At 40.5% G+C, this 142,212-nt stretch overlaps 2 protein-coding genes and 1 non-coding gene across 3 annotated transcripts; 2 read left to right on the top strand and 1 right to left on the bottom strand.

The window, feature by feature from the left end:
• Positions 1-1,034: 1,034 nt before the first annotated feature.
• TNIP3 (TNFAIP3 interacting protein 3) lies at positions 1,035-66,852 on the top strand. The gene is made up of 13 exons (XM_090034522.1): positions 1,035-1,063; positions 4,451-4,577; positions 20,081-20,167; positions 23,981-24,064; positions 24,763-24,828; positions 27,720-27,851; positions 34,205-34,333; positions 41,548-41,667; positions 44,316-44,441; positions 47,245-47,298; positions 48,337-48,495; positions 52,609-52,669; positions 65,670-66,852. Exons 1-13 carry the CDS (start codon positions 1,035-1,037, stop codon positions 65,699-65,701), a joined length of 1,206 nt encoding a protein of 401 aa, XP_089890648.1. The 3' UTR covers positions 65,702-66,852.
• Positions 66,853-99,229: 32,377 nt separating this feature from the next.
• NDNF (neuron derived neurotrophic factor) lies at positions 99,230-125,908 on the top strand. Its single transcript, XM_090036615.1, has 4 exons — positions 99,230-99,481; positions 120,110-120,298; positions 121,834-121,958; positions 123,561-125,908. Exons 2-4 carry the CDS (start codon positions 120,111-120,113, stop codon positions 124,949-124,951), a joined length of 1,704 nt encoding a protein of 567 aa, XP_089892741.1. The 5' UTR covers positions 99,230-99,481; position 120,110; the 3' UTR covers positions 124,952-125,908.
• An 8,214-nt stretch (positions 125,909-134,122) lies between these two features.
• Positions 134,123-134,266, bottom strand: LOC149870642 (U4 spliceosomal RNA). Its single transcript, XR_016440884.1, has one exon. It is a non-coding gene; the product is annotated as a U4 spliceosomal RNA (small nuclear RNA).
• Positions 134,267-142,212: the final 7,946 nt, after the last annotated feature.

Consider the following 142,212-nt stretch of genomic DNA (forward strand, 5'->3'; position numbering starts at 1 on the left):
TGCAGACAGTGTTGGCAGTGGCCAGCAGTGATCAGGGACCACCCACAGATGATGCTGGTGGTGTCGGCGGGAGGGGGGCGAGCAGTGACTGCCTGCAGGTGCTGCTGGCAGCATCAGCGGTGGTTTTTTCAGGGGGTGCACCACCAAGCTCGGGGGTGCTCGTGCATGTACACCCATGTGCACCCCATACACATTGCCAATAAAAGCATGGCTGTAGAACACTTTCAGGGGGCTGACTGTGTAACAGATGTCACTTCTATTAGCACCCCATGTCTTCATGTGCAATAGTGAATCGTTAGACAACTTTCTTCAGAGCCTAAAATCATAAATGTGACTGTGAGCAGGTATCCTAAATCAAGTCAGAAAGACAGCGCACTTTGGCAGAGCCTAGCCCCCTGCATTTTTCTTTCCTGCCTTGACTTTGATGGGAATTAAAGTTAGTACTTGCAGGTGGGTGGCCTGATTTTTTTACTTATGTCCAGAGTGCTGGGGAAGTTGGCAGTCTACCTCTCCCAGGGGTAACTCCGTTATGCATTGAGACAAGCTTCTGGGAAGGCTGTGGTCTCACCCAGGACTCAGTCTTTACTTCCAGAAAGCAGAGATAAACAAATCACAAATCAAATTGTTAATTGGCCAGCTGCAGGCTTTTTAATTCGCTCCTTCTCTGTGCCTGGAGAGATCCTGCTTCCAGCCTGGTCAGGTAATATAGTCAGTCCACAAACATTCATTCCTGATGTCTAGCAACAAAGTCTCTAACCAAGCAGGAGTACCTGCTCCCACAGAGTTTCCAGTGAGGTTCACTCTTGGTGTAACAGGCTGCCTGGCTTCTGTTTTCCTTTGGGCATGCTGCCCGTGTCACTCCTGTGCCTCTGCACAGGAAACTGGCTCTGTCACTGCAATTGTCTTTCGGCTCTGGCTCCTCTCCCTTTCCGGGGAAATTTCTAATCAAGTTTAGCACCTCTTATAGGGGCTTGTTAATTGATACTTTAACAGCTGTGCTTGTCTCCAATGAGAATGCTCCTGGCACTGGCGAAATGACATCATCTCGCCAGCCGGTCCCACGGTATCTGGTAGGTTTCTCTTTACTCCCTTCACTCTTCCATAAAAGGGCCACCGGCTCCCTGTTACAGTGGCACATTACCATTTCTGTTCAGACTACAAACGATGCCCATGGAAAAACATGGCAGGGCAGTTAATGGAGTAGGTATCTTGTCCATTCTCTGCAATTCATTTCTTTAGGAATTTGCAATACTTGCCCATATTGGTGAACCAAATAAAATGTATAGTCTGTAAGCCATATCCTGTGGGTTCTTTCAGTTGCATGGCATCCATCCAAAAATGACACACGTTCTAAGCCATTGCAATGGGATACACATTTCTGTGCTATAGAATATTTTCTTCTTAAACTGAAGATGATTTGTTACAGCTAAATAACTACACTCAAAAGTCAATGGAAGCACTATGTCTTCTCTCCCCATTACCTTACATTTGTTTTATGTTAGCTCTGTCCAATGGCATTTTTATTCTCACATTTTCTTCCTTTTCTTTTTCTTTTTTTGCATTGAGAAGGAAACTAGAACCTTTCAGAAGGTGGCAGGTGAAAGTGGAATTGTTGGAGTTCCAATTTTAAAACCGCCTGTTCTTTGGGTAGTGGGAGGGGCAGCACCACTCCCTTTGGTAACAGGAAATAGAGGAATTCTATTTTAATTATAATCCGAATTCATAAGCTTTAAAATACATTTCTAGAGATCAGACTTTGACTCTATATACATGGTACTTTCAATTATTATTTTACTCATTATACTTAATGTCTCTTAAGAAAGACAGTTCTAGTAAGTTTGGGGTGGGGGTGGTCCTGACATTGGAGGCCCAGCACAACTGTATCCCCATTTCCACGTCTCATAGGCCCTGTCGCTCCTTAAACTTGTTTTTGGCCTTTACACAACAAATATCAGTGGAAATTTTAGAAACAGTAATTGTTGATGAACTGATGACTCTGGATGCAACTGCAGGTAAACACAGCCCTTTTTATACTTTATTGACATGCCTTGGGAGGAACCAAATATTAGGCATTCTTCCCATGCCTTGGGAGGAAACCCAGTTTCGCAACAATGACCCCTACAGAATTCCTCACTATAGTACAATCAAGTTCCCCTTCAGCCTTTTTTATAACTTCTGTACAAGCATTCAGTTTCTTTGACTACATATGAGGAAATGTACAGTAAATATCTATATGAATTAAAATTTGACTAGGAAGAATTGGTATGAATCAGATGTGCTGTTTGCAAAATAGCAACATTTTATGTTGGTTTTAGAAGATGTAAATTAATTAGCTTTATTACTTCCCTAAACCCAATACTATTTAATTGAAATACAATGGTGGAGTGCAATGGTGATTAGAATTCTGAATTATCGAAGCAGCTCTTTCAAGCACATAAGTACAGTGTCAGCTTTAAAGCAGAGGCTTACTGGGATTGGGAGCTATGGGAACAGTTTTTATACAAGGATATACTAAACAGCTTATAGACTGTTAGTTTACCAACCTATTATGTGGATAATATGAGTAAGCACCAAAGAAAACTTTGTTGAAATTGCTACCCCTTTCAAGTTAATGGGAATTATGGCCAAAAAAACTAGTTATGAAGAAAGAGTACTTTCTTAAGATGGATTCTGTGCATTTTCTTTTAACCCAATCTGCTTATTTTACAGACCAAAAAACCCAATTGAGTTATAAAAGTTTCTGCACACAAAATGTTATGAGTGGAAAATCTGGTATCTTGGAACTTTCAAGGACTAGAAAAGATACAAGATCCCATGGGGAAATAGGAAGAGGAATCCCATTTGCAGTGGAATAGTTTCTGATTTTCAGTCCAGAGCATCTCAAAATACCAGACCTTAAGTTTAATCCTGTTGTTGTAATTGAAACTTGCCCATCCTGAGTGACAATTTAATTTTGAGTGAGGAAATATTTCACTGTCAAAAATGCTGAAAATGATCAGTTACAGTAATTCATGGAAAAATTTTGCTACTCTTCGAGTTCATGCAATGTGTCATTAGTTAATGATACAACGTGAGCTAATAGTAATTCTGGGGTTAGAACTTAAAGATGTCTAATTCCCAATGTCAGGTTTTGATTACAGGACAACCTACCAAATCAAAACTTCTGAGGTTTACCTATTCTCTGGGGAAGGAAGAAATATTTTACTCCTAGTCCCCAGCTGTAAAAGTGCAAAATTAAAATAACTTTATCTTTGTATCTGTCCAAAATCCACCTTCCCTTTATTTTAATGTGAAAGATTGAGATATTTTATTAGATAACTTGCTCTTAAAAGTTTGGAGCTTTTATATAAACTGAAAGAAAGAAAACTCACAGATTAAATATTTTTCCATCTTGAGCATCCCTGAAATAGAGAAGGTATTAAGTTTGGATCTTAAACCTTGCACTATACTGCTGCATCATTTTGCTCATGTCATTTGCATTTCCAGTTTATTTTAAAGCTATGCCTCTTGAACTGATTTCTGCTGGAAGGGTTATCTTTTTCCTTTGGTTAACTTGTGTTTGGAGTCAAGATAAGATAGTGAAAATGAAGTCCTCAATTTTGAAAACTTATTGGTTCCGAGTATGTGATTTTCACATCTTAAAGAAATCTGGATTTCAGAAGTGTTGGGCATTCGTTCTCTGGAAATTAAATCCTTTTAACATACCTTGGACTGACCACCCAAAATCACTAAATACTTCTTGCTATTGAGAAACAAAAATCCTTAAAATGGAAACATTTTTCTATAAATATACACAAGGTTCAGTAAGGAAAACCTATTTTTATTTTAAAAAACAGGAAAAGAGAATGTTCATTTTGACAACTGACATTGAAAAAAATGATTAAAATATCTATATCTATAGATATAGATGTTTTCAGTCAATAGACATTTTTAAATAAGTTTGACAATGTTTTGATAGGTAGATAGATCTATCCATCTAGCTATCAAAACATTGTCAAACATTTAAAAATGTCTATTGACTGAAAGCATGATTTTGGATAAACAATTTTCCTAGCCATTTAAAATATTTATGTTAATGTTCTACCTAGAGTTTGTGAAATAATGTAAAAAAGCCACAAAATATTTCATATGAAGATGGGAAAAAAAGTTAATATGGGTACTGATATTCCAGAAAATGCATTTAGAAAAAAAGGCATTTAGAAAAAAAATTTTAGGAAGAAAAAATCTCTTTTTCAGTACGGTTAATCTGTTCTATTTATGATTCTGAAATTCCAGAGCGGGGTTTTGTTCTTCTGTGCCAGGGTGGTGGAGACTGGAGGTGACAGGAAAATACTTGTCTGTTTCATGTATTTTGCCATGTAATGAAGGCGATAAACACGAACTTTTCCCCACTCTCCAAGTTCTTATTTGTGAGCTTTGGAGCTAAACATTATTATTTCCTTCTAACCAGGTGTGAAAGCATAGAGCTTGATGATGAAATAAGAAATCTGATAGAGAAGAGCATGGCTTCACAACCACATGAGAAGTCTGTTGCCCAAGGGAGTGCACTCAGCAAAAGAACTTCATGTTCACTGAAGGTAAACAATATTTTCTTTTGCAATAGCTTGCCTGCAAGGGAAGAGTATCAAGGGGATGTTCCCTGGGGTACAGACATGTGCACTTCCTTGATTGCTGAAATGATGGAATGAACATGCCATACATTTTCTCTTACGCAGCCAGTTCCTGTTACTTGAGGGAAGTGCTTGAGTGAGAAGACAGTTTGTCTGCAGAGATGTAAAGAGCCCAGATAAAGATGTTGAACATCCAAAGGAATTTTGATTGGCCAGTTGGGCCTTCTTGGGTAGCGATGACACTCACAGATATGCAACATAAAAATACCCTGAAGCCAAGTTCAATGGTGTAAAAGTGAATGGGTAGGAAAGGGATGACAAAATTGAATCCACCTTGTGTGATGGGAGGAGACAGAAAGCATATGGAGAAATAAGAATGTAGATCTGATGGGGGGGGGGGAAAGTGCTGGGTGACATCAAGGGCAGACTCATTCACCTGTGAGAGCCAGATAAGTTTCAATGGGCTTGTTTGAGGGCCAAAATGTATCAATCAAGTGGCATAGATAGGGCTGTGCCCCATAATGGCCTTCTGTGCTGCATACAGCTTGTGTTACACCATGTCTAGGCCATATTTTGCATGCAGTGCAGGAGCAGGCTCTCCCTGGGGTATGTCCAATGACCCACAGGATGGATCATACCTCTCCATGGGCTGAATCCAGCCCACAGGATATATGTTTGACAGCCCTGTGTTATACTTTTTTCTCTCCAATGAAATGCTAAATTGTCTCCAACAGGCAGTGGGAAAGGAGAGGGTTTTTTCCCTTTTCTGCAATCAGGAAAGAAAAAGTTAGGGCAGGGCAGCTGGAACTGAGTACAGAGATGATTAAACTTCATATGAGCCACCTGAAGGGGAATGAGGAACCCAGACACCTTCATTTATGACTCCATCAGGAAGAAAAGGATGTGGCTGAAAGAAAGAAACCCTAAGCATTTATGTAAGAAATTAACAAGAAGGTGAAAGAAGAGATGATTGTCATGACATGCATCTATTTTCACATGGAAACCACCACTTCCAGAATGACTCATTGCCTAAGGAAACCTAAAACAGAACTCTAATAAGCCTAAGGGAAAATGTCACAGTTAGAGCTATGGGATCAGAATTCATCACAAAAAAGAGTTGCTTGAAATTCACAGAAATGAGGAAAAACTAGTGCCAGAACCCAACAAATAAAAAAGAACCATGAAACAAAACAAGCACCACAGAGAACAGCATAAAGTAGAATTAGCAATTCATCTAATATACCAAGCTTCAAACGAGACGTTGCTGCTGGGAACATCCGAACCCCAAATGTGGTTTCTTTCCAATAGCAAAATGTAAATAGAGATTCTGAGGAAAGAGAACAGAAAAGAAATATAGCACTCACCCCACATCCTTTCATATGTGATTCACTTGAATTACATATGAGATTTCACTTGAAATACTGCAGAATTGGTTTCCCTCCTCCCCTCCCCCGTAAGCAACTGCATACATTTCAGGTATTTATCTTTGCAGTATGTTATGGTTTTATTCATGGTTGGAAGGACAAGCTCTATTGTTTCAAATGTAGGATTGTCAAAATGAAAATTGTTTGCTGGTTTATTTTAAGGAAACAGCTTTTTTACTAGGTTGCATATTTATTTGGTATTCAGTAACCAAATTGACAATTATGACAAGGTCCCACAATTTGTAGTGCAGGTCACTTACACATTTTGGGCTGGGTTTGCACGTTGGATATAACGAGAGAGAGAGGTTTGTCAAAATGAGAAAACTTTTTAGAAATAAATATTTTTCAGTAGTATGGGTCACTGAATGTCAGTTTGTGTAAATGAGGGGTCAGTATCTATTTGAAATAGGGGGAAATCCTTTGCTGAGGGATAGTACGAAAGCTATAACTATAACAAAAATTTATCTTATACTTCCTCTATGGCACTGTGCATCTTTTTAGACAAGTCAGTTGGCCCAGGTATTGTCTTGCAAATGCCTGTGATTTTTTTTTTTATTATTTGTTTGACGGGAAAAATACAAATCACATACAGCACACTGACCAATTCTAACCCCAGTGCACTTTGTGATTATTTTCTGGAAGGGTATTATACAAATTCCCTTAGTTTTGTTCCCTTTTACATTTATGTAAACTAAGTTTTCTTCATGAAAGAATGTAATTAAGGGTTGAGAAAGAAAAGAGAATACGGATCTTCAGCATGAATCAGCTGGACTTTAAGCAGTAGCATAGGGCACTCAATGAAATCCCAGGGTGTGGGAGGAGGAACTTGCTCCCCAGACCCCAGATACATTGTTCAGTGCAAGGCTGCACTGCCCAACCTCTGTGGTTAGGCAGAGGCAGCACAGGGTTTCCCCTGCTGCTGTGAAGGCACTGAGGGCAAGAGCAGAGATGGAGTGGGGTGGGGGGGAGAGGAAGATCTCCTTGCTAATCAGTGCCCTGGGTGAGTTCCTTTGCCCAGCCCTAGTTGTACTATGGACTTTAAGAACCCCTTCAAACCCTGATCACTGCCCCTATACTAGTTTGTCACTGATTATTGTCAATGATACATTTTCTAGACTCCTGGGGCACAGATCTTATTGTATTCCACCTAAGTCTTTGAAGCCCTATGAAAAACATCTTACTTTTTATCTTCACTATCTTGTATGAGAACATAGAGTCTCAGCGACTTTACAGGGTGTTTAAGGGTTCAAGGAATGCATGGAAAACATGCATAATCATTTTCTAATTTGAAAAAAGCTCAGACTGCTGGCCATGTGGCCAGTCCATATGTTGGCCAGAGAGAATATTCATGCCCATGGTTTTTGATTTGCACAGGTAAACTAGATAGACTTTTTATCCATACACACCAAGGACTAAACTCAAAAGTGCTGTGGCAGGGGTTATGAATTAAATACATTACCTTAACTTAGACTCTTTTCTACTTACTGATGCTCCTTTTGCCTAGAACTGGACAAAAAGTGTGAGTTCTATTGTGAAAAATTTTCCAGTGTTTGTAAACTTTTTTCCTATCACTCTTTTCCCACTGATATCTACTTAAACCCAATCTTCAAACCTACCATATACTAAATTAGTATAAATTGCATATGGAGGAAAGAGGTTAAATCAAGGCTTCTGTAGACATAGTTACACTGCTTATATCATGTGTATTTAGGGATGTCAAATGATTTAAAAAATTGATCACAATTAGTTGTAAGATTTAAAAAAATTAGTTGCAATGAATCATGATTTTAATCAGCTAAAAACTCAGAATTATGCAAAATTATGCAGGTACTTTGTATGGTTGTGGGGTATGTGTGTGTGGGGAATTTGTGAAGGTATGGAGGGCTGTGGGTGTGTGTGGGGGAGGGTTGGCGCTCAGGGAGGTGGGGGTCCCCGCCTGCCCTGGAAGGATGTGGGTAGTGTGGGTCAGGAGTGAGGGGCAGCAGCTGGGACTTGAGGCTGTGGGTTGGGAGTGAGGGCACCCGCATGGTCTGGGGGGGTGCGGTATTGTGAGTCAGGTGTGAGGGACAGTAGCGGGGTTGGGACTGGGGGGCTGTGGCTTGGGAGTGAGGGCAGGACATGGGCATATCACTGCTTCTTCCCCACCAAAGGTGTCCACTTTTTTTTAAACAAAATATGGTAACCCTACAGGAATGAATCCCAGTGACATGTAGGTAAATTCCCAGCAGGTAAGTTCATGGTGGGGAAGGGGCAGGAGGGCAGATTGAGGCCCCCATGGTGAGGGAGTAAGTGGGGCCTTGGGGCCTGGGTGGGGAGCAGGATGGAGCTGTGGGTGGGTCATCCAGGGGCATCGGGAAGGGTATGGCTCCCCACCCCTGAGATTTGTCCATGGAATGGAGGTAGGCTGCCTACTGTAGGCTGGGGCTCTGTGCCCTGCTGCTTTTGCCCTGGGAGCTGCACATTGGCTATGCTACACATCCCCTGCCTTCCCGATGGCAGGAAGCACAACATGGTGTCATGCAGCTCCCAGGGCAAAAGCAGCAGGGCTCAGAGCACCAGCCTGCAGTGGGCAGCCTGCCTCTGCCCCACACACAAATCCAGGGGACAAATGCTACCATGCTCCCCTCAGGGATGCACACAGCAGCTGGGAGCACCACCCCTCCCACATCCCTAAATGAGCCACCCACAGCTCCGTCCCATGACCTGCTTTGACCCCACGGCCCCATTTCCCCCTGCCCCACTCTCTCCCTCACTGTGAGGGGCTTGATCTGCCCTGCTTCCCTTTCCCTCTCCCCCCCACACCTTCCCCACCACAGACTTACCTGCTTGGTGCTTCTCTACAAGCTGCCAGACTGAGTTCCTGGCCACATGTATGTTTTAGCTGCTCATTTGTGCGTCTGTATGCATTCTCCCCCCCGCCTCTCACCTTCCTGCTACAGTCGCCTGAAGCCTGTGCCTGGGCTGCCCTGTGGTTCTATGCATTGCCACTACTGCCCTGCTGGGCAGTCTGGAGGCAGCAGTGATGGCAGCAGAGGCACAGGCTCAGGCTCCAAAACCAAATGCATGATTAATGTATTAAAAAAATTAGCAGCAGAGCCAATTAATGCATTTATCGTAAATATTAATGTCGATTGGCAGCCCTAGTATATATACATGCATAAGAGGCAAGGATTTCTTGTCATATGTTTTATTGGACTAGGTGTTTTGCTGGGAGAGCTGTTGGGCAAACTTTTGGGCATCCTCAGGTTGCTGTTCCTCAGGTTGCTTGATGCCTGAACTGCTTGTTCAACAGTTCCCCCAGCTATACAGTTGATTCAATAAAAGATATCACAAGAAATCCTAAAACCTCATCTCTTATACATTTCCTGGCCCATCACGGCTACAACAAAATTTCAGTCCTACTATAACATGGAATACATGCACACACATACGTGGATATAGGGCCTGTTGCATTTATATAGCATAGTAGACTTTGAGTATAAAATAACCTAAACCTTATTCATTACCTTTGAAATTGAGTTTTATTATAATACACAGAAAAATCATTATGCCTTATTGCTTGTGGGGGGAAGGGAGTGACGAGGGAAGACGGGCCTTGTAACTTGTTCTTGGTGACATTGTAGATAACTTGGTCTAGGTAACTTGTTCTAGCTGACACAGGAAGTTAAAAGACAGACTTGAACTTTGTCCCCTTCGGTTGCCATAAGAATCTTCTCCCTCCCTGAAGTTTACATATTATATTATAATTATAAACAGCTATTTTTACATATTCAGCAAAACATTACTCATACTGAACTATTCAGTTTTTTGCATTTACGTAGGAATGGAAGACTGGCTTAGATATCAAGAAGTATGGTGGGTGGCTATCAATAATTGGTAACAGAGATTAAAAAATTACAGAAGCTATGTTCACAAGATGAAAAAGATATTCCTGAGCAAATGGATCATAGCAGTTTGCCGCTGGATATTATAAAAAAGAAAACACTGATTTATCAAAATAAATACAATGTGATATATACCAAATTTCCAGGTCTCCTTAATGTTTCTCATTCTTGCATATTTCTATTTGGCACTTTTGCTTTACAGCCTTTCTGCTCCATAGTATCATTATGCATGGTATTTACCTCCCAAGGGCCAGACTTTGCAGACATTTAGATATATGAGCCACTATATTTGTGTGATTAATCCCTCTGGAATCAACAAAGAAAAATGAATGAAGAAAAGCCTGAAGCAGAACCTTTGCACTGTGCCACACCTACCCTGATGAAACCAAATCTTTTATTTGGTGCCCATACACCTATGATCCATCTGCTGAGGAACATACTTTTACCCAATCACATGTACATACAAGAGCATTTCAAGTTTCTGAATGAACATTCATACAGACATCAAAAAGGTGAGTTTGACGCACACATTTTTATGAAAGAAGATTCCCTTCTTATGTATTTTTCTGTGTGAGTTGAGTATGAATGCCAGAGATAAAGTGCAGACAGGCAGTCACACACTTTGCTTTTTAAGGAGTGATTTTATTCCCCAGCTGGAATGACCCTACTGTAATACATCAGAGCTGGAATACCAGGTAGCAGTATCTGGTATTCTTTAATTATAGTGTCTTTTCATATCAGCATATTAATATTTTATTAATATTTTAAACATTTACTTATATGGATATCACATCTATAGGACGTGTTACAATACATCTGTAGAAGTAAAATATTCATATTAAAATACTTATTCAAAATAAAAGTGTTAAAAGTATTTTGGTGAAGGAACAGTACAAAAAACCCCAAACAACTAGCCACAAGCTACCATTTTTTAATTTAAACAATCTTAGAGTAAATATGATTTATGAAGTTCTGCTATTGAACATTATTATTCTACAAGAGAAATCTGACTGTAAGCACAAGATGAATTAGGAGTCATAAATTTAAATTTATGGGTTTTTTTATTGTACTTGATGTCTTTATCACCAAAAAGAGATTGTCTATTATCTAGCCAAACATTTAAAAGGCCTTTCATTTAATTTCTTAATTAATGAATGGCCAAGATTTTCAAAAGTTGCTTATGGTTTTAAGTACCTGTAAGTGCTCTATTTATAATACTTAGCAAGGCCTAGCTTTCAGACAGTGAGGGCTCAGTACTTTCTAAAAATTAAGGTCTTTCACCACATCATTAAGGATTTTGCCAGATAGTTTTGAAAATCTTGGCCAACTTTGTTAAATATTTTTCTTAAATATGATTTGTATTAAGCTAAACTTTATACTTAATTACAGTAGTGTAGGCAATAATAAACATAAATGATGATTTTGTACAATCTTGACATGTCCAGATATGTACAAGGCATAGATAATGAAGCAAGGGAAAGGAAAGGTATATGACAGGTTATATCTCAGTACTTGTTAATAAGGAAAATACATGGTAATTGTGAATCAGACTGTAGCAGGGCATGAGGGTGCCTGCTACTGACATTAGGAATAAGGGGTGTTGAAGCTCCCTAAGATAGCACAGGTGTTGGTTGCTGGAGCAGCCAGGCTGGTCACATGACCAGAAAGGGGCAGGGCCAGGCCTTTATAAACAGCCCAGGCCACAGCCTAGCAGCAGTTCCCTTCTGGCAGCCTGAGGTGCAGGGGCTCTGCAGAAGAGCCCAGCAGAGCAGAGACGAGCGGTGCAGCCTGAGCACCTAAGGGGCCGTACCATGGTGAGGGTGGAGAGAACCCTGACTGAGACGCTTTTGCAAGGGGGCCAGGTGGGCCTGGATCCTATGTTATAGCCTGTAGGCTTATTTTGAGTTAGAGCTGGTTGGCTGGTAGCTTTGCTTTGGTATTGGGATGTTTGTATAAAACTGGAGGACCGGGTGAGGCTGTAGGGGATGGAGGAGGCCTCATTAGGAGCTCCCCAGTGGAGTGGGGGGGTTCCTGGGTGCCCTGGGAGGGCACAGCGATGGGTGCTGGAGCTGGCACTGCGGGTAAGCGCTGGAGAGAGGCGTGACGTTGTGGGGTGTCGTGACCCCAGCCCCGTGGGGGGGGGGGGCGGTATTTTGCCCAGTGCGTGTAGGCCCAAGAAGCTGGGTCTGGGGGCCAGGTAAAGCTAAGGCCACCTGAGCCCAACCTTGGGAAGCCTGAGTCGGGCATAGAAGGCCTCAGTGCGGGTGGGCGCCCGAGAAGCGCGAGCACAGGCCCCAGGGAGGGCGAGGAGCGCGAGAAGCGCGAGCACAGGCCCCAGGGAGGGCGAGGAGTGCGAGAAGCGCGAGCACAGGCCCCAGGGAGGGCGAGGAGCGCAAGAAGCGCGAGCACAGGCCCCAGGGAGGGCGAGGCTTGACAGAGCTGAGTGTGCGATTAGAGGCTGGAGAGGACCGAATGCGCGACTAGAAGCCCGGAAAAGGGCGAGAAGGTGAACAGAAGCCTGTGAGGGGTGAGTATATCGGGCGCACATATGGAGGGACCCCAGAGAGAGGGAGTGCACGTATTGAGAGACCCCAGGAAGGGGCGAGCATACGACACAAGAATGTCCAGTACAGCTGCGAGGCTTGGGGTGTGCTAAAGGGGAGGTTGGAGGCACGCATAGCCCAGAAGGCTGAGGTGCACCAGGTTGGTACACCCAGGATAGGGGATGGGATATACTTGGGCACTGTGTCCAAGGGGACAATAAGGCAGCCTCCCTTAGAACTATTTAAGATCAAGACGTGGCGGGCAAGACAGAGGGTGCTGAGTCACCCTACTTGGCACGGCAGGGGTGCTAAAGGGATAATGGCTGCTCGTGCACCCTGCCCCGTGACACAGACATTAGAGAATGAGTGCTATATAGAGTCAACGAATGCATCTCTGTGGTGCAGGATTGATCCTTACTGTGAGTATCTACACACTATACTGAGTAGTAGCTGAATAACATCGCACAGTAGTGTGTCACACCATGGACAGTGCTAATCACTTAAAAGACATTTGGTGGCACTGCTATGTGGTAACTCCAATTACTGCACATTTATTTAGAACTTGCTAATACAAGTACTAAATAAATGTGCAGTAATGAGCACAGTAGTCTCATGTAGATAGGCCCATTGTGTCTTTTTTCATAGTTTGATCAGTTAGGTTTCAAAAGGGTATCCTTTAAATGAATATTAAAGTTACAGTGGAACAAAATGATTTGTGTAGATAAGACAACATATGATACATACATGTAAATAGAAAAAAAAGATAACCTGAAGGTGAAACTCAGGTTAGCAAGAAATATGAAACCACTTTCAGTTATCTGAAAAGGGGAATAAAAATTCTTGGTTATTAGTTTTGCAATAGCTAACTGAAGGGGGAAGTCTTTATGTTAATTCCACATAATCCACTGAGGCCACACAGTTTCTCAGTTCAGTTTCCCATTGCTTTCCAGACTGTTTTCAAACAAACAGAAAAACAAAATTATATTGATGTAAGTTGACTGCCACCATTGTATGTCAGAATCCAACAGCAGGGCTTGCTGTTCTTGTTGGGGGAGAGAGAATGAATATATGCAGAAGGAGAAAGTCTGAAAAGACATGGCGGGAAGGGAAGAGGTGTAATAGAAATGAAATGATAAAAAGTTCAGTTACATTAAAGGAGAAAAACCTGAGCTTTTGTCCTAAAACCTGTGAAGAGCATAAGTGTCATTGGGAACTCCATCCATCTGTTTACTTTAGAATATAAAAAGTAACATGAGTTTCCTGCAGATTTTGATGTGGCTTTATATGGTCATGAAAATTGGAGAAGTAAAAAATGAAGAAGTCCTATTAGGTCATCAAATCTGCACCATGCAATATTGTGGAGTATCTTCTCAGAGTACCCTATTGAAGATAACTGTCCATTTAAGGAATAGGAATAAAATAAACAGAGGTGAGGTCACAAGCAAGTTGTTAGATTGCAACTACAATTTTTACTGAGCAGATTAGCATTGTTTTTGCTACCTTTACAAAAAGAAAAAGCTTGAGTTCAAAGTGCCCCACTGCCAGTTTTCAGTGCGGGGATGCTGATACACGTGAGTCTGCTGGAGTGTGTTAATTTCCATGCTCCAGCAGACTCGATTAATCAAGTCTGGATTTCCAGCACGTTGGAGCAGGCTCCCTGCATGTGTATAGGAGCCCTTAGGATTTATTTTTGTTTCTCCTACAAGAAAATAAGCTGAAGTGTAAGGACAGCAGAATTCACTGAAGAAAGTTTGCTTGGTCCACCCACTGTTCTGAGGCTACATTAGAACTAACCACAGACTCTTGAAGCAAGGGGGGGAACGGTGCCTGACATGGTTAGTATGTTGTCATATCTTGGTTAAAATCCCTGTGGGAGAGAGCGATGTTTCAGATCAAGAAAGTGAAAGGAAGTCTTAGTGATGTCTGTCCTGTGTGCATGGGGTTTCTGAATTCTGAGTCTTGGTAACCTCTTTGACGGTCATTTTGTTGTTAGCTGAGTTTGCTGAATACTTGAACAAAATAGAGGAAGAAAATATTTAAAAACTAATATTAATGTTGGTCAGTGAACTTGATGAGTAATAAATATATACACATGTACAGAAACACTGGTTTGTGGAACCTTTCTATTTCATTGTTTTAATGATAAATGTAAGCTCTCAAATCATATGGATATAGATATAACCTTTAGAATGAGACTATTAATGGTAAGGCAGAGGAAGCGCAGACTCTCTCTCCTTTTGTTCTCTAATATGAGTCTCACCTTCCTCATGCTGCTCCTTAGCCCTTTTTAAGAAGACTCCTCTTTGGGATCATCTGCTTGTCCCATTGCAGAACAGCAACAGACCTTACCTTCCCATTCTATCTGTAGACAGATGGGACCACTTACTTTACCTTGGTTTGGGGATTTAAAGAACCTTGAAGAACTAAAGTGTCAGCCCTTACCTGATTATGGAATTTCAGACTTTTGAGGGATTGGGCAATTTTTCTAAATGAGATCTTTAAAATATTCTTTCTCAGCCACCTTGGAGTTCTGGATTGGTCTCTTCTGACTAAGATAGGTTTTTTATATGACTTCTGCCCTGGAATTTATGAATTTCTCAATACCTTACTTTATTTGGTATATTGTGTCACCACTTCTAATGATACCCAGCCTGACGCATAGCTCAGGTACTGGCAGAAGATAGCACTGATTTAACACACACACTTTAAAAAAATTGTTTACCTTTTCATCAAATCTGGAAACTAGGGCTAAATCTGTAGCAAGTCAAAACCCACAAAAAAGGTTTCAGCAAAACCTTTTTTCTTTTGGTTGATATGCATAATTTTCACCAAAAACTGTTTAATTAAAATAATGAAATTTGAAAGATTTTGGCCAGTTCTAGCAGATGAGTTGGTGGAGAGAGGTAGGATCAGTTAGGATCTAATGTTGCCATAGGCCCCCACTGGTGGATGAACCCTCATCCTGTCAGTAGATTCCAGCAGTCTCATCAAGCCTTAAAATGGGAAATGTTCATTAAGTTGTTATGAGCTGAGTTTAGCCAGTATATTACTGTTTGCCCAGCTTTTAAGGAATTTTTGTGACCTAATTGATGCAAACTCCAATATGTTCATCCTTGTTCTAACAAAACAATAATTTGAGAAACAGGCATGCACTTTGAATTGGGAATCATTTAGTTGCTGCCTTATCAGCATGCAGCATGTTTATCATCAGTTCATGAGTTCAGCATATGTATAACACAGATAAAGGCAGAGCTTGTTTCCATGAGCCTACAAGAGTATGCAAGAGTGTAACAGATTTGACATGATGCACTGGGAGATTATAAAAAGAATGATTTGTCTGGGGATATCACCTCTCCTTCAAGTGATCTGTTTCTTGCCTTGAATAATTCGACAATTTTTAGTTGGAAAAAATATTTTTTTCTACTCTCCACAGGCAGCCAGCGCAATGCCACCGTTACCTTTTTTTATGTCCTGAGGATGAATGCCATCTCAGACAGAAAGATGGGTAAATCATGAGCATACGAGATATGTGGTTTACACCCTGACCTGTCCCTGACTCATTGTGTGACTGTAGGCAATCAATCACTGTTTCCCTATGTGTAAAATGAGGATATTACCCACTTTTGTAAAGCACTTTGAGGTCCTTTGATAAAAAAATACCAATCAATTGCAAAGTTGGAGGTTTTCATGCTTGTACAATGAATATATTACACTGTTCTGCCTGCTTCCCTTACAGGCTGCTGTGGTGTTTCTTCTTTCCACAGAACAGGAATTTCGCAATTAAATTGTTGGCTTTTACAGCTCTGTAACGTTTTCACAAGTTGGCTGCTGCCTATTCCTCTGTCTGAGGGATGAGTTTCCCATAAGCAGAAGACTCTTATTAGGTAGTAAGGGCATGCATTTTTCCCCTTTTCATACTTTCAGAATATTTTGTTATTTAATAATATATTAACCTTGTCAGATTTTCAGGTGACCTACTGTTATCAGTCATGACAGGCAAGTGGTTTCATTACTAAACTGCTGCTGTATGTGGATTGGGTTGATAACAGTGTGACAAACAAAGAGGTTTCTGTGTAATCTCTTCTTGGAAACTAAGTAGATTATATCTGCTGATTGCATGTGTGTGTGCTTGTATGTGCTTGCACATGTGTCTATGTGGGACATGCCTTAACAATTCCAAAATGGTGTACAGTGTTTGGACAGATCAGTAATACTTATGTGTACTGCAATTTCTTGTGATGTTTCTGTGAAAATGTGAAATTTTTAGCCTGACTTTTTTACCAACTTTCTCCCACCCCCACCATATCTGTGACATTATGCCTATCCTCAGTGCAGGGCCTAATCCTGCTTGCTTTGTTTGGAGGGGCTAATACAACTAAGAGGAGACAGGATTTGGTCCAAAATGGTAACCTACTGTTTGTGATTCCTGTCTCTCCATCTCTGGCTGCACCAGGCAACTAAGGGGGGAGACGGGAGTTGGGCAGCCATACGGGCTCAGCTTAACAAACCACCAAACCTTGGGGTAGTAGAGGGAATGCTGCATTCTGAAACTGCCATCCCTTGGTTTAATTAAATGTTGTGGCTGGCAAACTTTTTGTCCTCATAATAAAGAAAAAAGTTGTAGCCCATTCTGGACCTTTGACCCAAGCCCAAGGGGCTGCTTATTTTCACAGACGCTGTGCCACCTTGCTGCAGTGGAGCCTGTGCCCAGAGTGACCTCCACTGGGGCTGCCCCCCTCCAATCTGAACACTTCCACCCCCCTTCCAGGACTGGCCTGGAGCCTCTTTGAGGCCCTGCACCTATGCTGGTGACCACCAGCACCTGGGGATAGTGAGATAGCTCTGGAAGGTGGGTGTAGTCAGTGCTGGCCCCAACATTGGGTCTTGGGCAGCCTGGACCCCCTCCCCTTCCCCAATGCTGCTCCCCAGAGTGCACCCCCACTGGACACCTTCCTGGCTCCTTGGGCCAGGTCAATGGCTGTCACCCACCATATCTCCTGTTCTGGGGCTCCCCCACACCTTAGCATCTCCCAATCAATGTGCAGTGTGGAACATTGTCCCACGGCCACCATCCAGGTAAACCTGTCATGGGACTCTTGAGCATGCCATCCCAGGGAGGAGTCCCTGGACTGGGGCTCTCCATGGTGGGTGGTGGTGGGTGGCAGCCTGCCACACCACTCTGGCTCAGGACAAGAACAGTCACCATGCGGGGGTGTCATAGCTGGATCCCAAGCAGTCTTTGACATTATGTATAAACTCCCTCTTCTGGCACTGTGACTCTTTCAGCTCCATTGTGGCACGGGTGGCTTCTCAGACAGTAGGTTGCCATTTGCAGCACATTCCTGGACCTGGACAACTCATTTAAAACCGCAGTTCTTGCCTTCCAGCTGATCAGCAGATTTGCTTCCTGCAAAGCGCCATGAGTTACAGCAGGGAGCTGCATGTCCATCGGCACCCTGTAATTGCAATTCTAAGAATTACTACTTGGGCAAAAAGTTAAGGAAACGCAACAATTTACATGATGCCTGTCATTCTGTATTTTCTGGATCTAGTGTGTCGGTGATCATCTATCCAAGACCCCATGATAAAAATGTACTGCTGAGACTATTTTAAAATTTTCACCAATACAGCATCTCTCTGTAACTATGAGCCTGAATCTTAAAAATAAATTTCATAGATTTATAGATGTTAGGGTTGGAAGGGACCTCAGTAGGTCATTGAGTCTGACCCCCCTGCCCCAGACAGCCAAGAGTGCTGTGGTCAGCTAGGTGCTTGTCCAGTTTCCTCTTCAAGACCCCCAGAGTAGCGGAGAGTATCACCTCCATTGGAAGCCCATTCCAGATTCTGGCAACCCTGACTGTGAAGAAGCTCTTTCTAATGTCCAACCTAAATCTGCTCTTTGTCGGTTTGTGGCCATTGTTCCTAGTTACTCCACGGCATGCCCTAGTAAACAGAGCATCTCCTATTCCCTCCATGCACACACACAAATGAAGGGAGAAAAGTGTACATAAAGTGCATTTGCTTTTTGTGGAAGCTCCATTTCAGCCAAGTGGAGATTGAGCTTCTATAATACAGAAATTGTTTACTTATAATTTACCAAGCAGACATCTCAAGTCAGTGTTGCAACAAATCATTTTAGACGTATTTCTTTTCTGATTAAATTTACAGGTTTTGGACAAGTAGTTATGTTCTTTTCAATAAAATTTTATATTATAACTTTTCATTGATTCCTTGTGAGAAATTTGGATATCTTCCCACATCTCAAGTATATAAGTCCTTTAACATTTTCTTTTCAATCCACCATTATTCTGAATGTGAAGATTTTAATAGTCATATTTTGCATTTCCCTGGTGCTCCGTGCACATCTTACAATTCTGTAATTTAGAGAACTTTTTATAGTACTATAAAATGACAGTGCTCTTAAACATGGCAGATGTGCAGTGTTTCGGGTGGGAGGGAGCAGGGGCAGTCTTCTGAGTCTCCCTGGACTTTCCAGGCTAGGAGGCTTTACAGCCTCCTGGGGCTTCTCCCCAGTCAGAACTTTGATCAGTGTGCAGAAGTTATTTAAAGCACTGTAGGCTGCAAAAGTATTATCAAATACACCGTTTCAAATGTAATACCCCATTTAACAAGGGTGCATTTTTAAAGTACCCATTTTAAAGTGCTGTAAAGCTGTACACTTCTGTTAAATCATGGCAATAAATAAAGAGCTTTAAATGGCAAAAAAGCAGCTTCTGTACACACCATTCCATTCTAGGATGTGAAATCCCCAGAGAAACATTTAGCTCATATCTGAGGGTACTTAAGTATTGTTATCCCCTTTTCAGATGGGAAAGAAACTATGGCATAGAGGTTGAGGCCAGTATGTACAAACTTGTGCATATTCACATTTAGATATCCAAACAAGTCCCGAAAACTTGGAAGTAAGGAAAAAGGCAAGAAGAAAATCCGCCTTTTTGTTCTTTAGTTCTTCCCTGGTGTAGGACTATATTTCAAGAAAAGCAAGCTTGGCTTACCAAGCTTAAAACAGTTAATCACAATGCATGTTTCATTGTATATACTGCTTTTTGTATAGGAGTTTCCTTCCCATTGTGTTTTATTTTTTTTACAAGCATGGTTGGTACTTGTCATTAAGCATGACTCACAATTTTTTTCTGACATAAGCAAATACAGTAAGTCTTTATGTCATGTCAGAAAATTTTATACTCAGGCAAGGAAAAGGGCTTGGTTCCGACTAGAAACTGATACATTTGTTCCTAGGAAAAGAATGCCCAGTCCCTGGTGCTATTTTGTGAAAAAAAATACTCTTCCTTTCCTCATCTGTGCAACTTCCTCTGGTAGCTTAGCCAGTAACAGAGGGAATTGCAATTTACATATATATAAAACTGTACTGCTTCATGTATTAGTCACAGACAACGTGCTTTAGACATTCTGGGAAGCCCCTGTTTTGAAGGGGGAAAATGTTAAAATCAGAGTTCTGTCACCTATCTCTTATTCTATATTGCTCTGCCACAGAGGTGTGAGGTTCTTCTGGGTGGATAATGAATGAAAGTTAATGAATTTCCGCCCCCATTTGTTGGATAGAGGTATACAATTTATTTCCTTGTCTTGATTTCAAGACTTGCAGCAAAACTGATGTCAGAGGTCCTCTTTTATGGGCAGAGACGAGCATAAGCAGCATGGAAAGTTCGGCACAGCAGTCCAGGGTAAGTCTAATGGGAACCAGTACCAGTGATATGTTGTTTAATGGAAATATTTAAACTAGTTGACATTTATTTACTTGATTTATATGCTTCTTTTCCCAACAAAAGGCTCGGGGCAGCTTACAATAAGAGATTAAAGTATATCATTTTGTCGATGAACCATTGCAGTCATACACAGATATTAAAATAGTTTTGTCTGAAGGTTTTAATCTATAGGGTAATATTATACATCATTTTAGATAAATAGTGTGTTTTACTGATATATATATATACATATTTTTTTTTTTTAAGTGAATCTTAAGAAAATGAACCGTAAGCAGCTTCTGTACTATATAGTGGTAAGCTTATAACACATAGATGGGAATAGTCACACTCAGATGTTGAAGGCTCAGATCCTGAGAACACTGAAACATAATGATAGTTCCATGATCTCAGTGTGGGATCCCAAATCCTTAAAGTTAGGCAGGAAGGTTACTAAGCCCTGTGTTGTATTAGCATCTGAGCGCTTTGGCACCTCAAGAGCAACAGTAGTGTAAAATTGGCATGAGTATAGGATGCTTCTAGATTTAAGCTAATACAGTGAACTATTAAACTACTCCTACTTATGTTGCAAATGTTAGTGCTCACATAATATATATTTTACAGAATTATTATATTTTCAGGAATGCCCTTATTGTGCTGTAAGCTTGATCTTTTTGTTTTTCTTTCACAAGTGTGAGAATGAACCTGTGAGGCTGTTGTTGTTAACCAGATAAACTTGAATAGTCTATTATTTCCAGAAGAAATGCAATTGCAAAAGAATGAAAGGCAAATCCCATTGCCCGATTCATAAATGTAATTTTAAAGTAAATCCAGCTTTTTCAGATAAAGTACTTCAGACTCCACTGGTGTCAATTAGAGTAGATTTAGTCTCATTGTTTTTCATTATTTGCTTATAAAGCCAAACATACCTTGAAAATATTGCATGATTACTGTAATGTACTCTTCCTGATAGGTATAGCAACTATCATACATAACTCTGGAGAGCAGAAAAATAAGAGTGATTTATAAACAAAGGAAACACCCATGCACCCAAATGGAATTGTTTTCATGCACAAAGATAGTGAGAGAGCCATAATATATTACCGGGGGTTTTTGCTGAACAATTTTTTGGCAGCACCAAATACAATGCTAACATGTAAATATTACTAAAAGGAACAAGTAGTTTACTTTTGAGAAGTTTTTGGTTGGTGGCTGACTGAATTCACTAAACTGAAGAGAGAAATTGGACTCTGAAGATTCAAGAACTTAAGTACTTCAGTTTTACAGCTTCTCACAGTACTGACTGAAAATGTCCTTGGGTTTTCTAACTAGGTTATTTAAAGCCGTGTCCAGAAAAGCATGTCTGTGCAGTATATGGCACTGCAGACTCATCTGTGGCACTACATGCCACACATTCAGCTGTTCTCCACACTGCTAGGAAGCAGCATGGGTTTTTTGGACACCTGAATATCCATGGATCAAAAATACCTGCATCAAAAAAAAGCTGAGCAAAGCAGCGCACACGGAGGTAGCGCACGCTGCTCAAAACCAGAGCCTGACTGGCCAGAGCCACACATTGGATGCTGGCCAGGATCCATGCAGTAGGACTGCCATTGCTGCAGTCCCAGGAGCCCCGCAAGACCCCAGATAAGGCTCCCCCCCACCTCCCCTACCCCACCTGGGGTAACATGCCGTGTGCCAGATGGCATATGATACACGTTTCAATTACAGTTCTCTTATCCAATGTATCTAGTATGGTTGTGTGAGATTTCTCCTGGTGCTTCATTCTGAAGCTGTTACAATGCGTTTTGAGCTCGAAACAGTGAAATCGAAATGAAATTAAAGCCTTCAAAACACTTTGAAATGAAACAAGGGCACTCAAAATGTTTTGGAAGTGTTGAAACTTTTTGAGTTTTGAAGCCAGGCTTACATGGCTTAATTGCCAGTCCCAGCTGGCAGCAGCAGGTTCCTGTCATCTGGCAGGCAGATTGGGGGCCTGCCCACACCCCCAGGAGGGCTGCGGGGCTGTGCCGGACTCCTCCCACGGGTGCAGGTCCCTGATCTGCATGCTGAATGACAGGAGGCTGGTGCTGCCAGTTGGGGCCAGTGGCAGCACTGATCTTCCCGGTGCTGGGTGCAGAACAGCCTATGGGCAAAACAACAAGACAACATCGAAACAGCAAAACAGTTTCGATGAAATGAAATGGAGCAGTGCTTTCAAAATGAAATGAAACTCAAAATTAAATACTGTTCCACTGAAACATCGAAACAGAAGTCAAAGTGGAACGGGCCCTAGTATCCAGTGTACATCATAGTTTATCAGGAGAATCTCTGATAGCTTTTTTTTTTGGAAATGACTGTTGTTTGGTTAGCAATATAAAAATGAAGATTTAGTTGAAACTTCTTCTGAAGAAAAATCCACCTTAAAAATATTTGAATAATGACAGATTAACCTAATACCATAATGGATATAAATAACTTGCTGTTCTTTTCTGCAGTACCTTTTTAAACCCATTGTGCCAGACCATTATTATTTGTCTAGTCCCGCAAACACTTATTGCCAGGCATCATCCAGGTGCTAACTATACTGTCATACTAGTGATCATTAATGATTGGGATGTTTCATGCTTATTACTGTGCCTAGAGTGGTTTGCAGCCTAGAATCCAAATCCTATTGTTTTAAGAGGCAAAACATACTTGTAAGATTAAAAAAATAGAATATCAACTTAACTAGTAAAAAGAAAGTATTCTTTATGTAAACTGCTATCTAAATATTTAATCTGTAATGCAGTCAAATTTCACAATGGGCATGTCTACATGTGTGCTTTTCTGAGTAGTAGACTAATTTACTGCACAGTAAAGCATCACCGTCTACATGTGCGTGGCAATTGGGCCGGTGTAGACTAATTGACAGTGCTATCGGACAGTCCCAGCAGACACAAGTACTTTCTAACAGCGGAGTGAATTACTGCGCTTAAATACATGTGTAGACAGTGATGTTGATTAGCAATAGAAAAATTACATCTACCACTCTGCTTATACTCTGCTGTAAAGACAGATTAGTTCACTCTGACTCAAATTGCACTGGAGTTTATTTGGTCACATTAGTTGAATATGTAGATGTGCTCAGTAAGTTGCAACCTTATCTGGTATAAGCAGGTATCCCAGATTTCAGTGGGCCCTAACATACATTTACACTATAGCTGCTTTAAGATATAACTAGACATTGCCTAATTAAGTGGATCATCTGATCCACTTCATTGGGTGAAATACTCGTTGTCCATTGTCCTGTTCCCCATGAACTGGGACACACTCCTGGGAATCTCTGGGACTCCTCTCTGTAAGTGGGAAAGCTGGGGTTCCCAACTTATCAAGAGGCACCCTGGAGATTCTGGGAGCACATCTATGGAAGAGGGTAAGCCAGGCAGGCAGTCCTGTGGCTTGAAGAGTATGCAGCCGGGGCCTGCCCAGGGTACCTGCAGAGCGCAGACAGATTCAGGCTGTCCAACCACTGCTGCCATAAAGCAAATAGACATCCATTGTGAAAACATGGCACAAACTATTGCTGTCTTTTTTTTGTTGTGGCAAAAAATGAAGGCATTTGTGACATGATAAAGGGCATGGATGTCTATTTGCTTTCACTATGTGTTGCCATTAAACATTTTATGGTGGTACAAAGGTGATATCCTTTTCCAGCTTTACAGCAGAGTGTAAGCAGACTGTACGGTAGATGTAAATTAGCATAATTTGGGAGGACTTATTTTTAAATGTCCTTTTCTCTCTCCTTATTTGAAGTGTTTATTGCTAACAAAAAAGAAGAGCACATCCACAGATACTCTTGAACAACAGATCATTTCATTGGAAAGACAGAGACAAGAGGTAATTTTAAGTCTCCCTTTAAAATTCTAAAAATTACTTATAATACTTATAATATATTATAATATAACCTATTAGATTGACACAGATTGTAGCTGAACTGAAACAAATGGCTTACTGTGAAGCTAACTAGAAAGAAATGGGAACTTTTTTTTTACATATGTACCATAAAAATATGCCAGCATTAATCCTACTGCTAAATTTTTATATGCTGTTTATGTGTATAATGAGACCCAATTCTTGCTTGCCTTACTTACATGAACCATCAAAAGTACTTCTGTATAATTTGGCTACATAAAAACATCTAGTTTAAAGGTGCACAGATGTTATTAACATGCTTATTTGACTTAATTGAACTGTAGATAAGGAAAAGCGTGGGATGGCTTTAATAAGAATCTGCATGGGAGTGGTAGGTTGGCATTTGCATTATTAACCATGAATGACCTGCTGTTTGCCATGCGTCTGTATGATGCAAATATCACTTCGTGAACCCAGATTCACTGCACCTTGACTGCACTATGGGTGAAAAATAGCAAAGAATTGGCAGATATGCCACAAAAGTTTGCAACCTTTGAACTTTCATTTCCCCAACGCAAGTTAATGAGGTGATGTTGAACAACTTGGCTAGGTAGTTTGTTTTTATCTAAAAATGCATTGTAAGTAAATTTTGTTGACTGAGGATCACTGATTGCTAATTACAGCTACTGGAGGTGAACAAACAATGGGATCAACAATTCAGGAGTATGAAAAAACAATATGAAAGAAAGGTAACAATTTTGACTGTTTCTGTGTAGGTCAGAAAGTGTTATCAGCTGACAGTGGCTCCATCTTTAAATACAAGGCAGACCATAGCTATGGTGATTTTTTTTTTTTAAACAGTATAAAAACATTCACATTATACTTTCACTCCCACAGAAAGGAAAAATTAAAATGTTTCCATATAAAATATAAATTAATGAGATTATGATTTTTCTAGCAGTTGTTTACTGGAGATGAGATTCATAGTGGTTAGATAAATAGGTCTCCTTGATCAAAATGGCATCCTCATGCCCTCCACAAGTTCATAAAACATGTCAAGTCAGGTTTCCTTTACAGGTGTGTGGTATGTGCCAAAGACACTAAATATGCATGACAGATCCAGTGACCCTCACCCCATTCTCAGTGCTACTTTCCAAATTGGTTTATGAATCACTAGATTGAGGCCCCTTAGAGTGTGAAGGGGATCTTATCTGAAGCTCTATCTCTGGTCTCTGTTACGTAGGGTTACCACCATATTTCCAGTTTCAAAAATGAGGACACCTGTCAGGGGCAGGAAGAATATGATTGTGGGGGACAGCGATATGCCCATGCCATGCCCCTGCCCCTCACTCCCTCCCCACAGCTCCCTCCCCACTTCAGCCCTGCTATTGCCCCTCACTCCCAACCCCCAATACAGAGTGCGGCATGTGAAGGCATTTTTCATTGCATGCATGCCTTGTGGTGGACAGCATGGAAGGGGCCAGGACTACTCTGTCACAACAAGGATTGGCTCCCTCACAGCTTCCCTGCCATCTGCCTCAACATGGCAATATCTTACAGTCGAGGTTGTGGGTGTTTTTGGCATGCTGCCCAAAAATATTGCCAATCCCTACCCTACTGTTACCCCTCAGAAAGACTTCTGTACTTTTTTATTTTAAATACATATTTTTGTTCCCTTTCCCGTGTTTGCATCAAAGTATCAGGTTTCTTTTTCCCCACCTGTTGATATGTTCCATGGCCGTTTCTTTGAAAACACTGTAATTAATTGGCTTATAAAAATGGTGGCCTGTACCTTGTTTTTTCTTTTTCTTTTAAGTAACAAGTGATCAAATAATCTTATAAAGCAATGCAAGCATGCTTTTACTGCTTTATAAGAGAATGAGCACCTCCACTTATTTTTGCCAGACTCCTGCTCTTCTCTGGGCGGAGCCCACCCAGAATGCAGCAGTGGCAGCCAGGTAGGCAGGTTAACTCTTTGCTGCTTGCTCCCCCAAGACAGACAGAGTGGGCAGCTACAAGTATGTAGGAGGGGAGGAGACATCAATCAGGGATCTGAGGTACTGCGGAGGCTAGGGGAAGGTAGCGGCCCAATACAGGCCAGCATAGGAGGGGGAGGCAGGTGGGGTATTAACATTAAGAGTAGCCTAGAGTGGCTACATCTTAGAGTGAGATAAGATAGGTAATATAAGATGAGAGATAATCCTGCCCTGAACTGGGGCACCTCTCAGCTGCTTAACCAAGTGTTTTAAAATTGGTTTCAGGTGTTAATAATGGACGGACCAGGTGTTAAGAGCTCCAGGAGCCACCCAAAATTACCGTGTAAAAAGGCCCTTTGTCTCTGAAATTTTCCAACCAGCTCTTGTAACAGTGTGTTCCCCTTCCCACCTCTCCACCAAGTGCTTACAAACATTCAAAATGTTTGTACAGACAGACATTCAAAAAGCCTGAGCCTGAATTGACTCAGTCTTTGCAGGTTACTCTAACCTGGCTAGGCTAAATCCGCTTTGTAACTGGACAGACATCCCAGAAATGCCAGCACATGCCTGCAGTGGCTCAGGCTAGAAGCCAGGGAGTGGAAGGGTGCTGGAGTGCCCTTCCCTTGAACAGTGCTGAACTGAGGCCCTGGCAGTATTCTTTGATTAGAGAGGGGTTCCCCCCACTTCTGACCAGCCCAGTAGGGAATTGATAACAGTGTTTATCACCCCTAACTCAGTGTTTATCATCTCATTAAGGAAACAACAAAGGGACATTACCAGCTACCTGTTGATTCTCCCTTTGTCCTGTCTGCCACAGCACGGACCATAGCCAGCATGTAGTCTGCTAGCTAATGCTGTGTAAGGCAGAGGGGATGGTGGAATCCCTGCTTAGCAGGGAGTTGTGAGGGGGGAGCCAGGTAGATGCCTGCAGTCTGTGCAGAGCTGCAGCCAGGGAGCAAAGGGGAGGGGCCAGCTCTGCTGTGGAGCAGAGAACCCCACCCAGCCCAGAGAGCAAGCCGGCATGCTGGGGTGTCTGGTTTATCTTAAATCAGCAAGGGGTCTGGGACAGACATTGCATAAACCAGTTTGAGCCAAATCAGTTAAGTCTGATACTACATTCAACCAGGTTTATCTCAAACTGGTTTTAGCCATTTTCAAACTGGTTTATGTTCACTGAACTTCTGTTCTGTTACAGGTTTAAACCAGTTTCTGATCACTTAAACAGATTTATGTGTAATGTCTGTCCCTAGCCAAAGTGCTAGAGTGAAAGGGAGAAAGAGAAACCAAATTGACTTGGTTGTTGCATGATCAATAATTTTGCTCTTCTGATTGGGTGACATCATTGCAGAGGGAGCTCACAGTGGGATGAAAAGAGCATTAAATTCATAAAGAAATGCAGATCTTCAGCTTATATGGATTGGCAGCATCATCAATAATGGAGCTAACTGGATTTGTACCAGCTAAGAATTTGGCCCCATAATCTTATGGAGAAAGCCTGGTTTGGAAAAGGAAGGGAAAAATATTCACTCCTAACCGAATCCTGCTCTTTCTCTGCCTAAGAGTAACATACTGAGAACAAAGATTTTGAAGGAGCTTTAAGGATGCTGCATCACTCAGCGTTTTAGGCTTGAATCAGCCTGTGAGTGTGTATGCTTGCTTTGCAGCTTGCAGAAGTGAAAGCAAAACTGGATGCATCCCAGAAGAGAGTGCGTGAGTTGGAGGAAGAGCAGCACCAAAATCAGCAAGAATGTGAAGGGCTGAGAGGCCTGGCCAGAGATGTGTTCCTTCAGGAAGTGGTAGGAGGATTCCCCTACATTACCCTTTTCTACTGAACTGTTTGCTTCCAAGGTGCTACGTGCATTTTATTTCCTAGTAAGAGATGGGTTACTCACCAGCAAGAGGAGACTAGCACGTTGGACTTGCTCTCAGGCATTATGTTGCTGAAGTGAGGGGGTGGATGAGGCTTCAGATCAGAGATTCTCGACGGGAGGAAATAACTTCTGTGTCACCCTACAAGTAGACGGAAGACTAAATGAATAGAATATTGGTGGAGAGGAAGGGTGAGCATGGGAAATTTAAACAGTGCTTTCATAGTAGGTCCATGTTAGTCTGAAGTTAGTCAGGAAGCAAACTAAGATATTTATACATAGAGAGGGAGAGAGCACAAGCTTTCATGAACCCAAGCTCACTTCATCAGATGCTGTGAAAGGATGTTCAGAAAGCAGAGTATAAGGAGAGATAAATTAGAATACAAAAGACAAGGGAGATGGGATAGAGAGATAGATGAGGGGCAGAGTGGGGAAGGGGGCAGTGCTAGGAGAGAGAAGCAAATGAGAACTAAACCTATAGAAACAACAGGTCTCAAAAGCTCACCTAAGTAATAAGATAAGAATACAGATCAGAATTAGTTCTATACCTGTCCCCTTCCAGCTTGCTCAGTTTTAAAGTGAGTTTTCTGTAAATACTGCAGGAATTTGAGTGACCAATAATACTTTCAGCTGTATATGTAGATGTTTAAATGCAAATACACAATGATTTTTACTGCCTTGTATTATCAGAATGCATGTTTTAAGTACATATCAAAGCATGTATAAAGTTCTTCTTTATCTTAGTAACATTGGAGCCTGATCCTGCAAAAAAAAGAATATATGGTTTTCAACTGTGATCATGTCAATTTATATCAGAGTGGTGGATACACTGCACGCTATAATAGGAATGGATCACATCTTAAGACTTGAAGTTGGGGTTTTCTTGCAAGGCCTGAAGCTAGAGCTCAATCTGGAAGCAGTATAAGGCACAGGTCATTTCTAGGATTCAGATACTGAAGTTTGTCATTAGTAGCTGTATCATAAACTGAGCTCTCCTCCCCCCCACCCCCAACTCATATTTTCTTTGTGTGAGGTGGATCAGCTGAAGAACTGTGAGGTGTTCAAGCAGATATTTTTCTCGTCTAGCTCAAGCCCTACTTTAGCAGAATGGGACTACTCATATGCTTGTAAAGTTAAAAATCAGCTTAAGGACCTTGCTCAATGTTCGCCTGTGTTTGATCTTTCTTCCTGTGGAGAGTAGAGATCTAGCATACCAGAGACTATGGTTGAATGCAACATCTGACTCATGATACAGACCCTTACTTTTTTACTGTATGTCCCCTAAGAAAGGCTCTAAACCAGCATTGACAATTGTCCATAAATGGGTAGCCTTTTAAAAATAACTATAAATGCTTGTCTGTAAACTCTTTTTTTTTAAAAAAAAAAGCTAAGAAAGCGTGAGCCTGTTTGAAGATCTGCCTTCCAAATAAGGCTGGATGCAAATATTGATGGACAAACAAGGCATAGCAGCACCGTCTTGTGTTTAAGCAGGAGTGCAGCAGCCACCAAAGAGTCTCAGTCTGGTCTTTCTAGCCAGTGGTTCTCAACCTTTTTTGTACCAGGGGCCCAATTGTAAACATCAACATCCAATCCTGACCCAGTGCCCCTCACTCCTGACCTGCTGCCCCCCACACCCAAGCCTCAGCTGCTCAGTGTGTGAAGCATAAGCTCACGCAGCCCCTTGCATGGTGGATGGGTCAGTATTGACCTCGAAAGATGTGGGCAGTCCGGTTCCCCAAGGCTTGGTCCTTGGGCCGGTGCTGTTCAATATCTTTTTCGGTGACCTGGATGATGGCTTGGAAAGCACTCTGTTCAAATTTGCAGATGACACCAAACTATGGGGTGAAGCAAACACACTGATTGGTAGAAACTGAATCCACATTGACCTGGACAGGTTAGAGAAGTGGGCAGAAAACAACAGGATGCAGTTCAACAAGGACAAGTGCAAGGTGCTGCACCTAGGGAGAGGGAACCACCAGCACACCTGTCAGCTGGGGGATAACCTTCTCAGCAGCGCAGCAGAGGAAAGAGATCTTGATGATCTTTTGAGGTCCCTTCTGACCAAAATATCTATGAATCTATGCTGGAACTCTCCTAGCACACAAGGGAAAAACCAGTTTCCCATATTTTTTCTCCTTTAAAGGAGAATCCATTTTTAAAGTTTGTTGATCCACTTTTAAAGTCTGTCTGCGACCCTTCCATATATTCTTGCAACCCTCTTTTTGGGTTGACAATCAGCTGATTGTTGTTTGAGGTCCCAGAACCACAAGATAGCTGGTTTGAGACTAGATGGTGTGGGGGCTGGGACAGACAATCAGCTGATTGTTAGTCCCAGCCCTGGGACTGCACTGGAGTCTGCAACCAGCTTGGATGCAGTCCCAAGGGCTGAGACTGGCAGTTAGCTGATTTTTTTTATTCCAGTGCTGGGACTATGCTGGAGCTAGTTTAAGACTCCTGTGTGGTTTGGGGCTGGGACCCACAATCAGATTATGGGTCCCTGCCTCGAGATCACGACTGATGATAGTATTTCTATGGAGCAATCCAATGTTAGTTCAACATGTGTTCCTTAATATAATCTGGAAACACTTGCTGGAAAATCTTAAATTTGATATGACACAAGTGCACTTAGCCTGTGTCATCCTGCTTGAACATGCAGGCACATGAGTTTCAAGTGCATTTAACATGTGCTAATGTCTTATGCAACCTGGCCCTTAGACTATTAACAGTTTGAGGTTCACTTAATATTTAATGGTTATGGTTTTCTCTAAGGTCATGTGTGTATCCCTTTTCCCCCTATAATAAATCCTGTTTTAGTTGATCATTGTTTGTGTGTATGGAAGTTTGTTTGCATCCAGTTAATTTCTTTTTCCCCAGGCTTCTGGGTGGGGGCTTGAGCCAGATTTAGAAAGCTGGTGTTAAAGCCCTAAATCTGAACCAGCCTCTTCTTATTGGCATCCAGGGCAGGCTTACATTTGCATTATGTAAAATGTGTGATTAAAAAGTAAAAAAGCTTAGATGTCAGTAGAAAGATTGCAGGTTATCATAAAAAAAAAAATCTTAGGTGGTAATCCAGTTCTAAAGGTTCAAAACTATACTACATTAGCCCCTTAAGACATTAAACTCTTAGACCTTTGCTGCTCTTGAATTCTCAAGATCTTTCATAATTGGTCAGAAATGTAAATATGTTGCCTTTTTAAACCAGGTATCTCTTCATGCAAAGAAGTATTGAAAAATATGCAGTTTTTGCAGTTTTGTGGTGACTGTCTGGGCAAGGTGGTTTTCATAGGATTAGTCTCATAGCGATCAGAGTGTGTTGGGTGACACTGGTTGTAGTAGGTGACTTGCTTCTGGTACACTGATAAAGTAGGACTGTGCAGGGCTCTGAGTCTCTACACTATTCCCTTTTCTTTGAAAGCTTCCAGTCATTCATGATTGCCTAGATTCAATAATCTCAAAAAATTGACTCTAGGATGCCTGTCAAAGCCCTTCTTCTGACGGAAGTGACTTGCTAAGTCATGGGTATTCTTTTAAGCTCATGTTATGTTTCTTTATCCTATGCTAGTTCCATTTATGTTTAGATTGGTCTGGTAGTTGTTATTTTGGACATCTTGGTGTATTTCCTTTTTTGTCTGTATTTTACAATAGGTTCCTCCTTGAAGTAATTCCTGAGAAGAATCTCCTACTTCTAGAGAACTATATTTTTAGCTGCCCTTTGTCTGAGGGTAGGATAATTTTTGGTACTTGGATAGCTGGCTGTTCCTCAGACCTACAAAAAGTCTGCCTGATAAATTCTTTGTTCGTGTCCTTGTAACCAATGTGTTGGATTAAGTTGCTTGGGACTGTTATGAAATAGTTGGCAGGCTCATCCGCTCATCCATCTCTTGCTTGTGCAACTGAGGTCGTGCCTACATGTAGAGGTGTAGCATAAAATACTTATCCGGTTCTTATCTAATACGTACACAGTTCGTCTGTAACTGTATTGAACTGGTTTAGCTCAGCAGTTGTGAAGCCACTGGGAAGGGTAACATACTCTGTGGCAGGTGCTGCTGGTATTAGCAAGCCTCTCTTTTTGGCTGAGGAGCTAAAGACTTTCAAGAATGTGCTTACTCAAGAATAGCCATCCCTTAGCATTCAGACACTTGGGACAAGGCTGCGTCAAATGCAGCTGTTCCTGCGTCTTTATCAGACTGTATGTATTTCCTCTTTCTTTTGCGGAGGGATTGGAGTATAGGGTATGGTGGAGTAGCCCTTTAAAGGATGCCAACTGGTATTGGTATGAGTTTAGACTTATCTTCAGTTTCCCTTATTTTACTTTCCTCAATAACAAGCAGTCTGGACTCACCGTGCTAGTTCTCACAGTTTTTTAGGCCATATCCCTTTATTTATTTTCACTACAGTTTCCTGTGAGACCTTTTTCTGTAACTATTCAACTAGGAAAGGCTATCAAGTCATCCATGTTCAGATTTCATTGGATCTTTTGTCCCCAGCTAACACCTTTGAAAGGGATCCCAATATTCGTGGCATGATCTTAAATATGGATCACAGAACAAAAAAGAAAGAGGGAAAGAAATTGATAAGCAATCCTTCTAACACACTTGTCACTCATGACAACCTGCACACACCTAGTAGCAAAACCAACTATTTTCCAAGCTACAAACTTGAATTTTGCATATGCTGGGATTTAGAGAATTGGGAGTTATGGGAGACTTTAGAGAGAACTGCAAGTACCGAAGCAAGAAGAGATCGAAATATTTATGAAGATTTAAGGATTTTTAAAAAGTAATTTGCAAAAACTGATCTCTAATTAATCAGGAGATACCCTGGTATCCTTTTCAGTTTGTTTTCAAGAAATTAAATATCTGAAGTAATTTGGGTTCTATTGAGAGAAGCCATATCACCTGTAAATGTATATTGCTTTATTAGTGAGTAGATGTGCACATGGATTTTTTGCCTGTCATTTAAGTAGTAACTACCTAGTAGCTAACTGAACAGAGGCACACCTGTTCCACATAAGACAGGGTTTTATAGTCCCTTGTGTGTTTAAACACAGCAGATTTAGGATCACTGTCATTTGTTTCTTTATTGCCCAAGGCAGCTGCATTAGAAAAAGTCTTAACAGTAATTCTTGTTTTGTATAAGAGGAAACAAGCTTTTAAAATTAAATTAAAAGAACTCAGAATAACTTTGATCTAACCCAATCTTCCAAAGTTGCCTAACAAGGAACGTGCTTACCTTTATGAGAGCAGTTGGTCAAGAACTTGTGCAATACTAGTCACACTGGGAGTCTATTTCTGATCTCTGCTTCATCCGTTTGTAAATCAGGAGTAGTTGCATTGACGGCAGTACTGTAATAGCAGCCTATATCTGGTGTGTGATCAGAATCAGACTGTAAGTTTAACAAGCCTGTTCTGTTAATCCCTACATCATCATAAAGTAACATAGTGCTGTCCTTAATGGGAATAGTACTGAATCAGCATATAGATGTGGGTAAGCTCCAGGCATCACAGCTGAGGGAAAGGTGTAGGAAGGTGTCTGTGAACTACTTTAGCTGCTCTCTGATCCTGCATCCTGCTGGGACTTCATCTTACCCCTAATGCAACTATCTGCATGATGCACTGGAGCATTAAATGAGCTACCTTTGATACCAGAGACTATACAGCATGACGATGCTTTGCCTGGGCAAATATGCTCCACTTCTCAGCATAGCTAATTAGCTGGAGGAAGTGCTGTGCTACTATGGTAATACTTTTCTAGTAACCTGAGGTAGCTTTGTTAGCTTTAAGCACTGCATTGTGCTATGTAGAAATACCTTCAGAGAAGCCTCCAGGCTGCCGTAAACTATCATCTGCTGTGGCTCTCACATAAGTATTCCACTACCATGATTGCTGGACCGCTGCTGAGATCATGTGAATTTGCCACTTAGACCAGGGGTTAATGTGGGGTTGTGTAGTCCTCTCTGTGCTGCCTCATCTATTTAGCCACACGGTTTTATGGCTCTTTTTGTGCAACCAGGGACCACAAAATGGGCATAAGGGGACCAGGATTTGGTCTGGCAAGTTACACTTCTATCTAATAATAATGTGATTGGTGGATACAGCCTCAAAATACTGTCTAAGGTTCTGCTAACTATTTGTTCTCCTGCTTCTTTCTCGCCATCACTTTGGCATAATTCCCTGGAACAGCAGTGCAACATGATTGCCAGATGGAAGAGATTCTGAAAATCATTCTTGGAAAATTCTTCCAGCTGCACTGAATCAACTTATATATATTTTACATTCCAGAAAGAGCAAGAAGTCCAGAATGAAGCCTTGCATGGAATGAAGGAAGAGAACAAGCTTCTGAAAGAAAAAAATGCTTCAATGGCTAGAAAACAAGAGCACTATGAATGTGAAATAAGTCGCCTTAATAAGGTATGAACTTAGAGAGGGCCATTTGATAGGAACTTCTGCTTTAAATGCTTTTGCACCTCAATGCCTGTCATTATTTCAAGGCTTTTTGCAGCTGGCTACTTATGTAGCATGGAAGTTCATGAATGTTGAAGAGAGAGGGCTTTCTTAACTATCCAAGATGTGCATCTGTTGTGCTGCTGTGGTTTCCCTAGCAGTGGGCCCTTTAGTCACAAATCCATGTGCCTCACTATAGGAAGATACGGTTAGGAAGGGGCTTACCTAAACCTGTATTTATAGTGTAACACTTTTGGCAGACAGTGGAATTTGTGCTGGGAAGAGGAATATACATTTTTGTAGACCACAGTTCTGACCTCTCTCTCACAAGTTCACCTGTGCTGTTGATTCTCTGCCCAAGTGGGGGGACATTTCCTTCTGCTTGAACAAAGAAAAAAAAAAGACAAATATCACTACAATAGCAAAGGAACCAAATGAGACTCATGTCTCTGCTCTCTGATGTATAACTCATCTTCATCCTTTACCATCACAGCAAAGTCTGGCCCTTTGTCACATTAAAAGCAAAGATGCAAATCCTAGACCAGGTTTTCAAAGGGGGCTTCAACCTGGTTTCAGTATATGCACATGTGAGGTTGTAGTCGCAAACATTTGCACATGGATATAACAGATGTTTTCACTCAAATTCAATTTATTTGCTGGTAGAAGGTGCTATGAGTGCTGAAATCACTCATAGCACTTTCACAATTTCACAAACCAATTATCTTAGCTGTATGTATCTCTGTATGTAATTTATGTTCAAAAGCTTTCAGGCCATTTTTGAACATATGGGCCTGTATATGAGGTGCATTAGTGACTAAGAACTCTTTTACATGCTTCTCATGCTTCCAACTTACTTGACTACCTGTATTTTTAGGATTATTCAGTGATTCAGGAGAAAAAGGCAATCTATTTTTAAAGAAAGGAACAAAGCAATAAACATAATTTTGTTTAATCTGTAGCTTGGGTCTAAAGCAGTGGGTCTTTTCTAACAATTCTGCATCTCCTGGTAAACCACACAAACTTCCTGAGGAAATGCTCTGCTCTTAAAAGTTACTGCCGTGTAATTTTTTATGCACAAGCAAGAACACCATGACGTACAACATTCAAAGCAAGGAAATTTCCAAGTTTTCTTACAAAAGAATTTAACTGAACTTGTGGTCTCAAGCTCTGTTTGATATATACTGGCAGGACCTGCTTGAAAAGGTTGCATGATTTCAGTTCCAAAGGTTTCGGGTCTAAAACAACGTTCAGGTATTCCATTTTAGTCTGTTTTCCTGGAATCTTGTGGGTAGAATTAAGAAGAAAGGGGGTAAATGTACCCATGTCGTAAGAGCTGTGCTGCTGCAGCTCTTACCAAATGGCTCTTACCATTGCTCTGTCACACCGTTAACTAAATGGGAGGGGTGAGGGCAGAGAGGAAGAAAGAGACAGAGAAAGATGCTCTCCCTGGTTTTCTGTGGATCATTCTATAAACATTTCTCTACTATAGAAAAAAACATAAGATTGGGAGGATATTATGCGTCACTGAGTCTCGTCCCTTCTTATTATAAATAGTCACTTCTGATAATATTATTAAAAAAATTATCAAGCTGTTTCTTATAAAAACCAGTTAGGTTGGTGCTCCAGTGTTTCTCCAGAGAAACTGTTCTAGAACCTTTGTACTTCTAATGTTTACAAACCCTCTTTTGATTTCCAGCATAAATTGATTCCTGGCCAGTTTAAACTTGTTTGCTCTTCTGGCAGCACTGTCCTGCAACTGAAATAGCTGCTGTCTCTTCCTGGGTTTTACCCTGCTTGATACAGTTATGAGAAGCAATTTTTATCCTGCCCCCCCTCGACTTATTAAAATAAGTCAGACAAGTTAAATCACTTAGTCTCCTCTCATAGGCCAAGTACAGACATTACACTTACTGGTATAAATGGCTGGAAACCAGTCTATACTCAGGACAGAAGCTTAGCACACAAAACCAGTCTATACCCATAACAGAATAGAAGTTCAGCACACATAGACAGGTTTCAAAAGGGCAGAACCCAGTCTAAGGATGCCTATACATGTGCAGTGAGGCTGCTCTGATGCACTGTAATTACAGCATGTTGGAGCACATGCAATTAATTTAGATTAATCAGGTCTGTTGGAGTGTGGTAATTACCACGCTGTAGCAGATTTCAGCATCATCAGTGCACCCATGATGAAAAATGGCGGTGGGGACATTTTAACTAAAGCTTGTTCAATGAGCTTTAATTAAAGCATTTCTGCCACCTTTTTCAGTGCAGGGACACTGATGCTCTGAGTGCTTTTAATTAGAGCAGCTCTTGAGGCCACTCTAATTAAAGTTCCCCCTCTCCCTCCCCCCCACACTCACAGAGTGCATCTATAAATTCCCTAAGATTTGCCCCCCACCCGCTCTCCACCAAGTTTGCTACCGATCTAAACTACGCCACTTATAGAAAACAGCATAACTTAGATGGATTCTGCCTTGGGCTTTTTAAATGTCTCTACCTAGCCATAATATAGTCTCCTCATTCTCCTAAAAATTCATGTACCCCGTCCCTGTGCCTGTTCCAGTTTGATTTCCTCTTTTTTTAAAAAAAACACAGGGGGTTAAAGCTGTGCACAGGCAAAATTTTGTTAGGGGCTTGTATAATGGCATAAGGACTTGCGAGTTCCTATTAGAAGCACTTTATCTAATACATTCTAGGAGTGCATTCGTGTTTATTTTATTTATTTATTTATTCATTTTATAACCATGGTACATGACTATCTTATAGTCATTCTGTGATCAACTAATACCAGTATTCTTATGCCATTGCTTTCTGTAAGCTGGTAGCTCATCAGTAGAATTCTTATTATTAGTTCCTATGTGAATGACCCTGTACTATCTATCTATCTATCTATCGATATCTATATATCGATATATAGCTAGGCAGAGATAGATAGATATAGATGCCTTATGGGCATCCATTTTTTCCTCTCTGATATTCTGATCCCTTTAGTATTACAGATACCTCCTAATTTTTTTCCATTGGCAAATTAATTAGCACACTTTTTTGTGCCTATGTCATTAATAAAAATATATAAGAAGGGGACAAAGAAAGAATCAGTCTCCTCCTAGTACAAACTCTTTAGCCAATTCCTTATTTCAGTTATAATTCATATACTAATACCAATGTTGTCCAGCTTAACTAATAATTTTCCAAGAGGGCATCATATAAAATTCTTTCCTGAGGGTGAGACAGGTTAGAACTAATGACAGTTCCTTTATCTAGAAAATCTATTTTCTTATTAAAACTATTAGGTTATGTTGGTATCATCTATATTTGCTAAATCTTTGTTGCAGTTTTTCATTTTTCATTGACTACCACATATACTTCTTTTTTCTTCAAAATGTTTTCTAAACTGCAACATACCACTGAGGTCAGAAAAAGAATTTGTCTAGTTCTCTGATTTTTTCCCCCTATTTTCTGAAAATAAGAACTGCATTAGTTCTTTTCCAGTAATGTGGTACTGCTTCTGATTTAATAGAAGAAGTACTTGGTACCAGAACAGCAATTTCATATGCCAGTTTTCAGTATTCTGGATGGAGATTATCTAGCTTCCACTGATATATGATCACATTAATCTCTAAGGTTTTCTTTTTCCTGGCTTTCTTGGAAATAGCAATTTCCATTTTTATATACGTATCCTTCCAAAGTTATTTACAATATACATGATGTTTCTCCACTTATGACATACTAAAACAGTGATGCTCAACCTTTGGCCCATTGGGCCAAATGAGTGGTGTGGCACCAGTCTGTGGCTGAGATTAGGTGTGCACACCTGGATCCAAATTGTACTGTCCCCACCCAGTCCTGCATTCTGGGACTGGTGGCCTGGGACCCTGTGCTACCTCCTCCTACTCCTGCATACTGGGAAAAGAGCCCTGACCCTGTGCCACTTCCACCAGGCCTCCAGTGCTGGGTTCAGGCCCTGTGCTGCCCTGTATGCCACATCTAGCATGCAGGACCAGGGCCTGCAGGGCTCTTCATGGATCAGTGGGGAGCCTGCAGGATAGAGGACAAGGAGCTGGGGGCTGGATCTGGCCCACAGGCTAGGCATTGAGCACTTCTGTACTAGGAAATTTTATTGTGCAGTTCTCATTCACCTCTTCCACCTGTGTGCAGTGAACCAATGTAGTGTAGCATAGGGCTGAGATATAGAATATGTTAGAGTGGTTTCTGTCTAAAAGACCAATAAAAGCTGGGGTATTTTTTAGCAAAATCCAATGGATATGACAATAAAGTTTATGTATCCTGTGTCTGAATTATGAATGCAGACAGAAGCCATATAAAAACTGAGGAGATGGAGAAACAGTACTTCCTCAGAGAACAATGAGATAAGGTCATATTTGAATTAGAGAGCTTGAACTGTAGTGTCCAAGTGTCTTGTCAGCAAGGTGCAGGTGTATACCACATGGAGAGAAGGAAAAACAAAACCAGATTTCAGCCACATGCATTCCTGGCATCTACTCATAATGCACCATATGTGAGAGAAGGGCTTTCAGTGGGAATAAACCATGAGAGCATGCTAGCTTTCAAATGTAGTATGAATCCTGTAAAACTTTACCAAGTCTCTCTGCTTTCTCACCCCACACCCATAACTCCAACTTGTAATTAACTGGAAGTGTTCTTACAGGAGTATGTATCTCAGGGATACTAGTAAAAAACATACTAGTCATTGGAGAACAAAAAAATGGGATGGATGTTTGGTTTTACATGCATATAGTCGTGAAACATCATTTACAAAGTGAGTTATCCAAAACATCTATGACTTAGGAAGGCATGTGGCCCTACGAAGCATAACACAATGCAGAGAATCTACAGCTGTGTTTATTTTCTTATCTTGGTCTGATTCATACATGAACATGCTCCTACATGTACAGTAGGGGTGTGTAAAGCCAGCCATATTCAATTCTGATTCCGATTCTGCCTAATTCAGGGCACAGTAATTCTATTCGTTGATTCAGAGCACTGTCCCGAATTGATTTGGCCGAACCCGCATCTGAAGATTTGATGCTGATTTGGAGAATCAGCAATTCAGCCATAGACACAGCTTTAAATGTTTTTTCTACATACCTCAAGGTACCAGGCACGGCTTGTGAATGCTGCAATGGTGGAGCGGATGGAGCGTCCCACAGGAGCACCAGGGAGTGGGGAGCCACGTGCTTGGTGACAGACTTTCAGTCCACTTCCAGTACTTCTGGTCCACTTCCAGGTCCACCGCTGACCACAGGGGGACCACCCCCCTGGCACTCCCCTGGATTGGTGTTTGGCTGCAGGGAGACCCCAGATGCCCCCCCAGACCCAGGAGGCACCAGTTGCCAAGCCAGAGGTGGGGGAAGGGTCCCCCGTGCGGTCTGTGGTGGATCCAAAAGTGGACCAGAAATGTTTCTGGTCCATTTCTGGGTCCACCGCCAAATGCACTGGGGACCCCGCCACACTCCTGTGGGACGCTCCATCTGCCTCACCATCTCAGCATTCACAAGCCACCTCATACCTTGAGGTATGTAGAAAAAACATTTAAAGCTGTGTCTATGTCCAAATCATCAAATCTCTCTGAATCGATCTGAAGGGTTCCAATTCGATTCGGAGAGATTAAAGGGTCTCCTGATTAGATTCAGATTTGGAGATTCAGCCACTGAAATGGGCCAAATCTTCACTGAATCAAATTGGCAACCAAAGCGTTGCACAGCCCTAATGTACAATATAAATTCTTCTGGTACTTGACTAATCTCAGTCTTAAACTGTGCACTCATTAGGAATAATCTGGAACACAGCAGTCAGTCCAGGAGTTTGTAGTAGATTAAAAATATTCTCCCTTCTTCATTTTTGTTATGTAGGAGATTTTTGGATCAAACTTTCTCTGTTTAATGGAAGATGAAGCACATTATAATAACTCTTGTATAACACTATGGACATCTGTCCTCTTACAAGCCTTCTTATGTCTCTTCTGGTGCTCCCCATACCCTCACTTTTTAAATCTGTCCTAAGTCCCTTGTGACTATGTATGGAAGCCAGTGAAGAGATTGTTTGAGGTAGATGCCTTTAGGCATGCTTAGGAAGTTCATTCAGTTAAATAGTGAGTGGGACCTCTGAGAAGTTCATGGGAACTTTCTGATAACAGGTCACTTGACATAACTCAGAGCAATTCAGACAAGGGGGCAGTTTGAGAGAGTTAGTGGGAATTATCCTTTTAAAAGGAATAGTGAGGAAGTGGTTTCTAAGATAAAGTTTGAGAAGGGCCATTACCAAATGGCAGACGATTGTGTCAGAATAAATTGAGGAAACTGTAAAGCTAGTAATTATGGGGAATGATGAGAAATAATTATGGGGAATGGTGAATAATAATTTTAAGATAACTTCAAAACCAATTGTGGAGTAAAGTTAAGAATAAGATTAGGAAAATATTACAAAACACCTTGACAGAATTTGCTTGAAAAAGAGGATGTATAATATACCGGCCTCTGTGTGTGTGTGTGTGTGTGTGTGTGTGTGTGTGTGTGTGTGTGTGTGTGTGTGTGTGTGTGTGTGTGTGTGTGTGTGCGCGTGCGCATGCACATACATATACACTATGTAATCATGATGCTCTCTAGTGGCTGACCACATGAAATGCATAACCTTCTGCATTCCCTAACTCATGATAGGAAAGAAAGCTGTGCTTCTAGTGCAAAAAATCTTGGGTTCAGCTCTTGCTACAGCTATGATTTGTCAGATAATGGCTGAATAAAGGCAGAAGGGAAACTGCCTCTAAGTTTCAGAACCCATCTCAGGTTTTTAATTTTTTTCAGTCGTTTCCAAAATTCTGATTTGCACATGGAAAGAACATTTGTGAATGTGAACTGGGTAGAAATGCAGCTGCTCAGTTTGCATCTGCAAATGTTGTTTATATATGTAAATCTGAGTTTCCAAAATCCTAGGCCCGTAAGCATAAAGGTTGCAATGCATGCACTTTAAAAATATAGGCCTAAGAAATAAATGTATTTAGTCATACAGTTCATACCTAGTATGTACCAATTGCACATAAAAAAATAAGCCTGGACTTGCTTTAAGCTGTTCAGTCAGAGATGCAGATGTTTTAACTATTAAAAAGGAATTCATTTGATGTGGCAAATCCCAACTCTGGACTTTATTGTTTTATGTTGCAGGCCCTACTGGATGCATTGCAAAAACAGTGTTCATCCTTTCATGTGCCTCATTTGGATAAGTCTGACAGACACTGCAAACATGAAGAGATGAGAACTCAACTGGAAGTTCTCAGACAGCAGGTGAGAATATCTGAAAATACACCTGACCACATCTGATGCAGTACTAATTTTTCCCTTCTCTGAGAATCACAAGTTCTCTGTTGTGATTAATGTAGATGGCAGGGCAGTGTGGCACCTTAGAGAGTAACTTGTACAGAGAAACATGAGCTTTGGTAAGCTACAGCATACTTTGTCAGATGCTATATTAAACTGTAGCCTATGAAAGTTCATACCTCTGAATGAGTTAGTGTATGAAGTGTCACACTGGCCTGCCTTCTGTCTAACTACCTCTAGCCAGGTCTCCATTCCCCATGCTGCTTTGCTGCGTCTGTTAAAGTAGGCTAATAAGCTTGTATTCCTTAAGAGGTAGACATCCAATTGCTAGTTTGGCCATCAACTTTGTTTCATAAACCATCAGTGAGATTTAGGTTATCATTAATTTGGCCTAGATTAGTAATAAAAACCTATTGGTAAAAGTGGGTGTATTCTATTTCCGAACCCATTAGCTATCTACTCTCTAGAAGTAAAAATGATATACAATATTATTTTGATTATGGAATTTCCCCTTTGAATGCATTCCTTGTACTTGTTTGAAATTGTATTTAAACAAAACAAAAAGTATAAATGGATAAACTCCATAATTTTCACGCTGCTGGAATACAAATGACAAATGTGAATAATTGCAGGTACAGATATATGAAGAAGAATTTAAAAAGGAGAGGTCGGACAGAGAAAGATAACACAGCTAACTACCTCTCTCTGGTTAATATGCTATCCTATATTTGAAACTCCTCTAGTCTCTGGTATACAGGTTATAAGTATCCATCTACCTACCTATCTACTGTATCTATCTCTGTCTGTCTGCCTGCTGTTCAAAATACTGTTCTTACAGCAGTATGAATGGTAAAATTCAGTCCTTAGCCAAGGACCAGTAAAAGGCCTATTTACTATTAAAAATACCAGCATATGTGAAATGTAAAGGTTACCAGTAGAGGTGCCAGGGAGCTCTTCACTGGGATATGCCATGCGTACTCTGCGTATAGTGCCTTTCTAATCAGGACTACAATAATCATCATACTGTGGCACTGTGTATACACTAATACGCTCTACTGGTGTTTTACTGGGGTTGTATAAATGTATCCTAAGATTTTCATAGGCATTGTGCTAGTCTTCTCCAGACTGAATTTTACTCCTAATCACGGGCGACTGGTGCTGCCTTAGTGAGGGGGGGCATGTGCCCCCCAGTGACCGGTCAGCAACCAGGCTGATCTCATTGACTGGGGTGGTGGGGGGGAGAGGGAGTCCCCCTGTGACTGATCGCGAGACAGCCAATTGTTGTGGCCACTTCCGGAAGTGGCTGCACCCACTTGTGGGAGTGCCATGGTGCTCCCACTCCCTGCCTGGCACTTGTGGGGGCAGCATCAGCACTCCCTGCCCATCATGCGGTGAGTGTGGCCAGTCAGGGGGTGCACCAGCGCTCTCAGGGGGTGCACACGCACCCCCTACACATCACCACTACCCCTAATGAGTAATTCATTCCATGAGTCACCGATGGGTATTGATGCTGTTGATTACTTTTGCTCTGCTCAACTGACAGTGTTGAATTATGTAAGGATCTTGCTCTTGGAATGCAAAAGTATAGAATACCTTGATATTCCAATTGCCCTGAGGAATGAAGTGAGGTAAGGAAATTCATAACCTGTATACCAGGGACAAAAAAAAGGCTAGATTTTATCTGCATTGTAATCCTCATTTCAAGGAACAAAATGCTTTTCTTCTTCTCATTGCTTTCTCTTTCTTTGTGTATAGAAACAATTTTTTATTAGTACTTTTCAGATTAATTTAAATTTTAAGCCCCTCATCCCGTATAATGTTAGAGTCGGTCATATCAACACACAAATGGACATGATCAGAAGCTCCATGGAATAAAATACTTGTTTCTGTCACGTTTGACAGCCGAGCCAGACTCCACTCTCTAATGTAACGCATGCCAAATGCTAGAGAATAGAATCTTTCACTTGATTGTGCAGTGTTGAATTATTTCATTCTGCCAGACAGTAAAAGAGAATAAACCATTTTTCAAAATCCTCCTGGGGAAGAGTTTTATGAATGCATCTTTTTAGTTGTATAAATCAGTACATTCACTCTGGACCTTCCCTTGTACAAAGATGACCAGAAGACTCTAAAATACTTTACACAAAAAGAAAGTATAAGCAGCAGCAGCACAAAATCACTGTAAATGACGTGCCTATGGGGCTTGATAGCAAACTAATAAGACCAGATCTCCATTCCCCATGCTTCTTTGCTGCATCTGTTAAAGTAGGCTAATAAGCTTGTGTTCCTTAAGAGGTAGACATCCAATTGCTAGTTTGGCCATCAACTTTGTTTCATAAACCATCAGTGAGATTTAGGTTATCATTAATTTGGCCTAGATTAGTAATAAAAACCTATTGGTAAAAGTGGGTGTATTCTATTTCCGAACCCATTAGCTATCTACTCTCTAGAAGTAAAAATGATATACAAAATTATTTTGATTATGGAATTTCCCCTTTGAATGCATTCCTTGTACTTGTTTGAAACTGTATTTAAACAAAACAAAAAGTATAAATGGATAAACTCCATAATTTTCACGCTGCTGGAATACAAATGACAAATGTGAATAATTGCAGGTACAGATATATGAAGAAGACTTTAAAAAGGAGAGGTCGGACAGAGAAAGACTTAATGAGGAGAAAGAAGCACTTCAAAGAATCAATGAGAGATCACAGTCCCAGGTGAGCAAATTAAATTCTCAGGTATGACTCAGAAAAAAAAGCTACCATTGCCAGTACACGTGTATTTTATTTTTATTTTCTCACTTTCCATACAAGGCTTTCTGGCTTCCATTAATTGACATTGGATTTATGTGAAGTCACCACCTGGGATGAAATCATTCTGAAGTAACATTGTAGGGAGATGAGAAATGATTAGAGACTTCTTCCAAATTGAGTAGATGAAGGGGTGCTATTCAAATCTCTCTCAAATAAAAAGAACAAAGGAAAAGGACGCTCTTTGTTTTGTTGGCATGGCATTTGGTATAAAAACTACAGTATTGACCCAAGCATTGAATTAAAGTATGTAATGCATCAAATTCTGCTCTCAGCCGTGTATGACTCCAGCATAACTGAGAACAAAATTTGCCACACTGAGCAAATCTGAGTCATTCAGGTTACTGCAAAATCCTCTTCAATGTAATGTTCTGATTATGGAGATTCAGAAAGCTGAAATGAAGTCATAGCACAAAACAAAGATTCAGTTTTCCCACCTACCTCTTAAAAACATGATGAAGCCACAGTATCTTCTGTCTGACAGAATTGTGCAATGTTTTGCAGTAAGTAGCATCATTATGGGAAATACTTTGATAACTCCTCTTCCTCCTTGATTTCCAAAGAGGAAATAGAAATATTAGCTGATTCTTAACCAATCTATGAACCAGTAGTAGCAGGAGTCACAGGATCTTAAAGCAGCAGGGGAATATCTTGCAAGGTGCTTGAGTGCTTCCTTCAATGAAGATGATTGCCTTAGGCTCTTATTCACTTTAGCAATGAGGGCAGTTAGCATATCCTGCACGTGCTTGGGACTGCACAGGATGAGACTCCAAATGAAAAATAAGCAGGTAACAAAAGGTGACTGTAAAATGATTAGTGCCAGTGCAGAAAATGCCAGAAAGAATGCTGATTTGTCATGCAGGGGCATTCAAGCATATGGAAATAGCAAGGATAAATGGCATGTAACTAAATGTCTTATGATTGTACATTACTCTCAGTGAAAGACATTGTAATCAGCTGAAGAAATGCCCAGGTGCCAGTTTCCTTTGTTGGGTTGTTGGTTGTAACCATGTTGGTCTAAGAACATGGGCAGACAAGGTTCTTTGGGTAGATGTGATATCTTTTATTAGACCAACTAAATAATTGGAAAAATTGTTCTTTGCAAGCGTTTGGGCCCAAACACCCTTCTTCAGGCACAGGAGAGTCTAGACATGTTTAGAATGGAAGCCAATATGCAAAATACAGGCCTGTGAAAATGCATTTTTCTACCCAGGAGAGCATACAAAATACCACTAGACTCTTCCTATGCCTGAAGAAGGGTGTTTGTGTCCAAATGCTTGCAAAGAACATTTTTTCTTACTCTTTTTAGTTGGTCTAATAAAATATATCACATCTACCCAAAGAACCTTGTCTGCCTAATTTCCTTCATTGATATTTTTGTTTCTGGAGCTGATTCAGGTATTAGAAATGGCTGTATCAAGCTGAAGAATTATTTCCTTCACAGCATGAGGCTCAGGTTATGGTCGGGTGTGAGAACCACTCACTTTAATGACATGAAGATCCCTCTAAAACAATCGTATGCAATCAACCTGCCACTTCTCTGTGATGTTGTGATTAGGGTTAGGAGAGGTGGTATCTGGTGTGAGTGCGCATGTACATAAATAAATAAGTAATGAGTAAATAACCATAGGAAAGTAGGTCTGGGAGAGATCCAGCGCACCATCCCAGGCAAGTATCTGTCTAACTTGCTTTTGAAAATGTCCATGGATGGAGATTTCATAACTTCTTTAGGTAGCCTGCTTCAGGGCTTGACCACCCTCAGAGTCAAAAAGTTTTTTTTCCTAATCTCCAACCTAAACTTCCTTTGCTTTATCTCTACAGTCACAGAACAAAAATCTATCTACATCCCCTTTATAATTGGCCTTCAGGTATTTGAACTGTTATCATCAAATCCCCTATCAGTTTTCTCTTTTGCCCACAAAACTCTAGTTCTTTTAGCCTTTCCTTATCAATCATCCTTCCCACCCTCTAAAAATCTTTTTGTCACTCTGCTGGACTCTTCCCAATCTTTCTATGTCTTTCATGAAGCATGAGACCCAAAACTGGACACAGTACTCAAGGCAAGACCTCACCAGTGCTAAATGGAGTGACACCACATACATGCACACACACTAGGGTGGCCAGACACAACCCCAGAATACAGGACATCTGTTGGCGAGGGGTGGAATCATTAGCCCCCTTAGCCAATCAGCAGTGAGGGGTGAGGCTGTTGTCTCCTTAGCCAATCAGCAGCAAGGGGTGGGGCCACCTCAAAAAGGCCACCTCCCTCCCTGGCTGACTCAGAATTCTGCTTGCCCTGGCTGTGCGCTGCCCTACTGCTAGGCAGAGCCAATAGAATCATGAGGACAAATGATTGACATGTATTGCCACCAGTTAACTGAAAAACAGGACTTTTAGCTGTCCATTCCTCATTCAGAAATGGACAGGGGACAAAGGGTTTAAAAGTAGATGGTCTGGCTTAAAACAGGACCAATGGCCACCCTAGCACTCTCTCTCGCTCTCTCCCTCCCCTCCTCCCCCTGAAATAAATTGCTTGTCAGCCAAAAGAGATCTCTTTCTCTTCCCTTACAAACACATTGGAGTTATGCCAACCATAGCAGGCAGGAGCTCCAGTGTGAGGTGTTGCACTTGGGTATCTTCTGTATTTTACGAACAGTTGCAGTAGTACCAGTTTTGGGACTGGAAGTCAATATGGTTAACTAATCAAAGTGAAAACTTTATTTCTTTGCAGATGAAAGCATGTCTGAAAGAAAAAGAACAACTACAGAAACAGCTAAAACAACAGGTCTGTATGCCCCTTTGTACCTTGGTTTTTACATTTAAATGTAAGGTTCAAAATTTCTGTGAGTTGGTAAAGTAAATCTCCACTTCTAAACCTACCACCTTCTCACCCTGTAGAATGAGAGCCTTTGAACTATCCCTTCAGAGGCCAGCAAGACTATACAGGAGAGTAAGGACTGCAGGGTCAGCTGTTATGTTACATTTTCATACTATGTTTGTTTCCCTCCCATAGAGCAGTTTCTCTATATAAATGGAGATGTGCTAGAGAAGTAACTCCTATTGAGTGACTTGGACTTCTGATTTATCATAAATGGAGCTTCTCTGCTTCAGCATTCACTGGTATACAATTCACCTGTAAGCAGCAGCTCTGCCCAGTGCCCCAAGCCCCTTTATAAACATGTTCCACTATAGTTGCTGTGGTCTGAATGTATTCAATTAACTGCCTGTGATTTGATTAGAAAATATTATTGAAAGGTCTTGAACATGAAAAGTGCTATGTAGATATGTACTTAGTCTATATTATTAGACCAAATTGCGAGGTTCTGTTTCATCTTTTTATCCCCTTTTGGTCAGTCCCTTCTGAGGCAAACTCCCGAGCTTCACTGAACTTCCATGAGGCCTGAGAAAAAGCAGAGCAAAAAGCTGTGAGGATCTCAGTATTTGGCTTTGTAGTTACTGCTGTGACCCAGTCTCCACGTTAAGCAAGTCTACAAGCATTTAACACTGGACGAACCATGAGAATAGCAGAATGCTACTCTATGTGATAAGTGTCACCTGGCTCTAGAAGACACCAAAGATGTGTTTTCAGGGCATTTAGTCATTTTGAAAAATTGTAGACACTTTGGCCTTGTGCCTGGAGGAGGATTGATCAGAGAAGATATATATGTTTGTTAACATTCTTAATAGGCTAAATTAGAAGCATCACAATTAGTTGTGTAAACATTGATTCATCTTCACATATGGTTCATTTGTATGAGTATTCTGTTTTATGTACATCTGCAGCTAACAATGTAGGGGTTTTTTTTAAATCTTTTTCCTGCAGAGAAAAGCTCTTGCAGTACCAACTGAAAGGCACTACATCCAGCCTCAAGTGTTCCTTCCACCTTCTGCTAACTATGGAAACTGTGGCTTATGCCACCACTACCAAGACCCTTGGTTACACAGAACAGTACGAGGCATTCATGACCAGCAGCAGCACCCAGTAAGTAGGATTTCTGTTACTTCCCATTCCCCTGAACAATGGTTTTCCCAGAACATGACAGTCACAATGATTAATTTCAGGCTGTCCCTTGGTGATCTCATAAGGTCCTGTCCAGCCCTACTATCCTATGATTCTATACACATATTTATCTCTCAATTCATTTTAGGATCCAGATCAAATCTTTCCCTTGTTTCCATGATCTTGAGCTAGCCTTAGTGATCTCTCTTGAGTTTGCCTCCTTGCCTTTCTCTGCACAGATCACCAGTCTGCCTTTGATAATCCATATTGTTTGCTCCCTGTTTCTCCTCTATCAGGTGCTGCCCTGAGCAGATCTCAGCCAAGTTTATATATCCAGTCAATATCTTTATCAATTTGATCATCTGAATTTTACCATTATAATTAAGTCTTTAGCAATTTTATGCTTGCTCCATATGTGGGCTAAATATTTAACACTCTCTAACAATTCTTTATTATATCCAGAGGTGGTTATTTTGCATTTGTTTTAAATAATAGCAGTGGAAAATTCCTCATTAAAATAACCTGGCAAGAAGTTTGATTGCAACTAAATAATAATGAGTATGTACTTTTACTCGTGTCATCTTCTTTGTCTTCTTTGAATATTGTTGAATAATTAAGCTATATTTATAAAGACGGATTTGATCTCTGAGGGGTGAAACATATCCCAGACATTTAGAATAAATGAGGAGAGTGACAGTAGCAATGTTCAAAATCCTGGCCCTCTTGAGTTCAATGGGATCATTCTGCTGACTTCTCTAGAAGTCAGATTGGGCCCTAAAAAATGAGTTGTCTACTACGTTGTATTTCTCTAGCTGATTCAGTAAATGATCGTGTTTGTTTGTGATGACCTGTTGGACTTGCAATGTCCCCATCCCCATAATCAGGGCAATAAAACTTTATACAAACCACATGATCAGATATTCTCTGGATAGCATGGCTGTATTTCGTGCACATGGGCAAGTTAATGGCAGGATGTGAAACTCTTCTATAAAGTATAGAGGGTCAAATTCCACTCATCTTTATTTATATTGTGCACTATCTTGAACTATAGCTGATTTGATTTAGGTGAGACCACTGGAGAAGTAAAGCTCTACTCATTGTGAATAAAGGCAAAAATCCTGATTTTAACACTTTAAGAAAATATATAATTTTCTTATAGTAGATCCATCTCTTGTGAAACTATTTATATAATTACATTTTCAAGGAGAAATTAAAATAAGAGTAAAATAACATGAAATGCTGCACATCATTTTCATTGTATATTCCTATAATGATGTTACATACTAAATTATGTTTATTAGTGTAATTATAAATGAGTTTTACAAATTGTGACTGTCAGCTTTAATGCCTAGAAGAAAAACTGTGGACAAGTGGATCAATATAAATATAATTAAAATATGCCTGTCTCTCTGTTTATCAGAGTTGTAAATGTCATAGAATGTTTTTCACTGTAGTTGGACTCTGTCCTAGATTACTTTGGCTTTTCCCTCCAAGTTTTTTCATCATCTGTGTTTCTAATTCCACAAGGAATCCCTGTGTTTATACATTTTACCATTCCTAACTGGGTTCTGGGAAGAAGTAGTCAGATTCTGATTGGTTGCCTTGAAATTCTCATCTTTGTTGCTTGAGTTCGTCTTTGAAATTCTTTTCCAGTGTGAGCATCATGTTGCTCTTTTGAGTTCTTGTCAAGCCCCTGAGCAATTTGTCAGCAATGAAAAAAGGTGTTGGGATTGAATGTGTTTCTTGATTTAACATATGTAATACTGTGTGTTTTTCTGTGCGTTTTGCATTTTTGTTCTTTCTTCATGTTACTCCTTTATGTTCCTTTGAAAATTTCCAGTAGAATCATTTTCATTTTGTTGACATGAAATGCATTCCTCCCATCCTTAGGTAGATTTCCAAACTAATATAAATAGGTAGAAGAGTGGAGAAAAGAATTAAGTGAACTGCAAATTCTGTAAATCCAATAAAGAGAAGCATTAGAGCACATTTTTACTGTCCTAAAACCTATAGGACAATTCTTGTATTTAAAGTTATCACATATTTAAATAGTTTAATTCACGGCCTGCATTGGCCTGTCTTCCAGCCTAGAAATAGTTAAGAATTCTAGGGTAAGGTATAAAACATGAATACCATTTCTTGTCTCAGTGAAAGACAGATGCTTCTCTTGCTTAGGCTTTCTGTGACTTCTCAGTAGGACACAGATTTCCAAAGGACTGTATTGAATAAAACCTAAGTCTAACTGCTATATAGTAAGGGTAGGGATAGAATCTAAAGGTGTCTGGGGAGGGGTGTTTGCACCCTGGTTCAGCTGTTTATCACCTGTGCAGTGAGCAGTCTGAGTTCATCAGCTTGTCAGCATGGCTGTGATCTCAGCCACTATTTTGATGTGGCTTTGAAACCCAAGGGGGTGAATGCCATACTTGCTCACCCCCTCCCTGTTCCCTGCCACCAAATTTGGTGGTGGGCAAGGAAGCAGGAGTGGTTTTGTTTTGAGCAGGAGGTTGAACTAGATGGTCTCCTGGGGTCTCTTCTTTTCTATGATTGTATGATTCTGGATATGAAGCCAGTTAGCTCAGAGATCTCACTGGGAATACACAGCTGAAAGGGGACGTCATCTCCATCCTGCTCCTGGACCTGCCCATGAGTAAGGGCCAAAACTCCTTTTAAGTAATGTGTCTTCCATGTAAAGGCAGAGAACTTGAAATCCACAGTGGAATTTTTTCCCAAGTAATTCCTGTACGTCAAGAATTCTTCAACTTCCTCCAATTAACTAACTGAAGGAAGGAGCAATTCACATATGTACTTTTGTCACTCTAGGAACCTTGTTAGTGTTCCCCTGGTAATTAATGCTATAGTCCGTGCATAGGTCCAGACTTTTAAAAAGCATACTGTAATTCTTATTTAAAACACATAATAAATATAATTTCCTGTCATTCCCTAAACAAGGAAGCACCAACTGTTAATAATTGACATAGGCAAAAATGAACTATTTAAAAAAAAATCTCAGTTCTGTATTCAAGATAAAGGCAAAGGTGTCCCATTTAAAGGCCATTAAGTTCTATTGGGTTTAAGTCCAAACATAACTACCAAGTAACAATTTCATAAATTTGTCTTCAGGAATTAATTACTTTGCTAGTTATTGACCACATTTTGTGATATAAAGCAGTGGTCAGTAACCTTTTTGGTTGAGGGTCAGTTTAACCCAGTTTGGGTTAGAGTTGGGGCTGCACTGTGAGACCCAGCTGCCACTGCTGTTTTTCCCTGTGGCAAAGGGGAAAAGTAACTGTTGCTGAAGCCCCTTGCCACTGAATCTTGCCAGAGATCCATGTCTGCAGGCTGTATCAATTGGCTCTGTTGGCTAGATACGGCCTGCAGGCCATAGGTTGCCAACCCCTGATGTAACGTATAGAACCACATTCCCTTTTTTCCTTCTCTATGCTAAATATTGAAGTTTTGGCAGGGCAAAATCATCTTGGTAGCTTCTTCTTGTAGACAGGGAAAATGTCTATTACAATGATTCCTTGTCCCATAGTAGTTTCTTGATGGCATATGAAACTTATTTGATATGATAGGAGTATTCATGTAATACAGTAGAACAAGAGGAACATTCCTTTGAGATCAAGCTGTCAGCATGAAAAAGCAAAGCTTTCAAACTGGAATACTGTCACCTGTCATGTCAGTGCATGCCATGATTCTCCTTGTTCTTGAATGCTTACCTTTATAATCAAAATTGTGATGGCTGACAATGTCTTCTGGAGCATTTCTCCCTTTCCTCTTCCTCCTCAGGTACAACTTTATAGACCTTTGAAAATTGCCATGTTAATGTTTGGTTTGATTTGTAAGGTCTAGAAAGATTTACACTGGCATTTGTAATGAGCACAGCATCTAATCCACAAGTCATAAAGAAGAAAGCAAACTGAAAAACTCAATTAGTGGATATTTAGAGCCAAATATAAGTTATTTTGTAAATTACTTTTGTATGACTAATAAAAAGCTTCATTGTGTAATTATTTTTTAATATGTCACTATTCTTTTGTTTGAAGTGTCTATGAAGCCCATATTGCTGTAATAATGTTTTATTGTTCTTTTCAGCCAGACTATCAGTGGTATGTTCCTGACCAGTTTCCGCCAGATGTGCAGCACAAGGCAAATGGTAAGACAACAGCTGTACTGAGCATATTTAGAGTTTACTTTTTTTATTGGGGCCTTTTTGGGATATTTAGTAAATGTCCATATCTGTTGTATGCTCACTGTAAGGTTTTGGCCTTATAGGGATGTAACAGGTATGTCTTGGCAGTTCTGATGTAATCGTAGGCTATACTGTAGCTTTCAGTTTCGCTGAACTTAAAACACCTCTTACATATTTTGAAATCACATAAATGCCTCATTAAACTCCTAGTAACAGGCTTAAAGAAAAGAGGTAGTCTTCAGAGCTTCTGTTAGTCCAACCAAGACTTTGTATGTAACATGGGACAGAGATGGGACAGGTTTTAGAAGGGAGCCCTATTAATACAATTCAAGCCTTGGGATTTGGCTTTACTTTATAGAAAACCTGCTAATGGAATCACTGTTTCTTCTCTTTGAACTAAGTAGCAGAGACATCTTTGACATCACTGCTGAACAAAACTATGAATCAGAAAGCGTAGACCTCTGCTCTCTAAAAATGTCAAGAATGGAGGCAATATCATTTTAAGTGATCAAAAGTAAAAAGTGACTGTGAGGCAAATGTATCTACTTGCAACACTGAAATTTGGATTTGAAATTCCAGAAAGTACATAGGTATTTAATCTTGGTTCAGACCTTTGTAAAGATCAAGACTAGACAAACAAATCAGACCTTGTTTTGCATTCCAAGTGCCTCTTCCTTCTCTTTCTCCTTAGAAACTCACCTTACTCCTTGCACAGAAAAACAATTGGCAGGGAGGATGGTATACAAGGCATTATGTCCTCCCATACTGTCATGTGTGATGACCCTTTTGTGTAAATATCCTCTCAGGTGGCATAATGCCATTGTCAGCTATGCAGTAATGCATAAACCAAGTTTATTTAATATCATGTGTTTACAGTGTCATATTTATTATTCTGTATGGTATGGCTGTTGTAAGATTGATAGGAAGTTGCTAAAGTATCTCTCCTGAACAATCCAAAATGAAAACATGTCTGGTCATCTATTCTTTAGCAAATACATGCAGAAGGGGGTGAAAATATTAATATCCATTGAAATGCATGGACAAGTATCCTAAATTATGGGGCTGGATCTTCCATAGTTAGTTGTACAGTGAGGGAAAGACATGCTGGGGCTTATTCATTTTCTGCTTTTGTTGCACAAAGTTTTGCTGATGAGCATTGTCCCCATGCTCCCTATGTTGTAAATGGATGTTGGGAGCCGGCTGCAGAGGTGATTATTTGGCAGAGTGGTTTTATCACGGGTTTCAAATTGTACCTTTTTTCTACCTCCCGATTTTTCCCTTCATTTTCCTATGAGATGGCTGCTCATTCTCCCATTTCCAAATATTTTTAAAGCTGTGCTTCCCATTTGTGCTACCACTGGTGGTAGGGGATGCCCAATCCCCATCCTCCCAGGACAAAAAGCAGTTGGAAATTTGATGAGTTGAAATTTGTCAATTTTTACTCTGTCTACTTCGCCAGACACCATAGAGAAAATTTCCTAATTTTGGCCTATAGTACAGAATGAATCCATTATCTAGAGAGTATGTTGTGTATGGGCATCTTTTCTGTTTTGTGCTTTTGCACGGTAAAAATTAGCCATTAATAATAACTGGCAATAACTACTAATTCATTACTGATTTACATTGTTTTTGGCAAGACTTCAAATTTCAAAATTCCAAAATAAATAGGAAAAATATTGGGGCAACTTTACACCTTTCCCCTGCTTTTGGGTTAGCTTTAACTATTATAACCTTCTTAAGACAAGGACTATAACTAGCAAAACTTCTGCAGGATATTTCATTTCAGCTTTTAATATTCCCAGGGAGGTAATAACTCTCCTTGAAATGTTAATGATGAATTTCTGAGGTAGTGCTGATTATGAAACTGGAATGTTTAAACAGCACAAATGCAGAAGGTTAACATCATGAGGCAGTTTATTTCATAAAGAGAAAACTGGCCTGACATTATAGGGCCTTCCCCAACTTTTCACAAATTTCCCTTAATGACTATGTGAATTTTGCTTAAGTAACAACCTGTAGGATTTGGTCCATCAATTTCAATGTCATGACTTGCACACACATAAAATGAATGGGTGACTTAGTAGTTGTAGTATTTAGCATATTAATTTATCTGAAAGTAGTATATGTTCTGCACATACATGTTACTTAGTTTGCCAAATGTAGTAATCTTTTACTATGTATGTAACTATGACTATAGGTAGTGCAAGATAAATGACAGATCCAAAGACTCCCATACTCAGTGTTTATAATAAATGATCTTAATCTAGTTTGCTACAAGGTCACTGCAATTGCAAAGGGCTTACATCACAGAAAATAAAAGTAGTAATAGCCTTTGTCAGTTGTACTTGGAAATGGGCATCGTGTTACCAGAAAGTGGTAAAGTGGAAGGCCAGAGAACAACAAAAAATGATTAAGTTACTAGAAAAACTGATATAAGGAAAGATTTAAAGAACTCAGGGCAATTGCACACATGCAGGGAGCCTGCTTTGATGTGCTGGAAATCCAGCGCGTTGGAGCATGTAAACTGATGTGCTTTGGCAGCCCTGCACATCACGTTTATCAGTGGTGTAGTGCACCTCCACACTGACAAAATGGCGTGGCGCACTTTGAACTAAAACAAGTTCAATGTGCTTTAGTTCAAAGTGCACCATGGCCATTTTCCCAGCATGGGAACACACTGTACTACTGATGCACATGACACACGGGCACTTTTAATTAGCATGGCTCACTAATTAAAAGTGCCCAGCATCACATCAGGACCACATGTAAAAATGTCCTCAATGTCTATAGCTTCGCTAACCAACTATGAAGGAAGACTTAAGGTCTATTTATTTAAAGCAGATTGTTGCTGCCCCTTTTTATGTACTGTTCTGCTAATATTGATACCCTTGACTTTGTTCTTCTGCCTCACACAATCACATCTACACTTTCCTTCGAATTAGCCCTGTGCCTGGATCCCTTTTTTCTGACTTATTGTCTTGTTTTAAATGCTTCCTTAAAGCCCCACTTTTTCTGAAAGAAATCACTGATTTAGCTTTTTATTTTCTCCAAGAAAAGGCCTATCGCTAAGCAACCACATGATCTTTCAGATGTTGTTCCTGCCCAATTTCTCCTCCCGTCTCTGTCTCATTATATCTTTGATCATATCATACCTGAAAAGGTTCTTTTACACTTCTTAGTGAAGTTCTGGCCCCGATGAAATAATTTCTTCCATGGGATCAGGATTTACCTCTTTTGACTCTTTTCATAGGCCTGCTGCAGGTTTGTAGTTTCATGCTAATCAGTGCCAAAGAAAGTAGGGCTGGAGGAGGTTAGGGAGCATGTATTACATACAGTACCCTAGAGGTACAGCTAAAAACCATATGCTGAAATTAGGGGAAAAATTTGCAGAAACCAGGATCAGCTATTAAATGTTCTGAAGACCTACAGAAACTTCTTCCTAGCCCTACCTTTCTTTACCTGATTTTCTATCCTCACTCATTTTTTCTTGCTTGATTTCTCACTTACCTGATTTTTCTCATGTGCCTGATTTCTCACACACACCCTGCTTCTGTATCTCTACAGTTCATAGAGGATAATTTGCATGTTGATTCAATTACAGTGTTTGGCTCGAGATCAGCCATTTCTCTGGCTCTGTTCTGGATGGCCTCCCTCCTAATTTTAGTGGAAAGAAATGCCATCATCAGGGTGAGGGGTGAAGAGGTTTGGACCCCTTTCTAGCTTTAATAGAAAATAATGCCTTCATCAGAATAAAACAAGGGTTACAGGTACAGGGAGAAAGGCAGGGGGCAGGTATGAAGGTGTGAATGAGAAGAAACAAGCAGTGGTCCACCCAGAAAATTTTCACATCTTGTTTAGATGGAAATTATTAGTTTCATGTTTTTAAACAAAGTAAATATAAAGGCAGTAACACTTAACTATCACAGAAAACCCAGATTTCAAGTTAATTTCAGACTTCTACTGGGATTAGAGTAGTGAAATAAAACTTCTGTGGTTGCAGATTACCACAGAGTCTTCATTATCAGACCATTAGTTGCTGATTATTGAATCACAGCTCACTACACTAGGATACAGTAAAGTGCCTGTTGGTATGGCACTCTGCTGTACTAGCTGGTCTGGAGTAAACTGCCTGTCTGGTTTTTAGCCCTTAAAAGCTTAAGAGCTTCAGTGCATATTGCTTAGCTCTCCTAAGCCGGCTAGCAGAACTTGCCTTTGACCTTAGGCTAGGGACAGACATTCAAAAAGCCTGAGCCTGAATTGATTCAATCTTTGCAGGTTAGTCTAACCTGGCTAGGCTAAATCAGTTTTGTAACCAGACAGACATCCCAGAAATGCAAGGACATGCCTTCAATGGCTCAGGCTAGAAGCTGGAGGGTGCTAGAGCAGGCCTTCCTTCCTTCCACAGCATGGAGCCAAAGGGGACATGGCCAGGCTTCAGGAGGAGCTCCAATTAGCTCAGCAGGGAACTGATAACAGTGTTTATCACCCAATTAAGGAAACACCAGAGGGACATTACCATCAACTATTTGTTGATTCTGTCTGTTGACTCAGCATGGACTATAGCCAGCATGTGGTCTGCTAGCTAATACACAGGCACCTCCTAAGCAAGGCAGAGGGCAGCAGGAGTGTTGAGGGCGGGGGGGAAGCAGCCTGCAGTCTCTCGAGCTCCAGCCAGGTAGCAGAGGGGAGGAGCTAGCTCTGCTGTGGAGCAGAGAGCCCCGCCCAGCCCAGAGAGCATGCTGGGATGCTGGGGGTGTCTGGTTTATCTTAAACCAGCAAGGGGTCTGGGACAGACATTGCATAAACTGGTTTGAGGCAAATCAGTTAAGTCTGCTACTACATTCAACCAGGTTTATCTCAAACTGGTTTCAGCCATTTTCAAACTTAGTTATGTGCACTGAACATCTGTTCTGTTACAGGTTTAAACCAGTTTCTGATCACTTCAACTGGTTTGTGTATAGTGTCTATCCCTAGCCTCAGTGCTTAAGAATTTCCATGCATGAGGCTGTCCTCTTGAGCCAGCTATCCACAGTGAAGTCCAAGGCTTTCTGGCTATGAGTGAGGAAGCCAGTCTTGAACTTAGGATAGGAAAACCACGAATACAGATTTCAGAGTCTGCAGCACCTTCATGCCTGATTATCCAGTTACCAGTTTTCAAAGGGCTCCAAGTATCTCCTGGAAGTATGATCTACTCAGTTACAAGCTCCCACAAACACTTCAGTCCAGATTTTACTCTTCCTTCTGGACATATAAGTACTTAATCTCTATTCATCCCAGAAGTAGACATCTAGCTCAAGGGAATGATCTGATTCTTCCTGGGGGAATGCACAGAACTCCCATTCTGACAACAGGTAGTACAGGTCCAGAGATGAATCATATTCCACCTGTGCAGATGCTTAAGTCTCCATTCTCCAAATGGGCAGCCTTATCACAGTTTTAGCTGACTTCATCATGTAAGGGTCCTGCTTAATTGTGACAGGTAAGAGGAGAGATCTTCTGGGGATTCTGCTTCTGAGAGAAAGAAAAGACTACATGAGCTAACATGCATATCTGGCAGGCAACAGCACTGACTTCAGTCTAAGGACGGAAGTGAGGAAGGGAGCCCTGGGAACACAAGGGCCAGAACCCAGACCTTGTTCCCTCCCACAAGTTCCCAGATTGCTGAGCCACAGAGCCAGGTTTCTTTTTGCTTCCTTTCCTTCTGGACCCATAAATCTTTCACTCTTGACTGTTTGGTGGTAGCTTCAGTAGAAGAGGTGATAGTTGTTACGAGCCTTGCTTAGCCTATGGAATGCTGGTCAGGGCACTCTGTGATGAACTAGGAGATGTGAATTCAGATCTTTTCAGGTTGAGATACTCCTAGAACACCCGTTTCGAATTTTCTGCCTTCATTTACTGGGCAATTGGGTGTGGGCATCATTACTCCTGGAGACTTTGGAGACTTATGTAGACTTTTTATCCTTGCCCAAATGGATTTGGGTCACAGAAGAGCCTAAGTGCAGTGGCCTAGATCACTGTACTGGATTTCTTCTGAGCATATGCAGCAGGCTAAATCTAGACATCTTCCACAATTGTGATTGCTGCATGAGGTGGAATCTCACTAAGAGCCCCAAGAACCACGTAGGTGCCACTTCAACATCTCAGAGGTAGAGTAGGATCTGGGCCTTATGCATTCTTTAAACACAAATATGTACACATCCATACATTGCTACAACAAGAACTGTCTCTGGAACTGAATATCAAGCATTGGTTTATGTGGAAAATAGTATGATCAGTATTCCACCTTTTGTTAAATTTTAGATAAATTCCCAGAACTATTCCCAGACTTTTGGCTAATGTAACTGATATAGCTACATTGTCTTCAGAGGAACTGTACTGATTTGCACCAGAAGAAATTAGCTCTGACTGCTAGAGGCTTTCAACCTGTGGAAGTAGGTTTATAATACAGCATTAGGTATAACATCATATAATATTTTTTTCTTCATTTTGATCTTCTCCAGTCTGCTTTCACAGTCAGCGTGGCTAGGATCTGGAACCAACTCCAAGAGAAGTGGTGCAGGCTCCTACCCTGGGGGTTTTAAGAGGAGGCTAGATGAACACCTTGCTGGGGTCGTTTGACCCCAGTACTCTTTCCTGTCATGGCAGGGGGTTGGACTAGATGATCTACTCAGTTCCCTTCCGACCCTAGAAACTCTGAAACTATATTGAACATTCAGCTTCAGAGAGACACAGCTGCAGCGCTGTAGGGAGTTTACCTTGGATATTAACAAATAGTCATCCAAATACATGACCTTAGGTCCCACCCAGAAACTGTCTTAATATTATGTATAGGTTAAAAAACAGAGAAAAGTATAGAAGGTGGGAGACTGCGTAGGCTGCCTCTGGCTGCAGACTAGGAAGACAATTTAACAACCACTATAAACCTACTTTAAAAAATGTACAAGAAATGGTTTTTCACCTTTAATAATGTGTTTGATGACTCAGTATATTCCACACCCCTGCACATATGCTGGGTAGAACATCTTTAATATTCACCTATTCCTTCTGGTCATAGGGGAAAAAATGCCACTTTGTTTGCAGGAGTGAGGCCACGAGGCTATTCATATGCCATTTGGGAGGACACATGCTGTATGTCCACAGGAATTGGAGCGATTAACCTGCTTCCTTTCCTTCCACCCCGGTCCTTCTATTTCATGTTTCTGTCTCATAAAAAGACTGTCCACCTCCAGGGCTCCCAGTGCTGGGAACCAAACTGAATCCAGGACTATTAAAACAGCTATTTGCAAAGGGAAGGGTGGAGCTTCTCTTCATGTTTATTGGATTTAAGATTTTAATAAGATTTTCTTTTCATTCATGTTTGTGAATGTGTGTGTTGTGCATTTATTAAATCCCCTTGCTGGAGTTCAGTTTGCCTAAGAGCATAAGTAAATGTGTGGGATGGTAGAACACAGCTCTTCCTTTTCCTGTTCCATATATCCCATACTGCATTATATGCCAGCTGAAAGATAGTCAGGGTGAACATTTGGGTGTATCATTTGTCCACTGTGTGTATCTCTACCTGCAGACATGCCTTTGGCAACTCATGCCCCAAATGGAGGCAAGACCACTTAACAAACAAGGCCATTTAACAAAAAACAGAATGAGGTAGGAAAAACAGAGTGGCTGCAAGAATGTAGAAGGGATGGACAACTGAAGTATGGGAAGAGTTGAGCTAGTCTGCTTTACAGCACCCCTAGTTTGGCCCTCTGTGCATCTACCTCTTATCAAAACAGATGCAATGGATACAAAAAACAAGACTGGGAAAAGGAAATGTGCAAAAGATAGGGATGTCCTAAGGTGATGTGTATTTTATTGGACCCACTATGTAGTGCAGGTAGACAAGTTTTGAATACAAAATGTTCTTTGTCAGGTGTCAGAAAAGCAGGCAAAAAGATAATATATAATAGAGGATAAGTGTGGAAAGAGGAAGGCTTACATAGAAGTTTTTTCTCCCCCCTCTCTCCCACAACTTGCAAATACAACAGTGGAGCAGCTCCAGCAGAGCTGCACCTGCTTTCCTGAAGCTGATCTTTGCCCCTCCTCTTTTCCTTTGGCCCTGTTTAAACTGCTTCATTGAATTAAGGCTTTGCTTCCAATCTTACTTTATTTAAATACTCATACTTTCCCTTTGGGGGCACCATTTCCTAAGTCCTCTTTATGCACTATGCCACTCGGTATACTTGGAGTCTGTTTTCATTTTGTTAGGAGCAAGGGATAAGAATTCAAGCAATACGCTCAATGTCAGTTTATTTGGAAGGTGGTACTGATTTCTTTCCTGATCCAATTGCACGAAATTGGAAAGAGTTTGAAAAAAAAAATGGTTTTGGAGATTTTCCCTGAACCCACTTGTAATAAAGATTTATCTGAAAAAGAGGTTTATTGCTTGAAGCATACAAGCAATACAAGTGTCCCTCTTTCATACTCTTGCTACTGACTTGCATTGCTTTCGTCACTTCAAAATGATTCTCAGTTTTGTTTGTTTCTGGCAGTAATAATTATTAGCATCTCAAGCACATATATTTAAAGACTACAGCTATCCCTTCAAAACACGTGATATGACTACTGGGCTGTTTAGTCCTAAAGATTATTATAGCAGTTTATTTTGAATTGGCATAAATTATACCTGGCACAGGGAGACAGTAAAACTAGTTCTTTCAAATCTAGCTGATGGTTCTGAAGTAGCAGTACAAAATCCAAGGAAGAGTGACTGGGTATAGCTTTCTAGCAACTCTGGCTCTAATGAGTAAGTCTGGATGAAGCAAGCCTAGCTTATAGATCTTTGGATATCCTGTCAAAAATGGAACAGAATATCTCCACATCTCATGACTTTACTACTCCCCTTCCTAACCCATCCATATTATTATTTCTCAAGGTCTAGGAAAGGAAATTAAACACAAACTGGTATAAATGATGAGAAATCTGTAATACAACAGAAGTTCAGTATACATAAATCGCTTTCAAAAGGCTGAAACCAGTTTAAGATAAACCTGGATAGATGCAGTATTAAACTTAACTGATTTAGGTTAAATCAGTTTATTGCACTTGTCTCAGATTCCCTCCAGATTCAAGTTAACTCACAGCATCCCAGGATGCTTTGTATTTCCCCCATAAACTCCCACTTACAAGCTGGACAGGATAGCCTTGAACCAAGCTGTCTGGTCCAGCTGAGCAGGGAAGTATGCTCTAGTGTCCCCCAGCTTCTGACCTGGGCCATTGCAGGCATGTGGCTGCATTTCCGGAATCAAAAGTGAATGTCTGTTCACTTGGTTATCAGTTCAATGTATGCAGCTTAGACTAACCTGGGAAGATTGAATCAATTTAGCCTTGGGCTTTTTTGCTGCCTGTACTTAGCTCAAGGGGCACATTTTTTGCCCTTATTACACACTCTTTTCCCAATAATGTTATAAGTAGAAGTGGTTGAAAAACAGTTTTTGTGAGGTTTGAAGGGTAGGACATTTAGAGGGTTTTTGGAGGTTTTGTTAAAAATTAGGATGTAATGAACAGATGAAAATCTGAAAATAGAAGTTTGGGGTTTTTCAGTGAATAGTCAACATTTTCCACAGAAAGCAGGCACTGTCAATAAAAACTTCAGTTACTAAAGCAAACCCAACTAATTTTCCATCAAAAACCAGTTTTAGTTGAGTTATAATATTATACAGCTTTAGTTGTATTATATTTCCACACTAAATTTGCATCCTATGATATTTAAGACTTGGATTTTATAAGGATTGGCACTTTTCCAGCAATCCAGGACATATATAATCATCAACTGTCTTTGATTTACCTCATGTTTGATGGTTTTTTTCAAATGTTTTGGGGAATTTTGCAGGAACAATTCTATTTCTGCCACTACAGTGCAACCCATAAGGACTCAGGATGGTTTATAATTTCTGCTTCCTTCAACTTCAAGACCTTTTTTCTTTTTCTGCTTTCAAAGATTATATAAAGAGTCTGTGTTTTTCCATAGAATATCAGTCAGACAGGATCATTATAAAGAAAAAGTAGGATACGTATATTAAACAGTACTAGGGTTTTAAACTTTCATAGACCTACTTCCATAATAGACTTTCCATTTCCTGCTTTGCTGTCAGTAAATGGTCAAAGCTATTTTAAATAGCTTCAGTTACACATCTTTTAAATCTGCATGAAGGTAGCTAAGATCTGATAGTTAAGTTATAACGGAAAATATTTTAAAGTAAGGTTTTCTCGGTTTTATACTGTTAGTTCATATGAACATTGTACTACTGGTATTCCAGGGCACTTTTACATGTGTTCCAGGAGTGTGGGGGGTGGTGCGTTAATTAGAGTGGCTCTGAGAGCCTCTCTAATTAAAGCTCTGCAGCATCTTGTGTAGCAGCATCCCTGTGCCTCAAAATGGTGGTGGGGGTGCTTGAATGAAAGCTCATTTGAAGGGTTTTCATTTAAGCACCCCTTCCACCATTTTGAAGCACAAGAATGCTGATACACAAGGTGTGGAGGCTGCTGGAGCATGGCAGTTACCAAGCTCCAGCTGATTAAATGAATCGAGTCTGCAGCATGTCTATATTTACCCTGAGTGATAGGGTATAAATTCATTATATTTCCACACTATATATCAGATATGTATGAGCTATTTGCATAGGCGATACATGGGGGTGGGCATGGGGAGGCATGTGCCCCCCCTGAAATTGGTTCTAGCTGGCCAGGGAGTGGGGATTGTGATCAGGGTCAGCGATCAGCCACTGAGTGACACCCTCCAGTTGTTGATCAGTTGCTGGGGAACCTACCAGTCACCCGTGGTGATTTGATTTTCTTTTCTTTTAGCATCATGGAAAATTCATTTTGATGGGGAATTTCTGTAGAAATTAATTTGATTTCTCTTTCTCTAAAGACGATGCAAAATTAATTTTGTCTTTATTTGTCTGTTAATGTAAATGCCACAACTTTGCATCTAGGAACAGAAATTACACATAAACCTGTATAAGTGATCAGAAACTGATTCTAATCTGTAACACAACAGAAGTTCAGTGCATGTAAATCACTTTCAAGATGACTGAAACTGGTTTAAATTAAATCTGGATGGATGTAGTATCAGATTTTAACTGATTTAGGTTAAATCAGTTTATTGAACATCTGTCTCAGATCCCCTCCAGAGTCAAGTTAACTCACAGTCCACCAGCATCCCAGGATACGTTGCGTCTCCCCTGCAAATTCCCCCTTGCAGGTTGGGCAAGCTAGCCTTGGTCCAAACTGTCTGCTCCAGCTGAGCAGGGAGACATGCACTAGCACCCCAGGCCTTCTCACCTTGGCCATTGCAGGCTTGTGGCTGCTTTTCTGGAATCAAAAGTGAATGTCTGTTCACTTGCTTATCAGATCAATCTACACAGCTTAGACTAACCTTCAAAGATTGAATCACTTCAACCTTGGGCAGAGACCTTGGGGCGTTTTTCCTCAGTGTCCTGCCTGCACATCTCTGAGTGGAGCATAGCTGGGCAGTAGCCACCAGCATTCTGGCTGAGTTTGAGGGCCAGTGGGTGCTGTCTGGCATGCTGTGCTCAGTGTCCCCCCAGGGAGCACTTGTTTTGGCCCTATAACCCTGCACGTGCACATCCTGTTTTCTTATGATTTGTCCCCCGAAATCAGTTGGATTTTTAAAAGCTGTGGCCACCCGACCAGTGGTGGCCCCAATTTTTAGTGGGCTAGGCCCGCGGCCTTTTTAATTTAAATAGGTCAGCCTTGGGCTTTCTGATGATCTGTACTTAGCCTGCAAGTACAAGTTTTACTTATCTCTTCTTAAGTAAGGGCCCAAGTCTCTCTTGTTGGCTCTTACTGCAGTATGCATTTTAGATGTAAAATTATTTTGTTTTACATTTAAAACAAGATAAATGTAGAATTTTGCACCTTAAACCAATTGTTTTGAACTGAGACAAAGCAACCAGGAAGCAACCTTGATTGCTGTACCAGAAGATACTCCACATGGAAAGGAAATTTCTCAGTAGAAGCAGTTCCACAATATTCTAACCTTGCCCTTTTGTGGAAGAAGAATGCCTGTAATGCTCTGGGATTTGGTTCAGTCCAAACAAGACCATTTTATTTCTAGGCATAAATTAGAGCAACTCCTAATCCAAGACCAGTTGGTTTTGTGATTCATTTTTTTAAAGCAACACTTCTCCATTTGGATATCATCAGCACTGTACGTTCTGACACAAATGACAGGCATAATGTTTTGGAGCTGTAAACTATTTTCTTGGATTATCTCAGAATACCCTTAGAATAATTTCATATTGCTATTTTAATTATTTTCTTTTACATCAAGTATAGTTCATTTTTCCTTGTGGTTCTAGCAATACATTATAGCATTTCATGAACCTCTGCTGAAACTTTTTCAGAAAGGAGCTGTGCATTATATCAGTGATAGCATGTTTTCCTTTCTAAGACTATATTTTTTTTCCTATTTCATGAGAGTTACTAATAGATGCTTGAACAATAGATAATAACAACAGACACTATTAGATTTCATAAATCATGTCGTACTTGATTTTATACGGTACTTGAAAGAATCAATACTTGATTGTTTACTTTCATTTCTTGTGTAGGGTTTGCATTCTGGGCAAATGAGAATGGCAGTATTTTACTCTGACTTTATAGAAATGTAAATAACTGACACAAGAGGAAAGGCTGTGGCCTGTTAGGCCTTCCTAGGTATTGGGTAACCTTATGAATAAGTCACAGTGAGTTTATTAGATACTATTAGCCATTGTTACAACATTCCTGCCCATTTTTCAATTTTCCTTCTGTATATTGTAACTCAGGAGGGACTGTAAGTTTGGGACAACATAAAACTTTGACTCCAATAAGGGAGAGTCAAAAAGGTATGGTACTAATGGGAAATTAGTCAACAATTTCTTTGTATTTTTCAATTAAAAATGCTTTAATTTATTTACAGATTCCTCCTCGAAGAACAAAGTCCATCACTGACAGCACGTGACCTAGAGAAGGGCAGACAACAGACTGAGAGCTAGCCTTGTAACTTCGTTATTAATTGTTTTTTCCCCTCCATTGCTTCTCTCTAGTGCCTGTTACCTATACCTGGAAAAATCTCTGGTGGTTATGGAGAAGCAGATCTTTCATAGCCTGTGATCCTCAGGATCCAGTTAAATTGGATGGGGAAATATTCCTCTTCTGAGGAAAGACACTAGCTATCCTGGTTATCAACAATTTATTAAAAGTGGTTATGGTATGACATGTAAAGTGACTGGGGATTCAGAGACAGTTGCATTGGATTTGACCACAAAACTTTAAGCACACTAATGTTCTGGTCTAGTGTAAAAATCCAGTTTATTTGATTCCTAAAAATTACTTTTTGTGCCATTTTGAGTTCTGTACCCATTTCTAAGTCTGGAATGCATATGAGTTCTCTAATGAAATGGAAGTCTGGCTTATCATTTCAACAGCCTTTGTAAGATAATTGAGGTGGCATAGATGGAATAATAGAGACTGGCCGTCTTTCAAGTCAAGGCTAGCATTCTTGTTGTTTCAAGCCTAGTGTATATGCAGAACATGATTATAATATTATCTGTATGTGTATATATACATGTAGATAGAATATTAAAGAAACTGTGTCATGGATTTAGATTGACAATGAAAACAGGTTTCTACTTCTATGAGGGATTTTTATCAATTAATAATTCTAAATATAACTGTTTGATCTCGAATCTGAAAATAAAACTAATGTATCTAAATGAAATCATACTTACTGTAGTTTATGTATGATACTGCATGATGCAGCCTATTTACAGGATTATCTCTTTCCCTTCATATTTTTAACACGAAAAATTTTACAGGGATTCTACCACAGCTTGTTGGAAATCTGCCTTGAATCAGGGGCATGGTTGGTAGTAAACTACATCAAATGTCCAACGGATGTACCTAGCCAGTCCTATATTTGCAAAGATGATTCTAATATCACACCTTTCCTAAATTGGGCCAAGGCAACACTTTCAGGTGAACCTACCAGCCTCTACAATATTATGCAGCATAATTCCCACATGAATAACAATCCATTTTGATTCCTGTTGTATTACAATAATAAATGTAAAAGTTTTAAATGTTAGCAGTATTTCAGCTTGGGCACAATAGACAACAATGCATGGGAAAGGACTTCTCTGCTATTAAATTTATTCCTTGACCACTTTGTCTTTGCCTTCACTTCACTTACCAAGGAGAAAAATCACCCCTATGTTCTAACACAGAACATGAAAGCATGAGCAAAATGCCAAACTAACCATTCTCTGGAGAAAATGTTTTCATTACCTTTTAAAACTCTTGAGTTCCATTGCAACATTAGCCATGGAATAAACCCCCAAATATCCATTAAAGGTACAGAAAAGAGTTTTATCTCTGTGTGGGTACAAAGTTGGCTTCCAGAAACTGTATCAGCAGATAATTTAACTAGCAAACAATATAACCACATTACTCCTGATTAGCGATTTGGCTAATAAGGGTGAGATCATGGAAAATGCTAATGCAATGCCTAAGGAAAATCCAATTATAATGTAACTTAATTCAATTCAAACTCTCAGTGGGTGACCAGTGTTGTGGGTAGGGCACCCCACACTCAGAGATGTAGTGAATATTTAAAACAGACAAGCTTCTGTGCATCTGGCAGTAGAGCCAACAAACCTCCATTTCATTCACTTCAATCCATCTCCCCAACTAATTATGAAGGTTGTGCCTTCTATTTGTGAAGCTTACCTCATTATCATATAGTTTGTGTGAGCACTATCTGGCCTAAAGAGAGATGACTCAGCATATGCTATTCACACTAAGAAAATAGAGTTTGCAGTTCTAACTTTCCTTTTTCACTTCTACGTTTAGTCACAGCACTTTTAATGCTTGACTGGCTAGGGCCTGATCCTATAAACATTTACTCACACAAATCCCATTGAAGCCAACTGTAAGGCATGGCTTCCAAAGTGGCATGCATGGAAGGAAAACATTTGTGTACCTTTTTTCTTGTAATTTCCTTTCTTGTGATGTTATGTGTTTCTCAAACCCAGACACTGTCTGCTATCTGAATTAGTGTTATCATACTAGATGCACCAAATATTTTTTGTGTGTGTGACAGACAACTGAAAGGGAGGAAAAAAGGCCAATTAAGTTAAACCAACTGCAGTTTATTTCTTCAAGATTGCTCGCTTCAGATAGTTCTTAAACTTTGTCTAATCTAGTTGATGAAATTCCCACCACTTCTCTTTTAAGATTATCCCACCCAGTCTCCGTCATAAAACTGTATTTTTCATTCCTAAATGTCATTCTGCCGTTTGTTTTTATTATTAGCTTTCTCTAGCTTATTTGATTTCAAGTGCTGGAAGAAATACATGATCAGAGCCCATTGATAACTTCGTAGGCTGATTTTTTTTTTCCTGAAGGTATTTTGGGATGCTATTCAAAATTTGGGGATATTGTAATTGTCTTATAGGTGGTAGATTGGTGAAGTGGTTAATGTTGCGCGCGCACACACACACACACATACATTTATATACATATATATTTGTGTGTGTGTGTATAATTTGTATATCTTTGGGTGATATCATTTATTGGTCCAATATTTATTGTTTGGAATAGATTTAGAAAACTTTTCAAATGCAATACATTCTTCTTCAGGCATATTTCCTGGAACAAGGGTGTCAAATTCATCTGGCCCCACATGTGGTACCCACCCCAGCCAGTCTGGGATCTATGCCACATCTAGCGCCCACCCCCTGCCCAGTCTGGGAATGCTCTGCATGCAATGGGGGTTCTGCACTGGTGGGAGGAGGGGTTGGAGGGGGGTGTGCTGTGTGCTACATGCAGTGCAGGTCCCGGACTGGCCAGTATGGATGCCAAATGCAATGCAGGTCTCAGGATGTGTGCTGTACATGCCACCTACTCCTCCCAGTCTGGGATCCACACTAAGCGAGACATCTTCCACAACTGGTCTGGGGACCCACTCTGCAAGTGATGCCTGCTCTGGCCTGTTTGAGATATGTGCTGCATGTAATGGCCCCCAATTGTTCCAGGAAGAGCACTGCATCAGTGCAACCCTACCATCTACACATGGTATATGGTGGGATGCGGGGTGTACAAATTATTCAATGTGTTCTGATACAACAACACTAATTCAGATAGTAGATAGTATCTGAGTTTGAGAAACATATCCTCACAAGACAGGAAATGAGAAGAAAAAATACATAAATAAATAATCATATGACACTTTCTTGTTTACCGTATTTTTCGGACCATAAGACGCACTTTTTTCCCCCCAAAAGTGGGGGGAAAACGAGGGTGTGTCTTATGGTCTGAAGGTGTGTGTCCCGGGGAGACGGGGCGGAGCTTGCCCGCGGAGGCGGCGGAGCCCGAGCGGGACACCCGCCGCTTGTTTATGCCGTGTCCCGGGGAGACGGGGCGGAGCTTGCCCGAGCAGGCGGCGGAGCCCGAGCGGGACATCCGCCGCTTGTTTACACCGGAAGCCAGCGCCCGTGCCGGTGGCCGGGAGCCGGCAATAAAAATGGCCGGCCACCGGCACACATAGTCTCTCCTGCCATAAAAACTGGGTGCGTCTTATGGTCAGGTGCGTCTTATGGTCCGAAAAATACGGTAATCCTAAAAAATCCTTGCCTCCTGCATAATTCCTGGACTATTATGGCTTCAACATCACTCTAAGGAGGTATTTTTACAGTTTATAACCCTTTTCACTATCTGGTCTTAAATATTCTGATATTATAAAAGCCTCAGTCAGTTTGTCTGTCTGTCCATAACACTTTATTTTCACTCTAATTGGTTGTCTGAAACCAAGACAAAGCACTGCCATGACGGCGGGGATGTAGAGACCAGAGGTGTGGGGGCGGGTGATGGATTGGGCCACTGGCCTTGCCCTCCCCCCTGGCCCTGCTCCCTACAGGTGGTGGCAGCATCGGGTGCTGGCTGAGGTGGTCAGAGGGGATGGTGGGGCAAGCTGCCCCCCCCCCCCCACTCCTGGGAGACGGCGGTGGTACGGAGTGGTGGGTGTCAGCACTCCATCCCTGCCCACCTCCTCCTCCTCATTCTTGATGGGCAACTGCCTAGTTTACATTAATAAAATAGTTCAAATTATTGTAAGTCAAACTCTTTTGGAAGAGTTTGTTGGTTTAGTCCAATGACCCTGTCTTCATTGAAAAAAAACACTCTCATTGACTGTGAATGAGGCATTTGTAAGTTTTGACTAAATTAAACAGGGTAGCAAAAAGGTGAGTTATCCCCTGTAGGAATGTGGTAAGGTTGAGATGAAGAATGATGTCTGCAGGGATAGTCAAATTACTTACGAAAACCTTGTCAATGTTTATACACTGCTTAAAGACACTTTACCCGTCTCTTTAAAAACATTGCATGGATTCTCTTCATTTCAGTATCCTGTCTTTTTGACAACCAAAACATTTTTCAAGGAAGCACTATATATCCATGCTTGTCATTTTCAGCAGATACATTTCAAAAGTCTTGGTTGTTTAATATGAATGCACATTTCTGATGCTATGGACAACAGAATTAGCACATGCATGAAAATTATGCCCTTGGCACAAAGAGTATGTGATGGATAATACAGTCAATAACTTTCAACTGAGAAAATATTTCTAGTAAAGCAACACAGCTCTTCTTGCCAGTCATGGCAGACAACCCACCTGTACAAATTCTCTTTTGGACCATTTCAGGTTGATGTTTTTACTAGTTGTTGTACATTTAACAAATCCCTAGACTGTTCAAACAAGTCTCAGCCTATGCTTATAGAATGAAATGGGCACAGACATGCTGCCTATATACCAAAATTGTCATTCAAACATCAAACAAAACACCACCTGGGTGATCTCAGTAACTTTCATCAGTTGTGAGCAATAATATTTACATTCAACTGTTGAAAATATAATCTATGCTAACATATCATTAGATTTCTCAATCCTTTTCAGTATGCTACATGACAGTATGATCCCATTAACTATTTTCTAGGTTTTTTGTGGAAGAAGTAATGGGCTTTCTGAACTATTTGTAACATAAATTGACAGATTTTTCCTTCACTACTGCCTCTTTGTCTGGAAAAGGCTTTGGAATATTTCATAGAGAGTGTTCACCATTAATTTCAATTTCTGAAGGAGTTTCACTTTTTTTAATGCTGTTTGTTCTTGAATGACATTCTTATTTAATATCAAATCATATCTCAAAGCAGATATAAGGTGATATTTTGTCATAATTTCAGCATGGGTTAGTGTAAAATGACATTCTAAATTGATCTTTTTCTGTATAGCTGTAGCACTACATACCGACCATGCTAGTTAAGAACTTTTCCCTTCCCCTCCCTTCATATACATAGTAAATTCTTTCATTGTGATAGCATTTTCATATTTTTGTTTTGACATGTTGAGCTGAGTAGACATCATTTTGACAAGAAGGATAATAAGCTAGCTATAAAAAAGTTAATTCATTGGTAGTCATTAAGAAAAAATGTTGTGGATATGGGCCTTGTCTTATATTTTTTTTCTCTCTTTGGAGCTGGTCAGCTATGAGACATCCTTTTCTTTAGGTCTGGCAGCTCACAATGAGTTGTAGAACAAAACTGGCCAATTGCGACTACCCCCTGCTTTTCATGATCAGGGCACTTCCTTACTGGCCAAAGGGAGTTTTGGTCATTCTTTATTTTTGTTTTAATTCTGAGATGTTCTATCTTCTGTGCATGCTTCAAACAATGCTATTTTATATTATGGTTCATGCTACTTCCAAGAGAATGCCAGGATGGGTTTTGAGAAAATAATGGTAGAGGAGAGAAGACCTTCATATTGAATCAAAAATTTGAAGACACCTATTTAAGCAAGCGGATTTGGATAATAGACCCCTAGGCAGATTAAAAGAATAATCCATGAAAACATATGACCATGACAGCAAGGCAAAAGGAAGAGACTGAATAAGAAATATAACTGGGAAACAGTGTACTGCACAGAAGAATGAGCACAGGAAGAAGTAGAAACAGGAACAAGTATGCCAAAAAACCCCCCCAAAAACAATGACTTATATTTCTATGAAAAGCAAGGAAGGAACATTGGAGAGAGAGAAATAAGCATGAGGAAGTACAAAGATGATAAGCAGACTTTTTGAGAAATGACAAAAAGGAAGAGGATCTACAGGCAGAAGACAGAGTAAGAGAAAGGGAATACAGACATACACCAACATCAGGGAGAAACAGGTGTATTTCATATTTCATAGACATTAGGGCTGGAAGGGACCTCGGGAGATCATCGAGTCCAGCCCCCTGCCCAAAGGGCAGGAAGTCAGCTGGGGTCATAGGATCCTAGCAAGATAAGCATCCAATTTGCTCTTGAAGGTGTTCAATGTAGGTGCTTGAACCACCTCCGCTGGCAGACTGTTCCAGACCTTGGGGGCTCGGACAGTAAAGAAATTCTTCCTTATGTCCAGCCTGAAACGGTCTTGCAGGAGTTTGTGACCGTTCGACCTCGTCATCCCTTGGGGCGCTCTGGTGAACAGATGTTCCCCCAGATCCTGGTGGTCACCCCTGATAAACTTATAGGTGGCCATCAGATCACCCCTGAGACTGCGCTTTTCCAGGCTAAAGAGTCCCATGTCTCTCAGCCTGTCATCGTAAGATCTGTTTTCTTGACATCTGATCATGCATGTGACTCTCCTCTGGACTCTCTCAAGCTTCTCCACATCCTTTTTGAATTGTGGAGCACAAAACTGGACGCAGTACTCCAGCTGCGGCCTCACCAAGGCCGAGTACAAGGGGAGAATGATGTCCTGGGATTTGCTCGAGAAGCATCTATGGATGCAAGCCAGCATTTTGGTCGCTTTACTAGCCGCAGCATCGCATTGGAGGCTCATGTTCATCTTGTGATGATGATGACCCCCAAGTCTCTTTCTTCTGTAGTGCTATCCAACGTAGCACTGCCGAGCCTATAAGGATGCTGCAGGTTTTTCCTCCCAAGGTGGAGAACCTTGAATTTTTCGGTGTTAAACACCATCAGGTTCTCGTCCGCCCATTTGCTGAGCTTGTCCAGGTCAGCCTGGATCACCCGCCTATCTTCTGGCGTGGATGCTTTGCCCCAAAGTTTGGTGTCATCGGCGAACCTGGCCAGTCCACTTCTGACTCCAATGTCCACATCATTAATGAAGATGTTGAACAGGATGGGTCCCAGGACAGAGCCTTGAGGGACCCCACTGGTCACAGGGCACCACGATGAGTGACTGCCATCGATTACAACCCTCTGGGTCCGACCATGGAGCCAGTTTCCCAGCCAGTGGATCGTGGTGGAGCCAAGGCCACAACCGGCCAGTTTGGCCAAGAGGTGATCGTGGGATACCAGATCAAAGGCTTTTTTGAAGTCAAGATATGACATCAATCTCTTCTCCCTTGTCCAGGTGATAGGTCACCTGGTCATAGAAGGAAATGAGATTGGTCAAACAAGACCTACCCGCAACAAACCCGTGCTGGCTATCCCTTAGGATGTTAGCCTGGGCCAGTCCATCAAGGATGGCCTCCTTAATAAACTTTTCTAAGATCTTCCCCAGGATAGAAGTCAGGCTAATGGGCCTGTAGTTAGCCGGATCCACTCTCCTCCCTTTCTTGAAGATCAGCACCACATTGGCCTTCTTCCAGTCTTCGGGCACTACACCAGAGCGCCAGGAGTTTTCAAAGATCCATGCCAGGGGCTGGGCTATGATGCTCGCCAGCTCCTTGAGTACCCTGGGGTGCAGATTGTCAGGGCCGGCTGACTTGAAGGTGTCCAGCTTCTGAAGGTGTTCCTTCACGAAGTCAGCATTTATGGAGGGTAGGGGATCCCCATCACCCGGATCTCCCTGTCCCATAGCAGGCATTCGCGTCCCACGGGATTGATGAAAGACTGACGCAAAGTACCTGTTTAATAGGTTGGCTTTTTCCTGGGCGTCAGTTGTCAGTTGCCCCATCTGGTTTAGCAGGGGTCCAACATTGCCCTTGCTTTTCCTCCGGCTCCCCACATATCTGAAAAAGGACTTTTTGTTGTCCTTGATGCTTGAAGCTAGTTGGAGTTCAGTTGCAGCCTTGGCTTTCCTGGTTTGCTCCCTGCAGGACTGGACCAGTGCAGAATAATCCTCCTTGTGTATATCATTAGGAGTTCCATATTAAGAAGAGATGAGGCCTGTCACTAGAGCAGGTATAGAAAATACAGTGGTGCACTGTCTGCAAAGAGTGGATTTAAGGTTAAAAAGGGTCCTTTAGAAAGTGAAGAAAAATCTAGTATCACAACATGTTCAGGAAAAATTACACTAAGGGATTCTCACTGGAATGATTCAAAGATGACTATCCTAGTCTTAGAAAGATGCTCAGAGAAGTAAAAAGTGAGGTAATCATGACTAGAATTCTTCCAGTGTTTAGAGAAGGATGGAGAGGCATGACATGATAACAAGTTCTAACAGAAAGGTTTCGGGATGTTCAACCATTGGGGTGCATTCACAGAAAGAAGATTCTTCTCAAAAGACAGATTCCGTCTGACTGCTTGGGGAAGTAGGCATCTGAGATTGAGAGTAAATTGACTGATAAGGGATTTGATGAGAAAAATTAAAAGAGAATCTGAGAACTAATTGTTTAATTTCAATGTCTTTTTTAACACGTAGAAGAAGAAAATCAGGTAACAAGCATGTGGCAAAAAATAAAGGAATATCAGAAAGATGTACAGTAAAGAGGAGTTCATATTGATGAAAGTAGTTGTCAGTTAGCAAAAGGACTGTTCCTAATCAGACTATTAAATGAGGTGTGGTCAATAAGAAACAACTGAAAAGTTTGTGCATAGAGTCAATGCGCCTGGCAACAAAATGGACGAACTTGAACTATTGAATGTAAAGTGGCATTAGAGAGAGAACAAAAACATGATGGAAAAAAAAAAACAGTACTAGCACACAGGTACCGAGGGATGTGTGTTGTTCAGGGGAGAGGTTTAGACTGCAGGAGTGTTTTCTGTGGAAGTGATAGACCTCAAAAAATAAGCAATAACATGGATATAACAGAATGTGAGTCAAAAAAAATTTGGAAAAGGATGATAAGAGGATAAGGTAGTGTTGGGGACTGCTATAAACCCCTGGAGTTGGGTTTTGATATAGGAAGAAATCTTTATAATGTTAATAGAGAGAGAAAAAATATCAGGAATTTGTTGTAATGGGAGAGTTTAACTCACAAGTTGCAGAACAAATTCTACTAACAATCACTTGGGCCAGATATTAATTGATGTGAAAGCTATGGATTTCTTCCTCAAATATTCACTGAACACACAAGAGGTGAGGTATTTAGAGTCAGGAGAAAGGGTATAATAAAGAGCAGACCACGTAGCCATTCAAATTAAGTGATCACAAGATGACTCAATTTAAATGCAGTGGAAAGTTAAACAAAAGTAGGTCTATAAATATAGTCCTTGATTTCCAAAGGGCAACCTTTGGTAAATAGAGGGTACCACCTGGTGAAATCAACTGGATGGAGGAGCTCAGGGACTTGAATGTAGAGTGAGCCTGGAATTCCTTTGAGACAAAGGTACTACAACAGGAATTTTCATCTCAAAGAGGTAAAACTTGTGAAAAAGGGCTCCAGCGCCTATTGGATATAATAATTACCATCAGAGGGACATAGGAGTAGCCAAAGACAATCTAAGAAATAGAGAAAAGGACTGATCAGCAAAGAATATTGAGTCTTAGTAGTTAAGAGTTGCGTGGCAAAAGTCAAGATGTTAGACTTTTAAAGGATACTAAAATGAAGAAAAGGGCTCATTTAAATTTAAAGGGTCTTCATCTAAGTAATAAGAAAGAGAAGATGTCATCCAGACTTTGGCTCTGAAGAGGCAAGAGACAAACTTTTGTATGAGTTTGCAACATTGCAGAGATAAGATGCTCTGCATCAGGGGCCATGCGCTGGTCGGCCTTAGATCAGGGGTGAGCTCCCTCTTTCCTTTTTGATCTCTAAAGTCCTCCGAATCCTTTCTTTCTCACCTCAGGCATGGATTTTTCCCCTTTTGTTTCATAGATTCATTTGCCTAAACAGTCTTTAACTTTTTACCTGGCAAGCACCATTTACTCCTCCTTCTAATTGCTTTTTCTGCCCCATTCCCAGGATTCCTTTCTACCTTATCCTCTTTGCCATTAGTTTTTACATTGTCCCTTGCTTTCTGCTTTTGGTCTGTCAGTCTTATTTTAGTCCACACTTTTGTGAGGTGATACATGGGACTGCCAGGGTTTGGCCACAAACTTCTGCTTTCTTGTACTCTCTTTGGAAAAGGGAGCTATATATTCCTCTAGAGGGACATTCTGTTGGTTGCTGCATAGCATTATATTGTTATATAACTAGGAGGTGGGACTGGACATGTTCAAATCAGCAGGTCCTGACAACCTCCACCCTAGAGTGCTGAGGGAATTAGCAGAGGTCATTGTGGGACACCTGGCACAGCTTTACAAGCACTCATGGTGCTCTGGCAAGGTGCCAGAGGACAGGAAAAGGGCCAATGTGGTCCCCATTTTCAAAAAATGGAGGAAGGAGGACCCATGAAATTATAGGCCTGTTAGTCTTACCTTGGTCCTGGGGAAGCTCTTTGAGAAAATTATCCAGGAACACATCTGCAAGGGCCAGTCAGGGGAGTGTATGCTTAGAGGCAATCAACATGGGTTCATTAAAGGCAGGTCCTGTTAGACCATCCTGGTGGCCTTCTATGACAGGTGACAAAATCCTTGGATGCAGGTGTCATGGTGAACATATTCTTTCTGGACTTTAGGAAGGCCTTTGACACTGTCTCTCACCCCATTCTCATTAAAAAATTAGGAGATTGTGGTGTTGATGCCTACACAGTCAGATAGGTCACCAATTGGCTGGAGGGCCACACCCAGAGAGTGGTGGTGGACGGGTCATTTTCAACCTGGAGGGATGTGGGCAGTGGGGTCCCCCAGGGGTCAGTCCTTGGGCCCGCACTGTTTAACATCTTCATCAGCGACTTGGATGAGACGGTGAAATGCACCTTGTTCAAATTTGCAGATGACACTAATATGTGGGGAGAAGTGGGCATGCTAGAAGGGAGGGACAGGCTGCAATTAGATCTGGACAGGTTACAGAGGTGGGTGGATGAGAATAAGATGGGATTCAATACTGACAAGTGCAGGGTATTGCACCTAAGTAGAAACAACCAGCAGCATACCTACAGGCTGGGGAACTCCCTTCTCACAAGCACAGAGGCAGAAAAGGATCTTAGAGTCATTATAGACTCCAGGATGAACATGGGCTGCCAATGTGGGGATGCAGTCAGGAAGGCTAACCACACCTTCTCATGTACAATCAATATCAATATCTCACTTTTGATTATAGCATGCTTTGAGATATTAGGATCAGGAAAGACCATCTACTAAACCTTAGTTTAGTCTAAACCTTAGCAAGAGTTTTTTATACATGTACAAATTACAATTCCCTACCCCCTCCCTCTTTTAATTTGTGTCTTGCTTTTTTGGTTGTGGACATAGTATTATATGACAAAACTGTGAGTTACAGTGGCAATTCCCTCCCCCCTGCCCACAAACACACCTCCCCCAAATCTTGCCTATACTGAGAATGTACCTTGAAACTGGCAGAAGTAGTCCCTGACATTAAAAATATTCCTAATAAGATATTTATAATGCCAGATTTCTATATTTTAGCTTCACATGAAATAATTTTTCTTCTCTTGCTTTCTGTGTCTCTGAGACTTTTACATTCAAGTTATAAAGTCTATAGGATATCACACAAAGTAATGCATTTTCCTGATTAATAAAACACTTTCCCACCAGGAGCCAGGATGTTGGTTAATTCTGTGTTTTCACTTACAGCAGCCACAGCCTCTGCTTCTTTTCCACCTGCCCCATAAATGGAGGAGAACACCCAGGTGCTTCCTGTTTGAGGGATGACTGTGTGAGAGCAAAGGGCCTGCACTTGTTACAGATCACAAAATGAGCTAGTGGAGAAAGTTGTGCACCCAGAGACAGTAGGAGTCAGGCTAGTGAAGGCAGACTGGTGATGAGGCAAGGTTGATGCAATATATGAGTTGAGACCTTATAGGCTTGAAAGTCAGAACTTTGTAGGTCCAGTAAAAGAGCTAAGAACAGGTCAGTTATCTAGCTGATGACATTTTCTACAGCTGAAGGAAATTCACTTCGGAAGGGTAAAAGCAAAGTAGTGGAATAGCTATCAGGTTTTATGTTTTATGCTTGGATAATATAGTGAAAAGACTGTCTGTTTGTGTACATAGTCTTACATGGATAAACGGTGATTTACCATGACAGCCCCTTCCCCCCTCACACATGCATCTCCCAAACCTTGTCTACTGATTTGGAATATACCCTAAGTTGGTAGAAATAGTCCAGGGCAGAATATACCTCTTTTTTGTCATTCGTCGGCACTTTTACATGTGTTCAGGGAGGAGGGAGAAGGGGATGTTTTAATTAGAGCAGCTGTGAGAGCCACTCTACTTAAAGCTCCACAGCATCTTTTATATCAGTGTCTCTGCACTTCAAAACAGTGGGGCAGCGGGGATGCTTGAAGTAAAGCTTATATGACACGCTTTCATTCTAGTGCCTGAGCCACCATTATGAAGTACAGGCATGCTGATACATGAGATGTGGGAGGCTTCTGAAGCATGGTAATTGACATGCTCCAGCAGACTCAATTAATCAAGTCTGCTCCCTGTAATTACAGTGCACCAGAGCAGCCCCTGTGCTTGTGTATAGGTACCCTGTATTCCTAATTCATGGTATCACCCAATTATCGATTTTGATTAAAAGACAAGAAAACTTAACAAATGTTTCTTTTCTCATGTATAAGTTTTGCTTCCACTATGTACACAGTGGGCCTAATTCTAAGTTCGTCACTGTGTAAATCATAAATTAATTCATTCAAGCGGTGACATGGTAAAAGTGTAGAAAAAGAAGGACATTATCTCTGAGAGTGGATCAAGAGGACCCAGCTAACATTCACTGGCCACTGCTGGCCATGGCAGTCTCTTAAAGAGCTTAAAGGTAGATTTGTAGATTTGTTTTTGTTATATGAGAGCTAATCTCAAAAATTCCCCAAGACTAGAATCAGGTCTGAACATTTCTGAACATCAAAAGAAGTATAATTAACTTTCCCCCAGCTCCCAGTTCTGGTCCAGTGTGGAAGCATTAGGAAAGACTATACCAGGGGTTGGCAACCTATGGCATGTTTGCCAAAGGTGGCATGCAAGATGATTTTAATTGGCACACACACACATGTGTGTGCACCCCACCCAGGTGGGAAATTGCTTCCTCCCAACCCTAGCCCTGGTGGGCGTAGCGCTGGCCCCACTGGGTGCAGCACCAGCCCCATTTGCCTGCCTGGCGCAGTGCCAGCCCCAGGTGCCTCCCTCCCCCAGCCCTGGTGGGCCCCAGTGAGTGAATTGCTGTCTCCAGCTGCCTCCCCATCCCAGCCTTGGCCCTGGCCCTGGTGGGCACTGTGCTGGCCCCAACTGCCTCCCTGGCACAATACCAGCCCCAGCTGCCTCCTCACCCTGACCTCAACCCTGGCAGGTGCAGCGCCACCCCCAGTACCTCCCCGTTCCAGCCCTGTGATCAGAGAGGCACTTTGGGTATGTACAGTGCTTGCCTTGTGGCACACCTGCCAAAAAGGTTGCCCCCCAGTGCCCAAGAACAAGCTCAAACATATCTACCCCCAGACTAAGGAGGGGACATTCAGGTGACAGATGTGACCCGATTCACTGAAGTGCTAAGATCTGCATTTTAATTTAATGAAGTTTCTTAAGCATTTTAAAAACCTTATTTACTTTACATAGAACAACAGTTTACTATACTAATGTGCAGTGCATCCTGCCATGTCACTCTCTCTCCCCCTCCCCACCCCTCCTGGCACTCCCATTTTGTTTTTCTGGCATGCTGGCACTCTGGCACCTTCCAAGGTAGACATTGTTGTTTTTTTGGCACTCTGGCCAAAAAAATTTGCCTACCCCTGGACTATACCATGAAAAACTTACTTACCACAGTACTGATCAGAAACTGAAACTATGAAAACCTGTGCAAAAATCCCTGGTATCATGAGCGTTTCAACATAACATTACTGACTCAAATGGCTAGATATTTCAGCTACAGCTCAGGTGAATATCAACTTTCAGGTGCTATCCAAACTGAGCCAAGTCACCTTCTTCTTAGGTGGACTGGCACTGGGTGGACCAAGCAGTTTCCATATCATTTCAACATTCCTTTTACAATCAGTGTTTTGACATTGTAGTTCTAAATAAAAAAGCCCTTCCCATTCATGAACTGATGCAGTGTTTCTCTGTTGCATTTGCAGGTGGAAGTAAAGGTTACATGTATCCTTGGTATAACGCCAAAGAAGGCAGCCTCATCAATGACATGGGTGAGGTACAGACATTCAAACAGCCTGAGGTAGAATTGATCTAAGTTGCACATTTTTCTTTAGGTGGTGTAGTTTAGATCAGTAACGAACAGAACACACATTTGTCCTTTGGTCGGGGGGAAGAAGGGATAGACAGACTGCCTATCTTAGACCAGGTTTCACCATTTTTAAATCAGTGTTCCAATCTTCTGTTCTATTATGGGTTTAGACTGGTTTCTGATCACTTATGCTGATAAAAGTGTAATTTTTGTATCTGGCCCATGATTTCCCCTAAGGTACTCAAATGCTCATACGATGGGCATGATATAGAAGAGAATTAGACTTTATTAAAATAGAGATAAAATGTATGCAGAAATGAGTTATCTTTTACCAGGAGTGAGTCTGTCTCAGTCATCCAAGAAATGTGGTTTGCCCAAAGACAAGTTAAAAAACAAAGTTGTTAAATACTTCAGTACAGAAAAATTCTGCAGAAATAACCAGCTACTCTGGTTATTGTACATAAAGTCTGGATAGAGCACAGTCACCTTGTTTCCATGTTAGTCAGATCAGTTATTGATTGAGGGCAGGACTTTGGCCATAAAGAAAAATATCCACTATAAGAATACTGTATAAACCAAGATTTTGTACTACAATATATCTGAGCCATTGAAAATGCATTTCCAGAAAAATTCTCAATTAATCTGAATGAACTGCTAATTTAATAGTACCCTCATGGGAAAGATTTGACAGTGCTACTACTGACAGTCTTTCCATAAATTCTCACTGTTGCACAGATGTCTATGACAAGCTCCACTTTTTCCACTCCTGCCTCTCAAATCCTTTTACTTTTGTAGTCACAGCAAACCATCCATTTACATTTTATGAGCGAGTTCAGAGCTGTGGGAAGATGAATTCCCATGTGCACAGGCTCTGGAATGCTATTGGTGTGCTGACAGGAATCTTTTTCAACTAATTGAACCCTGATTAATAAAATCTTCTCTTAAGTGAATGCAAACTTTTAGATCATAAAGTATTTGGAACTCATTTGCTCTCAAGTGTTGACATTGAAGCACAGATAAGATAGACAAGAAAAATAAACAGAAACATTTAGTGGGAAGAAGGCAGTGCTAATAGAAGGGTGACACTCTCCATAACTTTCAAATTCACCTCTCTTCCACTCTTTAGGATTTTAAAATGCATTCTATAGAAACCTGTTGAAGTTATTTAGAACCCTATTAGTTTTTTCACTGTTCAGTTCCCCATGACTCTTGCCTAGAGTTCTGTAAAAGATGCATGTGCACAGCTCAGATATTCAGATACTTTAGCAGGTGTGTGCAAATCGCCTGTGCATGTGAATATAATCCCAATTTGTGTGCACAATGGAGTACTCATTTGCTTGAACTGTGACCATACAAATTTGTGCGCGGACTGTGGAGGTCTGACTCTTAGAGGCCAACATAAATATATGAGTTGCATGCAGCTCTGTTCTGGATATACACAATGTCTTTTCTTAAAATGTAGTCTCTTATGTTTTGAATAGGAACCTCTATCCCACTGTGACACACAAGAACATTGGTGGAGGCTGATCTTTGTTTAATGGTCTCCCTTACAGGGTAGATACTGATCAGACACAATAAAAGCAGTTAATCATTCATACTGAGATGTGACAGTGTCCAACGGCTTCATTGTCTTATGTTGCAGTACAAAAAAGGGGGAACAAGGTTGTTTTAGCCTGATTAATTTTTATCTTAATGATGGTAAATTTAAAAGTTGTGTCAATCCAAAAATAACCCACATTTTGAATTTTTTTGTTTCTGGACTGATCAACCCCAAAGACTTCAGAAGAGCTGAAAGTACTTCATTCTGAGTATAATTTTATTTTTGGGTTTTTTGGCTTTACATGTATACATTGCTGAAGGAAAAGACCTACAGACCTGCTTTCTAGTAATTCTGTTCACTCTTTTGTAACTTGGTTTTATGGTTTAATAGAACCATTTCATTAAGCTCCAAAGTGGTCTTCACTGCTTAGCAAAGATTGCTGTTGATTAATTTATAGGTAAAGGAGTCTGAATGGCTATCCTTACTCTCCCCTTTGCCCAGTGACTTCAAATAGACTTGTTATGTGCATTTATATGCTTTAACAAATGCTTTTCTATGATTCCCCTTGCATTTTTTGCAATCTATGAATCTGAATTTTTAGTTTTTGTGATGTAAAACACTGTATCAGAAGAAAAGGGTTAATGCCTCTTTGGAGGAGCTGGCCTACTCACAGCAGTGAAAAAGAATGGATGGGAAGAAAGACAATTTCAGACAAGCCTGAAAAATCACTTCAGGCAATATAAACAGGCCATCATTTCTTCAGTAGATGAGAAAGCACGGTATAAAAATTGGCTTTCTATGGCACCTCCCAGTCCATTACCTTACCTTAAACAATGTCTATCTTCCCTGATCACCCAGGTACTTTGCAGCTGCCTTCTCTTATGGTACACTTCCTATTACTGCAGTTTCATCATTATGAAGAACAAAATCCCCACCCCTCCACAGCAGGGGAGGGTCCCACAGAGCTGGTCAGCACTTTTTAAATTCAGTTTCTGATCCCTAAGACAGTAGAACTGGTGCAATTTCTTGAGTGAGAAATACCTTATTTACATGACTTCAAGAAGAGATTCTGTCTCTCCCCAACCCCCAACGACATGGGAAGTAAAAAAAATGGCCTAGGACAGTCAGTGGTTCAGCTCAGGCTTTGGTCCTGCAGGAGCTGGAACTGAGCAGCTGCCAGCCCGGGGTCAGGGTGGCTCACGTGGAGGGAGAGTGGGCTTGCTGCGGGGGAAGCATGGAGGACACAACCTGGTGAGGCAGAGGTGTCCAGGGAAGACTGATCTGTATAGATAGGTAGCTTGTGGGAGACATCACTACCTGTCCCCCAACACCCAGCTTGCTCCCTCCTCACCCCCACACCTCCACTCCAACTTGCTACTCACCTTCTGACCCAGGTCTGACCTGCTTCCTCTTCCAGCAAGAGGTAGGCATGGGAGGGGACAGGTAACATGGGGCCAGGCACAGGCATGGGAGGTAGAGGGCAGGCAGCAGGGGGGCAACATGATAGGGGGAAAGTGGCAGGGCCAACAGGGTAAAGGGGCAATGGGTGAGTATCTGGTCCCTCACCCCCCTTTACCTTACCTGTATTCTGTCATAGCAATGTGGGGTGGGGGCATCAAATTTAAGAATACCTTCTATTAATTAGATTCTGTACATGAGCTATTATAATACATTTATAATATTTCCATGTATAGAATATAATTCTTGGGCGGGGGGGCGTGAAGGGTCATCTTAAATTTGAAGCTGTCTTGGATTCAAGAAATCCAAACATTCCTGGATTTCTGTGGGTCCAGAGTGAGGATGGCAGACCACGGAGAACCCATCCAGGACACTCATGTTATTAAGTGCCTTAAAAGATTCAAACCATGTGTTCTGGAGGTTCATTGTACTCTGAGATTAACCTTTTTTCCCACTGAAATTTGAACACACACAGACACCCCCCTTATACATTTATGTTTCAGTGGGAAAAAAGTTAATCTCGTAGTACAATTAACTTCCAGAACACACGGTTTGAATCTTTTCTTATACGCACGCACGTGCGTGCACACACACACACACACACACACACACATTCAGAAATAGAGGGAATTAATAGAAGTATGCATTTAAAAAAAAACACAGGGTCTGATCTTGCAGTACTTATTCTGAGATCAATGGGAATTTTACCCGAAGGAGGACAGATTTGGGCCTCAGAGTGGCACATGGTTTCTCCTTTGGAGAGCATACAAATTCATCCCTCAATCCCACAATTTCATCCCTCAACCCCACACATTTCATCATATATAACTTCACTGATTTCAGAAGGACCACTCTTGTAGTAAGACTTTAAGGATCTGAGTGACTTTGAGGATCTTTCTAGCTGAAAATTTGTACTGTCACCAAATGTTATCAATATACCAGAAAAGCAATGTAAATAAATTGGCATCAGATCACTGATGTTCTGGCAATGATTGTAAGGAGTAAGAACATCATTATAGATGCCAGACATGTGGTAGGAATTCTTGCTTTGAAAATGGAACAGCTGGAATTAGCAGCCATAAATACAGGAAAGTCTGCCGTGTATCTTCCTTTGATTCAGCAAACCAGTGTCTGTAGGGATAGTTCTTGGCATCTTTATGATCTCGTCATAGTTGAAAAGTGAAGCATAATGAGTTCTTCTGAGGGTAATTAAGTGTTTTAAGTTAATAGTGGCTAATTGGTGAAATAGCAAACACAAACGGAGTATGTGTAGGCAGTTCCTTCTTTGTTAATGTTGAAGCTGACTTCCCATTATAATCTTGATCTCCCTTTGCCCCATAATTTTCCTTAAATACCCTCTGAAATTAAACATACCACATCTTATCCAAGTTTTCAAGAATAGCAAGCGATGGAGCATTATAATGACAGTGTGGAAATAGACAACTACCTTAATTGGTGGTTTCTGATATTTTGTGTTATACAGTTTCCTTTCTTTTCCTCCATACTCAAGCTGCATTCTCTGGGAGGTCACAGATTGCCTTTACAATAATAACACAACTTGCAAATCTAAGGTAGTATCACTAAATCTTAGAAAGATTTGGGGATTTCTGTTATTTTGTAGGCATGGTATAGAGTGAAGATTTCATTTTATCATTCTTATCCAGATTCATACTTCCACCTTCTCATTCCACACAATGAGACCTAAGTTTCTGACTAGTGTTTTGCAGAATAGGCATTTATCAATTGACAGTTTCAGTCCATAGGCTTTTAACTAGCCTAACATTTTTGGAAGTCTTTCTTCATGATCTTCCTGAGGTCTTCCAAACACAATTACTTAATCAGGCCACCTGAACAAACTAATACTTATAGCAAATTCATGTTTCCCAGTCTTTTTCATGAAACGTGGCAGGTCCTTCAGTTATGTCTTGGGATACGTGTTCAAACTGATAGAAACCCTAAGGGGTGGATGTGTTGTTCTCTTTTTATTATAGACCACAATGTCTCCCATCCTCAAACCTGATTTATTAATCCCATATTTCAGTTTTCTAAAAAAATGATATTTTGGTAGCTACTAATTGCTTTCATCTGTCTGAAAATGCAACCAGTACAAGTCTATTGTTAAGCATGAAAGCTGGTTGCTTATTTTGCACAAGTCTGTTTTATTGAAGTTTCCTTTTAAAACAACCCACTACTGGCCTTTGAAGAATGAGAAGAACATGCATGGATTGAATTTTGGGAGCTGTTCACTGCTGTGAAGGGGCAGTGCTACAGAGGCTGTCTTTGATGAGACATAGGTCACTGCAAACTTGTTAAAACTTGTCACAAGGAAGATGGCTCAACAGCACGTGGGGTTTGACATGTCATGTGTCTGTAGCTTTGCTCATGCAGTTAACCATTCCTACCCTGTAAGATAGATATAATGATAATATTTCCTCACAATGCATGTTTGCATACAGTTTATACATGGTCAGATTCTTCATAATACTCGCACAAGACCACAGTGGCCACTTGCTCCGGTTCATTTAGATAGTTCTCTCCTGCATCTCTTTTAAAATGTTGATTCCTTTACAAAGCAGCAGCTGTCTAGGGTGAGAACATAATTAGACCATGTTAAGAGTACTTCAAACTTGAGCCATAGCTAATAATAATAGTTAATAAGTGCTAAGCACCCTCCAGGCATCTTAAAGTTACACTACTTTGGATGAAAATTATCGCTGAAATGTGTTAACCAGCTCCAGTTAACTCACCTGAGAGAAAACCACCAATTTGCATTCCTTCTTTTTCCCAGGAGGCACCACTTCCAGGTAAACTAGCTATCATTCAGGACTCTACAGCCCTGGACTGAAAACTGGAGAGAGCCAGGTAGTAGGTGAATAGCAGTGGGGAGAGAAAAGGGATGAAGGGGAGTAGGGAGGAAAGGGTATGGGGAAAGAGAGAACGTTTGGTGGGGAAAAAAGAGAGGAGGGCAGGGACTCCAGTTCTGTTGGAGGAAAGAGGGAAAGGGGAAGTAAAAAATTGTTTCAGTAGCCTGACAGGAAAGGTTTGTGCATTATGTCAGTAAATATGGTATTTGGAATAACAAATATACGAAATGTATTTTCAAATTTTTAGTTCAAAGATGCTCTTTCCATCCTGCATAGCTGGTTTGCCTGATTCCTTGTGTTTCTCCATCTGGTACTGCAAACATGATAGGAAGTATTCAATGTTTTTCCCATTGGTCTTTAGGACTTTAGGAGGGATTTTGTTGGCTCAGATTTCTCAGTATATCTTTAGGCAAACCTTCTCCTGAGTTATTCTTAAAACCGCACATAAACCTTTAGTTCCCCCCCTTGTGGTTCTCTGTTCATTGCCCATTTTTGAGCAAGTAATTCTTGCCCTTATCAATATTGCCAAATAAATCCAGCTCAGTAGTCCCTGCACTGAGCTTTCTACTGGGAAAGTTTTGATTGTTGCACTTTATAAAACATTAATAATGTAAAAAAATAGACAAGTTTACTAGTCATATATAAACATGCAAGATCTCTCCAGGTCAATTCTGCTTATGTAGCCAGAACATGGAGAATGGTGCTACAGCACCCTCAAACTAATGAAAAAGTTTTTGTTTTATTACCATATACTACTTTCTTTATCCAATGAGAGCCTCCTTCTTCTCTTTCTGTCTCTCTATCAGTGTAAAATATAATAATATAAATACCAATTTGGATGTTATGATTGGGTCTTGAAACCAGAGACGTTATTTTGAGGAAAATATTTTTTATAAATGTTACACAATCAAACATTATTTATTTCCTAATAAATGCAATTAAATGCTCCTCTCTGCCTTCCTCTTTCCCTTCCTTGGTATACAGTTAGCTTTTAATCTCTCACTGGCCTTTATCTTCCTTTCGCATAAGACAGGAAACACGCATCTCTGACAAAGATTTACTAAACATCATAAAATACCTTTAATTGAATATTGATCCAACTTTTACATAACATGTACAACATTCAGAACTATGATGACATCCTTAAGGATTTGTGTGGAAACTCTGGGACTTTTGAGTAGTGTCTTGCTCAGTAAGGTGATTCTTTACTACAAAGAGAAGCTACAAGTTCTGGTAGCTACTAGGCAATTGGGAACTGGAACATCCCAAAGTCATTCAGCTCCCTGTACCTCATTTTTTCCCATCTGCAGATTGGTGATAATACCTGCCTCAGAGAGATACTGTCAGGCTTACTTAATTGTACTTTAACGTCATTGGATGGATTATTTTCATGTGAGAAAATATCTCTAACCTAAGTCTATTTGCGACTCTAGTTCTGAAAGAACTAAATATTCAGCTGGTGGGGGCATTAGAAAAATGTAACATTAATTCTGGACAAAAGACAAATTATGAAAAGCGTGTGTCTTTATAACTATAAAAAATCATATACTAAACATTAAAACCAAACTTGAACAGTGATACTCTTCACAATGCAAAAAACAACATGATGCATTTTTGTTGGTTTACTTTTTGTTTAATCGTTCTTAGGAAAATATCCATATGCAAAAGCAATTGGTGACAATATACCTATTGACTTCTATGGGATCAGACTTTGGCCTCTAGGAAAGACTGATTCTTACTTCATCTTTTTGTGAAAACCCACTAGATGGAGCTGTTGTTTTAAAGGAAGTTTTTAGTGGCTTCTGGAGAAGCTGATGAAATTGGATGTAGAATGCATTTTCACTGAGTTGTTTCATGCAGCTGAGCTACTTTGAACAGCAGCTCTAACTTTCAGAAACACTTGCCTTTTAACAGACGTTGTGAAACTTCGAAGTTTGAAAAAAAATAGTATAGTGATTTGATCGCTTCCACCCTGATCTTTTAATCTCCATTTTGGTGGGAATATGTTTTGCCAAATTGTTGCAGTGTTTCAAACTATTTCTTTCCCATATGCTTTGCTGATTTAATGACAGTAATTTAAGGCACCTTAGTTGTAAAACCAGTTTAAAATCAGAGCACTAAGAAGCTAGCTTAATAGGTCAGAGCGAAAATGTACAATATAGAGAGAGGAAGAAAGAGCCCAGGCCTAAGTGTACAGTGTCAAATGGAAAGCTAATAAAACCTTCCAGTGAGGAAAAGCAACCAGGATTAAGTGATACTATCCATTAGGCATTTCTTGTGAACCGTTCCAGAGACAACATTCTTGTGTATACATGAACTCAGTTACTTATACACTTGTGCCTCCATGTTCCTGTGTTTTATGTTGTTCTCAGTAGGATTACTTGCTGCGTTCTTATGCATTTTACCTCACAAATCTGTCCAAACCCCTTCTCAAAACACGTTTTTAGAAGCACATTTGTTGTCCATGTAACCAAACAACTAAGTTAATCCATCACAGGCTAATGTAAACTTCTGCCTATGGGGACATCATACTTATCTTCAACATGGGTGGTATAGGCAACATTTAGTCCCTGTCCTCAATTGTGTAAAATGAAATAAGTTGCCCTAATTAAATGTCATTCTTTTCAGGAAAAGGGAAATGAGCATATGTTAGTGCTGCTACACACTTAAAGGACAGTTTAGTTGCATTCACCAGATCTTACTTTCCCCTTTCTTGGTCAGATCCTTTTCTCTTTCATGTCAATGTAACTATCCTGCTGCTAGTTACTGGGATAAATGAAAGTAGAATTTGGCCCATTAGTTCTTGGGTCTATTTTTGGCATGGAGTTCAAATAAAAAAAGAAAAGAATTGATACAAAACTATGTAGTCCCCTGGCCACAAATTTTCATGGGACACAATAGACCCAATGTCATTCAGACTGAGATTGGGAATGAGTGGGTTGGGACCTGTGAGGAGACACTCCCCCATCTGCAACCACCTGGGATGAACTTTCTAAAGCTGTCAAAAGTGGTTAAAATATGCACTCCAAAATTCAGAATAATTTCAGCAATCTTTCTGTAATCCCGAATTCCCTGAAGAGGCTTTCTGAGACTTGGAAAGATGCAGAGCAGGCTTTGTATGTCTCATACCAGCTTCAATTCACGGGTTTTTTTCATCCATGATATTCCAAAAAGTTACTTCCTTTTATAGTTTATAACATGGATTTCCACTTCTTTTCCCTCTATAAAATGTTGGATTTTGGTACTGTTTCAAAAGTGAGGTAACATTAAATTCTCCAAAAGGAAAAAGAGAGGTAAAACCAGTTCCAGGGGTAAATAGGTCATTCGCCACGTAGTAAACTATGAATAAACATCTTTGCTTTGGAATCACAATCTAATCATTCACTACATTTTCATGCGTTCCTTTTTATTCTGATTTTGCATGTGTTACTTTTGTTTGTGGAAAAATTACTGTCAAATATTGCTCCTAAGCACCAATCTTTGTTGTTGTACCTCTGAATTATATCTTAATAGCCACCCTACTCTACAATGCCTTTGCAAGGACCATTTCCTAATTTATCAGAAATTAATCTTTCTGTATTCCTTTTCTTCATAACTTTCCATTCCACAGAAGTGAATAAACAGTGCATAAACTGTTGTAATTAGTCGTTTTACTTACTGGGAATACTTGAATGTGGAAAAGTTGTGTTACCTTTATGTTAATATAGCTAGATCTACACTTTAATTTAAGTCCCATATAGTTGCTAGTTCTAGTTTTATAGTAGCCTTATCATGCCTAAATTAGCTTTAGGCTGTAGTTGTCAGAGCCACTAATGTAGAATTTGAATTAGAATACAGCTGAAACCAAAAGGTCATCTTCTTTTCCTTGGGATAACAGGTAAAAGTTAAGAGGCTACTTTTCAGTATAAAACCTTTAACATCAAGAAATAGGTATCTTGGCCAGTGAATGAATGTATTATTTATATACCTGAAAATAATCTTGCACAAATAAATTGTTTTTGGCAAAGGATTTTAAAAGGAAATTTGATAAAGGAGGAAATTTAAGTCTGGGCCCACCCTCTGGATTAGGGTTTGCAGACTTCTGAGTGGCTAAGGACCTTGTTACACATTTAATTTTAGTCTGCTCCTGCAGCTCTTAACCCCTGAATTGTCCACACATTAACATCTGAAGTTAGTTTTAAGCACTCTTTAGGCAACATAAAATTATACCACTCCAACTTTTTATCTCTGATCCATGTTATCCAGCTAGTGTTACACTAACGTGTACTCACTCTAGGACACATGTTAGCATAAACGACCCACCTGCCCAACCCCAGATCCCTGCTCACTGCCCTCTAACTCCACCCTCCATGCTGTTCGTCCCCTGGGAGCAGACTGGGAAGGATTATCCTGGGCAGCTGGGGGTGGACAGGCAGGTTATCCATTCCCTGCCTGTTTTTCAAGGGCAGGCTGTGCAGGCAGGCACAAGTAAGTGGGAGGAGATGAGATGGGACAGGGGAGCAAGGGGTCAGGGGGAGAGAACTGAGGAGCTCCAAGGGGCAGGAGGGAAGCCCCAAATGTGGGGGAGGATTCTTACCTTTCAGCTTTCCGGGCCCCTGCTGGTCTGGACATATGACTGCTCCAAAATTCAGCTAGCACTAACGCCAATCAACATTTGAGCAGCTCACATGTAACAAAGCCCTTGATCTCATATCATCTCACCTTTATCAAATTACCATTTTCAACTTGGGCAACTTACATTTTTATATCAAATTTTAAGAGGGGCATCGTGCATTTGAAATAATGTGAATGCTTTGTTGAAAAAAAGTTATTGTCCCAAAAATAGTTTAAACTTTTTTCAATAGCCTGAAGTAATCATGCAATTTTCTTTCTCAAAAGGGTAAAATGATAAATAAGATAAAGTGTTTGAGACATGAAAGAGCCCTGTTGCTCATTACCTTGCACATGCATATTTTGGATTTTACTGTAACACCATTCATCTTTGATCTGGTTCTATCATATTATAATCATATTTGGCCCTGTAAAAAACACCAATACACTTTTTCACAATTGGAAGTTTTTCAACAAAAATGTCACAAATTCCTTTATTAATTAATCTGTTTCAATAAGCCACATTTAGAGTTTATATTTTATGATTTTACCATTCTAGGAAAAATCATTGGTTTTAATAACAGAGTTCATACTATAGCAGAATGTTAATGTGGGTATACCCTCCGCATAAAACCAAGATTCTTTAAAAGGTGTCTTGCAGCATAATGGCATAAAATAGACAAATAGGTTAGATAATGGGCCCAGAATAGCCCAACTATGAAGTGTTATAACTTCATTGATTTCAGTGGCAATCTGCCAACACACATCACAGCTGGATTTATCCTAGAGTGTATGTAATAGGGCTTGTCATAAACTTACACAAATCACTGTTTACTGCTGAGCCGTCCCATTTCATCCTTCACTCACACCAACGTGTTTAAGTAATGAAGAAGAAATACCCAGTTAAATCGCAAGCTGTGCTCAAACTGCTGCATATGCTTTTGATTTTTTTCTTTGTCTTGAGAAATAGAAGAGAAAATGTCTCGCATTAAAAAAAAAGGAAACCATAATTAAAATTACAATAGATCCAACACGTTCTCTATAGTATTGTTAGAGCTCTGCCACTGATTTTAGAGGCTCCTCAGAAGGATTGTATTTTCACTGGAAGTGTTAGGCATAGTGCGTGATGTGCCGAAGTGGTCCAGCAAAGTTTCCAGTCTGTTAAAAAAAAATATCTAAACAAGCTCAGAAATGATTGTCTCATCTGTCTCTGAAATGTATCCACTTCTCAGGTGCAAGCTATCAGGCTTCAAACAGCATCCATACAGCAGTTCAGAAAAGATAACAGGTAACTTTGTTGCATCTACTGATCAGTCTTAGGTAAGAAAAATATAACCCAAGCAGAATTTGTCTATGGCAATAACATTAACACTCGCTTTTAAAAAGTGCCATGAACATGCTAAAGATAAGCAGCGGTTTCAGTTTACTTATGCTTTTGTCAGACAACAACTGACAGAAGTATTGTGCAGGTAAATTAGCAGGATAATTAATTTAACAAGCTCTCTACTAAGCTGGAGAAAAGAGTAACAACTACAGAATCACAAGCTCCAAGATTTGGGGCCTCTCATCTCCAAGTCAGCCCATCTTTTGCTCGGAGGACAGAGTAATCATGGCCTGAGTTGGTATAGCTGAAAAACTTAGTGGATTATGAAGCATTCATGATAAGTAACTGCATAATCAATTGATAGATACTGTTGAAAGTCTCCTATGCATCCATTATCTTCAGAAATATTTAGCTCCTCTCTCGCAATGGTTACTTTATGGAATCTTTACTGAATATCAGTGCAAGATATCATAGCTGCTTCTGTTTAGTTCATCTATTAGATTCCTGTCCAGCATTCAAATAAGAGCAAGCTTATTTTGAATAAAATATACATGGTATCATGTGTACTCTTTTCTCATGCAGAGCAAAACCCGGGTGCTAAAAATCTTCTGGAAAATGCCTGTAAGGTAAATTAGCACTGAGCAAATACTTCGCAATGAATTATTTATTTGATGAAATAGACCTCTTTTTTTTCTGCTCCTAGATATCCAAATACAGATTTCCATCATCTCAAATGTATTTGTTGTTCAAATGCATAGGCAACTGGTAGGGGGTGCACAGGGGTGCACGTGCCCCCTGTGACAGCCAGCACTGATGCTTTCGGTAGGGTTGGTATCCCTTCTGACAGGACCACCACCATCAGTGGCTTCTGCCGGTGCCCCCCAGATTCAGAAGTCACTCATGTTCAAATCTATTCAATACCTTTGAATGTTTACTCCTCTTGTAATTAATAATATATACATTTTTATTATGGTAACAGCAAAGAACCCCAATCAGGTATTACTGTATTTACCTAAATGCAGGATGACTTCGAATTTAAGATGAACCTCCAATAATTAGATTCTGTACATGGAAAATGGATATGTTTGTTATAATTTTCCATGAATCTAATTATTGGAGGGTCATCTTAAATTTGTCTCCTTTCCTGCTACAGCAGAGATAGCAGACAGTGAGGGGGCAGGTAGCAGCAGGGGAGTTGGGGGTAAGAGGGGAAGGAGGGTAAGAGTGCTATCCCCCACTTCTTGCCCCTCCACCACTTGTTCCCCCTTGATGCCTGCCCCTTCTTCAGCCTTTGCCCCCTGAGTTTAAGGCAGAGGGCAAAGGCTGCAGAGGACAGGCAGTGTGGGGCAGGTGGCTGCTAAAGCTCCAAACCCAGGTTGGGGCCAAAGTCAGAACTGCAGCAGCCTCCTGTGCCTCCCTCCACGTTGTACTTGGACATGGAAAAAACCCTTGTCTTTGAATTCAAGTGAGTACAGTATTGCACTAGCTTAGTTAAAGAACAAAGGCGGCAGCCCCTACTCCAAAAAAAGTACAGTTTCTCTGTGGACTCAATGCAAATAGTCAAGTTGAGATGTTAATTTGTGATCAGTCAGATAAGTCACAAAATATAGTTTCTGAATGCTCAGCAGCCTCTACCAAGGCTTGATTTTTTAAAATTTCCATGAATATTCCCATGTTCAGCTTTGAAAGTTGCCTTTTTGTGTGAACTTTATCATCAAACTTGATTTCTTGAAAGCTCTTGCAAAGGAATATTGAAAGGAACAATCATGGCCAAAGTCAGGTCATTTAAAAGTTCTATTCATAAAGCAATGTTTTGCATTATTTATATTGCTTCAATGGGTTATTTATGCCTTTTACCTTTTAAACTCGCAAGCTCTAGCCCTGCATAACATTACATACCATAGGTGAGCCCTGATCCCGCAAGGATAAAATGAGCAGCACACCAGTATTGAGGCTTTGGTGCCTAATTACCCTGGACAAAGACACTTAACATTACCTAAAACAGAGTAATGGATTTTTTAAAATTATATATACCATAGAAATATTCCATATTTTGGACTACTATCATACAGTGACTTTTAAAATCCAAACTGAGTGTTCTTACTGGTGAGTATTTAAACCAGAATTTGTCTTCTGCTTCCACAATTCAGCATTGCTACCTCTTGTAAATTTTAAGAAGGGCAGATCATTTTAAAAAATTAGATTTAACTATTCTTTTGGCTGAGTCACTCTATGCCATGCTTCAAATCACATAACTATTAAGTGCAGTATTAAGTACAGTGAGCTTATAAAAACTAGGTATCTTTACCCAGAAAAACAGTGTGCATGTGTCCCAATAAATAACATGGAAGGGTTGTCATCCTACGTGCACTGAAACCACAAATAAGAATATTTCAGTGAACAATAGCACTGAAACTGCTCTCCGGTTAAAATTAATCTATTTGTTTGTACCTATTGTAGTCTGAAGAATTCTTTTGCCTATAAGCAAAACACTTTACTACTGCTGACCTCCAAGTGAAGCTAAATCAAAGCCAGTCTTAGCACTTTACCAAATCATACTTTACCATTACCTCATGCTCTACCCAGAGCACAGATCACCCTGCTATATAAAGGGCTAGCTCAGGGAAAGATTACAGAAAATTAGTGAGATGATTCTTTATAGTAACCTAAATTTAGCTGTCGTGTTTTACATAAAAGAATGCGTGTATGAAAGAGCTATCTTTGGGTCCCTGAATCTCTCAAGAGTCCATCAGCAGAAATGAAGCCTATCTAAGCGTCCTAAGAGTCTTGCAGTCATGCCAACATTTGAAAAAGTTTTTCAAGGTCAATTTTCAAAAGTGGTTGAAGTCTGGAAGTTGTGTGTTAATGCTAGTCATTTTTAGTTTTTCTGTACATATTAACAAATTAATTTTCAGCTCCTATTGCCATATGAATTACCTAAATGCTAATCTACAAGATTAAAAAGTAGGGGAACAAAGACAGGGAGGAAACCAAAGGTCAGATGACTTGACCAAGGCTCCCATGGAGTTATTTTTCCTTTATCCTGTGCTGTTTTCACTAATCTCATATGTTTAAGTTCCCCTTATTGTAGACTAGTCTCACAGGCTTGCATTGGAAGAACTGGTTCATCTGTAAGGTGCTGTGAAATCTGCAGCAGTCCCAGTGCTATCGGGAACAGGACTGGCTCCCAAATGTATGACCTGTTTTAGGTTATGTAAACCGAGATCATCAGCTGTGAAAAGCTGTGATACTTTACATCTGCTGTGGATTTTCCCTCAGATTTATATTACAATTTATATTTTTTTTAAATGTTTTCTTTGCCTCTGCGGGCCTAAACATGGGAGCAGTGATTTTGAGTAAATGGTGGTCTTTAGCAAAAAATAGGAACAGGCTTTAGTTAAAAGTTGTTTGCATATGTCTGTAGTGGTTAATATATTCAAGGATAATTTTTGCCAAGAAAAAAGGGGTAGAGAGTTATTCTTAAATGAAAGGTGTCAATCTCCTTCATATTCCTGCATCTCCTGAATGACAGGAATCCGATCCATGTCCTTAACTCCACAAATCCAAGTGTTGTTCCTGACTGAAAAGGAGAGAGAGTTCCCACATTGGTGGTTTTGGTATCCATCTGATAATCTACAGACCCATTTGAGACAATCCAGTTATCATGCACCCTTGACCACCTCACCTGCTCTTTCCTCACTAATCCATCTCTTCAGGGATGTTTTCTAACATTCCAGCCCTCTAAGCAACTTCAAGCAGATGTTAAAAAAAGAATGCCAGTGAAATATTTCTTCCTCCTGCCCCGCTCCAATATGCATTTTATTCCTCAAATTATACTGGCCCAAGTTTCAGGATTAATAATATTCATGTTTAGGTTTGACCTAGATATCTAGCAATATAAGCAAATATCCTATATCACTGGAAAATAGAGACTGCCATTTCTAAAACAGGGTATTTCACTTCTCCCTGACACATGTCTGATACATACAGAAACACAGCTATAAATGTTTTGTTAACACTCATTTAGGATGACCTTCAGAGCTTAGCCAGGGTTTTGTAATGCTTTAGTAACAGCCACACTAAACTTTCCTATCAATCTGGGTATGTCAATATACATTTTCTAAGAGTATATCTGAATTAAAATCTCTGATGCTAAGTGTGCAAGGACTTTAGGAAAGGGGCAAAATATCTTAAGGCAGAAGCCAGGCCAATATTTGTGTCTCTAATTAACTGAATCCAAGCCATGTGTCCAACCAGCCAGAAATGATGTTAGATTTAAAGCCTACCATCTCTTTGCAGTTGTTAGGAACCACCTCTTCTCCTTATTTATATGGTGCCATAAAAGTAACTTGATGATTTGTGATTGCTGCCTCTGAACGGTCTTTACTGTGTGAGGGTGGGCAAATACCTTAATTACTTTGCGCCTCAGGTCCGCATCTGTCAAGTGGGGGTTTGTAATTGTGTTACTTATGATTAAAAACAATGGCAATGCTCTTTTCCCAAACTCCCTGCTCCTGGTAGAGGGACACACCTGCGTGCACAAGACACTGGGGATCTAGTCCACATAAGCACCCAGAGAGGTGGACTGAGGGAAGGATCCCACCACACCTCCGCTCACAGGAGTGACCCCTGTGAACTAGTGTAGCTAGTCTAGTGTGGGGGGCAATAAACTTGTGAGCAGTTGATCCTGTGCTATATTATATTCCTAGCCTTGATCTTGTCATGGTGTTTGCTATGCCAAGTGTCCTGCACTGACAAGTGTCCTGCACTGATTCCAGACTAGTTATAAGTGATATAACTAGTATAGGCAGACACGGTTCTTTGGGTAGGTGTGGTAACTTTTATTAGACCAACTAAATAGTTGGAAAATTGTTCCTTGAAAGCTTTTGGGCACAAACACACTTCTTCAGGCATAGGGAGAGTCTTCCAGTGTTTTGTGTTCTCCATGGTGGGAAAAAAGTCAATATGCAAAAATCAGGTCAGTGAAAATGCAAATGCATGGTGGTTTGAAAATGAAAATCCATTATCACAGATCTATAATTTTCAAGGAACAATTTTCCAACTATTTAGTTGGTTTAATGAAAGATATCACATTTACCCAAAGAACCTTATTTGCCTATGTCCTTAGACCAACATGGCTACAACCAACACCCCTCATACCTAGTATTGTCTCTTTATAACTAGATAACTTATGCTAGTGATAAGAGATGCCTCCTCACTTGTGCTGGACCCTCTGGGCATGTACATCTAAGCATGACTAAATTTAATGTAGATATGGTATCTTTTATTAGACAACTGAGTATAATATCTAATAAAAGATATAACATCTGCTCAAAGAACCTTGCCTGCCTATGTCCTTAGACCAACATGGCTACAATGAAAAACCCACTAAATTCGATGTGCATTTAGCTAATGTGCATTAAGCAACTTTTAGCAGGTGTCTACGCATGCAGACATCTGGCACTAAAGTTAGTGCACCTGGCTTAGTGCCAAGGCCCTGCAGCCCTGCAATGTGCCTCTACTGGCTGGGCAGACCTGGCACTAAAGTTAGTGCCCAGTCATGTCTACAACACTTCAACTAATTGCTCCTAAATTTGATACCTGCAGGATGGCTTGCCTTATAATCAGTCTTAAAAGGCAAGCCATACGAGGAAAGGCTCTGGGACTTTTTAGCCTGTGGAAAAGAAGGCTGAGGGGACCTGGTAGCAGCTTACCACTATGCTAGGGGAGTACATTAAGGGCTCAGTGAGCAACTGTTCACCAGCAGCATTCCCTTGAAGCTGTGCAGCTTAGAGGGAATGTTGTTCACCAGGGCACCCGAGGGGAAAGCTAGGAGTAATGGCCACAAACTCCTGGAAGGCTCAACTTTAGGAAAAAAGTTCTTCACAGTCAGAGTGTCCAGACTATGAAATAAGCTCCCTCCAGAGGTGGTGCAATCACCTACCCTGGAAATGTTCAAGAGCAGACTGGATGGTCACCTTGCTGGGGTCACCTGACCTCCAGTTCTCTTTCCTGCTTGGTGCAGGAGGCTGGACCTGATGATCTTCTGGGCTACCTCCCTTCATGAATCTATGAATCATATTTAGGCTCAATTAGCCTAATTTTGTCATTTTAATGTGCATTAAGGGTGCACATGTGTCATAGATTCATAGATTGTAAAGGGGGTGGAAGGGACCTTGGAAGATCATCAGTTCATTCTCCTGCACCAAGCAGGAAAGACACCTGGGGGCCAGGTGACCCTAGCAAGGTGACTGTCTAGTCTCTTCTTGAAGATTTTCAGGGGTAGGTGAAAGTAGGAAAGATAACTGGGAGTAGGGTGGCCATCATAGAGGACAGTCCGGTGGTCCTCTGTCCTCTACTGATACAAAACCGGATGCCTTTATGTCCTCTATTTTTCTCTTGAGGAGAAAAAATAATATTCCTTTCCAATTTGACTTAGCTATCTGGCAATATAAACAAATATCCTATATCATTGGAAAATAGAGACTGCTGTTTCCAAAATAGGGTATTTCGCTGCCCCCCGAAACAAGTCTGATACACAGTGCAACACAACGGTAAATGTTTTGTTAACACAAAACTCTTGAAAAGAAAAAGAGAGGGCATAAAGGCGCCGGGAAGACGGAGGACCAACGCCACCCTGCCCCGTCCTCTTTTCTTGAAGAGAAAAAGAGAGGGCATAAAGGCGTTGGGTTTTGTATCAGTAGAGGACAGAGTAGCAGAAAACTGTAATGTCCTCTAGGCTGGCCACCCTAACCGGGGGTCAGGTGTGCGGCCGGGCGGGCACTCATGCCTCACGGCTTCGAGGGCACCCCGCTCAGGTGCCCCCAGCGAGGTGACTGTCTGGTCTCCGCTTGGAGGTTTTCCAGGTCAAAGCCTCCGGCGGAGAGGAGCCCTCTGTGCCCCAAAGAGCCCCGGCCTGGGGCAGCATCGCCCCTCTCCAAACCATCCAGTGCAGCCGGCAGCCCCGCTCCGCGCAGGAAGGCTGCCCTCCGCCCTGCCGCAGCGCGGCTCCAGCCTCTCTCTCTCCGCTGCCTCTGTGGCGGTGGGAAAGCCCTGCCGCCCGCTCCCCCCCCCGGCCGCGGTCCCCCGCCCCTCCGGCGGGGCTGGGCCGGGTCCCCGCGGGCCGGGGGCAGGGGCCGGGCTCCGGGAGGCGTCGCCCAGCCGCCTGGTTGGCGCTCGGGGTCCCCGCGCCGCGGGGGGGTGCGTGGCAGCGGGGCCGGGCAGGGAGGGAGGGAGGGAGGGAGGGAGCGGCGCTGGTGCCACTCGGCGCAGAGCCGCTCCCGGGCCAGGCGGGGAGGGAAGGCGTCCGCCCGCGCCGGCAGCATCCTCAGCCCCCGGGGCTGCCGCGGGATGTGAGGGGGCCCCGCGTCGCCTCCGGGAGCCGGGCCGAGGGCCCCCGCGCTGAACTTTGCAGCGGGAGGGCAAAGTTGGGGCCGCCTCGCCCCCGCAGGCGCCGCGCGCTCCGCTCCCGCCTTGGAGCAGGGCGAGGGCGACCAGGCTCCGAGGTAAGGCGGCGGCGGGCGCGGGGCCGGGGCGTGGGGCCGCCCCAGCGCGGAGCAGGTGCCCCCTGGACTGCGAGCAGCCCGCAGAGCAGGGACCTCGTGGGGGAGAGGCCGGGCTGCCGGCTCCGCACAGCCCCCGGAGGGCTGCGCCCGCGGTCACTTGCCCGCCGAGGGGTGACAGGGCTCTTGCCCAGCCCGGCCCCCTTCCCCTCCTGCCCCTGCCCCGCGCTGCAGGTGGGGCCGGAGGAGCCAGGCTGGGGCTTGCTGTCCCTGCCCTGGCGGACTTGCCCCCTTCCTTGAGAAAAGCCCCGCCACAATCTTCCCTCTCAGAGCCCCTCCACGGGGAGCAGCACCCAGGTGCTCCCATCCCGGGGCCGTGGGGCTGAAGGGTGGACATCGCGCGGGACGGGAGCCCAAGGAAACTTCTGCCTCTGGCTTCAGGGTTGCTCCCGCCACACTCTTCTCTGTCGGCCCCAACTCCCCCCGCAAAAAAACTCTGGGACTCTGTCAGCTCCAATCCCCCTCCACCCCACCCTGGGGTGCGGAGAGTGCTGGGGACCCACAGCTCCACGCTCTCATCAAACTTGCCAGAGGGGTTGCTGCACCCACACCTCCACTGGCCGTATGTGTCAGAGCTTAGGTTAAAACCTGACCAATATATTAATCCAACCAGGGAGAGACTGTGGTTGGCATGAGGCTCTTTCTTCAATTCTTTTTTTCTATGGACCAAGCTGTTTGTTGGGACCCCTGCACTGTGCACTGTTGATTTATTATTCTTATTCTTGTTATTTTTTAACTAAACACTTCACAAGCAAATGATTTTCGCTGGACAGCCTGTGCTGCGCTTTATTTTGATGTCAGGACATTTTTTTTCTCAGTGAAATAGCACGATCAACTATGCAAGTTGGGCAATTACACTGTTTTAATTACTGACTACTTTTAAAAAAAAAGCTGGAAAGCTTGAACAGGATGAAATTGCTCTGAATGATGTGTGGTTTGAGTTACACGTTTATTTCAACGGCGCGGAGACAATGGCTATGAAGTGTCTTTTAATCATTTGCAGATACAGCTTTTATCCTTTAAAATGTATATAATTTGAAGGGCATCCCCAAACATGCCAGTTCTACAAGTTTGTTTGTTCAGGATCTATTTAGCATTCATGTGGTAAAGTATCACGCTTTCCTAAAGCAGGTCAGCTTATTGTTATGAATAAATGTGATATACTTGCCATTACCATGCTGACAGAAAGCTGCTTTAGGAACCGCAACAGCCACTCTTTGGAGAAGGTAGTTTCTTTAACAGCTGGCGTCAGGGACCCAGTGGTGCAATTTTTGGTGTCTCATTACTTTCCTCTTTCCCCACCAAAAAGTTAAATCTCTATTCTAAATATAATTTAAAATTGTAAATGCAAAATGTTTGACTAGTCCTACGGAAGTGGCAGGACTCTATCATTATCAGTTCTGCTGAGTGCTAGACAATATTTAAAGGGAGCTAAGGTTCCTCCATGTCCTAGCTTGGAAAGAGTCGATATTACATAAAGCTTTTGTGACTCAAAGGTAGGATTAAATCTCAACTGTGAAATCTGCATAGGTTGCTTTGATTTATGTAGATTGCTTTACTTCAGTTTTATACCAAAGGCATTTTTTTGGTTTTAAACATGATAACATTTAAATAGAGGCATGTCAGCATAAAACACAGCAGTGTAACAGGTCCAAGTGCTTCTGTAGAAGGAGTGATTGTATTTTGTAGCAGCCTGTGCAAGGGAATTGTGGTTTAATCATAGCAAACTCTTACGATAACAGGATTTAGATGCTCCATAAAAAATGAGGAATTAGAGATTTTCAGAACCTCTTCAGAGTCCTGAAGAGAAAAGCCCCATGTCTTTATTCCCTCTATCTGCAAACTACTGATCCTTAATATTTTAGGAATGACAAGTTCAACTCAATTGTTAGGAACGATTTGTCCTCCCCACGCCAATCTCATACCTAACAGAGAAATGTGCAGGAGCAGATCTGCTACAGTAAAGCTTTCAGTATCACTGAAAACCATTTTATATTTGCTCCAATGTTTACAGTTCTTAATATTTGACAGGGATGGAATTTCTACAGTTTGGGCCTTTTGATAAATGTTTTAAACAGAATTGCAGTTTACTGTATGTATACTGCACTGTAACATATGGTATACAATCCTGCCTCTATATCTTATGCTATTCAGAAAGAAACTCGACTCACTTTCCTTAGCTGGCACCTTGCGATACGTCAAAAGATAACAAGTACCCTACCTCCCAACTTGAATAAATTCTGAACGAAAAAAATCACTTTGTATCATCTTTAGGCATATCAGACTTCTAAAATATGAAAAATAGGTAGATGTTTCTGTCACTGTTTTAGAAGAAATGGATGGTACAGGTCAGAGCAAAATAAATGTTTTTCTAGTTTTAGGACAAGGACTTCAGATGTTTTTTGTCATAGTCATGTTAATGAAGTGAAACGTATGTCACACATGCCTATGGCCCGTTTCATCTGTTTCATCTGTTTCAACCAACTTAGCAATGGTTTCTCATGGCATAAGTAGCACACCACAGCCAGCTGGATATGTGTAACACATTTTTAATTTAATTGCCAGAGATGCATGATGTTATATAATGCTGCAAGTATAGAAGCTTGTGGTGGTGATATGCCCAGTTTAATGGTGGACACTACTTAATCTTGGTTTGAACAGCTCCTGTGTTGCAGGGTAATTGCTTTTGTGAGTAGTCACACTGAAATTAGTGCGGGAATTCTCTTTATTATTTGATCATTTATATGAGAGAGGGTTCTCCTGTATGTCTATTTTGGTTTTGTGACTGCTTTGAAAAACATTATTGAGGTAGTACACCAGGGAACAACACTCAGGTTTCCACAATGACTGTGAAAACAATGTGCTGCAAACTGCCAAGCAAGCTGTTTAAAATCATGTAACACCTGTGTTACATCCCTTGTTAAGTTTAAAGGTATAATCCACCACTTATTCAATGTTTTGCTGACAACTGAAGGTCCCAGAATATAACATCGGCCCTATTTCCCAAGTTTTACAGGGTGCTTCTGGTTCCCATATGAGCTGCATCGGTAGTTCAGGATTAGACATAGGATCAGTTCTCCAGGTACTCATTCAATAAAGGGTCTAATTTTTCAAGAAGCTGAGTATCTTCAAATCCTGCTAATGACAATGGGAGTGGAAGATGCCCAGAATCTTTCAGTTGCCAAGTTCAAAATTGTAGAGGCAATGGTGATGTATTCAAGCTCAATTTGTCACCAGCTATGCCCTTAGTGTTTTCATTTATCTAGTTACATTTTAAAGGGCATTACCATTTTTTTGTTGCATAAAATGTTAGGTGTAAATTAGTATCATTTGATTAAGTAAAGAATAAAATGTAAAACATAAAACACCTTATAACATCCTAAATACTTACTATTGTCAGCCTCATATTTGGAGATATGATAAGTGACTTTTGATCCATGGCTCAAGAGACATGGATTTACCCAAGCCACTGAAGGCATTGTAGAGCCTTCACACAGTCTAACTCCAAGTGGGAGATCTCAGTTTCAGAGGAGCAATGTCACAACACTCACCACACAACCTGCTCACTCCTCACCTTTTGGATAGCGTATGGATAGTTCTTAATCTAGTATGGACGACTAGGTTGAAATATGCTAAGGTCTTTTACCATATTTGTGTATTTATATATGAGACCATTATTAAAGTCATACTTTTGTGTTTTAATCTGTAATTTATGCTTTGAGACCATCTTAATAAATAATTTATTACAAGAAATCCCAGGTTATTTCTGCAAATGGTTACAGTTCAAGATGGTATCAAGAGGTTGTATAAGAGACCACCTCATATGCTTCTCATGTCAGTTTGAAAGATCGCTAGAAAAACAAACCAAAAATCTAACCAGGTTTGGATAAATGGGAGTCAGTACTATGTTTCATTGTATGTGGCGCTTTTATGTGATGAAACAAGAGATATTCCCACAGAACATCTGGGTACTGGCTTCTGTTACAGTACAGATTTTTAAGAGGATAGCAAACCTTGTTTGACTTTGCATTCATTTTCAAGTCAATTAACTTTATATTAATAATGCAAGTGTAAACTCATGCCATCACTGTTTTTAAGGGGCTGTTTCAAGACTCCCTCAATATCTTGCAGCTTTCCAGAGATGTTTTCTTTTTTCATTTTTTTAGTTTAGTTAAGTGTTGTTTGCTATCTTTTCATTCCTTAGCTCTGTTCTGAGGAGGCATACTAATCTATGTCAGTGGATATAGTATAGTTTCCACAAAGTTTTGCTGAATTCATATTTTTCTGCATGAAAGTTATTTTAGTGGAAAATGCATATTTAGCATTGCTTAATACATAGAAAACAGTGTTAATGTAAAATAAATTGTTGCTACTTTGGGATATTAATTTAAATGCTAATAATACATAAGGCAAGGTAGTGTTTGGATTTTTCTTAGCTCTCTTTCACTGCTTGATTATGAGACAGGAAGAAGATTGGGACTAAAATACATTACAGAACTTTATGAAAGAAAACAAGCATGGTTGGAAACCTGTTACAAAATATTTGTGTTAGCAGAAGAGTACTTCTCAGCAGTACTCATTATTTAATTACAAAACAAGTAATATGAAGATGGAATGAAGGACCATGTAATGCGTGTGGAACACGGAAGCAGTGCTGTGTGGTGTAATGCTTATGTGAATCACAAACATCACTGCATAACCAATAAAGTTAATATCAAACTAATGTTAAATTATCCATTTATTATTTTATAGCATACCTTCTTTTAAGTGGAGATAGAAGTAAAAAGTGAGAAGAGAATCAAGTCTTGTAAATGTATTGCATGCCTACTTTTAAGCAAGTATTTTAAATAGAGTGCAATCAGCAAGTGTCCTAGCAAAATTGTTATATAAATTTTCACGTAAGTTATATTCCTTAAAATGTCCTTTCCTTCATAGCTGGAAATAAGCAATGTACTAGCAATGTTAAACTCTCCTAGGACAAACATATTTTTTATAAATAGTTGCTGATCCTCTATGAGGTAAACCAATGGCCATTTCTTCCTGAGAAAAGTACCAAAAGAAACTAATGCTGATGGAGAGACCTGTGAATGTTGAAATGTACTGTTTGAAAGCTTTAGCAAGATATCATTAGAGGTGAAAGTATTTGCCCCTTAAATTGGGGAGTGGACCAGAGTAATAAATCATAACTCCAGGGAAATAGATCTGAAGATGGAAATAAATGAGGCGCTAGAAGGTATGCAGTTATTCCAAAATCTATAGAGAAAGAAAGTAAATATAAAAAATATTTTGGTTCTTTCAGGATTGTTTCTTTATCTTAGATTTGTTAGAATACCCACTGGACTAAATATTTCACAAACTGGTGAACGGTAACCAAAAGTAATTCATATGACATACATAGTTGCTTTGAGTTCTGTAGCATTTCCTGTGCAGCAGGAAAGCAGCATCATATTTTTCACTGTAGTTTATGCTGACCTTCAAAAGTTTCTGAGTTATTTTTAAAACAAGGTTGGTGCTTTGTGATTTTTATATAACGTTTAAAAAAGATTTAAAACATACTCAGGCGTGTTTATGGGCCAGGTCCTCAGCTAATGTAAATCTGCATAGTTCCACTGAAAACAGCAGATAAACACCAATTTATGTCAGTCAAGAATCTATTCCTCTATTTTAATTGTTTTGATAAAGCAAAAGTATGTTTGTGTTTATGTAGAATATGCACAGCTAGATGATAGCTTGAAAACTTAGTGTTGTCTAAATATTAAAGTTTACCAAAGGCTATACTTAGCAGATATGCAGTACAGCTTTGATTATCTGCATGTTGTTGAACCACTGAATACATTCAGATAATTGAGGTAATTTTCAATATAATTAATAGGTTGTCAAAGGACACGGGATCAGTCATGATAACTGAGGTTCTACTGTATGACATATTTTACTGCCCTAGTTTTTTAGGGGGAGGTGATTTGTTTGGGGGGGGGTTTGGGGGGGAAGAGGGGGGCTTGGATAATTGAATCCAGTTGTGGAAGAGAAGCTTGTTGACTGCATTATGGTGGAGATCAGAAGCAGTGAGGCTAGCTCATAGCACCTGGACATTTGAAAAACAAAAGTCAATAATTTATCTCTTCCACCTCATTCTTCTCACCACTGGTCCCGGATATGAGTGCCCTTCTAAGACTGACCCTCAGACACTTACAATGTGACACACTACTGAAACTGACACTTCCACCATGATTTATAGTGAAAAATCATTGTTTTCTTAATTAAGTATATTACTGCGGGAAAAAAAAACTTTAAAGAAGGCTGTAATTTTATTAGGATAAAAGTTTAATGATGCCTATAATCCCTCCCCTTTTAACCTCACCACTACCAAAATAAAAACATTAGAGAAACTGCTTCCCCTTCTGCAAACTTTAATAGTGAAATGCTTCACATTAGGGAAACAGACTGACTAATGTAGTGTACCAGAATTGCAGGTTCTTTGCATGTATCAGCAAGGATTAAACAGATTAAACAGTTTACAGATTTTCCAGGATGTTGCTACTTTGTTTAGGTAGAGTACTTTTACTAGTAATTTGTTTATATTTAACCATTCTAAAGTTATCTTCACATTCTGAAAGCCAAAAACCTGATGCAAATTAAGCTGTTTACAGTTTGGGATGTGATTGTTTAAGAAAGCCAAGTATCCTAGATCACCAGCTGGGCTTTGAATGCAAAGAAAACAAAGTTGAACAGATCTAAAGCACCAAGCACCTTAGCCTTTTTTAGTTCTGTTCCTTTGGCTACCAAATATGGACTGAATTCTCTGTGGGCTTACTCTCCTGAGTAAGAAATACTTGCATGAGTAAGAACTTATAGGAATTACAGGTCTTTTTCCCTTTTTTTTTTTTTTTACCAAGGAACCCTCCAGTCTGTTTTTTTCACTAGTGGAGAATAATGAATAAAAGCTGAAAAGCCATATGGGATATTGAACTTCTGTTTAATGGGGAAGATTTTATGTTAGACTATCAAAACTTTTATAACCAGGCTAAAGAGGACCTATTGTACAGTTGTCAAAAAATTACTACATAAAAAATAACTAGGAGTTTAAATGTCTTCACCTTGTATGGACAAAGCAAAAAGAGATTGGCTCTAGACTTTTCTGACTTAAAATAACCTTTGGAGTAAACAGGTATTATAATCCAAAGCATGACATATACCTTCTAAAAGTGGACTACTTGATGTGTAATGGCTGACAGCATATCACTTTAAGAAAAGGAAGCATATTTAAATTCTCAGTGGGCACATCTACATGTGCATATTAATGTGATGCAATAAACTCTGGCACCACTGTTCCCACAGAGTTTATTGCTCCCGGGTTCAACTTTTATATTTGCGCTTGGGACTGCAGCACATTGAGCTGGGGTAGTGCAGCCCCAGGTGGTGGGGGGCTTGGTGGGAAAACCTACAAGCCTGTGGCTGCTTCAACCTGGCTCAATGTGCTGCGGAGGGGCTGGAGGGGGCATGAAGGTGCTTATGAGCCATTTGTCTGGTAGCCCCCACACTGAAGCACCCTTGTGCCCCAGTCAGCCCTTCAGCGTCTACATGTGCATTGAGTAAATAACTTACTTACTTAGTACTTGTGCTGCTAAGTACTAACCTACAGTAAGTGAATTAGTTTACTTTGGCCTAATAGCTTCATATGTGTAGGCTGGTGATGCTTTACTTTGGAGCTAATTAGGCATCTCCTCAGTAAGCATCTCATGGAGATGTGTCCAGTTATGATAAAAAATAGTACTGAAACCTGCATAAGATGTTTATAAGACAGTCCAGATAAATATTTGTATTTCAATAGAAAGCACTCAGAATTTCCAACATTATTGTTCAATATGTATGTACGCTAGACAGAAAAAAATTGTATGTAAACTTACTTTCCCTCAGCAGTTTGGATTTGAGTCTGATTTGGTTTAGCCATGAAATGCCATCACTGGTATAAAATGTTGACTCACAGGTCACATGGGGCTTGATTCTGACCTTATTTATACCAGACTAAATTAAGACCATATAAAATCAACAGAACAAATTTACCTAGACTGGTAATTGAGGCCAGAATCAGGCTGTACTCCTATCCAGTTGAGTTGCTAGTGTTAAGCTAAAAAATAACAAACAGGTTGTTTAATGAAACCTATGACAATTTGGGTGGATGTACCTAACATGATGGCAGTTGCAACATTCATTGACTTAAAATCCTAACATCATCAGATTTATTTTTGTTGAAAGCTAAAAAAAAATTTCAGTGGATCTTCTTAATTTCCCTGTCTGGATAAAATACAGAGACGAGTAATTAGGTCTTGTATTTATCCTTTTTTTTTTTTAAATCAAAACTGAAGCAATGATACTTTATTTTTATTAATAAACTTTCACCCAAGAATCTCAGAATGCTTTACAAACATCGGATAAGCTTTGCCTCCCGAGAAAGGCAACATTTGGGCCCACACCACAGCTCTCGCCACATGGAAAATGGAATTCCCTTGATACACATTCCAGTCATCTCTTAATCCGGAAATAATAATGCAAGACAAGAAAAGTAACTGAGGCAGATCTCCCACTGCCTAGTCCCTACATATGTCTTCCAAATCCCCTGCTAGTGCCAGAAGCATGAACATCCTGAACTCTGAACTAATTAAAGCCTTTCTTCCAGAAACTTTCTTTTTTTTCTTTTTTTAAAAACAATGTTAAAACTCACTGATGAGGCAGTATGGGTAACATATAGAAGGTCTGAAGGTTTCGTATTGTTTGCATGTTCATTCACCCATAACAATCTGACCTAGCTGCCTGTATGTGTTCCCTCAGCCTTTGTTCAGAATAACTAGATAAAGAACTAACCTTTCACCTGCTAGGCTGGACAAATAAACACTGGAGTTGCAGTAGAGAGAAGCTGAAATCTACTCCCTCAATAATCTCATTTTGAAATCCTTTATCCCATCTCCGTATTTGACCCTGACACTTTTGAAAGCACCGTAACATTCATGTGCGGACCATAAGTCTTCCCACTCAGCAGTTTTTGTACGTTGTTCACACAGGAAGTACATGGTTGGAGCTGTTTAGAAAACAAAATACCTTGTTAAATCCCAAAGTATATCACTGACACTACAAAGCCTAACCAGCCCCAAACACAGCCCTATCCCATGTCACTTTCACTTCATGAATATGGGCCTTGCACCAAAAAGAATCTGAAGTAAATGTTACAGCAGCTAATAGCTAATATTGTTCATTACCCCTGTATGAGCATCCTAGAAATAATATAATTCCACCAGAAGAATGCAGGCAATCAGTGGAGCAACAGACATAACTGTGGGCTTGAAATTAACAGTACAAGTTTCACAAAGTACAAAAAAGGAATATCGGTACCAAAAACATTCCTTCTTCTCAAATTCACTGATATAGAAATTGTGCTGGTATTGGAAGAACCTGCACCCAGGGAGAAGACAGGAAGAAGTTAAAAAAGAAAGAAAAAGAAACAAGGAGTATAAAATCCAGGGGCAAGATTATTGTCATTCTGTTGCCTGTGGTCTTCTCACTGCCAGATGTACTCCTGAAATAATGTACTTACGTCAATGCTCTGTGGTGTCAAGACCTCTGGTGCTGGGGACCTCTGGGGCTGCTCTGTGGGCATTACTTATTTCCTCTTCTTCTGTCTGGTGGTCCTTCTTTGCTGGCTGAATCCATAGTCCTGGAAGCATTAAATGAAGCTGCCTGCCAGTAGCTAATAAACACAGCGTTCCATATCCAGACAAGCTTGGCTGGCATGGCATGGGTGTTAGGGCTATGCAAAGCTTCAATCACTGATTCAATTTGGTGGAGATTTGGCCCAATTCGACGGCTGAATTTCCAAATCTGAACTGAATCAGGAAACCCTTTAATTTGTCTGAATTGAATCAGAACCCTCCGAATCCATTGAGAAAGATCCGAAGAGAATCAATGATTTGGACATAGACACAACTTTAAATGTTTTTTCTACATACCTCAAGGTACCAGGCGACTCATGAATGCACAGCAGGGTGCCCAGCATGCTTGGCGGTGGACCTGGAAGTGGACCAGAAGTATTTCCGGTCCACTTCACAGTCCACCACAGAGTGCATGGGGGCCCTCCACCCACCCTGGCAATGGTGGCCTCCTAGGTCTGGGGGGGCACCCAAGGTACTCCCTGGAAATGATCTCTGAACCAGGGAGTGCAGGGGAAAGTCCCCCGTGTGCTCAGCAGTAGACCCACAAGTGAACTGGAAGTACTTCTGGTCCACTTCTGGGTCCACTGCTGAGCATGCGGGGGTGCTCCCGGCACTTCTGTGGGAAACTCCATCCACCCCACCATCACAGCGCTCATGAGCCACATCTGATACCTCAACGTATGTAGAAAAAACATTTAAAGCTGTGTCGATGGCCGAATCGCTGGTTCTCCAAATCAGCATTGAATCTTCAGATTCGGATTTGGCTATGTAGAGCATATCAACATTAAGAGTATTATTGAAGTCTCAGTTGATTTAATTCTAGATGATGTCTCCTCTCTTAACTATACAATGCTGAAAACGGTGGTAGACATATGTAAATATTTGTTGGTATTTTCGTATTAGCCTATAGTACTATCTATTTTCAAACACTCAACAAGTGTTTGTATCTCAGCAATATCATATTGCTCTTTGGGGTATACTAGACACACAGAATTGTGACCTATGGCAATTCATTTACAACTAATAGGAATACTTGCATTCTTGTGAAACTGAATGTATGTAGCATTAAATATGATTTTAGTGTTAGACTTAATGTTTCTATTTTGGATTCTGATAAAAATTACTGAATTATAAAAAACTGTAATCTATCTGTGTAATTTATATTAATGTGCTAATTAAAGAGATGGGTAAAACTCTCAGCTGGTTTAGCCTGACTCTCAGCTGATGATTTGGTTTATACAATTCAGGTAAACACAAAATAATGTAAGTAGAATGGGGAAAATTTTTTTTTTGAAATGAGATAGTGTCCCCCTGCTTGTCTCCAACTAAAATGCTACTGAGCCTTATTAGATTGACAAAAAGCTATTTTTCCTAATACACAAAGGTATTTGGGAATTGACCCCTGGCACCATGCTATGTCACTGGTCTGGAAAGCAAACATTCATATGACAGCAGTAAACAAGCCATAACCCCAGAACCCTTTTTTGCTTGCAGTCCAGTGGCTGAGTCAATTATTATGGAACCAGGGAATAGCTTGCTAGATTCCTATGGTGTGGAATGAACCATTTGCAAAGCCTAGAGACCTACTGGTTTGCTCTTACAGTTTAGAGATGACTATTAGAAGAGCTGCTGCTATTACTGACATTGGTGTTCTGGATATTTGCCCAATCATTCATTATCTCTTAAGTAGGATTCACCAGTCAACTAGTGAGAAAGCACAGAAAGGAAGACACTATAAAATTACCATTAAGTATGCTGAATCGCTGTTCGATGGAAAACCATTGGGAAATCAAGGAGAAATGGCCTCTATGCGTTCAGCTGACTCCCAATAAAAAAAGTGAAACAATTCCCCCCCCACTCATTTATAACCTACCACAAGGAAAATAAAAAATGTAAGAATGTCAAAGTAATCACAACATAGATATAAAATGTGAGTGCTATCATTGCTATTCACACCTTTGTAAACTCAGCCCATTCAGCAACAAGATCAGAGGCAGAAGTTACCCACACGTGGATTTCTCCTGCCTTCAGACACTGCTCTTTCTTTGGGCTTCATAAATCATAATGTTGGCCCAGTCACCCTCAGCACTTCACTGGTCTCTCTCTCTCTCTCTCTCTCAGAACTCTGTGCATTATGCCTTTTTATTTTGTCTGTCTTCTACAAACAATTAACTCAACTGCTAGCAGATGCCAAAGTTCAGCTGAGAAGAACTTCCAGAACAGGAAAAATAGTTCAAATAATGGTAGCTACTCATTTTTACAGTTTATTTATTTATTCTGGGTTTGTAGAGAGCTTTCTGAAGCTCCTTCCCATCTCCAGCCTCAAACTCCAGCACAGTAATAATGGTTTCCAGCAAGACATTTAGGCCCCATTACTTCTTTCAGCTCCCTGGCTGGCTTTTCAATAGGGCACCAAACCATATGGACATATTGACTGTTCACAGTTTCTGTAAAGGTGGTGGATAGCAACATCATTCCAATATGCCTATTTCTGTATTTCTAAACTAACAGGAAGAAACTGAGTACCAAATAGCAAACAATTTCCACAGTTTGCAATTCCTGGTCATACTTCTTGCATGCATATTTCTGTTTATCTGAGTAACACAGACTCCCTTAGTAACATGCTGAAGGTCTAACTGACTTGGTCTAGGGACTTTGTAATGTCCAATGTTTTCAAAAAAAGGGGGATGTGGGAAAACATGACTTAGATTCTATTTCTATGTGATGGTGGCACTAATTTGGATGTGTCCTCTGGTACATTTGTGCACTTTCAGCCCCAATTTTCTCACCTGTAAAATGGGGTAGGTAGGTACTCTCCTTTGTAAAATACATGCTCATGCAATGAAAGATCAAATGCTGGGCATATTAAGTAATGTTTTATTATCTTAAACTGTCATTCATCATGACAGAATTAAGGTTTTGTAATGTCTAAATTCTTAATCCTTCATCCAGAACTCATTTAATTCCATGGAAACTTCTATGAGTTTTGGATCACATTTCTAAGAAGCATACTGAAATCAGTGTTTGATGTGGAAGATCGGACATTTGTCAATGAAGTTAATGAACCTTGTGATTTAAAAAAAAATATTTTACAAAGACGTGAAGGGCTTTTGTAGGGTTTTTTTTGCAGGGTACATAATGAACATAATGTTAACAGCTGTTCTAACTTATATCAAATGTACAATGTAAAACCCAGGAGTGCATGCAAAACTACTAGTGGGTAGGGACTCAGCCTGAATACTACAGAAATACAGAGCAAAAGACACTCAGTAGGGGTTCTTGTTTCTCCATGGGTTGTTAGATTCTGCTCACAACAGCAGCAGCAGCAAAAATAAAATTACTTTAAAGCTGAGGTATGGTGTTAATTTTTGCAAGTAGAATAGTGGAAAATAGGGGAATTGCTTTTCTTGTAGTATCATCATTGTCTAATGAGTCACATGGATGTAAAACTATTATGAGTGCATGGAGAATCAAATATAACATATGTGATATTTGATATTTTACATTTTTATTATGTCTTTCCTTACAACTTGCATTTACAGGGTGCATGCCTCAATGCCTTACAATTGTATGGTAGCATTATGTAGTGGCCATAAAGTTCAGGCTCAATGTTTTCTGAAGCATCCGACTAATTAGAGCAATGATCTGCTCCAGAATAGCAACTCCATTGATGTTATAATGTAGTGTACTTTTTCTTAAAAGTCAAAAAATAAAGTGGAAATTGAGTAGTCCTTGTGAGGACTAGTCATTTTTGTACTGCGCTTTCATGACTATTTTGCTTTTCAACCTGACTAATCTAAAGCATTTTCAAAATATTTTTATAATTAAATCTCAGCCTTTTAGCGATAACAGGTCCTTTTAACTGAAGTCCAGATTGTCAGTTCTGTGCACTAAAAAAATGATTGGAAATATAAATCTTGTCTTTCAGTTATCAAACATTTTAATTTTCACACAAGGTTTCTTTTTATTTTGTGGTTTTGCTTTGGGCTTTTTTGTTTTGTTTTGTTCTGTCTTGTTTGTATGCTACTGCATTTTCCTTTCTTAAAATAATACTTTCAACAAAAGAAAAACAGGACTTGAATTTGAATTGCAAGAAAAGGTTTTTTAATCCACAGATTACTGACATGGTGGACCCTAAAAGCTTCAAAGGAGTCATTATAGTCCATCGTGTTAGTGTGTAGTTAGGGAGTTTAAATCCAGGATTATGGACACAATAGTACATTAGTGCTCTTTCCCTCACAGTTGTAGTTTGCTATGCCAATTGAAGTTGGCATGTCAATCTGGACTCTGTGCTGCACAAGCACACTCACTATGCATACTATCAATCTTGTGAGAAAACGAAAAGCTGTGTGTGTACTCTATGGCCATATTCCTTTGGAACATAATAATTTGAAATTAGAAAGGGTTCCTCAGCCCGCTGAGTCCAGTCCTATGTACTTGCAGGTATCCATTTATCTAAAAATTACAAAAGAACGTCCACTGCACTCTCTCTCACACCACATCCACAAAGCACCTTTGGAAAACAAAAGTATACTCTGGAATGTGCCACAGATAAAAAATCAGGGAGATAAGGCCGATGCCAATGCCAATCCCCTGCCACTGAACTGGCAAAGGAATTATGTCAATATATAAATTTTCTTTTTTCAAATACTAAAAAGCTCCTATCTATACTTATGGCGTAAAGGACTAAAGTAACTAAAAATACAGTCTTCAATGAGGGAACAACTGAATTGATGTTAATGGAACAAAGTGTTGTGTATTGGTGGGTGGGAGTGGGGGGGGGGAACTCCACAATAAATTTAAATGATAAAACATAATTTTTGCCCTTGAACCCCAGAGATAGCCAAACATATTTTAATAATATTTGGTAAACAAATTGGGTTTTCAAAATACTGCTGTACACTTTGCATTTGCCACCTGAGCTAAATTTTACAGCTAAGATACAAAACCCTGAAAATAGGGGTTTTATCACGGAAAAATTTAAGGGGCCTTAACTCTAGTGTTCCTTTAATTGGTCAGAGCAGACATATGGCACCTTTTATTTTCCAAGGCCACATTTTCTTTGCAACTATTTCAAGTTTTATAGATTTGTTATCAGATATAGCATGGATACCTCAAAGAAAAATTAACTGCTTTAAGTTTAAAAATATGACACAGAGGGGGAAAAAGTTAACCATCCATACAAAAAAGAAAGAAACACAACACAAAATGTTGTGGCTGTCTATGCCTTGAAATTATCCTAACTAAATTACAATCATGCACTTTCTGTAATTAAACATTAGGTTTTATTTATTCCAGATGTATTTGCTTCACGTAACCCTAGATCCCTTTTTGTTACTGAAAATCTTTTAAGGTCTCTGTGACCTATAGGTACTTGAAGAATAAAGCAAATATTTTCCATAGAACAAAGCATTAAAGATGATTTTGTGAATGCTTGTTTTGCAACTTAGTCTTGGGGCATTTTGGTTGGCAGTTCTGTCAGTCAATCTGGTACACATGCTGTCTTGTAATAGATTCTACTTATACATATTTTTGTATATAAACAAATGTATGTGTAATAGATTTCATAGATTTCATAGACATTAGGGAAGGGACCTTGGAAGATCATCGAGTCCAGCCCGCCGCCCAAAAGGCAGTCTTCTCATTCAAAATTGTATACTGAAGGTAATAGAACAGTACTCTGTAAAGATAAATTGGAAAGGATGCTTTCATAACTTGAAGACATCAGGCAGTAGGTTTAAATTTAACTTTGAACATGATTGCTGTGTAAGACTAACTTTACTCTGACTACTAAGAAGTAGAAGTTGAGGCCCATGTACATGAGCACACTCTGTTCACCTGTTTGTCAATTTTCCTCTTTAAAAAATTGAAAAAAATATTTTTATTTTTCTCCATTTGTGCTTATTCTTCAATAATCTTTCCCTTCTTTTATAAATTAGGACAGAAGACAGTCATGGAGCCTTAAGGATGACAAGTTCCCCTCCATTCCCTCCCCCCTTTTTTTTTGAAGTTAGCAGGAAACACCATGTCAGTATTTGACCTACAGATCAGCAGTACAAACGCTGTCTTATCATCTACTTTATTCCAGCTCTTAATATCTAGAATTCAGAGATCAGATTCACACAGACTGACTGGTCATCAGATTTACATTCATATTCATATACTGATTTAGGTTTTAGGCTAGAAAAAGAACTTGGAGAAAATTAAAAGGAGAGGTAAAGATGGGCCATTAGAGGGCACTTTTGCAATCTTAGAGAAAGAAAGCTGTGCTTATTCTTTCCTTTAAGACTATTTACTTTGGCTCTCAGCTTAAAATCAGTGATAAACAGCAGCTAAATCCCTCCAGTCAGCAGGAGTATATCAATAAAATATTGATTCTGTATTTAAAGGAAAAGAAAACAAGACCAACTGGTAGAAAAGGGAATAAAAGACATTTAGGAGGTGGCATAGCGAGGAGAACACAACATATTTCACATAGCTGTATAGGTTTGGAGTAACAATTTGTAGGCTTTTTCTTATACATGTGTTCTAAAAATAAACCAGGCTCAGACCTGGTTATGGGGGACAAATAAAACATTCACTGAAAGTTTCCAAGAAGTGTGTGAGGGCTAGGCAGGGAGACCACTAACTATGTGCTCACAAGCACTAAATGCATTTTCAGAGATGTTACAAAAGTCAGTGGTGAGTTATAAACTTGACCAAAAGTGCATTTGAACACAGATAAATTCTTGACTTGCTCATGCAATGGGCATTTTGTGTAAGTGCAAGATTTCATTAAAATCTATACAAAAGTGTAAGTGGTGTATTGCTGAACATTCTATTTTTTAGATTTAGAGTCAATGGATTGTGTAAAATGAGTGGCTTACATTTAGGCGTAGATTTGCCAGACAAATGGTTGTATAGATGGGCCTCAGCTTTTAAATGAATTTTAGAATGCAGTATGCATAAAAATGAAGTCCCTTTCAATTGTATCAAGTTGGGTACCTAACAATGAACACACCTAAATGATATTCACCTTTAAAATTTTCAGCCAGGAAGTTTAATAAATTTGCTTTTTTATTTGTAGGTGTAACAGCTATGAAATGGCCCAGTCTGCAGTTTCTGATGAGATAAAATCCGTGTTGACTACATTAGGTCCTTGCCTTAAAAAGGACTGCAGAACTAACCCCCGCATATTGTTGGTGTTATGTTTAACATAAAGAATGCTTGGGTTATTATACACAGAAAGTAAAGTATACCTTTTCCCCCATCCAGATTGCTAATGTGGACACAGACCCGGTCTGCAAGAGTCTTTAAAGTAGATCATTTGGTGTAATAATTTAAGAAGTGAAGCTTAGTATGCGTAATCCTATAATCAAAAGTAGTTTATTTTAATAAAGGTTAAATTGCATTGGGGCTGACACTGAGAATATACTGTTTTGGGATTTCAGGGAGGTTCATTTAGAGGACGCTGCCTTTAGAAAGAGTCAGAATTTCTTAGCTTACTAAGTAATCTGTTGTAATTGTTCTGATTAAGTCAGAAAGATTTTTTTTCTCCCTCTGGGACAAGGATAATACTTGAAAATCAATAAACAAAGTGTTTTATTACACCCAGAATTCATCCTATGTTATATAAGGGGTGAGATTTATACTGACTTGGGTGACTTAAATCAGCAGTATTTTTTCTTATGAACTTTTCTTCCCAAGGTCAAATGCCATTAGGTTAGCTGGTAATTATAAACACTTTGATTTTCAGGTTTCTTTTTATAAAAAAGTTAAAAGACAACTTACGATAAATATTGACAAACCTTGTAGAAACAGAATCTTGATTTAGCTATAAACAAAATTAACTTTTCTTAATTAAGGTGCCCATTCCCTCTTCCTATGAAAGCGGTTATGGCACAGCAATATAATAAAAATAAAATACAATAAATAATAAAATATTCATTTTCAAATACTTCAAGTGATAGAATGAAGGCTTGTAAGGCCCACTAATAAAGAATATGGTCACATGGATATATGTTGATATTACAAGATTGTCACAGAATAAATAAAGGTGTAGTCTACTTTGACTGTGCTATTGAAAAATAACTCCTAAAACTATATTCAACACATTCATGAACTTCCTGAGAAAGGGAGTGAGCATAACATACAGGTTTCAAACTTACTGCAAAGGTACCCATCCTTTTTGCTGAGTGCTCTGAAAATGGGGATGGAGAACTTTTATGATGAGCTCATCTGTCTGACAGAAGAATATGAAGATGAACCTCACTCAGTTTTCTTTCTTTCAAGCCGACTTTCCTTAGGATGTTCCTTAGATCTGACCCTACGTGTAAGAATAAATATGTTGAGGGAAAACAACAGACTGTAAGGAGAGGTAGATAGTTCACATGTAAGAGAGGAGGAGGGTCAAATGAGTAAGATAAAGATTGGATTACGCAGAGTTGTTATAGCTGCATTCTAACATTCTAATGAGACTGAGTTTTTGTAAATTAGATTTGCAATGTTCAGTCAACATGGGGTACTGTTACATAAACTTGTTTCCCTTATTCATTCTTCCCTCTATAATTTTCACTTGTGGGCAAGGGCAGACAGAAGGGAAAATATGAGTTGCAATAGGAGAGGATGGTAGGATGGAGAGCTGTAGTAAAGAGGGGAATGTGGCAAGAGAAGAGGCAGAATGCAGAGAATAGCATGTTCATGGCAGTAGCATGTTTAAAGAGATGGATTAGCATAGAAGGAGCAATTAAAAGACTAAATGGGGTGATTAAGGCAACTGGATTCAGAAAGGGAGGGCACGTCAACATGAGACGCTGACTGCACAGCCTGATACTGCAGTGCAGAAGTATTGTTTGGCAAAACTGTGATGTGACGCTACTGCACAGTAGTGTCACAAAAAAGCATTCATTGGTGCTACTGTGCAGTAACTCAGGTTACTGTGCATATATTATTATTTGTTTATACAAATACTAAATAAATGCTCAGTAACCACTTTTCAGTAGTGTCTTGTGTAGATGCAGCCAGACAGTACTGGCATACTAGAGTACTGGATTCAGAGAGTTGAGCCAACATAATATTTTCAGTGAAGGAAAGGATAGCTGATTTTAATACAGAGCAGGGTCTCTGAAGATCTTGTAAGGGATATAATAGAGAATATGAAGCTGAAAATCTTGAGGAAGAAGAGGGGATGGGAGACCCTTGGGCCCATGTGGTTTTGGAGGTCTCTGCTGAAGGTTTACTGAAGAACAGGTAGAGGAGACCTTGTTGGCCCCTGCTGGCTGTTGCAGTTCACTGGAAGCTTTTAGTAGTTTACCTTTATGAAAAGGAGTGAGAAGGCCTAGTGGTGTTCCAATGGGGTGGTGGATGTTTATGTTTTCATATAGAAGTTGAAGGCCAAGAGCTGGTCTATGATGAGTGAAATTATATCATGGCTTCACAAGGAGTCATGAGTTTGCCACTTTACAAATAGATCAAGTGGAAACAATACACATTATAAAATTCGATCTAAACAAGTGTTTGCTAAAAAGGTATAATAAACCCATCTGCAACATAGAAGAAAGGTGAATACTGATATGCCTAGCTTTAATAACAGTAAAGAAAGGAAAATAAGAATGTTTTGACTCATTCCTTTTATTATACTTTTCTACGCACTCAGTAAAAGAACCATGGTTTAGGTAGAAATACTTGAATTATTTTATCTGATTTTTAAAATTTTATAACTGTATCAAAATATAATTTAAATTGCCCCTATTCTTGCTTGTGTCAAACAGTCCTTTTATCCCTCTCAGCTCTTTTCCTTACAAAATCCATTACATATTAGATCATGTACTGAACCAAAAGATGTTCATTCTATTCTACTGTATATCTTAGGGTAGTCATTACTGACATAGCTGTAGACTATAATGAAAGGCTGAGATTATGAATTATTATGCCTAATTTGTAAAGGATTCTTTGCTTTTGTGTTTTGGAATTCCCATCAGACTTGAGGATTAAGTCTTGCTGAATTGTACACGAATACCAATGTGCTTTGAATGCATATGGGATTATATAATATATTTTCCTAATTCACTATTTTTATAAAGGGCAATTTCACTGGAAATATTCATTTTTAAGAGATTTCTGGGAGTCCAACCAAAATCTCTTAAGGAAAGTGTAGTCAACATAACCTCTGTCTGCTGTGTGCTAGTGCTCATTCTCATGTCCAGCAAGTTACATTTGGCAAAATGTCAAATATAGATCTACAAAATAGGTGAAGGCTTTTGATCATTGGTAGTGAGCAACAGTAAGGCTAATTAGGGAAACCAGTGAGTGGGATCAGTTTCACTTAGAGATGGAAAAATCCTATTTAGATACTTAGTCAATCCCTTTGGCAAAGCAAGATAGTTCCTTATTGTATATATTGCTAATGCTTTGGCATGAATAAAACCACAAAAATTGGAGGTTCCCATAAAATATAAAGTACACACCTGACCACCACCATATATATGTAAAATAAATGCACATCAAAGATGAAATAGTCTTCCGTTTATATTGTCTCTTATTTTTATGGGTTTAAACTGAATCGAGATTTACATGTTCTGTTCTTATAATTTGTAATATTTGTAGGAAACATTCTGTTAAATACAATTTGTATAGGGATGTAGGGTTTGCATAAAAAGCTAGCTTTTCAGCTGACAAATTGATGGAAAGAACTGCACTAGTGTACACCAGTTGAGGATTTGGCCGAAATTCATGAGAAATACATTGCTTTATCATCCTTTTTTATTTGGTATGTGCTCATAAAAATAAAGCCATAGAATTAAAATGAAACAAATTGAGCATCAAAAAGTAGCAGTTACTACAGTGATATAATTTGGAAGACATCACATGGGAATCCCTTTTGTTGTTGTAGGATGCACCTGCTTCATTGTTCTTTGCTCTTCCTGCTGCTACCACTTAGTTCCAGGACCCAAAAGTTGCCTACCAGAGATGAGGAACTTTTCCAGATGCAGATTAGGGACAAAGCATTTTTCCATGATTCATCAGTAATTCCAGATGGAGCTGAAATTAACAGCTATCTCTTCCGGGACACACCTAAGAGGTAAGTTGATTCATAGAAATATAATGGAGTTGTGCATGAAGTCAAGAATTTTATTTTTTTTTTAATTTTGGAACCAATTTTCAGAGACCCAGAAAGAAAAATGTCAGTTTTTGATGGGTTTTTTTTGTTTTTTTGTTTTGGGGGGGTGTAGCAGGGTACTAAGGTGCCTGCTACTGATAAACAGTAATATGGGCTCAGCTGCCAGTCACCAGGGCAGCACAGGTGTGGGTTGCCGAGACAACCAGTCGGGCCAGCTGACCAGAAGGGGGCAGGGCCGGGCCTATATAAACAACCAGGCTGAGACCAGAGCCAGTTCCCCTCTGGCAGCCAAGGAAGGTGGAGCTCTGCTGGAGCAAGCAGGGCAGGCATAGCAGAGAAGCTGGATGGCCTGAGCAGTTTTGCACGAGGATACTGGGTGGAGGAAACCCTAGTAGGGATATGAAGGATGGTTAGCCAGTTTGGCTTGGAATTTGTGTTGGAACACGGGAGTGGTAGTTTTCTGTTTTGGTTGTTGTGTAACACGGGAGGACTGGGTGAGGCTGTAGGGGTGGAGGAGGCCTCATAGGAGCTCCCCAGTAGTGTGGGGTTCCTGGCGCCAGAGACGACACTGTGTTTTGGGGTGTCCCGACTCCGGCCCCAGTGTGGGCAGTATCGGGAGGAGCCCAGTATGGGGCGCAAGACCCAGAAAGGGGGTCTGGAGGCCAGGCATGGCTGTACCCACCTGAGCCTCAATGGTGAGGAGCCCAGTGGGCGTGAGACCTGGGGAAAGGGTCTGGGGGCCAGGCACGGCTACGGCCACCTGAGCCTCGATTGCAGGAATTGCGAGGCAAGGCCCTGGTGTGGGCTACAAGAGCCACGTGGGAGACAGGCCCTGGTGCGGGCTATGAGAGCCGTGGGAGACATCCGGAGGCGCCTGTAAGGGCACAGGCGGGCAACGGAGATGAGTCCGGGGACCTGCGGGGGCACAGGTGACTACTAGACAGAGACAAGATACATCAAGGCACCATGCCAGAGAGGGTAGAAACGTAGCCTCCCTTTAACAATATTACCATCAAAGATGGGGCGGGCAAGATAGCAAGGGTGCATTGAACCCGATTTGGCACGGTAGGTAGGGGGCGCTAGGGGAGTTCATGGCACGCCTAGGTCGTGTCCTGCCACAGGGGGACTTTTTTTGCATAAGTCTTGAGTCACCAGAAACACAGATGTCTCTTAAACTGAGAACAAAATCCAAGGTCCAAGGAAAAAGAAATGTGACCGATGTTGTATTGGTCCTTCCACCACACTTATCCCTCCTACTCTCTACTGTCTCATTGTTTTCTACTGTGTTTCTAAGAAGCCAAGTAAATTAACCTGAGATGAGGTGAGTGATTTTCTGCCTGATGGATATCAGAACTTAAGCTTGAGAGTTAAAACTAGCTTGGATGTCCCTCTACTACACTGAATTCTGTTACAGGACTTCAGGCTCTAGACATGTCAATGCCTATTAGTTTTCACCAAAACTGAGTGATGTTATGAATGTGCTACTTTTTCCATAGGTATTTCTTTGTGGTTGAAGAAGATAACACTCCTTTAGCAGTTACTGTAACACCATGTGATGCTCCTCTGGAATGGAAGCTGAGTCTGCAGGAACTTCCAGAAGAAGCCAGTGGAGAAAGTTCAGGTAACAGGGAAACTTTAATTCTGTTACTTTACTGATGAAAGAGTTGATAACGGAGATTTTCAGCTCTGAATCACTGATTAAAATCTTCCCGTATCTGTAATGACTTGCTACGTACAGTCTTCTGGTGAATGAAACATCTAAAAGGATGACAGAAGACAATCAGATTCATGAAAAAAGAAAGAACTACTCAAATTAGTTAAAGGGATACAGTCTGTCAATGCTCCTGGTGAGTTTAGCACATTGGGATGCACAAGTCTCACCTGAGGAAAGTTTTATGAGAGAGGTTCTGTGGCAGGGCACTGTTGGTTCCTGACACTTTAAGGGCTGGAGCAGGCAGCAGCCAGGTGTTTGAGTACTGTGGCCATTTTGAGACCCAGGATATGTATAGGGTGAAGCAGTGGTCTGCTGCTGGCAGCCAGTGGAGCTGAGACTCAGGAACAGCTTGGAGATTTATAAGCTGGAGCTATGGGGATGGAGGAGGCTCTAGGTCCTGGGCATGTACTAAAACTGCACCCTGCTGGGGATGGGTGGTCTGACAGAACTGTTCATGGCAGAACAGGCCCTCCAAAATGCCAGGCCAGTTACCACCCCAGTGAAAGGTAGGTTGGAGGTGCCTAATAACCTTCAGCCCATGCACAGTCCTAGCTGGGGAAAGCCCAGGCCAGTGAGAGGCCTGAGGCTCACGTGACCCAGCAGATTTGTGAGGGAAAAAGCAGGCAAGCAGCTCAGGCTTGTCCCGAGGAACCTTGACTGGCCCATGCTGGGGCCAGAGGCCAGAGAGGGGTCAAAGGACCAGGGGCCCACTGCAAGGGATGTCTACGGAGCAAAGAGGCTCAGGGACCCAACTGGCCTGAGATGGGGCCAGGACCTAAGGAGGAGGAGAAGGTCCCAGGGAGGGGGCCACAGTGAATGGGGTGAAGGGCACAGCTGAGTTTAGCTGTCTAAGATGCCATCTGCGAGGCTTGAGCCGCAGTGTAGGGGTGAAATGGAGCTGCAGAGATCCCCCTAAACATTGGGGTACAAAAATGGGCAGCCTCCCACCTAATTAACACCATAATTATGTATTATCAAGGTGTAGCAGGAAAAAGAGGCAGGTGGTTAGCCCAGAGACAGGCGGGCGGACCAGCATCAAACTAGCCCCAGGAAGGCCCCACCTGTTACAAGCTCCAAGAGTAAAGAGGTCAGAAAATATATTCAGAAGAAAACAATAACTAAGGAGCCCCATGGAAAGGGGAGAGATTGTGTCTTTACAGTAAGACACCTTTTGTAACATATGGATTTAAAAAAACCCTTTCCCTTACTAGCACCATGTGGATGACTATTGCTGTAACACTAATTCAACAATATATTCTTGTTCTCTGAGCTATACAGTATTTGGAGGTAATGATATTACCATTTAATAGGTATTTAAGCAAAAAGAACTACCAGAGCCAATCTATTTTTGACTGATAATTAGTTCTACTGGAAGTCCTGTTCCCCATAATCACCTGTTTCATCTGGTTCTGATATTTTACTTAAAGTAGCTATTCAAGTTTCATTTTCTCATAGAACCATATAATGACATATTTTTCTTACAAACATTTTTCTTTGGTCATGATCTAGGTGAACCAGAACCACTTGAGCAGCAGAAACAACAGATTATTAATGAAGAAAGCACGGAGCTGTTCTCTTACAAAGGCAATGATGTTGAATATTTTGTGTCCTCCAGTTCCCCATCTGGCTTGTACCAGTTAGAACTCCTGTCAACAGAGAAAGATACACACTTTAAAGTATATGCCACTACAACTCCAGAGTCAGACCAACCTTATCCTGAATTACCTTATGATCCGAGAGTTGATGTCACCTCGCTTGGACGCACAACAGTCACATTAGCATGGAAACCAAGTCCTACAGCATCTTTATTGAAACAACCTATTCAGTATTGTATTGTCATCAATAAAGAGCACAATTTCAAAAGCCTCTGTGCTGTTGAAGCTAAGCTCAATTCTGATGATGCCTTCATGATGGCTCCAAAACCAGGTCTGGATTTCAGTCCATTTGACTTTGCCCATTTTGGCTTTCCATCAGAAAATAATTCTGGCAAAGAACGTAACTTCGTAAAATCTTCAAAGCTTGGGCGCCACATTCCTCCAAAGCCAAGGGTTGATCTGCAGAAAATTTGTATTGGGAACAAGAACATCTTCACAGTTTCTGATTTGAAACCTGATACACAATACTACTTTGACATGTTTGCAGTTAACATTGACACAAATATGAGTACCGCCTACGTTGGCACCTTTGCCCGAACTAAAGAGGAAGCCAAACAGAAGACAGTGGAACTGAAAGATGGAAAAGTCACAGATGTATTCATCAAGAGAAAGGGAGCCAAATTTTTACGGTTTGCTCCTGTTTCATCACACCAAAAGGTCACCTTCTTTGTTCATTCATGCCTAGATGCTGTGCAGATCCAGGTTAGAAGAGATGGAAAACTTATCTTGTCCCAAAACGTTGAGGGTGTCCGTCAGTTCCAACTGAGAGGAAAACCAAAAGCTAAATATCTAATTAGGCTGAAAGGAAGTAAGAAAGGTGCCTCCATGTTGAAGATTTTGGCTACAACAAGACCTAACAAGCAGTCATTTCCTTCTCTCCCTGAAGATACCAGAATCAAAGCCTTTGACAAACTTCGCACATGTTCTTCAGTCACAGTGGCATGGCTAGGCACACAGGAGAGAAATAAATTTTGCATCTATAGAAAGGAAGTGGATGACAATTACAATGAAGAACAAAAGAAAAGACAACAGAACCAGTGCTTGGGTCCAGACACAAGGAAGAAATCAGAAAAAGTCCTCTGTAAATATTTTCATAGCCAGAATATACAAAAAGCAGTGACAACAGAGACAATTAAAGGTCTGCAGCCTGGCAAGTCCTACCTGCTGGATGTTTATGTCATAGGGCATGGAGGACATTCAGTCAAATATCAGAGCAAACTAGTGAAAACAAGGAAGTTCTGTTAGTGACCTTGTATATAAAAATATATGGAACTCTAATCTGAACATTATCTTACTTTAAGTATACAGATTGACTACTTACACAGCTGAGAAGTTGTGACCTGTATTTGTACTGTGTAGAAAATATATCAACTTGTATATTTATGTTTACATAAGTACTGGTTTGGAGGGGCTGAGCCTGGTGCTCTTTATTGGCATCCAGCAGTATTATCATGTGTCCAGCAGTTCACATTTGATGCTCAATAGATGGCAAAGGTAGCAAGAAACCTTGAAGAAACTGCCATTCTCTTGCTTCCATATTGCATGAACTGCTTCTAAATTATTTTATTACTTAAAAGGCTGAGAAGTCATTCAACCACCTTGTTACTCACATACAAGACCACACAGAAACACTTTCTCTCTATGTAGATGGTAGGATTTCTGTAAATTATTTTATAAAGTCTTGTTTTAAATGTCTATGTTTCTATGATTGTAAACTATTAAAAGCATCCCCATTAAAATGCAGATCTATACTAAATATTAACTGGGCTGCAGATCAGTCAGTGTCATTGCTAATGTAAATTCTTATCTGTTTGACTTTAATGTTTAAATACTGTATGTATTTCATGTACAAAGATGTCATACATTATATTCCTGTACATAAAATTAAAAATATTAGATTATATATTGCTTCTCTTTTCTTGATATTCTGAGGGAGAAAAAAAGCACCCTGAAACTTAACAGTGTAACCCTGAATGCTTATGGAGTTTATCTGTTGTTGTGTTTTTAATGTTTTCAGAAAAGGGTGTCTAAAGATGCCTAGAATTACTAATGCTACTGAGGAAGTTGTTAAATATGTAAGTGATCATAGGACATTGGGAAAAAAAGGCAGCTGTTGCAAACATTGAAACTGCCGTGATATAGCATTAAAAATGTAGACAGCATGGAAATGCTTTAAAATATACTTTGTGATTGAAAATGCAATCCATTTTGTTGTTGTTATTTTTTTGAGTGCTGACAGTGTACTTAGCACTCTGCATTCACTTGCAAAATAACTGGACAGACAGTACAGTTCAAAGACATAACACAACAGATGACCAAGTAATCTCAAAATAGTGCACATAAGTGTTTCTTACTACTTGTAGTGAATTATCATTGGAAGCCTTTATCTTCTGGACATATACCATTGTGAAACATTGTTACTAACAGGAAACCTATAGAAAATTAATTTCAAATATAAAACTTCCAGGTTTATCTTGTTTCCAGCCTTTTTATTTCTTCGTAAGGTTTCGTTTGCTTAGGCTCAAAGGTATAGGCTATTCGGAAGAAAATTCACAACTGTAAGAATATAGGAATAGTGGAAAACCCAGAAGAGGGGAAGCTAATATTGCTGCTAGCTAAGACCTGACTAGATATAAGAATATTGTAATTAAGTTCCAAGGCATCCAGAATAGGTGCCCCAAATGGTCATTGTGTTGTCCCAAGTGGTAACTGGACTGTAGTGCATGTTAGCCTACATAAACAGGCTATGCACAAAACTGTACATAAGAAAGCAGATGGCAGGACTTACGCAAGTAAGTTCCTTGTTCCCCTCCATCTCCAGTGGCTTTCCATGCGTTGCACTGATACAAAGCTTACTGGATGTCTGGGTTCTAATAGTATACATGGAGCAACTAAGAAGACGAAAGAAGGAATCAAACACTATGAATTCCATTCTATTCTTTCCCCCAAGATTCTGCCTACTAATTACAGAGAAACACTTTATCAGTTGAAATCATCTCCTCCTGCTCTAGCTAGCATACCAGGTATTTCTTCAACTCTGGAAAGGTTTTTGTGATTTCATAGGCACTGTTGTCTGCTCTAATGAAAATAGGGAAAAAAAGCATGATGGGGCAGCTCTTACTTTGGGAAATGGACAGAAGAAGAATTTGGATATCTGTATGACAATACAACCCTATTCTGTGTCTAGAAACAAAGTGAAAAGCATTTTAAAATGAAGGAAGTGCTCAAAGGAAGTTCCAGTGTGACATTTCTAGAGAATAAAACCTAGAAAAGAGGCACAGAATTGAAAGAACCTCCCTCATATTCTTCATATCCTCAACCCTGATATGAACTGATCACCTCTGACCTGCAGTTCAGGTTACATATTTAGCCAGTCTTTGGCCTATTTGCTGATTGCTTTAGTCCACTGGGAGCTAACATGAGCTTCCCAACTAAGCACAGCCCACACACCAGTCATTAGATGGCCATAACTTTCAGCTACTGACCTGAATTGGATTTGAAGCAATCATCACTCTGGATTATATTATTAATCCCCTGAAATGTCCACATCCTTATTTTTACATCAAAACATATATATAAATCATCTCTCAAAGGATATTACAGATAGGTATCTGTCATGGGGAAAAGGAGAAAGATTATTTTAATCTCCATCTTTTAAATAATATAATTCAGGAGGTGGTAAAAATAGGAGTCTGCACCCGGAAATAGAAAGTCAAATGGATATCAGCATTCTTAATACATGTCTGATGAAGGAAAGCAATACCAGGTGCTGGAATTTACAGCTGAGGAAAGAATGGGTCTACAGGAGAGTAGCACGTTTTTAGTCTGTGTTGGCAACAGACCTCCATTATGAAATATCCATTGCAGGAATGTGTAACAGAGAAGATACACTGTACTACATTTTTTGTCTCAAGTTCAGTAAAGGATCACAGCAATTTCACACCACATCAAGATAGTCTTTAACATCTTCAACAATCAAAGTGGAGCCTATCTAATTTTATTGATTTTCTTACCAACAAATCTGACAGCAGTCTTACATTTACAAGCTTCAGATAACCCACAAGACAAAACAGTATATGAATTACAAAACTCACGTGAAGATTATAGGAGCATTAAGAGAGTAAATCAATGAGTTCTATACAGTTATACCATTTATTGTTAATAACTACTGTTATAATAATCATTAATCTTCCTCAAAGTTACATTTGCTTGTGTACAAGGTTTATTTTTAAAACCTTTAGTGTTCATGGGGAAAAAATTCCTTTCAAAGCAGCAGCTTGTTGTTCTCAATGATAACACTTGACAAATAGCATAATATTTGGAATTCACAACAGTCTGTGAATATCCAGCACAAAGACTTGATTATGGACAGTGTAGAAATAAAAGCATTTTTATAACTATCTAGATAAGTACATAGATAATGATGAATTACTATGAATCCTAAGGTCTGAGCTCTCATTCCATGGCTACACAGAATCCTACCTGGAATCTATGGTCCCTTGTGTCACCAGTTATAGCCAATTAGCTTAATCTTTTTTTTTCTAACTTTTTAGGCAAAGATTTTCTTGGATTCACTTAATCCAGCTAATATCCTGTAACCCAAAAAATGAGTCATATTCAAATTACTGTCACTTCTGTAGGCTGTTGATTCAATAATTTTAAGATATATTCAAACAAGAAAATATACTTAAACATATGTCCAGGATTCTAAACAGCATCCTAGTGTGGACTATAAGGCTATTATTAAAGTTAAAGTTTGCCTGTCATAAGCTTTTTTATATACTAATAGGGCTCTTGTTTTCTGAAGCACTTGTTCTAATTTTATACTGGAAGCATTCCTGCAGGTTTAAGTTAGAATATAGAGATGAATGTCTAGACTATGCAAAGAAAATATTTCATAAGACTTTGGGTGCCAAAGTATACAGGAGGTTTGCACACTACTGTGGAAAGTTTGGGGTACCTCTGAGGCATGGACATTTTCTTTGATGTCCTATCCTATTTCACAATGTTTGCTATTACTCTTCTGGTATTTCACCAATATTATAAGAGGGGATGAGGAATGTGAAGTCTTTCTTGCCTAGTAAGCAGTTCTAGCCCTCTAATTTTAAATCAACACAGCTGCTTTGAGGTAGGTAGCTACAAGCAAGATGGGGTGCACAGTGTAATAAACAAGCTCAGAATTATTTCACTTTCTTTCTGTAACGGGGCAGACACCCATCATTCTCATGAGAGATGAGGATTCGTACAAAGGTAGTGAGGCCAGCTCCTGAAGCCCTGAAATTTGAGGACTTGTACAGGCAGCTTCTCAGTCTTTATGACAGTTATGTAGTTATCTACGGTAACATGAAGTGTGGGAGAAATGCATGCCACTTCAGGAGGTGGTTATTTACACCTATTTTAACCTCACTTTGTACACACGTGAATAACTAAAAGGTACAGGGGACAGTAGAATCTGGGTTCATTGTAGAATTGGGTTTCTACAGGTGGTCTTATAGGTCTCTGGTTGAGGAACAGTGAATATTAGCTGGGTGTGATTTCAGCTTCTCAGGGTCTAAGGAAAGGCAGCTGTGCCCTATTTTAACTCGATTAGTCAGGGCAGGTGACCTTGTTTCCTTAAACAAGCCTTTCAGGGTGAGCTATAAAGATGTTCCTTCTGATTTTTGATAGCTGAGAGCTATTTTAAAAGTTGTTGTTAGTGCTTTAGGAATAGGTTGCTTTGTTGTGAGTTTTGCAACATGGAGTTAGGTTCTCTGTGTTTGATTTTTATTTGGTAGAGTAGGGCTTTATGGCTATTTCAGATGGTTGTTTAAGAACAAACCACTAATCTAACCTTATTTAAAACTTTTTTTCCCTCTATTCACAAGACAGTCTGTTTCTCTAGTCCCTTGTCTTAGATTGAAACTGGTTGGATCTAGACAGGTGTTTTTAGAGGATGTCCTATCAATCTGGCTATAAATGGAAGGGAAACTTTCTTTTCCCTGCGTGGGAAAAGAAGCAATGCCCCCAGAAATGTGTAATGGCAAAGCTACAATAAACCCAGCATACAAAATCTTATTTCCATAATAGTACTTTGTAACACCAGGCCGGGACTTTAGATTAGTACTGATTTTGAGAGTAAATTGTTATCTGTTCCATTACTTTCTAAGGCAGTTGTGTCCTACTGAACTACCCTGGCTCTTATATTAGGCTCAAATACTTAGTATTGAGTTCAGAGACCTCTCAAGTACACAGACTAAATCTTTAGGTAATGGGCTCTTGTGCCAGATGGTAAGTACAGGTTATACAATAGCCAAAAACAAAGCAAAATATAACACAAACCCTCAAAGATATGTAGATACCTAACTTCAATAGCAGTCTGGTACCTAAATACCTTAAGGATCTGGGCCTAGATGTTGCTTTTTTTGCTTGCCCTTTTAACTATAATCAAACAAGAGAATTAACTGTAACTTCTGGATGTAAAATTAACCTTTTTATATCTAATCTCAACAGTCCTTTAATGTGCTTCTCAAGGAAGTATATAATTTGTCTTGGGCAAGGATTTTTGGATAAAATCTTTTATTGGACCAACAGTATAGTTGGGATAAAGTTAGATAAGCTTTTTGATGCAAAACAGTCTTCCTCAGATCTGAGAAGGAAAGCAAGCAATGATTTTTAAGAACAGTGAGTAGAGCTGTGAAATGGGAGCAGGGAGAAATTCCTAGGTGTAGCAGACAAACAATTAGTAAAAGGAAAGAAGCTTGATTACTGGGAGATCGAGATGGATCAAATGGGAAGAGGATCATGTAGTGTGTAGGAAGTATTTCAAGAATCAGGTAGACTGTAGAGCATCGTAAAATGAGTATTCAGTCCTGGGTTCGTACTGTCCAGCCAGGTTACGTAGTTTTGGTCTCAAGCTCACCTTTTAAAGGTGTTTGTTAGATGAGGCAATGTCAGAAAAGGAGTGCTTGTTCTGTGACTAACATACTCCTGCTAACATGTGTCTCTGTCCTTTCTTTATATTTTTTGAGTGAGAGGTCTTTTTGGTACATAGTTGATGTTTTGGCAGGCAAAGCTCTTTGGGTAGATGTGATATCTTTTATTAGACCAACTGAATAGTTGGAAAACAGTTCTTTGCAAGCTTTTGAATGCAATCGCCCGTCTTCAGGCATAAGGAGTCTCTGCTGGTCTGAGACGCCAAGGAATGAAAGAAGCTAAAAGTGTGAGAGGATGTCAGTGAGAATGTAAATAAGTGGAAATTAGGAAAACAAAAGGTAGAGAAGGGATGGGAGGCAGGAAACAAGGGGGAAAAAGTGAAAGGCAAGTAAGGGAGACTCCATTGTAGTAGCTGATGTTTAGTTTCACTCACATCGTTACTTCTGGGTTCAGTGGGAACACACAGGGGGCCCGCCATGCTCTTGTGGGATGCTCCATCCACCTCAGCATCACAGTGTTCACACGCTGTGCCTGGTACCTCAAACTATGTAGAAAAAACTTAAAGCTGTGTCTATGTCCAAATCACTGATTCTCCGAATCAGCATCAAATCTTCAGATTCAGATTCAGCTGAATCAAATCAGGGACAGTGATCTGAATCAACAAATTGAATCACTCTCCCTCATTCGGGCCAGATCTGAATCCAAATCAAATAGGGCCTGTTTCCCACACACCTAATAGTTACCATAAGGGCATTTGGTGCATTGGATCAGATGTATCTCATTTTGGGAAAGGCATGTATAGGATCCATGGATTCTGGTGGTTTCTTGTGGGGGCTGTTGATTATATTAGCAGTGGAGATGTGTTGACACTCCATTTTAAACATCTATTGTTAAAGCAAAGTTGGGTCCCATTTGACATCTGTTATGCAGTGGGGAGTATGCTCCTCATGACGGGTATGGTTTGGGGGCTGTTTTGAAGGCCAGGAATAGGAGCTGAGGATATTTATCTCAAGGTCTGATCTTAGTCAAGTCTAGGATATATTTGCTTAATGATTCTTTTAGTCTGTTCTTGTGGAGGGTGGCAGGCTGTGTGTGGTGGGAGAGGGTTAGTGCATGGTATTTGGCTTTTTCAAAGGTATGGTCTTTTTTTCTACCGGAGTGTCCTTGTTGTATAAAGGTAGGATTTAGGCTGGCCAGGTAGGTAGCATGACTATTCTCCTCAGAGCAAATGCAATGGTATCTGAGGGCCTAACTGCAGATGACAGCCTTTTTGTGTGCTTTGGGATGATTGCTGGTCCTGTGGACCTAAGTATGGTGGTCTGTGAGATTTTGTATATGGTGCTTTGTATGATGCCATCCTGGATGTGGATAAGGGTGTCTTGAATATTGATGCTACTGTAGGAGTATTCCAGACAAAGTTTGATTGAGAGGCTGTAGTGGTTAAACCTGTAGTGGAAGTCCGTAAGTGAGTCCAAGTGTTCAGAATACTTACTGACTTCTGTGGGAATCAATGTTTTGTTTTATACATCTAGAGTACAATCCCAAAGCAAAGGACGTTATCAGTATGATGCCTTCCCAGCCGTTAAGCATTCCACAAAAGCAATCCTAAAAGTAACATCCCAGATCCAGTACTAGGTGTTGATCTATTTTTCCATCATGGCATATTGTATTTGGCAAGTATGCTGTGCTATCCCAACAGCCTTTGCCAAACCTTTGTTCTATTTATTTCAATAATAGAATATAGCAAACATTGAGTGCTTTTGAAAATACCACTATAATCAAAAACAAAAGGTGGCGGGAGGATGTCTATAGGGTATAGGACTTGATGAAATGCAGAGGTTTGGGCTGGATTGGTCATAATTATGCTGTTGTGGCCATCTGTCTCTCTTGCTCTACATGAAGCATTTTTCTGGGATTTAAACAAGGTCTACTGCAACACCTGACAGAAACAATCAGACACATGTTCTTTGTTTAAATCTATATTTGTGCTGACAGATGGCTAAGGTAAGTGAAAACTTCTGCTTTGGTGGTGTAGCTTAACTATGATTGCCTTAACAGGATTACTAATTATAATTTTAATAAACATGTTCTTTTTTGCCCCCAAATGTTCTTAATTCTTATTTTAACTGTGCCAAGAGCATGTCTCTCTGAGTCTACCGGAGTACTCAAGAGTTTGGCTCTACAGATCCCATTGTAGAACTGGGCCTGAATATTCAGTTGGTAAAATTGGATTCTACATTTCATGACTCAGAAAACCTCTTGCCAACCTACTCATGCACTTTTATTAAGTTGCTTTGTTGTTTTACACATGTTGAAGACTAGAAACACAAGTGAAATGAGCTCTATTTTAAGAAGCTAAAATGTACTTTGCAAGCAACCAAAAATTTAGATTAGAATGTGAAGCATGCTAAATTATGGTTTAGTGCTTGGTTCTTGTTGGTTTCATGTATTTCCTGAAGCTTACAGCTGCTCTGGTACCTGTGCTATTTTAAACCCTGGGGTTGTTTGATATTAAAGTGAAATGCATAAATATAAAATAAAACGTAACTGAAGCATCATGGACAAGGATTATCTAATTTGGGGGTTAAGAGATTTTTGCTAAATAATAAGGTCTTCAGATTTTGCAACAGCTTTTTTGTTCCTCCCCCAATTGCTGTAAATATTCAAGTTTCCAGTACATTTATTTCCGCTCGTTTGAAACTGGTGTTCTGTTAAGCTGCTGCAGTGGTTCCTGGCTGTGTAATTTAAGCCCATAAATTGAAGACAAGGCTAGGTTTTCCTGTAATTATCTTATTAAACCAGGAGTTCCATGTTTATTCCTGTCACTGAGGAAAGCCTTTAATTAGTCTACTTTAGCTACAATGTGGATTTCTTAGTACACTTAACAGCTTTGGAGCAAAGCAGTTTTCTGCTATCATTAGCAATTGGTACAATATAAAGATTGGTTTTGCCTTTTAAACAAAACAGTGTCTAAAGCCATTCACAAGCAGTATTAACCCAATTGGTGAAGCAAGTTCTTGTTTGATCTCAGTTATTAAGGAGTTTCAGGCCAACAGTTCCAAACTGTATTATCTGTAGGCTGGTTTGATTGCTTTCATCTAGCTTTCACCTAAACTGTGATGGTAATGCTGACCTTAACCTGCCTAACTAACAGCTCTGGACATCAATGTTTATTGTACACATGGATTTTATTTTACTATGTTAAGGTCAGCAAAAAAGAAGCCTGTTTAAATGAAAATTATGTGAACTAATAATGATGAGTGCCAGGTATCACTGCCAAGTACAATTAGTCCTTCAATGACTGGTTTTCCATCTGTAAAATGGGGACAGTAACATTTAACTACACCATGGGATTGCCTCGTTGGATTAGCCATTAGATGTTGTGCCTGATTATACACCCAGAAGTCCCACTGACTGCATACGGAGTTCTTGGTTTTTAAAATGAAGATGTGCGGTTCAGCCCTGTGAAAAGCTTTAGCCATCAATTATTAATAGGTGTCTCTCTCCCTTGAGGGGTTATTTCTTTGTTGGTATTATCATCTGAAATGAGCAATACTTGGAAAAGGGAGAAGGGGGAAAGTTTTCAACTAGTAATAATCATGCCTTGGTTGACCCTCACAGACTGTGATACTGTCACGGCACAATTTATTTGTGTTTATTAGGAAAGAACACTTGGGGATAGCTATTAAATATTATAAGATCAGACATTTGGCTGGATTCTGCAAACAGTCATTATGGTGAATGTATTTGCTGCTCTTTAATTATTAATTTGAATAGGATTAGCTGGGTCAAATTGCTCACAGGCCAGAGTAAAGGGCAGTGTAGAGCCACGGTGTCCCTCAAGCTCTGACTTTGAGGCAAAATTCCTCTGTTGGCTCAGTAGGAAGATGTATCCTATTAGAACAGTACAGCAAGTTCCAGTCTTGCTCTTCTTCCATAGTCACGGCTCCTACTTAGGTTGCATTCCTAGGGACAGATGGATGGAGTGTACCTTGGGCTCCCCCAAAAGCAGGGTCAGTGCTACAACGGGTCTATGCATGAGTCACAGACCCTTGTGTTTTTTTTTCTCACTCCCATATGCCACATAATTGTCAGCTGCAGTGTGGCCCCACTGTTACTGTGTTTAATTTTCATTTAGCTTTCCAGATGCTTGTGATGGGCAGTTAGGAAACAATAAACACAAATAGCATCCACTTCAAGTTGGTTTGTACTGCATTATAATTAGAAATGAGGAAGCTGAGACAATTCTCTCCCTTTATGATTATATAGTGAGACATTATTTTCCCCTCTGTTCTTGTTCTTTATGCTATATGCTATTAGTTTATCAGTTTTAATTGTTATATTTTCTTTGTGATAGAAAGGTTTCCAGGGGTCACACACACACACATGCACATACAGAAATATATTTTGGACATGACTTTTATTGGGCTCTTTATTTTTTTAAATAGTAAAATGCATCCTTTATTATTGTTCAGAACAGGCTTTGGCTAAAAATCTGAAGATGCTGTTTGGGAAGACAGTTGCTCTTGAGTGGTTCCATTATTTCTTCTCAGCTGTCTTTTTTGGTAAAGCTTGGTAATTTATTCATCAGCTCTATGATTGTTTTACCTGTTTTGTCCCACAGGTCTCCATCTTGTTACTCTCTCCTAGTTAAAATGACACAGGTCTCTACATTTTTTTTCATAGGGTATGGACAGCGTGCTGTCTGTTTTCTCACTATCTGACCAAAGGGGCGTTGGAGGAGAACAGCTGTCGATATTCAGTTCAGCGAGGAAAAGTCTTAACTGAGCTGGGGGATAAAAGATTCCTACTTCTTTGTTTGGGGTAGATTGTCCAATAGTTGTACAGGTTGTGGGTATTTCTTGGATTCTCTCATTGCTCTTTGATTTTCAACTAATATTACGGCTAAAATTCCTTTTTTTCCATTTGACTTTTGTAAGTCTGATCTCAGCCTTGGTTAGGTGTACACATTTGCAAAAGTTCAGCATAATGGTCACTATGGGCTTTATGCAAGGCTGTCCTTGAAGAACTCTGCTAACTATTTCTTTAGTTGAATGTCAGGGGGCAGAGTGAGATATTATGAAATCATTTTGCCAGGGCATGAGGGCTGGTTCTACAAGTAGAATAAAAGAACGGAGTTACTCTGAAATTTAAACCAGTGTAACTGAGTTCAGAATTTGTCCCTGTTTCTTTTAGATTATTAGGCACAAGCATGGATGGTTGGTTCCCCAGGGACAACTTGCAGCTGGACACCTTGTGCCATTGCTAGTTGTCCCTGGGGAACGCCTGTGCCACACACCCTCTGGAGCACAGTAGGTGACCCTGGGTGGGATAAGGGAGGCTGGGGTCAGCACTGGGCTGACCCCAGCAGCCTTACCTGGGGCTGCAGCCATTGGTGGTGTGTAGGGGGTGCAAGTAGGATCAGCTGTTCACTCCCCTAGAAGTGCCAGCCTTGAAACCTGAAGTGCTGCTGGATGTTCCTCCACCACTCCTCCATCGGTGATCTGGTGCCCCTGCAGACTTGGGAGGCACCAGTCGTCCTTGGCTGTAGCAGTGGTGATCCTGCTGCTCAAAGCCTGGCCAGCAGCTGGAATGTGGTGCCAGCCAGCCAGGCTCTAGTTTTGAGTGCTGCTTTGGATGGGTTTTTTTGACCCTTGGATATCCCCCTGCATTGCTGCCTCTGCACTGCTACCTTGCAGCACGGAAACAGGTGAATGTGTGGTATGTGGCACCACAGACATGTCTGCCGTGCTACGTACCACATGGCCATGCTTGTCTGGACGCAGCCACAGTTATGGAGTGTCATCTGTTTTTTTCAGATTTCTGTATAAATGAGGGTGAATAAACGTGAGGCTGAAAGTAAAGACAGGAGTACTAGGACCTAGAGAGAACAAACTGATGAGGGAGGAATGACGATGAGAGAAAAGGCAAATATTTTCTACTAGTTCACTGAAACCAAAAATGAATGGATTCGTCCAATGCCAATCTGAAAAACAAAATACTGATTTAAAAAGAGTTGTTTTGTGGATAAAACAAATGGATTTGTAAATTAACCACCAGCTCTGTGAGCAATTTTACAAATCTTCTGTATACATGCTTTTAAAATGATTCACTCTGTCTTTAGAAAAATACCCAAATAATTTCAAAATCTTATGATGAACAAAGATGTCAAGAAGAGGAACTTACATGAAAGAAATAATGGAACTAGTAATAAAATGAATCTGATCCCATACTTGTTAAATTAAACCATCTTAAGCAGTGACCTTTATGACAAACCACAAAGGGCCAAACATGCATCCTTGGCAAGGTTTTTGTTCTGAATTCTTACATGCATACCCCAGGAAGCTTAATGAAGTCCAAATGCCCTTGCTGTTAGGTTGTGGCTGTATGTATCCTCTTTGCTGTGCCTATTTGAACAAGAGGAAGTTTGCAGGTACCCCAGAGCAAATGAAATCTGTAATTCTTCTGACTCCCCTACCCTCTGCTCCTTTTCTTTTAAAATATGAATTCCTTCTCCAAGTATTCTCTTTGGCCTGAAACTTTTTGATGAAACTATTGGAGATGACTTAGTCTGCTTAGATGTTATACTTGCTAAGAGGTCTGCTTAGATGTTATACGGGTTGCGAATTCTCTTCCCTCCCTAGAAGTGGGAGCGTGGGAGGCAGGACCACCGCCACCATTGAGCACTCTGTGCCACCACTGTGCACCACTTCCCCATGCCCAAGTCCAGCCAGCTGGCTGCTGGGCACCCCCCGGCCCTCTCTTGTCTACCAGCTGGAGTTGGGTGTGGGGAAGTGGTGTGCAGTGCGTGGCAGCAACACAGAGTGCTCAATGGCGGTGGTGGCCCCACCCCCCAATGCCACTGCTTCTAGGGAGGGAAGTTTGCAACCCCCTTGTCGCGGTATCAAAGCTTGAGAAACCCTGTGCTAGTGCCCATTAAGTGTAGATTTTAATGTCTGAAGAGAACATATTGATGGTCTAGATCAGAAGTTCCCAAACATTTTATTCCCATGTTTCACCTTCTAGATTTAGCAGCTGCCCACTTACCCCTACCAGCATATGTTTTATATTTTAATCCCTTAAACCAATTATAATAATAATGAAAATTAAATCTGCCATTACACAGTTTCTCCCATGTACCCTCCAAAGATGTCTGGCATACCTGCAGGGGTACACATACCACAGTTTGGGAGTTTCTTGTCTAGGCTGACTTCCCATATAACACAGGAGAGGAAGCTTGAATTGAATGCAGTAATTTCTGCATTGGAGGGAATTCTATACTGTTATGTAACGATTGTGAAAGATTTGCCTTGTGCAACATCTCTCTAATATTAATGATTCTACATTTGCAGCATTTTTGTATTAACATTTATTATCCTGGAATAATGGTGGAATAGCTCGCATGACTAGAGCACTGTCGTGATTGTGTATAAACTGTTCAGGAAGAACAGGCAGGAGAGAAGAGGAAGAGGAGTTGCACTTTATGTAAAAGAGCCATATGATTGTTCAGAGCTCCAGTATGAAACTGGAGATACACCTGTTGAAAGTCTCTGGGTTAGGGTTAGCGAGGAGAGCAACAAGTGTGATACCATCGTGGGTTTCTGCTATAGACACCAGACCTGAAGGATGTGGTGGATGAGGCTTTCTTGGAACAGCTAAAAGAAGTTTCCCAGACACAGCCCCTGGTTCTCATTATCTAACATCTGCTGGGAGGGCAATACAGAAGTGTACAGGCAATCCAGGAAGTTTTTGCAAAGTGTTGAGGAAAACTTCAAGGTACAAGTGCTAGAGAGGCCAGCTAGGAGACCTGCTGCTTACAAACAGGGAAGAATTGGTGGGAATGTAGTAATGGATGGCAACTTGGGCAGCAGCAACCATGAGAAGATTGAGTTCAGGATTCCTGAAGAAAGAAAGGAAGGAGAGCAGCAAAGTAAGGATTCTGGATTCAGAAAAGCAGGCTTTGACTTACTCTGGAAACTCATGGGCAGGATCCCCTGGGAAGCCAGTTTTTGGAGGAAGAGGAGTCCAGGAGAGCTGGCTATAGCTTTAAAGAAACCTTACTGAGAGTGCAGAAACAAACCATCTCGATGTGCAGGAAGACTAGCAAGGATGGCAGAAGACCAGTTTGGCTTAGCAGGGAACTGTTCAGCAAGCGAAATGAAAAAAAAAAAAAAAGAAGCTTATAAGTGAAACATGGACAAAAAAAAAATAGGGAGGAGTATAAAAATATTGTTCAGACATGCAGGGATGAAGTCAGAAAGTCCAAAGTGCAATTGGAGTTGCAACTAGCAGGGAACATGAGCGGTAATGAGAAGGTTTTCTACCAGAAGAGAAAGATCAGGGGAAGTGTGGGTCCCTTGCTGAATGGGGGAGGCAACCTAGTGATAGAAGATGCAGAAAAGGCTGAAGTGCTCAATGCCTTTTTCACCTCAGACTTCACAGGCAAGGTCAGCTCCCAGAATACTGCACGAGGCAGCACAGTTTGGGGAGGAGGTGAGCAGCCAACTGTGGTAAAAGAACAGGTTAGGGAGTGTTTAGAAAACCTGGATATATACAAGTCCATGGGACTGGATAGGATGCAGCAGAGGGTGCTGAGGGAGTTGGTTGATGAGATTGAAGAGCCAGTGGCCATCATCTTTGAAAACTCATGGTAATTGGGAGAGGTCCCAGATGACTGGAAAAGGGCAAACATAGTCCCCATTTTTAACAAAGGGAAAAAGGAGATTTCAGAGAACTATGGACCGGTCAGCCTCACCTCAGTCTCTGGAAAAATCATGGAGCAAGGAATTCATTTCTAAGCACTTGGAGGAGAAGAAAGTGGCTTGGGAACAGTTAGCATGGGTTCACCAAGGGAAGGTCATGCCTGACCAACCTGATTGCATTTTAAGATGAGATAAATGGCTCTATGGGTGTGGGGAGACCAGTAGGTGTAGTATACCTTGACTTCAGCAAGACTTTTGATACTGTCTCCCACAACATTCTTGCAGGCAAGCTAAGGAAGTATGGATTGGATGAATGGCCTGTCAGGTGGATAGGAAACTGGGTGGATCATCAGATTCAGAGGGTAGTAGTCAAAGGCTTGATGTCTAGTAGGCATCCAGTATCAAGTATAGTATCCCAGGGGTCAGTCCTGGGGCTGGTTTTGTTTAATATCTTCATCAGTGACCTGTAATATGGCATACAGTGCACTCTCAGCAAGTCTGAAGATGGCACCAAGCTGGGGGAAGTAGTAGATAGGCTGAAGGGTAGGGTTAGGATTCAGAGAGACCTAGACAAATTGGAGTACTGGAACAAAATAAATCTCATGAGATTCAAAAAGGAGAGGTGCAGAGTCCTACACTGATACAGGATGGGGACTGACTGGATAAGCAGCAGCTCTGAAGAAAAGACCTGGGGGTTACAGATGACAATAAGCAGATGAGCCAACAGTGTGCCCTTCTTGCCAAGTAGGCTAACAGTGTGCTGGGCTGCATTGGTAGGAGTGTTGCCAGCAGATCAAGAGAAGTGGTTATTCCCCTCTGTTCAACACTGGTGAGGCCATATCTGGAGTATTGTGTTCAGTTTAGGGCCCCCCATTACAGAAAGGATGTGGATAAATTGGAAAGAGTCCGGCAGAAGGCAACACAAATGGTTTGGGGTTGGGGAACGTGACTTCTAAGGAGAGGCTGAAGGAACTGGGGTTATTTAGTCTGGAGAAGAGAAGACTGAGAGGGAATTTAATAGCAGTCTTCAAGTACCTGAAGAGTGATTCTAAAGAGGATGGAGCTGGACTGTTCTCAGTGGTGGCAGAGCAAGGAGCAATGGTCTCAGGTTGCAGCAAGGGAAATTTAGGTTAGATATTAGGAAAATCTTTCTCACTGGGAAGACAGTAAAACACTGGAATAGGTTACCCAAAGAGGTTGTGGAATCTTCTTGGAGCTTTTTAAGACCCCTCTAGACAAAGCCTTGGCTGGGATGATCTAGTTGGCAATGATTCTGCTTTGAACAGGTGGTTGGACTAGATGACCTCCTGGAAGTCCCTTCCAACCATAATTTTCTATGATTCTATGTCCATGATTTAATTAAAATGCCATCATGGAATCTATGATTTTCTCTAAGAGAAAAGGTTTAGTACTTTGCTAAGTGTTAAAGCCTTTCATGCAAACAGGGCAATTCACATGCAGACACACGCACACACCCCTTAATTAAATACACTGACAAGTAAATTACCATGCCCAGAAGAGTTCCTAAGGCAAAATCTTTGATAATACAACATGTTGGGTACCTTGCTTATAGATGTTGATATTTAGTTCAAACAGTCTCAGGTCAAAAATGAGAATTTTCCCAATGGGTTATCCCATTGACAGGCTTACAACTGACTTTATATTGCATAAAGGATGATACTCAGTGGATGGCTTAGAATCAGACTACAGACTGCTGTTAAACTGAGATTCCCTAGAATTTTATGATGTAAATTTTTTAAAGAAATTACCTGCTTCTAGTGTTCTGAATAAGCTGTAGCTCATATGGCTGCATCTATTATTCAGTAAGAAAATGACAACAGCACTAAATGCTAGATTCAAAGCATGTACCTGGGTGTACTACACATGCGAGTATGAGAACTGAAATATTAGTAACTATGATATACCTTTGCTTAAATTTGTCACAATAGCCTTTACTCCTGCAATAGTAAGCGACCCATGCCACAGAAAACAAATGGATACCTATATCTCTGCATCTATCTCTCTGGGCTTTTCTAAGCAGCTTCTGACTTTGAGTCCTTAAAATTTGGAGTACACTGGAAGCATGTTTTTAGAGATGTTGTTTCTAAGATAAAAAATAGGAGCTACACATGCTCAACAAGTGAAAATCCAGAAAGCCATTTTTTTTTAAATGTCAACCCTGTTTAACAGAAAATGTTTGCATCATAATTTACCAAATACTATTCACACATTTACATATGTGGGTACCCACAGCAATCCAAATGTAGATGTATGTGCACCTCATTCTTCACATCCTTGAATGGCACAGAGCAGTTCACATCCATGGGTATCATCATGCCTAGTCAATTCTGTTAAGACACATTTCCTAAAAAGTTACACAGCTTCTGGGTTTATTTTTAATTGGTATATACTACATAGATTGGTTGTACATTTTTTTTGAGAAATAGAAATAATTAAACTGGTTTTGGAGAGACAATGCTACCTGCATTACAAAGTAGCCACCTCTACCCTGTGATATTTAGTTACACCCAGAAGTCTCTATTTCAGAGGATGTTGCTGCAGCAGGGAGTTCGTATTGCCTGTGATAGTCCAGAATTCATAAAACTGCTGTTCAGCAGAGGATTGCACAGAAGAACTGAAAAGATGATATAAAATACAACATTAGCCATGGAAACATGAAGATGGGGGAAGTGGTGTATTAACCCTTAAATAGCTGCCAGTTATACAGTCCTATCTAAAAGATGAATAGAAACAGCACTAGTGATAAGCCAAGGGTACTCTAGGAGGCAGCCGTGATGTTAATATTTAATAACTAATGTTAAATATTTAAAAATGGAAGACATTATGAATACTTGGAGGAGAAGAAAAGATCATTTTCTAAGTGAAGGGAGC

Source organism: Crocodylus siamensis, chromosome 2, assembly GCF_052110815.1.
Source record: "Crocodylus siamensis isolate JL-2025a chromosome 2, ASM5211081v1, whole genome shotgun sequence".
In the NCBI taxonomy this organism is placed as follows: Eukaryota; Metazoa; Chordata; order Crocodylia; family Crocodylidae; genus Crocodylus; species Crocodylus siamensis.

Bases quoted from the DNA above. Each gene is read 5' to 3' on its own strand.
- TNIP3 (XM_090034522.1), top strand. From the start codon at position 1,035: ATGACATCATCTCGCCAGCCGGTCCCACG. The intron at 24,065-24,762 runs GTAATTTTAAGT...TGCTAATTACAG, and splicing joins TGGAAAGACAGAGACAAGAG to CTACTGGAGGTGAACAAACA. The intron at 44,442-47,244 runs GTATGACTCAGA...ATTTCTTTGCAG, and splicing joins TGAGCAAATTAAATTCTCAG to ATGAAAGCATGTCTGAAAGA.
- NDNF (XM_090036615.1), top strand. From the start codon at position 120,111: ATGCACCTGCTTCATTGTTCTTTGCTCTTCCTGCTGCTACCACTTAGT. The intron at 120,299-121,833 runs GTAAGTTGATTC...CTTTTTCCATAG, and splicing joins TTCCGGGACACACCTAAGAG to GTATTTCTTTGTGGTTGAAG. The intron at 121,959-123,560 runs GTAACAGGGAAA...GTCATGATCTAG, and splicing joins AGCCAGTGGAGAAAGTTCAG to GTGAACCAGAACCACTTGAG.